Source organism: Bos taurus, chromosome 20 (genome assembly GCF_002263795.3).
Source record: "Bos taurus isolate L1 Dominette 01449 registration number 42190680 breed Hereford chromosome 20, ARS-UCD2.0, whole genome shotgun sequence".
NCBI lineage: Eukaryota > Metazoa > Chordata > Mammalia > Artiodactyla > Bovidae > Bos > Bos taurus.
In genome coordinates this window covers 66,529,169-66,672,406 of record NC_037347.1, presented here as the reverse complement: position 1 = coordinate 66,672,406, position 143,238 = coordinate 66,529,169, and the positions used below count along the sequence as shown (strand labels likewise).

Genomic DNA, 143,238 nt, shown 5'->3' with positions numbered 1-143,238 from the left:
GGTCCACACTAGCCTCTGAGAGCCCCAGGCCTGGAATGAGGACAGCTCCAGCCTCCTGCTTCTTGATGGTCACCTTTCTGGGCCTCAATGCATGCATGGGAATAACAGTCCTTTACATCTCTTCATGGCTAATGCTTTCTCTAAGGGTCACAAAGGCTGGACTCTGGTCTGTTGTGTCCACTGCTTATTATCAAGCATCTGGCAATATCTGGGGTATATACTTGGTGCCCTGTGAGTAGTTGTTGGATGTTGCATGAGTTGGTGGGATGGATGGATGAAGAGATAGATGGATGGGTGAGTGGACGGATGGGAGGGTGTGTGAATAAAGGGATTAACGGGTGGGTGGGTGGGGGAATAAAGGGATTAACGGGTGGGTGGGTGGGGGAATAAAGGGATAAATGGACGGATGCAGCATGCACAGAAGGAAGGGTGGTTAGAGGGGTGAATGGGGGCCAAGTTGATGGATGAGTGGACGAACAATGTGGTAGCCAGCGTCTGTGTCAACCTGACTGCATTACAGGATGCACAGGTATCTGGTAAACATTGTCTCTTGGTGTGTCTGAGAGACACTTTCCGGAAGACATTAACATTTGAATCTGTGCAGTTTGTGTCACTAATCTCCCCTCTGCCTCTCTGTTCTGGGTGTTTCATGTAGATGGAATCACTCCATACATAACCCTGTGCGTCTGACTTCCCTCTCTGAGCACAGTGCTTTCAAGTTTCATCCACGTTGTATCAAGATCCCCATCCTCTTTGTAGCTGAATGTTCCGTCGTGTGAACAGGCCACGTTTTCTCTGTCCACGTGTCCACTGATGGTTGGCCGGTGGGCGTGTGAGCTCTCCCACCTGCGGGCTGTTGTGAACAGTCGTGCTGCAAACACTGTGCATTGCTGCTCACTTTGCTGCTTTCTAGAGGAAAGTGAAATGTGAAACAGTCTCCCCGTCGCCTCTCGCCCACACCCCCAGGCGCAGGTGATTCAGGGCAGCCCAGTATCCATGTGAACCCTCAGCCTCAGGAGGGCACCGGCGGCGCAAGGGGCAGAGTTTAAGGACAGTGTCCTTGTGGTGGGGTCAGGGCAGCCCGTCTTCCCTGGAAGCCCCCTGGGCATTCCCAGGCTCCACCCCCAGCCCCCCAGATCAAAAGGGGGTTGTCGAGGTTGCCCCAGGAGTCACAGGGTTAGCCAGGTGAGGCGCCCTGGAAGAGAGGTCCAGGATTTGGGTGGAATAGCATCTTGTGTCTCTCGGGCATCTGTAGGTGTAACAGGACTTACAGACCCCTAAGTTCTGAGTAAAGAATCTGCCTGCAGAGCGAGAGGCCCAGGTTCGATCCCTGGGTCAGGAAGATCCCCTGGAGAAGGGAATGGCAACCCACCCCAGTATTCTTGCCTGGAGAATCCCATAGACAGAGGAGCCTGGTGGGCTACCAGGCTACAGTCCATGGGGTCGCAAAGAGTCGGACACGACTGAACAACTAACGCTGAGTATTCGATGCACACATCTCAAACTCCTTCCTTCCCCTCGCATTAGTCTGAGGTGTTTCCCAGATTCAGCAGGAGAGCACTTTGAAAGCTTCGGGGGATCAAAAGCCCGGGAGGAACGAAGCCCCAGAGCCCCTGCTACCACTGGCTCTGCGACACGAATCGGGCTGCCCACCCCCCATCCCAGCCTCCTTCACTGTGCACCACGGGTCACAGACCCAGACTTTTAGAAACGTGTCCGCACTACGAACGCAATAAGCGAGGTATCGGCAAGCATGTGTATCTCTCATAACTTTGAAAAATGCTAATAAAGTGGCCATGTCCAGGTTATGGTGGGCCAGCTCCAATTTCCAGAGCAGCAGCAGAGGAAAGGAGAGAAAACTTTTATTACAAACTGGAAATTGGAACAGGTAGGAAATTATTTCTCAAAGTCTTCCAAAATGAATATTTTTCCTTTTCTACTGGAGCTGTGAACACAGTTTAGTAAGCTAAGGGAGGAAGTATTCTTCCTGGGAAAACAGCTTTCTTTCGATGCTGTCTTATCATTTCTGTTACTGTTCAGATGCTCAGTCGTGTCCAACCCTTTGCCACCCCGTGAACTGCAGCACGCAGGGCATCCCAGTCTTTAACTATCTCCCAGAGCTTGCTCAAACCCATGTCCATTGAGTCAGCAATGTCATCCAACCATCTCATCCTCTGCCGTCCCCTTCTCCCCCTGCCCTCAATCTTTCCCAGCATCAGGGTCTTTTCCAATGAGTTGGCTCCTGGCATCAAGTGGCCAAAGTATTGGAGCTTCAATTTCAGCATCAGTCCTTCCAATGAATATTCAAGGTTGATTTCCTTTAGGATTGACTGGTCTGATCGCATTGCTGTCCAAGGGACTCTCAAGAGTCTTCTCCAACACCACAGTTCAAAAGCGTCAATTTTTCGGTGCTCAGCCTTCTTTGTGGTCCAACTCTCACATCCATACATGACTGCTGGAAAAAACCATAGCTTTGTTGGCAAAGTGATGTCTCTGTTTTTTAATATGCTATCGAGGTTTATCAAAAGCTAAATGAAGCCAGAAAGTGGCATGAAAGTCTTTCAGTCATGTCTGACCCTTTGTAACCCCATGGACTATACAGTCCATGGAATTCTGCAGGCCAGAATACTGAAGTGGGCAGCCTTTGCCTTCTGCAGGGGATCTTCCCAACCCAGGGATCGAACCCAGGTCATTGCAGGAGGATTCTCTCCCAGCTGAGCCCCAAGGGAAGCTCTGAGGTCATAAAGGCGGAGCCCTAATCTAGGACAGAGCCACCGTAAGAATAGATCAGGTCTCAGACATGCACAGGAGGAAGGCCACGGGAGGACACAGCAGGAAGGTGACCATCTACACACCAAGGAGCGAGGCCTCAGGAGGAACCAGCCCTGCCCGCACCTCCATCTCACACTTCCTGCCTCCAGAACGGTGAGAGATGAAGCTCTGAGCTGTCAACTCCTGCACCTGCGGTTCTTGATTCCCGCCGAGCCGAGGTTCGAGGCCTGGAGCAGGGCTGGGAGGGTCCACTCGAGGGGCCCTGGCCTTGGGAGCACAGGGCTGGGGCTGCGGGGTGAGGGTCCAGGGAGGGGTGCTTGTGGTGAGGTGGGAGGATGCTGCATTTTGGGGGTGGGGGTGGGGGGTGGGCGTCACCGACAGGGGAGCGAAAGCAGAAAGGTGGCGACTTTGGCCTCAGGGGGTTTTCCACCCAGGGAGAGGTGAAGGGGAGAGCCAGGCCCCCTGCTGGAGCGAGAGCCAGAGAGACCCAGGGGGCAGAGGAGGCTGACACCCCTCAGGAGCCCTGCCTTCCGGGCTCCCCGGGGTTGAGCCCCTGTGCCTGTTCCCGTCCACCAGCACTTCTCCTCTGATGGCACGGGGGTGTCCTTGGGACTCTGTCTGTCCCCCCAGCTCTGCCTTGCCACTGAGCTCCAGGGAGATGACCGCCCGTTGTTCCCACTCCCCCAGGCCTGCCCATTCCATAGCTCATGTCCTGCCACCCAGCAGGTGCCCATCACGGAAAAGCCAAGCAGAGCCAGGGGTCCCCAGCCGCCTGCTCCTCACCCAAGTCTGCTGGATCGCTCCTCTGGCCACCCAGACTCTCGGGCGGTAACTGAACTTAGGGTCACCTCCATCCCACCCAAGCCATGCCCACCAGTGTGAATGCCTGCTGGGCTGGACTCAAGTATAACCATCACTCTGCTTCTCCTCCTCCCGCTCCCCAACGGGCCTGGGCACTGGGAGCAGAGGTCAAGCCTCTAGGATCACTTTGATCACAGCAGTCAGGGCATCCAGCAAGCTGTCTAGCACCTAAGAGAGGTGCATCAGACAGTTTGGGAGGGGGGGAAAGTGAATAAATCCTCAAGAGAAGCTACAGTTCATTACTTCTAGACAATTCTGAAAACCGTGCATGAGCATTCTGCTGAATATTAACATTTTAATGTTTACATAAATAAAATATTGATTGCTTTATGGCTAAGAGACTTTCAAAGTGTCCAAGAAAACTAAATTCTGAGTGAGCTTTTTAACATTTCACGGTGTGTGTGCATGTGTGCTAAGTCGCTTCCGTTGTGTCCGACTCTTTGAGACCCCATGGACTGTACCCGCCAGGCTCCTCTGTTCATAGGATTCTCCAGGCAAGAAGACTGAAGTGGGTTACCATTCCCTTCTCCAGAGGATCTTCCCAACCCAAGGATCAAAGCTAGGTCTCCTGCTTTACAGGAGGACTGTTTACCTGATGGCTCAGTTGGTAAAGAATCCTCCTGCAACACAGGAGACCTGGGTTGGGAAGATCCCTTGGAGAAGGGAAAGGCTACCCACTCCAGTATTCTGGCCTGGAGAATTCCATGGACTCTATAGTCCATGGAGTCGCAAAGAGTCGTACACGACTGAGCAGCTTTCACTTTCTTTCATCGTCTGAGCTACCGGGGAAGCTCCAGGACCGGGGGCTCCCAGAAATGCCAGTTCTGGCTGAACCCAAAACAAGCCTCAGCATCCAGGAGCTTCCAGTTAACACCTGGGGCCTGACCTCTCTCCCGCCCGAGCCAGTGACCAGCAGAGATGGATGGAGGGCACTGTCTCCGTGGAGAGGAGGCAGCCCTCCCAGAACCCCACTCCTGTCCGGGAGGGTTTGGGGTAAATCAACGCTGAGAGCAGCTTCATGATCCAGACCCGCCTGCTGCCTCCTCCCTCCTGTTTGAAGCAGGCCCTGGGTCTTGGCAAACTGGGCTGTCCAGATGCTGGGCCTCTGGCCGAGACGAGCTGTTTTGCTAAAGGATCTCGTGGCAGTCCGGGCAGAGATGAAAGAGAACAGCCTTCCTGCAGCCCGGCCTGCCCAGTAACGCTCTGAAGGGCCATTGACACCGAAAATTGCTTGCAAGATTTCCTCCCACTAAGCCTTCGGGTGCCCTGGTTTCCCCTGGAAATCCCATCAAGGCTCAAGGTCCATGATACCAGGAATACAAGGAGGTGAAACCTGACCCGAACCTGAAATTTGTCCCGACTAGACTCCCACGGGGACCAGTCCCCTACCCCTTCCGTAACTGGTGCACACGTGATGAACTCAATCGTCTGCAGAGGAGTTGCTGCATTGGCCCCTGGGCTGAAGCCCCTGCCCGCTGAGTGCTTGGGCCCGCAAGCAGGCGACACTTAGTGGAGGAACCCGGCGGGGTGGGAGAGGAGGTCATCTCGCTGCTTCTCCCCGGGGCTGTGCAGGGGCTGGTCACCTCCTTCCCACCTTAGCTGAAAGGGGCCCTGGAAACACTGATTTTCTTCAGTGGATTTCAGGTTTTCCTGGGTGGGGAAGGCAGAGGTGAACACTAGACAGACAAACAAGAGCTCTGCCCCAAAGGGAGAAGGCCCTTTAGCAGGAAACGGGTGCTTAGTGACCCTGCTGCAGGGGTGGGGCGAGATGGGGGGCAGGCTCCCCATCCCGGGATGGGCGGCAGCGGGTACAGGTGGCATCCTCGGGGTCCAAGTGGAGAACAGGAGGGAAAGCGCAGTTCCTGGTGGCCAGGGCAGCCATGTGCCTTCCCGGGACAGTAATCAGGGTGAGGGCCACAGCGTCCTGACGGGGGGCTGGGGAGCTTGCTGGGCAGGGGGCGGGGTGGGGAGGTGGGGAATCGATGACTAATACCCTAAGGATGGGCTTCTCCGGTGGCTCAAGGGTAAAGAATCTGCCTGCCAGTGCAGGAGATGGAGTTCGATCCCTGGGTTGGAAAGATCCCCTGGAGAAGGAAACGGCAATCTGCTCTGGTAATCTTGCCTGGGGAATCCAATGGACAGAGGAGCCCAGTGGGCAACAGTCCATGGGGTCACAAAAAGTCAGGAGCAACCAAGCACACAGGCTTGCAACCTAAGGATGAGGGGGTGGTGGAACCCACCCCGGATGAGTGCAGGAAGCCGGCCTGGGGCGCTGAGCCTCTCCTTGGGAGTTGGCGGGGGAAGTCAGTGTCTTACCTGCCAGCCCCACCCCAGGGTCCTCTCCCTCTACAACCTCACTTGTAGGGCTTGCCCTGGTCTCCAAAGTGTCTATTTTCAGACCAAAGCCCCCCGTGTAATCTGTCAGGCCCCAGGGGTGGAGATGGGGGGAGAGCGATACCCACGCCCTCCACACCAAGTCTCGTGGTACATCGTGGTTTCCTGGAGGTAACTGCAGTCAAGGCCTGAAGCCCCCTGAGCCAGACTCTGCAGTCTCCCTGCAACTCATCCCTGCTCCATCCGCCCCCCGCCGCCACCCTCCCTCGGGCCCCCCCAAGCCCTCCAGCTGGGGGGTTCCTGGCAGAGAGATGGCATTCCCAGGCTGTGCTGACCCCCAGACCCCAGCTGGCACCGTCCATCTGTCCAAGGTGCTTGGGGAACACGGGACCTGACGCCCTCCCTGCTTCTCCCTGGTCTCCTGAGTCCATAACGAGGCCTTTGGTGTCACTTTCAGTTTGGCTTGATGATCTAACCGACCACCTGGATACACTGGATTGCTCAACAAGCTCTAGTTTCTCACATCGACCTGGGGCCTCCAACCTCCCACGTTGGGGCAGAGATGCTAGGAGACCAGCTGATGGGGAACCAGCCTCAGGAGGGTGAGTGGGGAGCTTCCCGGGGCGGGCGTGCTCAGTGGTTAAGAGCCTCCTGCCAACGCAGGAGACACGGGGTCCATCCCTGACCCAGGAAGATCCCACGTGCCTCGGGCAGCTAAGCCCGTGCACCACAACTGCTGAGTCTGTGCTCTAGAATCCGGGAGCCCTAAGTATATATCCTAGCTCCCGTCCACAGCAAGAGAAACCCGTACAGCGTAACTCAAGTGTAGCCCCCTGCTCGCCCCAACTGGAGAAAAGCTTGCAAGGCGACAAAGACCCAACACAGCCAAAACTAAATACAATTATTTTTTAAATATAGAAGGGGAGCACTGTGGTCCCAGCTGCCCTGCATTGCAGCCTGAGCTGTTCAACAATAAAAGCTGGAGGAAATTGTCAACTAGTAAGTGTTGCTGAAACTGACATAAGAGCCCCTCCCCTGCCCACCCTGGAATCCGCCCAGTGAGCTGTTTTTGTTATTGTTCAGTTGCTAAAGAAAGATGAGCACCGAAGAACTGATGCTTTCGAACTGTGGTGTTGGAGAAGACTCTTGAGAGTCCCTTGGACTGCAAGGAGATCCAACCAGTCCATCCTCAAGGAAGTCAGTCCTGAATATTCATTGGAAGGACTGATGCTTCAGCATCAGCTCCAATACTTTGGCCACATGATATGAAGAACTGACTCATTGGAAAAGACCCTGATGCTGGGAGGTATTGGGGGCAGGAGGAGAAGGGGACGACAGAGGATGAGATGGCTGGATGGCATCACCGACTCAATGGACGTGAGTTTAAGTAAACTCTGGGAACTGGTGATGGACAGAGGGGCCTGGTGTGCTGCACCAAGAGTGCAGCAAAGAGACACGGGGTCGCAGAGAGACTCGATTGAACTGAACTGAACTGAAGTCATATCCAACTCTTTGTGACCCCATGGACTGTAGCCCACCAGGCTCCTCTGTCCCTGGGATTTCCCAGGCAAGAATACTGGAGTCAGTCGCGGTTCCCTTCCCCAAGGGATATTCCGGACCCAGGGATCGAACCTGCATCTCATGCTCAGCAGGCAGTTTCTTTACCTCTGAGCCACCAGGGAAGACCGCTGAGCTGTTTACTTCAATACAAATGAGTCGTAGCTCTTAGCAAAACGGCAGGACTCTCCTTTCACCACTTTGAGTCTCTTTTGAGAAATAGCGCCTGCACTGTGGGCCGGAGCAGAGAAGCCAGATCAGTTAAGGCATCTTTAAATTTTAAAACTCCCTTTGCAACTGGGCCTGCAGGCTCCTCATAACAAATGCCTCAGAGAGGTGACTCCCTTTGTTCCTTAATACAGTATGCTCTGCTGGGCTCTCTCTTGGAGCAACATGAAACTATCTGCTCAAGGCCCCAATATTTGAGCAGGAACGGGTCGCTTTAATAATTGATAATTAGATAACTTTAATATAGAATGAAGTCAGAGTGAAACAAAAGGTAAAAGCATGAGTAGAAATGAACGGGGTTAACAGCATTCCTGCAGAACAGGCTTCCAACTGCCCAGCTGGGCAAGAAAAGGCAGTCACTGCAGACTCCTTCAAGAGGGTCAGAGCGCAGTCAGTCAAGAGCAGGGAAGAGGGGGGCAGTTTAATGCCCAGGAAGGAAGTTCGCTACACGTCAGCAGGGATTTCTTCTTCTGCATACAGAGCACAGACTGCGGCCTCATCTATAGGAAGGTTTAGGGCTTCCCCAGTGGCTTGGTGGTAAAGAATCTATCAGCTATGCAGGAGACACAAGTTTGATCCCTGGGATGGGAAGATCCCCTGGAGGAGGAAATGGCAACCCACTCCAGTGTTCTTGCCTGGGAAATCCCATGGACAGAGGAGCCTGGTGGGCTACAGTCCATGGGGTCGCAAGGAGTGGGACACAACTGAAGTGACTGAGCATGCGTGCATAGGAAGCCTTGGGGACGAAATGCTACTTCTAGTACCAGAAGGACCAACGAAGATATTTCCAGGAAATTCTGACAGCAGCCTGACAGCTCCGTGCAGAGCAGCACAGGATAAAAGGGGCGTTTGCTCGGGGTGGGGGTGATCAGGACTGTCTGGAAGACGTTTCCAGCCTCATAACACGTTTCAGTCTTTCTCGATACACACCCGAGTTGAGAATGTCGATCTCGGGAGATGGGTTTGGAAACAGAGGCAAAACCACAAGATTTATAAACTGTGGCTTTGTTCCCGGGCTCCTTGGCATTTGGCAGCACAGCTAAAGTAAGGTTTTGCTCCTCTTTTTCTCTGTTTTCTTGAAAGTTGGACCTCAGATGCACAGAGCTGGGGTCCGTGCATAAGCCCAGGTTCAAGTTAGAATGTCATCACCTGCCCATGTACGGCTGTCTTTGTTAGGTGTGTCTGTCTGTCTGTGTTACACACTGAACACCCTGAACTCACCAGCCACCCGCATGAGGCCGTTGCAGATGACTGACACCTCCAGACGTGTCCTTTTCCATGAGTGCTTATTACCACTTCACCTCTTTCCTCAGATGCAGCTACTGCCTTGCATTTGGGGTTCCTCCTTGGTTGGGGTGGTGGCGGTGGTGGCGGTTTCATCTCTAAGTCATGTCGATTCTTTAGATCCCATGGACGGTAGCCTGCCTGGCTCCTCTGTCCACGTCATTATTTTGCTTTAAAAAAAACTACTTTGTGGAGTAGGAAATGGCAAGCCACTCCAATATTCTTGCCTGGAGAGTTCCATGGACAGAGGAGCCAGGCAAGCTATGATCCACAGGGTTGAAAAGAGTTGGACATGACTGAGCACACGCATGCACACCCACTCCCCACCTTATTACTAAAAATTAAAAAGAAATCAAACGGGATAGGAGTAGCTTTGGTCATTACATAAAATGCATTCTTGGTTCAGCCTCCTCATTTTGAAACTCACCTTAGAAAGTACCCCAAAGAGGCAGATATGTGACATTACAACACTTTAATTTGACTTTACAGAAAGACCCGAAATCCAAAGGCCTTCAGAATCTCTGTTAGTGAGCTCATTCGTTTGGCATAGTTACAGCTTCAACATTTGAAGCTTTTCATGGCAAGGAAGTTCCCTCTGTGTTACTTGGTATGAGGTAAGAGGCTAGCATGAATATGGAATTACCAAGTGGAAAGTTGAATATCCCCCAGGTAATGGCACCCCACTCCAGTACTCTTGCCTGGAAAATCCAATGGATGGAGGAGCCTGGTGGGCTGCAGTCCATGGGGTTGCTAGGAGTCAGACACGACTGAGCGACTTCACTTTCACTTTTCACTTTCATGCATTGGAGAAGGAAATGGCAACCCATTCCAGTGTTCTTGCCTGGAGAATCCCCAGGACAGGGTAGCCTGGTGGGCTGCCGTCTATGGGGTCGCACAGAGTTGGACACGACTGAAGCGACTTAGCAGCAGCAGCAGACCATGCTTTCTACTCTCTAGTACAGTTATAAGGGAGAACTGGCCACAGAAACTTCTGGGTTAGTGGGCTTCTGCATTATTATGAGTAGAGATTTAAAAAAAAACACTTTATTGAGGTATGAATTCATTTATTGTATAGTTCACCCTTTAAAGTGTCCAGCTGAATGAGATTTATTGTATTCACAGATTAGAGCAACCATCACCACTGTCATCTTCAGAACTTTTTCATCACCTGAAGAAGGAATCTGGGGAATTCCCTGGGGGTCCAGTGATTAGGACTTGGTGCTCTCGTTGTGGGGGTCCAGGTTCAATGTCTGGTCAGGATTTAAGATCCTGCAACCCACTTGGCACTGCCAAAAAAAAGGAAATCCTTTTAAGCTGTTACCCTCCTATTCCCCTGCAGCTGCCCCGTCCAGTCCTAAGTGACCGCTAATACCATCTTAGTCTATGGGTTTCCCTATTTTGAACTTTCATAGGAATGGAACCATATGGAGTGTAGTCTTCTGTGACTGTTTTCTTTCCCTTAGCATGATGTTTTCAATATTCATCCATGTTGTTGCATGTATCAGTACTTCACTCTTTTTTATGAGTGAATCATATTCCATTGTGTGGATATCCTATCTTTTATCTGTTCATCTGTTGATGGACATTTGAATGTTGCCACCTTTTGACTATTAGAAATAATACTGCTATGAACATTCATGTACAAAAAATAAAAAATACTCTGACTTCCACACGGAGTCCTAAATATTGTGTAGCTGTGCATTTTAAAAATTATATAAAAAGCTCTCTTACTATATGAAGTCTCTGGCGCTTGCTTTTTCATGGAACCTTACGCTTCCTCGAGGCATCATGTTTTGTGGGGTTTTGGGGGAGGGTTTTCTGTCTGTTTGCCTGATAGCTATTAATCTTTGGCCGCACCACATAGCATGAAGGCAATCTTCGTTCCCTGACCAGGAATCGAGCCCGAGTCCCCTGCGGCGGTCCGTTTCTCTGGACCGCTAGCCATCAAGCTTCCACTGTGGCTGCTCCTCATTCCTTTGTACCCTGGGCAGTAGTTTAGTGTGAGTGGACTCCAGTTTGTACAGGCCGTTGGGATGCTTCCAGTTTGTTGCTACTAGAAACAGGATTGCACATTCTTGTTCATGACTTGTTAAACACACTTTCGGGCAGCTCTCTTTTTTTTCTTTCTTACTGTGTTGTTTTCCTTTTCTTTCTTTTTTTTTTTGTTTCCTTTTTTGTGCAAGTGAATCTCTTGATGCTTCCTAGGACTGGAATTGCCAGATTGTAGGGTAGACTAACTCTTGCCTGGAAAATCCCATGGACGGAGGAGCCTGGTAGGCCCATGGGGTCTCTGAGGGTTGGACATGACTGAGCGACTTCACTTTCACTTTTCACTTTCATGCATTGGAAAAGGAAATGGCAACCCACTCCAGTGTTCTTGCCTGGAGAACCCCAGGGGTGGCAGAGCCTGGTAGGCTGCCATCTATGGGGTCGCACAGAGTCGGACACAACTGATGTGACTTGGCAGCAGCAGCAGCAGCAGCAGGGTAGACTAATGTCCAAATTTACACGATTGATTTCCCAAATGATGGTAGCAATTTACACTCCCACCAACAACATGTATATTCTCAGTCTGCTTTCTTTCTAATACTTGGTGCTATCAGACTTCATAATTTTGCCAAACATGGGTGTGCAATGCTATCTCACTACACGACAGGCACTTCCCTGATTTCTTAAGACATCTGTCATCTCCTTACAGTTTTTATTGGCTCCCTATATTTCCTCTTCTCTGAAAGGCCTGTTCATATCTTTCACTCACTTTTTAAATCAGTTATCTTTTTCTTATTAATTTCTTAAAAAAAAAATTATCCTTTTATTTTTTTCTTTTGGCCAAGCCCCAAGGCATTCGAGATCTTAGTTCCCCAACCAGGGATGGAAGCTGTGGCCCCTGCAGTGGAAGCGCGGAGTCTTAACCACTGGACCATCAGAGAAGTTCCTCTTATTAATTTCTAGAAGTTTGTTTTATAGTCTGGGTCAGTTACATGTGCTACCAACACCATCTTTAATCTAGCTTGCCAAATTCACCAATATTTCATATTGGTTGCCTGGCTTTCAGTACATTGTTTAAGAAAACTTTTTTTCTACCCCAGGTTAAGAAAAAATAACCACCTACAAGTTCTCATTAAGAATTTTAAAGTGTTGTTGTTCCTGTGATAAGATGTGTACATGCTCATTCGTGTCTGACTCTTTGTGACCCCGTGGACTGTAGCCCACCAGGCTCCTCTGTCCATGGAGTTCTCCAGGCAAGAATACTGGAGTGGGCTGCCATGCCCTCCTCCAGGGCATCTTCAAGAGCCAGGGACTGAACCCACATCTCCTGTGTCCCCTGCAGGACAGGAGGGTTCGTTACCACTGTGCCACGTGGGAAGCCCTTTGATGCTGCTACTTTTGATCATAGTAAAGTGTATGATGTGAGGTAGGGATCTGAATCTGACTCTTTGCGACCCCATGGACTGCAGCACGCCAGGCCTCCCTGTCCATCACCAACTCCTGGAGTTTACTCAAACTCATGTCCGTTGAGTCGGTGATGCCATCCAGCCATCTCATCCTCTGTCGTCCCCTTCTCCTCCCGCCTTCAATCTTTCCCAGCATCAAGGTCTTTTCCAATGAATCAGTTTAATGTCGTAGTTCCATGATTATACATGCCCGCTAGGCAAACCCTCCCCCGTCCTTACTTCTATTTAGAATACACATGGCTCTTTCTTAGTCCTTTGATCATCACTGCACATATTAGAAACCCGGTATTGAGTTCATGAAAACCCTGTTGTGATTCTGAATGGAGTTGCCTTAAATCTAGAGGTCTATCTGGAGAGAATTCATATTTTTGAGCTGTTATGTTTTCCTGTTCATGAACAGAAAGTATTCAGCCACACCTTTGGTCCTTCGTTAAGGATCTTCTGTACAGATTGTATGCAAATGAATTTTAAAAATGATTTCTCAGATTTGTTCTAAAGAAACATCAGATTTTTTTTTACTATAAATTTTTTGCTATTCACTTTTGAAAATCAATTTTATACCTAGTCACCTTGCTGAACACCTAATTTTTCTAGTAATTTATAGATTTTTGTTATTGCTGTAGATAATCATATTTATAAGCAATGATATAAATATAAATATTTGCATATTTGTAAATAATGACAAATTTATCTTTTTCTATCCTATGCCATTGATTCCTTTTTATATGTAATGTCAATAAGAAGCATAAAGATACGTGTCAGCCTTGCCTCATTGATTTTAAAGTGGATGCATCCATGTTTCATCATTATAATGATTCATTATGTATATTTAGGTACACTTCATTGAGTGAAGAACACTAAAACTAACCCTAATTCCTATTTCAATGAGAAATTTTTATTTTTCCATCATGAATGATTAATTTTATAAGATGCTTTTTCTAACTTCTAATGAAATAATTTTCTCTCTCAAAACAGTGACATTTTCAGATTATCTAACATTAAATCTTCCTTATATTTGTAGGAAATTCCTAGGTATTGGTTATTATCATTTCTATACATTTAGAGGTTCAATTTGCTAATAATCTTTAAGGGATCCATCTTCATAAGTGCGATGGCCCAGCAATTTGGCTTTCGTATACTATCCTTGGTTTCAAGGTCACACCTGGCTTATAAAATGAACAATGGCTAGTTCTCTCAAATAAATTAATTTTCTATCTCCCCTGGTTGACATTCTCAAGCTAACGTGGCCAGCTCAGTAAGCAAGTAAGCAAGACGGGAAGTTCAAAAAGAGGTGAGAGGAGCATTTTAACAAGTTATTAAGATATAAACAAGCACAAGTTTTATAAAGACAGCTTATTTCAGAGTTTCTCAACCTTGGCTGCAAATTAGGGTCACCTGGAGAGCTTTAAAACAACGCCTATGACAGGCACACCCTCACCAATTAGACTCGAATCTCTGAGGTTAAGCCCATTGTATTCACTAAAGCCCTTTCAAGTAAGTGTAGCCGTGGCCAGGATTGGAAATACTGACACTTAAGAATCTGGATTTTCCTTTCCGTGAGGCAGCCTCACAGATGTTCATCTTATTAAGAGGTGAGTCCATTAAGGTATCAACCACTGAGAGTTTGCTGGCATTTTCCGAGCGGTGGCATGGGTGCTGATCACAGCATAAACAACACAGACACTCGCCAACTCGTGATGAATAAACTATGGTTCTTTTATTCAGTGAGGCCATCCAAAGAAAGTTCTACGGAGATGTTAGTGATCTGGAGTTCACGCTGATTATGAAATAGGAGGTACTGACCATGACATTGCATAACATATTTAGAGATAAGAAAAAGTTGTGTGGATAAGCAACAAATAAACTCATTAATTGCTAATTGTTGAGAGTAGGAATTGTTTCAGCTTGTTTTTATGGGTTTCTTTTTTTTCACCGGAGGCAGTCTAAAATGCATCAGATGTTCTTGCTGCTACTGCTGCTAAGTCGCTTCAGTTGTGTCCGATCTGTGCGACCCCAGAGACGGCAGCCCACCAGGCTCCCCCGCCCCTGGGATTCTCCAGGCAGGAACACTGGAGTGGGTTGCCATTTCCTTCTCCAATGCATGAAAGTGACAAGTGAAAGTGAAGTCGCTTAGTCATGTCTGACTCTTAGTGACCCCATGGACTGCAGCCCACCAGGCTCCTCCATCCATGGGATTTTCAGATGTTCTTAGGCAAAAGGAAAAATAACCATAAATGCAAAAGATGAGACAGTTACATGGTAGCTTATTTTATTGAAGACACTTTCCTTTCAGGGACAGATCCACTCCTGTTATTACTAGCTCCAGCTTCTGTGAGTGGTGCACATACACTCAGGAAGGGAGTGATGTCAAGCTGGCATAAAACCACGACCCCCAAGTTCAGGTGCAGCCCCTTCTCTGCGCTCCTGTCTCCCTCTCTGAGGACCTGCTGCTGCTTCAGAATCCCCAGATGTCCTGTTGGCCCAAGTCCTTGCCAAGTAGCCATGGGGGGATTCAGACTTCATCATGGCCACACAATCTTTGAATCCAGGCCAGCCCCTTGGGCAAATTGCTAAACCTTCTCAAGGCTTAGTTTGTCATCTGCACACAGACACACAATGGGACAAACTCAAATGTTTCTAACAAAGTCCCTGTTGGATCAAAAACATTCAGCCAATTTGAAAAGACCCCGATGCCGGGAAAGATTGAAAGTTGGAGGAGAAGGGGACAACAGAGGATGAGATGGTTGGATGGCATCACCGACTCAATGGACATGAGTTTGAGTAAACTCTGGGAGTTGGTGATGGACAGAGAAGCCTGGCATGCTACAAAATGTCAAGTGTTATTACAATGGGGCTTCCCAGGTGGCGCTAGTGATAAAGAATCTGCCTGCTACTGCAGGAGACCCAAGAGACAGGGGTTTGATCCCCGGGTTGAGAAGATCCCCTGGAGAAGAAATGGCACCCTACTCCAGTATTCTTGTCTGGAGAATCCCGTGGACAGAGGAGCCTGGCGGGCTACAGTCCATGGGGTCACAATGAGTTGGACATGACTGACGAAGCACCTTATTACAATATTTGTTGATGATGCAAGATTAAACCTCAGCATTTCCCAGGAGGCAGAGGACAGCAAGCACATTCTGGAGGACAGCAGCGTGGACCAGCCTCAGCATCGGGAGGGCCGGGGAGAGAGGCTGCTGTGCAGAGGGGAGGGCGTGGCTGGAAGGATGGGCTCCCGGGAGGACGGATGGGTGGGCTGCCGTGGAAGGACCTGGGCCACCTCTGCTCACACCATCAGGCCCTTGCCACGTGCCCCCTCCATTGGCCCATCAGACTTCCAACCTCTCACTCCAGGAAGGGCTCAGTCCCTTGGTGTGCTCACCTGATTAGGCCAGGCCCACCGGGCTCCCCTGCCTTTTGATTAACTCAAGGTCAAGTGCTCAGTAACCTTTTCACAGGCACAATATTCCATCATAGTCACTGTTTCTGCCTGCAATCTGGGGGTGGATTATAAAGCACAAGACCACCAGGGGATGGGAATCTTGGGGTAATTTTAGAGTTCTGCTGTGGCACATGCCCACGTGTATTAGAAGGCCCGCTAAAATAGGATTTAGCCTATGATACCCAGGTGGTACCCTTGTGGCTCTCCGCTTGGCTTGAGGAGCCTCCTGGGGAAGAAGGTTTTACTGTGAGACACAGAAGGAATGAAGAAGTGGGTCTTTACCCTTCTGCAGCGCCCAGCCGGCTTTGAAGACCTCAGGGGCATCATCTGCAAGACACAGGCAGCTGGAACGTGGGGGCTGCCCTGTCTCTCTGTGAAAAGGAGCCCCTTGTGGTTCTCAATTAGCTGTGCTTACTAGCTTCACAGTCTGCTGCCTAGACTTGAAGGTATAAAACTGGGTCACAGGAAATGATTTCGGGCCTGCGAAACAGTTATCTCTGTCGGCCAGCCTGTCTGTGCTCTGGATGCTGTCAGAGCTAGGAGGGGGGTGGACGGTGGTCTTCACCTAGGCTGTCCGTGAGAGCCACGGCAGACAGCTAGGGAACCAGGGCCTGGGCCCCCTCCACCCGGATGGATCACAGCACATTCTCCTGTGTGATCTCAGCGCTGCTCAGGGGTGCTAATGGGCAGCCTGCGGGGAGAACCACTAGACTGGGGAATCACTTTGGGAACAGGTCCTAATAAGACAACAATTAGCATTCAAACTGCTCTCGCTGGAAGGGGATTCGGCCTGTTAGAGCAGAACTGGCACCACGCAGTGCATGGGAAAGCAGCTTGGAGAGAACCTGGCTTTGTGCCGTGGGAGATGGGCAGCTTGTTTCCGGGATGTCCAGGGTCAGAGGAGGGTTCACGGGCCAGAGACCAGCAGCAGAACCGTCGGGAGCCGTGGGCTCCTGGGTGCGTCCAGCGGCCACAGGACGGGTCCAGAAAGGGCTCGGATCCTGGCTGGGTTTTCCTTGTTTTTTTTTAAAAAAAAAAAACTGGAACACAACAGGATTCAATGCTGTGGTCTTGTGCTGTTCAGGTGAGAAAATTGTATCTTGGTGCTTTAGAGAAGACACACCTTTTTCTCCGGGAATTAATGAATAAAATCATGTCTCGGGGTTGCTTTAAAATCATCTGGGGCAGGTGCAGGGGTGTTTCTGTGTGTGTGTGTGTGTCTGGGCAGGTGCAAGTGTATATGCGTGTGTGTGTGTGTGTGTGTGTGTGTGTGTCTGGGGCAGGTGTAGAGGGGTGTGCTTGTGTGATCTGTAGACAAAACAAGATAAGGCCCGAAGTGACCTCGGAGTTGAGCGCTGGTTGCCTGCAGAAGGTTCATCATACCGTTCACCCCACTTCTGTACATTCGAAATTTTCTAGAATAAAAAGTTAACAAAATTAAGTTTAACTGATGAACCAAAAGACAGAAGAATAACATACCAATTAAAACTTCCAAAGTATGTTAGGAAGAAGCAGCGGAGCCCTGTGGCTGAGTGAGAAGGCCCCGGAGCCCTGACCTTGGAGACCCCTGCCTGGTGACCTGTCACCACGTGGGGGCCCGTGCAGGGCTGGGTGCTGCCGCCTCGGCTCCCGCCGGGAGACTGCACTCCAGCCAGGCCCGACCGCCTGGAGCTCCAATGGCAGGGCCAGGCCTGCAGCGCTTCCACCCCGACGGGGAGACTGCGTCTGGGGAGGCCCTTCCGCCCAGAGCTCCAACCGCAAGGCCAGGCCTGCGGCGCTTCCGCCCCTGGGCGCCGAAGTGAGCCGCACAGAGACGTGCCTGGAGAAGCGCTGGGCCTTCACAGAACCAAAACCCACCCAGCCAATCTCTTCTGCTGCTTCCAGGCCTGGTCAGGCCCTCGCAGAAGACACGGCTCCCTGGACATCCCCGCTTCCCGAGGATGGAAACGCTGAACAGGGTGGAGACGCTGAGACAGTGGGACTGAGGCAGGGGAGCAGGCCACCAGCAGGCCGGCCCGGGTCTGCGAGGTCTGGGCCAGGGCCGCCGGTGTCTCTCCAGGAGGCGCCCTGCGGACCAGGTGTGAGTCACGTTAGGGGTGCTGAAGGGGTCTCTGGGCGGTCCTCCCCCTCTGAGCACACCGCGTGGCGCTGGGCACGTAAGGGTATGTGGTGGAAGGAAAGAAGGAAGGGAAGAAGGATGGATGGACGGAAGAAGGGAGAGAGGAGGGGCACGGGAAGGGAGGAGGGGAGCAGGGCTCCTTAGAGGAAGGCACGGCATCGTCCACACTGGAGACCTTCTATAGAAGACAGACACCATTCAGGATTTGGACAGCTGAAATGCAGTATTGAAAATGCAGGACTCAAGCCCATCCAGGAGGAGTGAACCTCGAAGGGGCTGGAAGGATCACTCAGAACTTATAATACAAGTAGAGCTCTGGCCCACAGCCCGATGCAACCAGCCCCGGAACCAAGCCCTCATCTGCAGCGAGCTGTCCCAGAAGCCGCCTGCAGGATCCACACCGACCATCTGGGGAGCAAACATAATCCCTGTGACCCTCAGCCCCACGTGCACAGCAGCTGACGAGTAACTGGCGGCTGCCCTAACTTTTTTTTTTTTTTCCGCCCTTTCCTACTTAAGCCCAGCCAGAGAAAGCCAGCCGTGCTCCCCTGACCAGTCACACTGGTCCCCTGCCTCCGGCTCTGAGCAGCAGCCTGTGCTTTGCTCACGCACTTCTGCAGCCCTCACCCAGACCCTTCCTCCGGGCCCTGCCCTGCTGGCCGCGTGCCCCCTTCCTCCCCTGTTGCTGCTCTGCGGGTCACACACTGTCTGCCCCTCGCTCCGACCTCTGGGGCATCCCCTCAAAGCCCCTCTGTCTCCCCGCTTCCCCACCTCCCTGACTACCCAGTCCAGTTCCTTCTTCCCCCCTTGCTGGTCCCTGGACCGAAGTTACCGGATAAAATACAGATGGGAGTCAACTTTGGATTTCAGAGAAACAACAAGTAATTTTTTAATATACATATATCCCAAATATTGCATGGGACAAACGTATGCTTAAAAATAGACAGTCATGCCTCATTTTATTGCACTCCTCAGATGTTGCATTTTTAACAAATTGAAGGGTTGTAGCCCTGCGTTGAGAAAGTCTATTGGCACTGTTTTTCCCACAGCATTATTTTTAAATTAAGGGATGTGCATTTTTCAGGCATAACTGCAATTGCACACTTAGACCACGGTATAATGTAAATATAAACGTACATGCACTGGAAAACCAAAAAACGTGTATGACTCACGTTATTGCCACGCTTGCCTTATTGCAGTGGTCTGGAACGGAGCCCCGATGTCTCTGAGGTGTGCCTGTATGCATGGGGTTTGTCTGATGGTCAGATTTGACCAGGGGTCCTGTATTCTTATTTTCCGAGGCTGGTGAGCCCGCCTTGTGCTCCCCCCGCTGGCCATTCACGCATCCCTCCTCCAGCCCAGTGATGACTTAGGTCAAGAATGAAAAGGCCTCTAGCAGCAGGGCCTATGCTCCCGAGTGTTTCAAACAAGGAAGCGGAGACTTTGGGCTCTGACTACACAGAGGAAGGCCGGGGAGGCGAGCCCCGTGCCAGAAGCCACAGGAATAGCACCATCTCTGCACCCACCTGCCCGCCCACCCCCGCAAGCCGGGGAGAGGGCCCTGCTGGCTGCTGGAACCACACACTCACACACGTGTCATGAATGATCCTCCAGTCGACACCGTGTGGTCATGTTTCCACACATTGCAGATGGGGACGCCGGCCTCATAGCAGGGCTGGACCCTTGCTCGGGCACCTCATCCAGGTGACGCCAGGCGGCACACACAGCTCCCTGCTGGCCCTGACATCACAGCTGTGAGCTGGGAACAGGGGAGGAGGGAGGATCCTGACGAGAAGAGAGGCTCCAAGAAGAGATGCTCCGAAATGCAAGCGCATCCTTCAGCTCACCTGCCAACAGTTACCTCTGTGCCTGGAACACGTGTGCTTTGATTAGAACCACACTTGGAGATGCAGGCAAGTAACTTAGGACCCCCAGGTGACACCTTTTGGGTAGAAGGGATATCCCAGAGCTTATGCCAGGGCTGTTGCCCAGTTTTGCATCTCATCTCAGGCTTCCTCCAGCACCTGCTTCCCAGCTGACTCTCTCTCTGATCCTCAAATGCCCATTAAACCAGCTTCACCTCCCGGTCGCTCTCCTCGCTGCCAAGTTCTAAGAATCATCAGTAATGATGTGATCAGCAGTGGTTATCCATGGTCACTCCACACTTGTCTCAGAATCACACTTTGAAGTTTTTGAAATTACACTTGGATGGACCCCATGATGGCATGCTTGTGCCAACCAGGTTTTTTATATGCAGCAAATCAAGCCATGTTTCAAAAAAAAAAAAAAAAAAAAACACATACAGTAAAGGTCTGAAGCTAAATTATTCTATCAGTTCAGTTCAGTCACTCAGTCGTGTCCGACTCTTCGCAACCGCGTGGACTGCAGCACGCCAGGCCTCCCCGTCCATCACCAACTCCCAAAGCTTGCTCCAGCTCGTGTCCATCGAGTCCGATGCCATCCAACCATCTCATCCTCTGTCATCCCCTTAGGCAGGACCCTAGTCCCATACTGGGAGCTCTAGTCTCATGACCTAATCACCCCCCAAAGGCCCCATCTCCAAACACCATCATTTTAGGGACGAGGGTTTCAACACATAAGTTCCGGGAGTACACAAACATTCAGCCCAAAGCAATTGTATTACTTTTGTGTTCTATCCATTTTTAGCAAGTAATACACACAGGACAAAATTTCAAAGTATTCAATGCATTCCCCTCTGATTCCCATCCCCCCACACACTTGTTATTCTGGACACAAGCACAGTGGCAAGTTCCATGGTCATCCTCCAGAGATGTCCATGTAAAGGGGGAAGGGCTGGCAGGAAGAGCTGCCTGGCATAAGCTGGCAGGGCCACTGTACACCTTACTTTTCTGCACTTCGTGAGGTGTGCTAGAGATGGGTGCGTGTGTGTGTGTGTTCAGCTGCTCAGTCGTGTCTGACTCTTTGCAGCCCCAAGAACTGCAGCCCGCCAGGCTCCCCTGTCCATGGGATTCTCCAGGCAAGAAGACTGGAGTGGGTTGCCATGCCCTCCTCCAGGGGATCTCGACCCAGGGCTCTAACCCGCATCTCTTGTGTCTCCTGCATTGGCAGGCAGGTTCTTTACCGCTAGTACCACCTGGGAAGCCCGAGTCTTCTGCCTTGGAGGCAGACTTTTTACCGCCTGAGCCATCAGGGAGCCTCACGTTAGAGACACACAACAGTAGATATAGAGCTGCCTTATTCCTTGAACAAGTCTTATTCCTTGGAGGACACACAACAATCTATTTAACTGACCCCTACTTAGCAGCTGGTTTCCAATCCTTTGCTCTGACCATAGTAATGAATGGTATGGAAATTAATGGTAATGCCATGGTAATTAATATGAATACACACCTTTTTCCCCACTTACCAAAATATTTTATTGGATAAGTTCCTGGAAGGATAATTCCCAAGTCAATGTGTATAGGGATTTTGGACTTCCCTGGTGGTCTAGTGGTTAAGAATCTGCCTGCCCGTGCAGGGGACAGAAGTTCGATCCCTGGTCCGGGGAAGATCCCACATGCCACAGAGCAACTAAGCTCCTGCACCACAACTGCTGAGCCAGGACTCTAGAGTCCAGGCTTCACAGCAAGAGGAGAAGCCAGCACAGAGAGGCCTCACGCCGCAACCAAGAGTAGCCAGCCCCCTGCTCACGTCAACTAGAGGAAGCCTGGGCAGCCACAGAGACCCAGTAGAGTCGAAAGGAAATAGATCTCTTTAAAAGGGTACAGGAAAAAAAAATAAAAGGGTACGGGAAAAAAAATAAAAGGGTACAGGAGTTTTAAATTTGACAGGGGCGGTCCAGCGGCCATCCAGGGGACTGAATGTGCACCCCCTCAGCAGGACGTCAGGGCGCGTTAGCAACAGTGTTTGGGGAAAGACAAGCTACCCCATTGCTTCGGTTCACATTCCAAGACTGGGCACATTCCACATGCTTGCTGGCTATTAGTATCTATAGATTTCTACTTATTTCTCTGCTTGGTCATCTTTTCCTTTTGATTTGGAGGCCATTTATTAATGAAACTAGCCCTTTGATTCGGTATGCCAGTTTATCTTTTGTCTTGACTATTTTACAGGTTTTTTTGTTTTTTTCCCCATACAGGGGATCTTTATGTAGCTGGATTTCTGAATCTTTGCTTTCATGTTTATGAGTATTGGGTCGTATTTTTTAAAACCCCCAAGTCTGTAAAAATCAACTGAGCTTTAAATGCCCCCTGCATACACACACACACACAGACACTCACCACACACATTCACACTGTATTCAATGTAAGTCTACTGCAGTCACATTGCTTAATATCCAACAATGGAATCACCGATCATTAGACTGAAGGGAGATCAAAGGTCAACAGGTCTGGCCCCCTGTTTCCATAGGGAGGGAACTGAGGCCCATGGGGTGACGGTCACCATCTGCAGTCCCACGGGCAGCTGGCCATGCGGCTGGGTGAGCAGAGGCCACAGGGAACCCACCCTCAGTCTCCCCAGGATCCTGCCCAGATAGGATCCTGGGGAACCAGGAGAAGACCTGGGGTGTGGCTGCCGTTTATACACTTCAATTTGGTTTCTGGGTGAAATTCAATTGATATTTAAATCATGCAGTGCCTGGACTGGGGACTTTGGCAGGAGTTTCAAGATACAGATAAAATCCCAGGAAACAAAGAGGAGACATGCTTTTCCTGCCAACCCTTTTTCTGGAGGATAAAAACACGCATTCTTGAAACACCCATCCTGCCGTGTTCTTCCCTGGAAGAAAGACACATGGGCCAGGACAGGGTGAGGAGCTCAGAAGAGAACCAGTCTGCTCACCCACAGCCAGAGCTGGGAGGGGGCCAGTGGAAGGGGGAGCATGGACCTGAAAGCTCTTTTGGACGCTGGGACCCAGCCCAGTTAAGTTCAGTTCAGTCTCTCAGTCGTGTCCAACTCTTTGTGACCCCATGGACTGCAGCACACCACGTCTCCTTGTCCATCACCAACTCCCGGAGTTCACCCAAACCCATGTCCATTGAGTCTGTGATGCCATCCAACCATCTCATCCTCTGTCGTCCCTTTCTCCTCCTGCCTTCAGTCTTTCCCAGCATCAGTGTCTTTTCTAATGAGTCAGCTCTTTGCATCAGTTGGCCAGAGTATTAGAGTTTCAGCTTCAACATCAGTCCTTCCAATGAATATCCAGGATTGATCTCCTTTAGGATGGACTGGTTGGATCTCCTTGCAGTCCAAGGGACTGTCAAGAGTCCTCTCCAACACCACAGTTCAAAAGCATCAATTCTTCGGCACTCAGCTTTCTTTATAGTCCAACTCTCACATCCATACATGACTACTGGAAAAACCATAGTCTTGACTAGACGGACCTTCGTTGGCAAAGTAACCCAGTAACTCTTCTCACCTAAGTGAAGCCCCAGCCTTGTCTATAAAATAGAGTTATTCATTACCCATCCCCAGGGGCCGATCACGTCCTAATGCCTCTAAATCAAAGAGCGTTGCTCGCTAACTGTCTTACGTGGGTGTGCTCAATCATGTCCGACTCTCTGCAGCCCCATGGACTGCAGCTGCCAGGCTCCTCTGTCCAGGGGGATACTCCAGGCAGGAATACTGGAGTGGGGTGCCATTTCCTCCTCCAGGGGATCTTCTCCATGACTCAGGGATGGAACCTGTGTCTCTCATGTCTCCTGCATTGGCAGGCGGATTCTTTACCACCTGGGAAACAATCTCAAGTAGGTTCCTGTGCCCTTCAGCTCCACTGCAATTCCTGGGCGCCCAGGACTCAGAGGGTGGGCCCAGCACCCCAACTCCATGAAGGGAGGGCAGAGCCACCCCCATAGGGAGCTCAGGCCTCTGGTGACCCTCCCTGGACCTGCTTCCACCAGGCAAAGAGGAAACTGGGATGGGAGACTGGAAACGGGGGAGGGAAGGTTTGTTCAGAGGCCAGCGTCAACCACTGGCCCGATCTTTATTAGTCACGGCATCAAGGTGCCCTGTAGCCTGGAGGCTGTCCCTGTTCTGCAGGAGTTTTAGCCCATACAAGAACTGGTGCCCTTCTAAATCAGAGCTAGGCCAGTCCCAGACAGCAGACACTGGTCCATTACGGAAGGAGCCTCAGGATGCCCCCCGGGATGCCCTCGCCCACCCCGCCCCGGTGCAAAGGTCATTAACCCACTCCTGGCACGCCCCAGGGGCCGCTAACAGCATCCAGACGAGGTCCCGCCTCCAATCCAGCCTCCAATTTGCGGTGACTCAGAGGTGCCCCCTGCTGTCCCCTGGCTGACAGCCTGGGAGCTGTGCCAGCCGGCAAGCCACCACAGGCCACAAGGTGCGCTCACCAGTGCTGGGTGGGCATCAGGGCAGCCCCCGGGCCAGAACGTCACTTGTTTCTGGAGACACAGACTGAGAGGAGGGGGTCTCTGCACGTCAGGCATGGCAGGGACCCCCAGGCAGCACGTTTCAGAGAAAACTTTGCCCTTCCTGTAGGCACCTCCTGCTGCCCCTTCCAGACAGTGAGAGACTCAATCCCTAGGCAGGTTGATAAGAAGTCCGGGGTCCCCCAGGAGAAGAAAGGGGTCTGGGGCTCCCAAGGAGGAGATAGGGGTCTGGAATTCTCAAGGAGGAGGAAAGGACAAACGTTCTTTTTCTACATTCCTTAGTAAGGATTATATAACAATCATGCATCCTGCTTGAGGACATGTTTCTCCCTCCTGAAAACCTTCTGACTAATCCTGCTACTTTAAAATGTATATTATGGGAGTAGGTCTAGTAAGATCTTTACAACCTTGAGACATCCTTTTGACTTACTGTAATAACTAATTTAAAAAGGATATAGCTCCCTTGCTAACACTAGCGAGGGGGCACTCTCCGCCCCCCTTCTGATGTCTGTGTCAGAAGCTTTCCCTGTCCCTCTCATACTTTAATAAAACTCTGCTACACAAAAGCTCTTGAGCGATCAAGCCTGGTCCCTGGTCCCGAAGCTAAATCTTCTTCGGAGGTCGCGAATCCGACACTGTTCACCGTAAGCTATCAACAGCAAAGGGGGAGAGGTGGTCAATGGCTCAGGGAAGCCTGAGACCTACCCAGACTCAGGTGCTGCAGCTCCAGGGGGAGTTTTAAAGCCCTCTGGCTGAACTTAACAGCTCTCCCCTCACTTCCTCTCCTGGAGGTATTGATACTCTGCCTGTTCTGGCGATGGGGATGGGGTGACAGCGTGGGGAGTGCAGGCTGGGAGGAAGAGTCTTCTGCATAGCTCCACCTGCCAAGATTCAGATGAGCTTCATTTTCTGCAATTAATGATTTTTTTCACGTTCTTTGCATCGTGTTACAAGTGTAAATGCATATTCATAACGCTGAATTTTTGTCATTGTTTTTCAGTTGCTCAGTCGTGTCCAACTCTCTGTGACCCCACGGACTGCAGCACGCCAGGCTTTCCTGTCCATCACCAACTTCCAGAGTTTGCTCAAACTCATGTCCATTGAGTCGGTGATGCCATCCAACCATCTCATCCTCTGTCGTCCCCTTCTCCTCCCACCTTCAATCTTTCCCAGCATCGGGGTCTTTTCCAATGAGTCCATTCTCACATCAGGTGGCCAAAGTATTGGAGCTTCAGCTTCAGCATCAGTCCTTCCAGTGAACACTCAGGACTGGTCTCCTTTAGGATGAACTGGTTGGAGAGTCCAAAGGACTCTCAAGAATCTTCTCCAGCACCACAGTCCAAAAGTATCAGTTCTTCAGTGCTCAGCCTTTTTTATGGTCCAACTCTCATAGGCTGAATAGATAACTACATCCCCACGTGAATCCGCGGGGAGTCTCTCCCCCTCTATGTGTCACCCTGGTGAGTCAGGGGAGAAACCCCAGCTCTGACTCTGGGTAGAGCCCTCTGAGAGCTCCCTCTATAACCTCATCCTGAACGTGTCAGGCAATGATGCCCCCTGGTAGCCTGTCTCTAGGACTTCCCAGGTGGCACTAGTGGTAAAGAACCCGCTTGCCAGTGCAGGAGACAGAAGAGACACAGGTTTGATCCCTGGGTCGGGAAGATCCCCTGGAGGAGGAAATGGCAACCCACTCCAGGACCCTTGCCTGGAGAATCCCATGGACAGGGAAGCCTGGTGAGCTTCGGTCCATGGGGTCGCAAAGAGTCGGACACGACTGAGCGACTTAGTACAACCTGTCTCTGTGTGAAAGACTTACAGACCCTCAGCCGGCGTCAGCTCAGATGGACGGGGGACCGAGTCGGGGCTGCCCGCCAGGTAGATGCTTCCCAAGCACCGCCTGGTTCAGGCTCCTTGAATCTCATGATAGACTGGTGCCCCAGGGCAGGGGGCCGGGGGCTTGTCTAGCCCCTTCCCTGAGTCCTGTGACCAACTGGGCAGAGACCACCCCCCCCCAACACACATAGATGAGCAGAGGGCCAGCCTCAGTTCCCCCCCCACCCCCGTACATCCACCAGGCCCCGGGGAGGGAGGGGGCTCCCGGTCCTGGTGAAGCTTCTGTCCAGAGGTCCAGATGGATGGAGCCAAGCAAGCGAGCTGAGCTGCCAGAGGGCAGATGGCAGGACAGGAGTCAGAGCCGCCGGGGGGGTCTACACTCCAGGTGAGCGTGTGGGTGGGACCTTGAGGCTTCAGCAGGTGGGAGGGCTCGGCAGAGGGCTCAGATGCTGGCTGACACCTGCCGGCATCCTGGGGGTTTTGCTCTGATTCCTCACGCATTATCGTTCCTGGAGAGTCCCATGGACAGAGGAGCCTGGCAGGCTACTGTCCACGGGTTGCAGAGGGTCGGACACGGTTGAAGCGACAGAGCACACACACACATGATGCTAGTGAAGACCTCTACCGAGATGGCCACTTCTGGGGGGTCACAGCCAGCCAGGGAGAGGCTGAACTCCTCCCCCCAAAACACACCTGGCCACCGTCTAGAACCGTGAGAGGATGGGGAAGACCCCTGTCCACCTGACTCCCGGGCCCAAGTCCTGGAGCCGTCAAATCCCCCGAGATCCATGCACCTGACTCAGCCTTACTCAGCCCAAGTCACAGTGCGGTGCCCACAACACGGCCTCCCCTGGAGTCGGAGCGGAGCCCGGGGGACGCCCGCCTGCACTCACCCGTTTCCCACCGCCGTCACCCCCAGACGTAATTACTCCTCCAGCTCCGGTCACTTCAGTGAGTGAAAGACTGGAATTCCTGGACACCGCAAGCTTGAGTTTGTGCTCAGTTGCACAGCTGTGTCTGACTCTGCGACGCCATGGACTCCCCGCCAGGCTCCTCTGTCCACAGGCTTCTCCAGACAAGAATACTGGGGTGGATTGCCATTCCCTTCTCCAAGGGATCTTCCCGACCCAGGCCTCTGGGTCTCCTGCATTTCAGGTGGATTCGTTAGCATCTGAGCCACCTGGGAAGCCCTCGCTGTTACTCTCACGTCTCATTTTTCAAGTCTGAGCGGGGCTGTTCAGGGGCTCATGTACGTCTTTTTCTGTAAATGACCTGTGTCTCTCCTTTCTCTACTTTTCTCTCAAATTGTTCTCTTTTTCTTACTGATTTGAAGACACTGTTTGTAGAGCACGGGTGTGATGCACTGGCCGTTACATATATGGCAAATACTTGCTCCCAATGTGTCCTTCTGTAAAAATCTTTATGATGTCTTTCATCTTTATTAAATCAGTAAGCTACTTAATCGAGTTTTTAATATCTTTCTAGTTCATCCTTTTGAATTTTCATACATAGATAATTATCTGACCTGCAATAAAGGCAGGTCAGTTCTTCTCTTGGTCTCAGTGTACCGACCAGGACTGCTGATGTGAACTGAGACAAGAGTGAGCAATATGTTTGTTGATTCTAGTTCCTAATATTTTTACCATTAAGTATAATGCTTGATTTATGATTTCTGATAAGTATCCTTCTATCAAGTTAAATAAGTTTCCTTTTATTCTTAGCTTATTGCCATTTTTGAAGAAATAAGTCTTGAATTTCATGCTTCTCCTTTAAGCACTTAATATTCCTTTTGATTCCTTATGTAACTATGTATACATTCATGTATAATTTAAATATATACATTCATACATAATTTATCTTATAAATATATAACATAAATGTAAATAGGTATATATAACTATATGTACATATACATATATATGCACTATATGTATATATAATATGTATATGTGTGTATATAATATAGATACACATACTATATGTGTATATAAATATATAACATGTAAACTTATAATAACCAACATCTGCAGTATTTATATATGTAATCATAGAGAGACTATAAATCCTTGTGCCCCATGACTACGTCACAGTGGGCCTCTTATTTTAATTCCCTGCTTGTCTGGTCTCTTCCCATTCACTGTAGCCATGTATCGGCAGCTGGGTTTTCCATCCTGTTTTCTGTTTGACCATTTGACTGGGGCAACGTTCTGGCTGTTTCTATGAAACGCCTTTAGCACGGAACTCGGGGGACTCCTGAAGCCTTGCAAAGCTCGCCTGGCAGCCTCCCTGGGCCTCTCCTTGGGGCGAGGGGTGGGTGCACCTCCACTGCTCTTCCCCTCTGTCTGCGGCTGTTACTCCTGCTTCTGTCTCTCTCCTTTTCTCGGAACGGTGCCGGTGTTTTTATTCCTGCGTGCTTTCATTCACCCGCGTCTTCAAATCTCAGGCACAAAAGGAGCTGGGTGTGTCCTTGTACACTTCCGAGTCTGCCCCATCGTGCTACCGGCTTCACTCACTGTCTCTTTCTTCCGTGAGCAGTGACTACAGAGGCGCCTGTTTCACTGGTCTTTCCAAAGGCTTCTGAATGACCAGTCACCGCTCGTGAGCATGTGTTCTGTTTCATTACTTTGTGTTTGCTCAGGGTGCTAACTGATACTTACATCCCTGTGTTTCACTTCCAATAGATGCTGTTATTAAAATGTTTTAATATAACTGTGGGTTTGTCAGTTTCTTCTCCTGTTTGTAATATTTTTTGCATTTTCAGTATTTTGTTGTAAGGTTAAAGGCTGCTATATGTCCTTGGTTTATTATGCCTTTTATAAATATAAAATATATGAAGCATTACTGTTTTTCCCATTTAATGTGTCTTCCAATGAATTGTTTTGATATCAATATCAAGATACATGGGCTCACAATAGAGTTGGACAAGACTTGGTAATGACGGATCAGAAACAACCCAAGCATCTATTTATATGTTCAGTTCAGTCACTCAATTGTGTCCAACTCTTTGTGACCCCATGGACTGCAGCACACCAGGCTTCCCTGTCCATCACCAACTCCCAGAGCTTGCTCAAACTCATGCCCATCCAGCCGGTGATGCCATCCAACCATCTTATCCTCTGTTGTCCCCTTCTCTTCCTGCCTTCAGTCTTGCCCAGCATCAGGGTCTTTTCCAATGAGTCAGCTCTTTGCATCAGGTGGCCAAAGTATTGGAGTTTCAGCTTCAGCATCGGTCCTTCCAATGAATATTCAGGACTGACTTCCTTTAGGATGGACTGGTTGGATCTCCTTGCAGTACAAGCGACTTTCAAAGAGTCTTCTCCAACACCACAGTTCAAAAGCATCAATTCTTCGGCGCTCAGCTTTCTTCACAGTCCAACTCTCACATCCATACATGACCACTGGAAAAACCATGGCTTTGATTAGACACAGCTTTGTTGGCAACGTAAGGTATCTGCTTTTTAATATGCTGTCTAGATGGGTTTGGCTAAGCGGGGGGTGGATCCTCTGCCCTTTAAGAAAGAAACGAAGCTCTGATGTACTGGTAGGAAATAATTTCCAAGCTGTGCTATTAAATAAAAACAAATGCTAGGAGCAGAACATTCTGTATATAAGTCATATTATTACTTGTATAAACCTTCTTGGAAAGCTAAGTCATGTCCGGCTTCTTGCAACCCCATGGACTAAAGCCCGCCATGCTCCTCTGTGCATGGGATTTTCCAGGCCAGAATACTGGTGTGGGTAGCCATTCATTACCCCTCCAGGGAATCTCCCTGACCCAGGGATCGAACCCACATTTCCTGCTTGGCAGGCAGATTCTTTACCATTGAGCCACCAAGGAAGCCTTATTTGTACAGAAGGGAGAAAACACTGGGTTGGCAAAAAAAAATCAGGTTTTTCCATAACATCGTACAGAAAAACCCAAATGAACCTTTTGCCCAACCCAATACCCACCTGGAATCTCTCTGGAAGGATATACAGAAAATTACCGATGCTCGTGGCTGCTACAGAGGAGAACGGGGCCAGGTGAGGATGGAAGAAGGCATCCTGTGGATCTGAACCTCCCAAATACCAAATTCTGAGTACTGGGCTCTTTCAAACAACACTAAAACAAAACACCCACACCTCCATCTTTCATGAACACTTGCCTGTGTCCGTCTCATTTCAGTTTTGGGGACTGTTTTGTGTTTTCTGTTTCTTGTGTTTCCTTGTTATTGCTGTTCTTTTTTCCCTTTCCCCTCCTTCCTTAGACTGATGGAATTTTGTTACCTTTTCCCTCTAGCGGATGGGAAGTCAGTTCCCACTTGTGCTTCTCTAGCGTGTTGACAAAGACGGTTCAGGGTGTCGGGATGCACCCTGCTCTGCTCGGGCAGACAGTCCAGCCCTGCTTCCTTCCTTGGGCCTTGGGTCCAAACTTCCCTGAGTGAAAATCTCCCCCCAGGCTCTGTTTCCCAGGGGACCTGACTACACCACGCGTTTGCCGAATCGGCCTTAGAGTTGATGGAACTGTGACCTCTCTCCCAAGCAGGACAGGTCCTCAGGACACCCCAACCTTCCTCCCTTGCAGGACGTGATTTGCTGAAATCATCCAGAAGCAGAGTCCTGTGTGCGTCTGCATTTACATGTACTTTTTGGCTTCGCCTCTCCAAAGACTGGGTCATGCAAATGGCTCAATGCTAATAATGAAGGATGATCGGTTATTAACAGGTGTATCAGACTGGATGTGAATATCTTTTATTGAACTTATCCCCATTCATTTCCCTTCTTTGGATGCTGTTGTAAATAAATACAAAATTGCAAATTATACTATAGCTTGAGGTTTCAAAAAACTGTTGCTTGTTTACAGAAATAGGATAAAGTTTTCTACATTGGTCATAGTATTGTTACTTTATTGAATTAACTTAGCTCTGCAGTTGTTACTTTGGCTTTTTGACGATTACTTAAAGTTTTCTATGTATATGATTAAGTATGCTTTTGCAAATAAAAAAAATAAATTTTATTTCTTAAAAAAATAATGTCATCATAGTATCATAAAACCAGTTTAATTTTTTTCTTAAAAAAAGGCGTGTCTGAATGCTGGCGCTGACTGTGTCCCATTAGTGCACGTTCTGGACACTTCATACTGTTTGCACTTGTCACTGTTTAAAACTGGCTGAAATATTTAGACACTTTGTTATTGGAAAATGCTATTTATTGCAACAAAAATCCAACCGGAGAAACAAACCACAGATATTTAATTTTATTTTAAAAAGTATAGTCGTTCTCCTGACACCAACAACAATCTTAACAATATTCTAATCAGAACACAAATTTGCATGATTTCACAGGTGCTCAGATACTTTTAATGCAAGGCTGATATTTTTCAGGTTTTAGGAGTCTTTCATTCATGACCTTCAAACAGTCTTCGATGGTAAATGGTTTGACTTTGAGGGTGGAAGGAGCTGGTAATGGAAACCAGTTTGAAACCAGAGTGGGGTTAGTGGGGCTTCCTTGGTGGTCCAGTGGCTAAGCCTCCACGCCCCCAGTGTGGGGGACCCAGGTTTGACCCCTGGTCAGGAAACAGGATCCCACATGCTGCACCTAAGGCCCTGCGTAGCCAAGTAAGTAAAAAATTTTTAAATGGGGTCCATTACGCCATTCCTATTTCCTGCCAAAACCAGTTCCTGAGGTGCTCCCCTTGACATGAAACACCCCCTCCCCGAGCTTGCAAAAAAGAGGTAAGAGCAGGATCCCTGGAGCCAGGTGCTGGGTGGTCCCCTTGCTTTGCCTCCGCATCTGACAGCATTACTCACTCCCGAGACCGAGGACAGAGCCTGTAAGCAAGGCCACGGTTTAAGCTGCCTGCCCGTCTCCCAGGTGATCTGTCTGCCCTGTGCGTGTGTACTGAGTTACTCAGTCACATCCGACTCTTTTGCGACCCCATGGACTGTAGCACGCCAGGCTCCTCTGTCTGGGATTTTCCAGGCAAGATTACTGGAGTGTGTTGCCATTTCCTTCTCCAAGAGGATCTTCCTCACACAGAGGTCAAACCGTTTCCTGCACTGCAGGCAGATTTTGCACCACTGAGTCACCTGGAAAGCCCCTGTCTGCTTTGATTGAAGGTTTTATCCAAGAGCGAAAAGAAACACTGACTTAGCAGTGAATGCCTAAGAAGCTAAAAAAAAAATCAGCCTCCACCTTGAAACACTTGCTGTCCCACACTGTTTCAGCTTCAGTCTTATCAGGTAGGTGGGTGCCGTCACTCCGTCCATTTCACAGATGAGGAAACGGAGGCTGAGAGATGTTAAGAAGCTGGCCCAAGGTCACACAGTCAGTTGTCTCTAAGTGACTGTATCAGTTATCTGCCATTGTGTAACAAATCACCCCAGAACTTATTTACATTTACTGTCTCATGGCTTCTGTGGGTCAGGATGCCGGATCTGGGCTGGGTCTCCAGCTGCAAAGCGTGCCAAGAGGCTCTAGTCATCTCAAGACTTGACTCTGGAAGGCCCTGCATCCAGGCCCCCCCACCCCACCCCGCACGGCTGCTGGCAGCATTCACTGCCAGGTGAGTGGCTGCCAGGGTGGAGGTGTGCGGGGAAGAGCTGACCTGGTGGGACTGAGATCGCTGACCTCAACAAGGCCTGCACTCTGGGCTGCACTCCAGGAACTTGGATTTCACGAGTGTCTCCTCCTGCCCTGCTCGAGCTGACGGGGAGGGTGTATGCAGATGGTGACTTGAACACCTGCTTTCCTTGTGGAAGGCTGTGATTTTGAACGAGCCAGGCAGGGGTTCAGTTCAGTTACTCAGTCGTGTCCGACTCTTTGCGACCCCATGAACCGCAGCACGCCAGGCCTCCCTGTCCATCACCAGCTCCTGGAGTCCACCCAAACCCATGTCCATTGTGTCAGTGATGCCATCCAACCATCTCATCCTCTGTCGTCCCCTTCTCCTCCTGCCCTCACCCAGCATCAGGGTCTTTTCAAATGACTCAGCTCTCCACATCAGGTGGCCAAAGTATTGGAGTTTCAGCTTCAGCATCATTCCCTCCAATGAACACCCAGGACTGATCTCCTTTACGATGGACTGGTTGGATCTCCTTGCAGTCCAAGGGACTCTCAAGAGTCTTCTCCAACACGATAGTTCAAAAGCATCAATTCTTCTGCGCTCAGCTTTCTTTGTAGTCCAACTCTCACATGCATACATGACCACTGGAAAAACCGGTGGAGGTACTCTGGTACCAACCCTGGTCATGGGGTATCTGATGACCTTCCTGGTGACACATGTGTCACAACTGGCTGGATGATTTGGGGCGTGCTGTGCTCCTTCACCAGGAGAAGACTCTTGACTTCCTCCCACAATTTCAATGGCATCAAGTGTTCCTCTGTTGTTGCTGTTTAGTGGCTCAGCCGTGTCCGACTCTTCACAACTCCATGGACTGCAGCATGCCAGCCTTGCCCGTCCGTCACCATCTCCCAGAGTTTGCTCAGTGGTTAGGGATCATTCATTTCACCGGCGCCCTGGCCATGGATGTTACGGCCTTTCTGGTTTTCTGTTGTAAACAGTGTGGCATCAATGATGTAGACACATCGTTTTGCTCATTTGCAAGCGCAGGAAGTGGACTCGCTGGGTTGAAGTTACGTATGTTGTCATTTTCTTTTTAGGAAATTTATTTTATCCATCTTCTCAAAGACGGATTCCACAGTTCAAAGGAAACAGATGCTTTTAAGCTTTAAACCTTGCTCTCTCAGTGGCGGCCAAGCAGCCATTATTTCTGGACGTGTGGGTCTCATTCAGCCACGCCCACTACGTACTCAGGGGAGGGTTTGTGTCTGGAAGAGAAACCTGTCTTAGGCCAGCTCTGTCTTTTCTCCTTCAACACTCCTTTCAGAGCAGAAACTCCTCACCAGAATGTTGATTAGAATTGGAAAGAAACCTTCAGTGGAGCATTCATGTGAGAAACACCCTTGTTAACGTTTATTTTTGGTTTTAAGGGGTCGCATCAGGCTTAGTCACACACCGCCATCACCGAACCTTTTTTTAAAGTCTTTATTGACTTTGTTACAATACTGCTTCTGTTTTCTGTTTCTTGGCTGCGAGGCTTGTGGGATCTTCGCTCCCCGACCAGGGATCGAATCCGCAGGCCTTGCACTGATTGGAAGGCAAAGTCTTAACCCACTGGACCCCCAGGGGGGGTCCCCAACTTTTTTAATAAAAGGGACTCTTTTAAAGAAGCTTTCTCCTCCCTGGAAAGTCTGTGCTTCTTCCTGTTTTTTTTTCTTATTTTTTTTTTCCCTGCTTGCTTTGATCTCTGTGTTGGATGCCGGCGGCGGTTTCTGAGGCCTGGGACTCCCAGGCTGCCCCCTCTGCGCTACTCGAGGGCTCCAAGGTGTATCAGCTACACAGCTGGGGTGACATGCCAGTTCTGAGGGCGACTTCAGAGGTGCCAGCTCTGGGGAACCCCGAGGCCAGGAACCCTAGATCTTTCCTCTGGAGCTGGACAGGTTCCAGAGAAGAGTCTTCCACGGGGAGACTGTCTGCCCCGAACATTCAGGAGCCGAGGGAAGGGCCGCATGTGGCTGGCTTCTCGGTTCTTCTCATCGTGGGCTTAGTGCTTCCCTCCGGATTCTCTTCTTACTACCTGTCTGCCTGCTTTCCAGCTTCTGAAACCATGTTGCTTCTGCACTGCCCTCTCTTTTGCTTTTGTTTGTTAAAATACGGTTACTGTAGTTTTTTCTAGCGTTTGGGGGAGGGGGCGCTGTGAAATTAGATGTCTGGATTCAACCCATGCCTCAAACTAGGCAAACTCTTCTAATTTCCTGTGCTTTGAGAAAAGTGCTCACGTTTACATCTGACAAAAGCAGCTCAGAGGTTTTAAATAGGCTTCATTTTAAAAGAAGCCAGAAAACACACACTCAGGTATCACATTTGTACCTCCGGAGGTCTACTCTTCTCTGGCAGCTTTGAAAAGCAGCTGAAATCATGAAAACGTGGTCACTGAAAAGCAGCCAGTGCAGCCAGCCCTTGAAAGGGGAGGTGTCTTGAGATGCTGCTCCTGTGGCTCCCACGCGTTTTAAAAAATTGGAATCCTGGGGACTTCCCTGGTGGTCCGGGGGTTAAGGATCTGCCTTCCAATGCAGGGGACACGGGTTCAGTCCCTGGTCGGGGAAGTAAGACCCCACAGGGCGTGGGGCAACTCTGGAGCCGGCAGGGCACACGGGACCCACCTGCTGTGGCAAAGGCCTCGCAGGCTGCACTATGATCAGATGCAGCCAACAAATACTTGAAAAACTGGAATCCCAGCTTTGTCGCTCACGCTGTGTGGTATCTGGTAATTACTTAATTCTTTGCTGCAGTTTCCTTACCTGTAAGTAGGGGTAATAATAAGCCCCCCTCCCTTCGGTTGCTGTATTGAATGAGTCACGTATCAGTTATCGACTCCTCATGTCAGGGCTCCACTCATCCAATCATCGTCCTCACCTGGGCCCTTGAGACAGTTCTGCCAGTAGAGGGCACCAGAGAGGCACTGCGGGAAGGAGAGGTCCTAACTTCCAAGATTCTGGAGCCAGGGAGACCCGGCGCCAGGCTCCTGCAGTGTGTAATGGCCAGCGGCCTCCCGCGGCCACTAGCCGTCCCCAGCACCCCAGGAGCCAGGCTTCCAGCAAGTTCCACAAGTGCAAAGACACAGCTACATTCCTGCTATTCAGTGAGCTGTGGTGGCCCCCTCCCCAGCAAACCCCCAGGTGAGGAATGGTAAATTCTTCCTAAGGTGCTCTGGCTCCCAGCAGCCTTCTCTCGTTTTACCAGCTAGCCCCTCATTACTCCAACCCCGCTACAGTCAGCAGTTCTTCCGTTTCCCAGCTCACATGACTGGTTTCTCCTGGTCATATCTGACTGACACGGGTCAGTATGACTGAGTCACTTAAATATCACTGGCAAAGGCCAGTCATTGCCCTGTTCAATAACTGCAATTACCTAGGCCTGGTGTGCCGATACTGCGGCCACCTGATGCGAAGAACTGACTCACTGGAAAAGACCCTGACGCTGCGAAAGATTGAAGGCGGGAGGAGAAGGGACGACAGAGGATGAGATGGTTGGATGGCAGCACCGACTCGATGCACATGAGTTTGAGTAAACTCCGGGAGTTGGCGATGGACAGGGAGGCCTGGAGTGCTGCAGTCCATGGGGTCACAAAGAGTTGGACACGACTGAGCGACTGAACTGAGATGAACTGGTTTGCTTATGTGTCAAATTGGGAAGAGATCTAAATACTCAAGGGCGCTTTGCTGACTGAATGAGCCCATGGTTAACTATGATGCAGTGTGAATACAACTGGGTTTGAACCTCGAACCCAGGCCTCTACAGATCATAACTACTCAAAATGTCAAGTTCCTCAACTGAACAAATGCTGGGATTCTTTATTGCAAAGAAAACAGTAAGAGTTCTAACTTGTCTTTACAGGGTCAGCCCTGTACAAGCTAAGGTTATATAAACCATTGGTCCTCCACTTGCCTCCCTGTCAGACCACAGTGGGTGTAGATTCTAGCCCAGCCATGAGAAATATCCTCTGATAAGTAGGGCTAGAGTTTTGCATTTTTTAAATTTATTTTCATTTCGAGGATAATCGCTTTACAGTGTTGTGTTGGTTTCTGCCGTGTGACCCCCCATCTTAAGCCTCTCTGCCACCCCCTACCCGTTTTTTAAAGAAGCTCTAGAGGAGAAACTTTCTAAACTAGGAGCTGCCCATTCCCTGTGGTTGGTGCTGACATTCATGCTGGCACTGGCCGGCAGGGACCTTCGGGGAAGAGGGTCAGAGGATGGCGGCTGTGGCCCTGGCACAGTCAGTGGGAACTGGAAGGGCCAGCGTGTGAGGCTTTCAGCCCAAGAGGGAATCAGTCTCTTCAAACGTTGAACAAACACAAACAGTGAGGAAATTCAGGGCTCTGCGGCCTACGTGGGAGGAGAGAGGGTAAACGTGGACGGGGGCTACAGGAGAACCCAGGGGCGGGTTGAAATTAGAGGTCCCGGTGTGACAGGGTTTTAAACAATGTACAGGTAACGCACAACACAGTGCATGCTCGCAGAGCCACGTTGATTTCCTAGTTCTCTCTGCTGAGAGGGTTTATGAGAAACAGCACCCCAGCAGCAGTGAGCACTCCTAATACCAGACCTTGGTTTCTAACCAAGATTCCATTGCAAGGATAAAGGGACCCGGGGGAGACTCCACATGTCAGATACACGAGGGACGTCACAATCAATTAGAAGCAGGTCCCGGCAGCCACAACTGGGACAATGACAGTAATACACCTTCCTCAACAAAACAGGAATCCTTGAGTTCATGATACAAATAAATGAATAAGGAAGCAAACAGGGGACAAGAAAAAATGTTTAATAGCCCTAGTCCAAGCTATGGCTATTTTAGTAGTAATGTATAGGTGTGAGAGCTGGACTACAGAGAAAGCTGAGTGCCGAAAATTTGATGCTTTTGAACTGTGATGTTGGAGAAGACTCTTGAGAGTCCCTTGGACTGCAAGGAGATCCAACCAGTCCATCCTAAGGAGATCAGTCCTGAATATTCATTGGAAGGACTGATGCTGAAGCTGAAGCTTCAACACTTTGGCCACCTGATGCAAAGGGTTGACTCATTGGAAAAGACCCTGATGCTAGGAAAGATTGAAGGCGGGAGAAGGGGACAGTTCAAAAGCATCTAATTTTCGGCACTCAGCTTTCTCTATAGTCCAACTCTCACACCTGTACGTTACTACTAAAATAGCCATAGCTTGGACTAGAGCTATTAAACATTTTTTCTTGTCCCGTTTGCTTCCTTATTCATTTATTTGTATCATGAACTCAAGGATTCCTGTTTTGTTCAGGAAGGTGTATTACTGTCATTGTTCCAGTTTTGGCTGCCGGGACCTGCTTCTAATTGTGACGTCCCTCATGTATCTGTCATGTGGAGTCTCCCCCAGGTCCCTTTATCCTTGCAATGGAATCTGGTTGTTAGAAATCAAGGTCTGGTATTAGGAGTGCTCACTGCTGCTGGGGTGCTGTTTCTCATAAACCCTCTCAGCAGAGAGAACTAGGAAATCAACATGACTGTGCGAGCACACACGGTGTTATGCATTACCTGTACGTTGTTTAAAACCCTGTCACACCGGGACCTCTAGTTTCAACCCGCCCCTGGGTTCTCCTGTAGCCCCCATCCACGTTTATCCTCTCTCCTCCCACGTAGGCTGCAGAGCCCTGAATTTCCTCACTGTTTGTGTTTGTTCAACATTTGAAGGGACTGCATCACCGACTCAATGGACATGAGTTTGAGCAAACTCCAGGAGTTGGTGATGGACAGGGAGGCCTGGCATGTTGCAGTCCATGGGGTCACAAAGAGTCAAACACGACTGAGCAACTGAACTGAACTGATGGTAAAAAACCGGTTCAGGAAAAACTACCAAGAGTAATTAAAGTCTGATAAGGAAGAGGGAAGAAATGGGCAGGCAGCTTTAACCTCAGTAAAACTTAACTAGGAAAATCTGTAAGATCACTTCAGGCATTATGGACATTTTTAACATTAATTCTTCCAACCCACGAGCATGGAGTATCTTTCCATTTATTTGCGTCTTCAATTTCTCTCATCCACGTCTTAACAGTTTTCAACGCACAGAATTTTCATGTAAGGTATCTCACATTAAGGAACTGTTACTGTCTTTGGTGTCAAGTTACTGAGCTTATTTTTTAAAGAGAAAAACAGTCCTTATCTTTTGAATTGTTAGAAACGACCTACTTCAAAACAACAGAAAAAGGTGGGAAATAAGCAGAGCACTAAGACAACTGTGCGCACTGTGAAAGCCGTTGGGGATGGGAGTGTTCACTGTACCGTAATCTTTTGAAAACTGACTGCCTTGAAAAGCGGCGTCCCCAGCACCCAGAGCTCCGCCTGGCACCCGGCAGGGACTCAGTTAACGGATTAACTGACACGGCCAGGCGGCACCTGCCGGGCGAGCGCAGTGCCCCAAGGAGCAGGCCGGAAGGGCTGTCAGTCCCCAGGCTGCTAAGAGGCCCTTCTCAGCCGAGCCAGACTCACTGCGCTGCAGCGTCAACACCGCCCTCTAGAGGATAAAAGGTGACGTAGGCAAGTCCTCTCAAGTGCTCTCACGCCCAACCTTGGACTTCATTAAAGAGCTGGACTTCCCCTGCGGCTCAGACGGTAAAGAATCTGCCTGCAACGCAAGAGACACAGGTTCGATCCCTGGGTCGGGAAGATCCCCTGCAGAAGGGAATGGCCACCCACTCCAGTGTTCTTGCCTGGAGAATACCATGGACGGGGGAGCCTGGCGGGCTGCAGTCATGACCGAGTGACTTCACGTCTTCACATTAACATTCCCTCCACCAGCTAAGAAGCTTCTAATTCTAACACTTCCATTTGCCCCAAAATAAGTCTGTTCCTTCTACCACACGAAGTGGAGTACAACTTGAATCACACACATACATGTTTTCATTAATAATTCTTTATTTAAACTTTCCAAGGATCCCAAACCCCATTTAAAAATTATTTAATTGCAGAGCATTCCAATCAAAGCACACGAAACCCTCATAACTAGTATCACAACTCACAATAAGCTCTTACTGTGAGATAAAGTTTGTTTTACCCTTTATTCCAAAGGCACAGGAAGTCATCTGACACTTCAGATGTTAACCCCACCGCATACTAACGTCACACTCATGTGCAACTCAATACAATTATTAAAGCTGACAGTAGTCTTCCAATGACCTGGAAGGAGTGACAGATTCTCTCTACAAATAACACTTAAAAAGAGGTTCTGGGCCTTAAGACCGATACAGGCATAACAAAGGGGACCTGAAACTTCCTGCCAGGGCAGCTGCATTTCGTGGCAGAGTAAGACTTCGAATGATCCAAGTCTGTTCCCGACAACAGGCACAGCGGATCAACTTTGCTGAAGATACAAAGTGAGCACTTACTAACAAGCTACAAAGATACTTTCTGTCAGCTCCACGTGAAGGCAGTCCTGGGATCATTCCGAGACCAGGCCTCCTGTCAGCTCCGTCTTCACAGGCACGTCCTAGATCTGGTCTTCGGGGCAACCCCGGCGGGGCCCCCGCGGCTCACCGGGGCAGGCCAGCCTCCGCCGGGTCCCCGCCTGAGGAGGCGTCCGGGCCGGCCTCTTGCTCAGCACCGGCCCCGACTTCCGGCTCCGCGGGGCTGCCCGCACCCGGCCCGTGTTCCGGTTCGGCGGGGCTGGGCGCACCCGGCCCGTCTTCCGGCTCCGCGGGGCTGGCCGCACCGGGCGCCGCAGCGGCGCCCTCTCGCTTCTTTCCCACCGGCACCTCCAGCCCCATCATGCGCAGGTAGTGCAGCCGCTCGTTCCTGGGCACGAAAGTCCGCACGGAGGCCTTGCCGCGCCAGCCGCACAGCACGATGGGGCACTGCAGCGTGTCCGGCTTCCTGCGCACAGAGCGGCTCCTGGTTAGCGGTCCTCGTCTGCTCACGGCAGCCTCAGAGGCCAGCGCAGACGACCGCGCCCACAGCCACCCCCAAGCCGGTCTGCCCTCCTACGGGCGTCCCTCCTCCCGACTCGAATACCGCCAAGGCCCTCAGGCTGGCCAGTGTCTCCCTCTACAAACTCGCGGGCGAGCCCCCAAGTCTGCAGACGTCCAGCACTCTCACCGTGAGCATCTGCAGGCACCTGCGCCCTCTCAAGTCTGAAGGCCTATCCCTACGCCTCCCTGCCTACTGACCGACAAGGCACGCAGCCCTGTCCCTCACAGCCCATCCGGACACACGAGCACACCGAGGCCCCCAGAGGCTGGATGACACGGCCCGGAGCCGGGATGGCAGGGGCTCAGGGTCGGGAACCAGGGCACCCGCCCTCCCCACACTCGAGGCTCCCGGCAATGCGGTCTGGGTCCGCACCCCTGACAACACCGCCCCGACGCGCCGGCCTGTCCTAGGGAGGAGGGCGCTGACGGTCGGTGCCACTTGGGTGCCCCTTACCCAGCACGGTGCCTGTCACAGTGGGCCACACGCACTGTGTTTAGCTCCTTTCGCAGGAGACTCTGGTCTAGTTTTTGAGCTCCTAAAGGCCTTGTTAAGTAAACACATGTCCCAAGCCCACTGGCGACAGGCATCAGTGATGCAGGCGGAGCAAGAACCAAACAAGGGTTTAAGTAATAACTAAGAAAAAACAAACAGAAAAAGATGAGAAAGGCCTGAACCAGTAAGAAAAACCACTAAAAGAGAGAGACAGAAATCTATCGGACCTTTCTATTTTTTTAGAACAATTTTAGTTGACTAAAAAAACGATGAAAGAAAAACCTAACACAATTCTCATACTCCAGTTTTCTTCCTTAAAAAAAAAAACATCTAATTCCTGAAGCTCTTTTCACCTCAGTACTTCAACTGGCAGAAACCAGCGTACATGGAACACTGAACCCACACCTTAAAACTGCCCATTTTAAATTTTCTGTGAGCCGCCCAAATACTAATATCTTAAAACTGACCTGCCCCCTCCACCCTGGGCGGTGCAGAGCCCCCTGAGGCCAGGCCCCGCCGCTGGCTCCACCTCAGGGGCTGGGCCCCCAGCTTCCCTCCCACCACCCAGAGTCAGGCCAAGGCCCGCCTCGGGATGAGCTGCCCAAACCGCTCTCCAGCCCAGGGCCTGTTCTCTCTCCTCTTCGGGAGGCAGCGTTTTGTCAGAGGCAGCTGCTGAGTGGGGACCAGCTGGGGTGCAGATGCTGACTCGGCCACCCCCGCCCCGCTGAGGGCCCCGGGCCAGCACTCAAGTCCCCTGTCCCGTTTCTGGCAAGTGCGGACCACCCGGAACCACACCCTCCTGTGAGGGGTGTCACTGAGCGGTGGTCCTGGGGGCCATGGCGGCTGGCACGGCCGCCCCCACGGGCAGGGCAACAGCACCGGACACGGCCGGCAGGCGTGGGAGAACGCAGCCTCTCTTAACGGCCGTCTTTACACTGACCCTTCGCTTTATCCTCTGAACAAACATGCACAGGTGCTTCATAAAGAGGATCGTCACGGTGACACCCGGGAACACTGCAGTTCTGAAAGGCTTCTAAGACACAACCCTGCCCTCTCCCACAGAACGCGGAGGCTTCGAGGGCGGAGCATCTCACTTACGTGGGGTCCGGCTCATACTTCAGGACGACGCTGCCCTTGGCTGGAAGAGAAACAGACACCGCTGCTTGAGCCCTCCGGGCCCAGACGCCTCTGCTGCCCTCATTCACGGGCCCAGAGGAGAGAACCTAGATGCTAGGTCTCAGGGGTCTCGGAAGAGGCCAGAGGCCTTTCTTTAGAAGCCCACCAGGCTGCCCCACACCAGGTACCAAGTGGGGCCGTGGAGACAGTGGAGTCAGAGCGCTCAGGGATTCGGCCACTCTGCAAGGCTCTTTCGGGCGCAGGGAGATGGGGATTAACCACTGCTTAATTCTCAAAACGCAAGATTAAAAAGATAATTGGTCCAACTCCCAGAAACAGCGGGAAAGAACATATAAAAATTGTCAAAATCATACTGCAATCATCTAAAGGCAGGATTAAAAGGAAAAAAACAAAACTGACTCCAAGCAGTTCCCTTATCCTTGACGACAACCCCCACGGTGAACGCGGTTCCACCCGAGGAGTCGAGCGAGGGGAGGCCGCGGCGTGCCTGCGCGACTTTAATACTGCGTCTATACCGTCTCCCTCTAACCGAGCCAGAAACGCGGGTTCAGCGATAAAGAAGGAAGCGAGAACAGAAAGCAAATGCAATTAGAATCCCCGGCAGCCCTATTTTCATTCTGAGCTGAAAACCTCACTAGAGAGATGTAGGGTGGAAGGCTGGGAGACAGGAAAGCCCGGCTGAGCCCAACGCGCCCTGCAGCGCGGGGGGCTGGCCAAGACGCCAAACGAACCACATCCTGTGCTGGCTGCCCTCCTGGGCCTCGGCTTCCCCGCCCACAGATCCCCACCCCATCTGCCGGCCCCACACCTGCACAGGCTGGCGCGAGGGGCAGGCCGGGGAGAGCGGGGACTAATCCCCCATCGGCGTGCGGGGACTACCGCCTCCGTCCCTCAGATCCCTCGGCAGGTGGATGCAGGCCCTGAGAACCGAGCCTCAGCGTGCAGAACACGAGGCGAGAAAGGCCCAGCAGGCGGGAGCGCCGAGCCGCCCCAGGGGAGGACGGGCTGCGTCTTCGCGTCACGCCGCTTACCCATGTCCTTGACCTGGCTGTAGGCCTCGCTGCTGAGCTTCCTAAAGAACGGGTTTTCCTGGGTTAACAGAACTTGGACGTCTTCTATTGATACGGTGATGATTCTTGAGTTAATAAACGGATACAACGTATATATTCCCTGGGGGATACAGAGACCCATCACCGTGACGACCAGTGTGAGGCGGTGCCCGGGGTCTGCCCCCTCAGCACGGCCCCTACCCGGGGGTGGGGGGACCCCGGTGACAGGGGGTCGCACAGGCAGACATACCCCCCAGCCCAGGAGAGCTCAGAAACCATGAGAGCTCCCGCTGGAGGCAGAAACCAGGCCGGCCCAGAAGCACCTGTCCACGCCCTCACCTCCTGTGCCAACCGGAAAGCACAGTCGAACTCTTCACCGCTGTTATTTCGACACCAGACTTTAATCCCGGTGTTAATGACCTGTGATGGAAAACACAGATGAAACAAACGCATGAAAGCGGAAGTCAGAAAAATCAATGGGAATACTCCCTTCCGTCAGCCCCCGAGGAGACCAAGCTGTCAGCAGCTGCTCAAAGAAGGGAAGAAGTGGCCGCCACGGTCCTCTGACTAAAACAGACACTCTCTCAGCCTGACTGAAGTCCTCAAGCGGTTCTGCTTTACGTGGCTTATACTAACACTTAGCACACGCGTGTGTATGCGCTCAGTTGCGAAGTCCTGTCTGACTTTTTGAGACCCCATGGACTGTATTCTGCCAGGCTCCTCTGACCATGGATTTCCCAGCCAAGAATACTGGAGTGGGTTGCCATTTCCTTTTCCAGAGGATCTTTCTGCCCCAGGGATCAAAGCCATGTCTCCCGCATTGGCAGGTGGATTTTTTTTTTTACCACTGAGCCACCAGGGAAGCCCAATAATTAGCACTTAAATAAGACACTAAAACTAGGAAACTCTGAGAACACAAGAAATGCATGTGGTCCACGGGCCATCAGGAGCAAGGCTGCCATCACCCTGGAAACCCCGGTGGGCCCCTGGGAAAGGACAGTGTCGAGCCCTGTCCTGAGAAGATGTGACGCCCAGGACCTCCAGACCACACAGAGGTAGGCCGTGTGAAACAAACAGGCAAGAGGGAAATGAGCTGGGAACACAGTTCAGCAAGTAAATGCAGGCCCTAAAGGCTACCGTTAAGAACACACGAAACCAAGGCCCACAGAGCAGCAGGCAGGCCCCGGTGCCCCACGACACAGACGGAGGGAAGGACGCGGCCGGACGGCCTGCACCCAATGGCGGCTCTGAGACCCCTGGGCGGGCGGCCCGCACCCACTGGTGGCTCTGAGACCCCCAGAAGGGCGGCCCGCGCCCACTGGTGGCTCTGAGACCCCCAGAAGGGCGGCCCGAGCCCACTGGTGGCTCTGAGACCCCCAGAAGGGCGGCCCGTGCCCACTGGTGGCTCTGAGACCCCTAGGCAGGCGACCTGCGACCACTGGCGGCTCTGAGACCCCCGGGTGGGCAGCTGAGCCCTGGCCCCTCCAACAAAGCGGGAGCAGCGAGAAAGGACGGCCCTCCGTGGCCGGGACCCCACCTTCATCCTCTCGCTGTTGTTCAGCAGCACGTTTCTCAGCTCCTTGGACACCATGTAGAGCTGCCTCTTCTTTCCTTCCGTGGTACGGGTTAACAGATTCGTCTTTGGGAACGAGGGATCCAAAGCATAAAACTTCCTGTTAAAGAGACACAGCTGGTTACGAGGGTTCAGCTCAAACATGACGCCAGCCTTGTGGCGTCCCGCCCCTGCATGGTCTAATGTCTCATGCTCGTGTGGTTCAGGGCCGGGGGCTCTGCCCTGGACGCCCACTGTCTAACCCTAACGTCCCCCGCTTGGCCTGCACCTCCTGGATCCAGGACCTGTATTCACAGGCACAGCGTCTCCCCCGAATTCCAACAACACACCTGAGAACACTCCCCCTTCACGGACATTTTAGGAGGGATTTTCACAAACACAGGCAAAGGACCAGTCATCTACAGGACAGCATATGTGAGCACTTTGGTTCACAGACGCTAAATTTAACCGACAAGGAAGAAGTGAACCCGACAGATATCCTGAGCACCTTTCCCCTGTGATCGACCCAGAAACCCCACCCGACCAACCCTCCCTAACCGGCAGCAAGGTGGGGCGCCCTGGCCATGGACCCCCACCGAGGGCTTCCCACTCAGGCCCCCAGTCCAGAGTCCCCATCTCCGTCATCTCTGCCTTCAGGGGTCCAGCATTCTCTGATTACTGCTCACCTTAAACTGAAGGGTTTGGTAAACACCCTCTAAAGCTTCCCCCAGCTCTCACAGGCAATTAAAAAGGAGCTAAAAGAACAACTATGGTTACACGTGACCCCGTGTGCATTTAACCCCACGGTAAACATAAACAAGGAATTGTAACAGGCCGAACGAATCCTTACTGGATAGGTGGAAACAGCGGGTCGTCTTCGGGAATAAACACAAAGGGATCTTCCTTAAACCCAAACAGCTTCATTTTCTTGGATGGAGGAGGGCTGAGGCGGGTATGGGATGAGGGCATCCGTCAGGGAGGGGTCGCAGTAGTCCCTCCAGCCCAATCCTCCCCGCAGCCCCACCCCGCCCTGCAGGGACGCGGGTCTCTTCCTTGCGGAGGACGATCCGAGGCGTCCATCCCCTGCGGTTATCGGCCCCGGGGCCCACACAGCCAGGACCTGCTCGCCCCTGCGAAGCCGCCACCTGGACCCTGCTGAACCCCGAGGGCTGGGCAGACGCTGGGGCGCGAGGGCCACGATGCAGCGGTCCTCACCCGCACACGCCGTCCCTCTTACTCCCACTGCTGTCCATGTTCTCTGCTCTCTCCACTGCTCCTGTGTCGCTGATGCCAGGTGCCAGCTTGCTCTCCAGCTCCGAGGTGTCAGAGGTGCAGCCCGCCATGGGCTCCGCAGGGCTTGGGGGGACGGGGGCCCGCGGCTCTGCCAGCTCACCCTGCAGCTGGACAGGGACACGCTCGTTAACACTGGGACAGCAACTGCCTCTGTCCTGACACAGGCAGGGAAGATTCCAGGGCCACAAAACCCACCCGAACGAATACAGCAATTCACATGCAAAAGACAGACAACAGGATTCTTTAAAAAAGTATTTTAAATCTGCTATTATAAGCAGAATTCATGGGCACAGAGTCTAGTTTTAACTTCCTGTTTCTTAGCGGGGGCCAGCAACACCGGCCTGTCTTCACCCAGAAATTCTGCCAGGCATCTGCTCTGTGCGGTGAGTCACACGCTTCCAGACACGCTACACAGGGCCGAGAAGAAAGACAAGGACTCAGAGAGGAGAGTGGAAACGCTCCAGGGCCCAACGGAAGAAAGATGAAGTGCACCTCCCACGATGGAGGGACCACTTGCTGAAAAATGAGCAAAGTGTCTTACTGCCGTTAACTTTTTACGTATACCTTATGTAAGATCTTAGACAACAAAAGATCGCGTGACACACAGCACAGGGACTACTGGTAACAACGCTGCTTATATACTTCAAACTTGCTATGAGAGACCTTAAAAGCTCTCACCTTGGGAAAAGACACCCCACAACCAGGTGTATGTGCACAGAATCACCCTGGTGCCCCTGAGCCGACACGATGGTCTGTGTCCATTACATCTCAACTTGGTAACCTTCTTTAAAACTGTACGTCCTTTCTAACAAGTCACCAGGCTGGTAAAAGTGGTATTTCCCAACCCTTATGAAGTGAGTTTACAAATCAGGTTATGTACACGGGAAAGTCCAACACGTCTGTCAGGTTCACAAAGCTATTAAGCGGACAGGCTGGTTAAGGTTCTGTAACGCTGTGCAACACTGCCTCCCAGAAACGTGGTTTAATTGTAAAAGAAAAAGGCAAACAAAGAACAAACCCCCAAATCCTCTGCCAAGGTTAGCAAGGCTGTGTGTCCTTTCCACCCCGCCCCTCAAGTCTGGAAACCGCCTGCTTTCCAGAGCCCCCTTCCCGCGCCCCTTGACCCAGGAAGCTCCTTCTGTTGGGCGCAATGCTGAGATCTGACCCGGCGCCCTCACAATGACACCAACAGCACTCTGTCCGCATGCCTCTCCCCGGCCCCAGCTCCAGAAGCATTCACACTCTGCATCGCTTCAACGGGACAATGGCGTCCTGAAGACCAAGGCCCCGTCTTATCACGTGGCCCCAGCAGCGCCATGCTAGGTGGGCTCACGAGTGCTCTGACCAGGTCAAATGTGACCAGTGCAAAGTAAGATGGATCTCAGAGTGCAAAATTCACAGTTTTTAAGTCTCAGAACGAAAGCATACAAACTACTTCATTAGTAACATTGTGACTGCATGAAAATCACATGTAATGTAAGGCAACAGTTGCAAGATGATTCAGTTGCAGACGAGGTCGGCGTTCACATGTTGAGCGCCCGGCTGTGAGCTCCACGCCTCCTCTCCTGACGGGGACCAAGGGCTGTGAGAGGCAGGAGCCCCGCCTCCAGGGGACCCTCTCCAGCCTCACAAGCCCCAGGACGACTGCTCGGAAGCGCCGCGTCACCTCGCCATGAGGCTGTGCCTGCAGGCATCTACCTGGATGAGCCATACCCTAGAGAATGGTTGGCTTCTGTTTCTCCGAAGGCTATAAGCACCACCGGTCCTCATCTTCCCACACGGACCCGAAGAAATTAGAGCCCCGCTGACAGTGACCCCAGGCCCCAGTCCACGGCAACAGGAGGCGTGCTGATGGACGAGCTATCAAGTCCCACCGCACGCTGACAAAGGGGGGTACCGCGCTTCACACCACAAGCCTGAGTTAAGACTCAGAGGCTGCCCTCGGGGTTCCCTGGTGGCTAGGGGTAAAGAATTCACCCGCCAGGGGTTTGGGGAGACCCCGCGGGCCACGATTACTGAGCCTGCGAGCCACAACTCACGAGCCCATGCATACTTCCTGGAGCCTGTGCTCCTCGACAAGAGAACCCGCTGCAAAGAGACGCCTCCATACCGTGACTAGAGAAAAGCCTTCATGGCAAAGATGGCCCAGCACAGCCAAAAACAAATAAATAAAATTATTTAAAAAAAATAAAAGAGCAGCAGCTGCCCTCTCCCCACCTCTCTGCCTCATGGCCTCCCTCACACAACCCTGGGGGCGGCTGAGGTTCATTATGACGGATCAGCCCTGCCCACGTCCACCTGAGGCAGGCCTGGACAGCCTGGCATTGCCCCTCACGGCCAAGGGGAAGGCTGCCGGCCTGCGGCTGGCAGAGCTGTCCCAGCTGAAAACCACCCGTGGGAACGCAGGGCTCAGACACCACCAGCAGGGATTCTGACTGAGCCACAGAGCAGTCTTCACGCCTCTTCAAGTTTTATTAAAGAAGCAAGTTGAAGATGCAGAAGGAAGGTGTGTGTGTGTGTTAAGTCGCTCGGTCACGTCCGACTCTGCAGTCCGTGTCTACTCCAAGGACCATAGCCCATGCAATTCCCAAACTCCACCTTTTCCACTTCCCTTATAAGGTGGCTCAGCTGGTAAAGAATCCGCCTGCAATGCGGGAGAGACCTGGGTTCCATCCCTGAGTTGGGAAGATCCCCTGGAGAAGGGAAAGGCCACCCACTCCAGTATTCTTGGGCTTCCCTGTGGCTTAGCTGGTAAAGAATCTGCCTGCAATGTGGGAGACCTGAGTTCAATCCCTGGGTTGGGAAGATGCCCTGGAGAAGGGAAAGGCTACCCACTCCAGTATTTTGGCCTGGAGAATTTCATGGATGGTACAGTCCATGGGGTCACAAAGAGTCAGACACAACTGAGCGACTTTAATTAAAAGTTTTAAGAAATTGGTGCTTTTTGGAAAACTCAAAAATATAAGGACACCATCACCACCACACACACAAGAACACCCAACTGCCCTCCACCCTGCAAACATGCTCCGTGGTCAGCTCCTGCCTCACCGGTTAGCAAGGCCACACAGCACGCTCTGCTGTCCCGGGAGACGCTTACCTTTGGAGGACGCTTATTCCACGGCATCGAAGCCTTCTTCACCAACACCGCCACAAAGAAGCCTCCAGTGTTCTGATGATGTGGTAATATTCTAAGACTGAAAAAGCACACGCATACACAACTTACCCTGTTTAACTGATCCAAAATACACTCTCATAACACAATATATTACTCACAATACAACACACAACCCTCACTGAGAGAACGGCAGTGTGTCACCTGTAAGGAGTTGAAAATGCAATGTCTAGAACATCGCCATTTACGTTCACACCGGTTTGGTTTTTTAAGTTTACAACACAGCTGCTTGCTACCAGCAGCTAGGAGACACTGAGAACCTTACTTGCTGTAAAGTTCAGGTCCAAAAGTTCAGCCAAGGGCACAGCACAGCCCATGCAGGAAACGCCCGAGACGCATCTCCCAGGAAACTCACCAGCGCTCCAGGTGCATGGCCTGGAGCTTCTCGGGGTCCTTCGGGGGGAACATGGTCGGCCGGATCTGGGTGTGTCTGTTGTGGGGGACATCGTCCCAGGATGTGAACCACTGCCCATCTTTCGTCATCACCTGCAGGGCCAGAGGGTTGGGACTCAACGACCAGCCCATCTGAGAGCAGGGAAAGCCAGAAGAGGGGGTGGGGAAGCTCTCAAGAGATGGCACGTCTCATTTCTCCCTAAAGAGAGGAGGACGGTTTGCAAGGAAAGAAATGACACCATCTTTTATTCCATGAACCAGGACACTCATTCTATGAGGTGGCATTTTCATTTTCCAAGCGGGTTATTTTTTCTCTCTTTCTTTTATAAAACAAGACTCAGACCGTTCCTGGGCTAACACTGAGAAGTGAATTGCTTCCTACTGGAAACAAAGCTTGGAATCCCAGCCAATTAAAAGGGAAGAAAGCAAAGCTATACTTGTACATAAACAAAGCTGACTCGTGATTACAGAATAAAGGTAGGAGAACTTCCACTGCCAGAAATACTTGTATAAACGTACCGTTTGTCATTAAACATAATTCTGAAACTGATTCTAAGTTGCATAATCAAATGAACCATTTATTCAAGTTACCCTAGAGTGGATGCTTTAAAATTCTCACGACTCTAAGACGCCTAGTAAGTTGACCCGCCCTTTTGAGCCAGAGTCCTGGCGGGAGACTACCTTCCACTGCGAGAGCCCAGGCACCCACTTCAGTCCTGGCAACTCTGAAGACACGTCGGCGAGCTCCAAAGCACCTGCGGGTCAACAGCAAAACAAAAACTCCCGTTATCCCAGTGAAAGGAAACAGCTGTAAAAGATCGCACACTCTAAGATCCTGTTTACAGACTGTCCCGGGAGGCCAGACCCACCCAGACAGAGCAGATCAGAGACTTCTGGGGTGGGTCAAGGACTGACCGTAAATGAGCTCTTCTCCACAGCGTAGCATCAAGAGTCACTCAAGCCCACGGACCTGCACACTTAGAGCAAGTGCCACCACGTGGGTGAAGGGCAGCACGGGAGCTGCTGCAGGAATCAGCTGCAGAGTCCACGCTGCGCCCGAGGCGCGGCCACGCGGGCGGCCTAGAACGCACACAGGGCGGGACCCTGCGCTCGGCCGGCTCCTGGTCTCCAGTCACACCAAGGAATGACCTGCGTCTGCATGCCTTTATCTCGAACAAACATACCGATCCAAAAAGCAACACGATGAAACTGTGGACATTTTTAAACATTCAGCTTCAGGTCCAAGCTGGTTTTCTAAAACGGCCATCAGGACGACAGCCCCCTTCTAAAGCGGTGTTCATAGGAGCGCCATTACAAGAAGCTCTACTCTGGGGCCGTTACAGGAAACCTCTCAGATGAACTACCCACCACAACCCACGGACAGATCCATGGACAGCCTCACAAAAAGGAAAATCCAACACAGCTCCGTGGAAGCTGTGAAAAACGCAGGGCTCATGAAAACAAAGCCGAAGAATCCCCAAGGCGGAGGTCCAACAGGGAGAAACGTCGACAAAAGCGTCACGCCGGCCGCCACGGGACATCCAAACATCCTGGCTCCTAAACGCGAACACCAGGTAACAGTGCAAACACGGAAGCTGGTTTTCTCAGTCCAACGCTGCCCTGGCTCAGCGGTGACTCTCTGCTAGCATCTGGGTCAGAAGCGAGCACTGACTGAACGCCTACTGGCCACCTATCCCCTCTGCTGGGTCTGAGGACGTTCAGGTGGGGGCCCCACCCCTGCAGTTAAGATCCCCAGCAAATGCAGAGGACAAGACCCAGCAAAAGTCACTGTCTGATGAAGCCACGTCTACACACACGCCTCTGATGGAGCATGGGAATGAGACACCCACGATGTGGTCTGGAGCAACCATGTGCAAAGAGACAGCTGTGACAGCAAAACGCAGACGGAAGACCCACCTGCCCAGTGAGAGGGTGCTCAGGGAACAGGACTCTCAGTTACTGTCAAATTACATCACCCGTGACCTTTCTCTTTACCGGCCTTCTGAAATAGAGCACCACCAAAAGTGTGGAGCTTTTCCATACGGAAAACATGACACAGAAATCAAGTCTCAGATAAGTGTAGCGAAACAAAATACGACACAGGAAATTCAAACTGAAAGGACCGCAAAGGTGAGAACAGGAGGGCTGACCTCTCAGCACAGGCCTTTCAGCCACTGAGAAGAATGTAACAGAAGCTGAGACAGTCGTGGACACCATCTCAGGAAATGCACACCAGTTTCAGGATCTACATTTCAACCTGCTTCATACGCAAGTAGCATTCTATTCAGGAGATGTTATTAGTTTTAAATTTCCCACTATTTGCTTTAAGGAGAATTTGATGGAAAAGATTAACATTTCAGCAAAAACATAAAAGGAGAAATATTTGACATGAAAACATGAAACGTTATGTCTGGTCCCTCAGCGTAAAACAGTGTGGTAAGACCTCCCTCCCATTGGGATGGTTAATAGTCAAGAAAGCAGAAAATGGCGAGTGCTGGTGAGGATGCAGAGGAGCTGGAAAACCTGTGCACTGTTGGTAGAGACATAAAATGGTGCGGCTGCTGTGGAAAAAGCATTGTGGGTCCTCAACAAATAAACACAGGATCACCACAGGCTGCAGCAATTTCACTCACGTATACACCCAAAAGAACTGAGAGCAGGGTCTTTCAAGAGTCGCTGGTATAGCCAGGTGCAAAGCAGCGTTATCACAGCAACTAAAACGTGGAAGCGACCCAAGTGTCACCGACAGATCAATGAATGAACAAAGTACAGTCTAAACATACAATGAGTATCTTCAGCCTTAAAAACGAGGGAAATTCTGAGAGTATATCATCTAACGTGAATAAACTTTGGGGACATGATCCTAAATAAGCCGGTCGGTCACACAAAAAAATGCTGCAGAATTCCGCTCAGAGGCGATACCTAGAGCAGTCACACACAGAGACGGAAAATACAGCAGGGAGGGCTGGGGCGGGGGGATATGGGGGAGCTGCTCAAAGGGCCTAGAAGCTCATTTGCAAGATCAAGAGCTCGGGAGCCTGGCTACACAACAGAGTGAACGCAGTTACGCTGGTGAACTGCATGTTTTAAATTAACTGTATAATTTGAAATTACGTGTGTTTTACCACAATTAAAACTTTTTAAAAATGCAACGGTGTGGTAAAGGATCTGATACCACCTTTCAAACTTATAGAAAGAAAACAGGCAAAACTCATTTTTCATGGAAAATTAAAAATTCATTACAGAAGCATGTCTGTAATCAGGGCTACCTCATTTTGAGGATTCCCGAGTGGCGCTAGTGGCAGAGACCCTGCCTGTCGATGCCGGAGACATAAGAGAGGTGGGCTTGTCTGGGACGTTCCCCTGGAGGAGGGCACTGCAACCCACTCCCGTATTCGTGCCTGGAGAATCCCATGGACAGAGAAGCCTGGCGGGCTACAGTCCATAGGCTTGAAAAGAGTCGGACCCGACTGAAGCGACTTGACAAGCACACATACACCTCATTGTAGGGTTTATGGACTAATCATACAAGCTAATGTCCGTGAACAAAGTTAGAAAAAGTCTACAGGAGAATGCACCACAGCAATAAAGGTTCTGAAATACATTTTCCTAAAGATCCGTCACGCACTTACCTTCACTCTTTTCCAGTAGAGACGCTATGACGGCTTCATCCTCGATGGGATTCAGCGAACACGTAGAGTACACCATCCTGCCCCCCTCCACTAGCTGCTCAGCACCCCGTGTTGCAATCCGTAGCTGTAAACTGAGGGCCAGATACTAGGTTACTTTACGACAAGCACAACCATACGGCACACGCATCACAGGCCCTACTAGAGCAGGTATTCATTAGTTTAGGACAGACTTGCTGGCTCAGACGGTAAAGCATCTGCCTACAATGCAGGAGACCCGGCTTCGATCCCTGGGTTGGGAAGATCCCCTGGAGAAGGAAATGGCAATCCACTCCAGTATTCTTGCCTAGAAAATCCCATGGACAGAGGAGCCTGGTTGGCTACTGTCCATGGGGTTGCAAAGAGTCGGACACAACTGAGCGACTTCACTATGACAGACCTACAACAAAATACAAAACACTCTCTGTAAAATGAACAACGCTCATTACACCTTTTAAGGTTCTAAAGGAAGTCAGTGTAAGCCTATTTAAGGTGCTTCGTGCTGATTAAAAACAAGAGTCCCAAGTCCTGCATTGTCCCTCCTCCCCTTGCCACTGGTAACCACCAGTCTGCTCCCCGTATCTGTGAGCCTGATTTCCACCTGTGACAGTCACTAGCTTGCTGTAGTTTTTAGACTCCACATGTAAGTGGCATCAGGTGGCACTTTATCTGTCTGGCTTACTTCACCTCGTATGATCATCGCTAAGCCCATCCATGTTACTACAAATGGCACTATTTCATTATTTTTAATGCATCCCAATATAGTTCCGAGGTAAAATTATGGAGAGAATTTGGGAAACCAACTGACTTATTACAAAACTTTCCCTTTTCAAAATGACAGTGAAATTAATAAAACCGGGAGGTTGAGGGGACAGAAGATACCAGGAACGTATCTGTAGAAATCCTTCATCTCCCATGCGGGGAGCAACCAATACCCATAAACCCAGAATGTGCCATTCACAAAAATAGTGTCTCCAATCTTTTAAAAGACTTTCCTTTTGTTCATAAGGCTCTTCACAGAAGAAATACCTTTTTGAATACCAGGATTTTCAACATAACTCCATTTAAAAAAAAAATTTTCAACATAACTCCATTTTCTGTTCCTCTGTGAAAGTAAATCACATCTTCTAAGTCTACGTGACACGCTTCATTTAAAAGTGAATTCTGTGCACTCACTCATTTTCACTTTAGTTCTGGCTGCGCTAGGTCTCTGTTGCAGAGCACAGGCTCTATGCGCGAGACCTCCAGCAGCTGCGGCTCACAGGCTCAGCTGCCCCAAGGCACGTGGGATCTTCCCAGACCAGGGGTCGAACCCACGTCCCCCGCGTGCGCAGGGAGATTCTTCATCACTGGGCCACCAGGGAGGTCCAATGCGATGCGATTAATACGCTTAAGCTACACTGGGTGTGTATATGTGTATGCAGATGGCATCCTCTAAGTGTTGACTATGACTATTTTAGATGACCTCTGTAATCCTGATACTAATCTATATTATCTAAATTTATTACTTCACTATTCTGATAATTGAAAAACAAACAAAGTATCTGTAAACAGTGTTGATACTAACCTATGTTATCTAAATTTATTACTTAACTGTATCAATTCAGTGCTTCATATGAAACATGAATTTAGGTTTAGAATACACCAACTGCTAATAGAAAGAAATATCATGTATTTGTACGGTCTTTTTAATAGTGAAATTTTCCTAATATATTGAATTCAGTTGTTAGCTTTATGCTTTGCTCATTCACATGTTGGGAAAGGTTAACAGAACAGTAACAACATTGCTTATGAAAGTGAAAGTGAAGTTTCTCAGTCGTGTCCGACTCTTTGCGACCCCATGGACTGTAGCCTACCAGGCTCCTCTGTCCATGGGATTCTCCAGGCAAGGGTTCTGGAGTGGGTTGCCATTTCCTTCTCCAGGGGATCCTCCCAACCCAGGGATAGACTGGGGACAGCAGGCCAGTCATGAATGCCCACTAGAAAGAGTTGTCTCCAAGGTCCCTTAGGGCAACCTGTACAGGGAACAGGTGCACACACTCCCAAGGAGGCTGCTGTCTGCAGCCACTGCACACTGGGCCCCCATGGGGAAAGGGCACAGTCGGCTTAACTGGCTGCAAAAACAACACTGCTTATAGATACTTTTTTTTACTTTCATTATTTTTTCTGCACCAGTGGATTTTGGTTTTTTTCTCAATTATCAGAATATTTAAGTAATAAATTTGGATAATGTAGATAAGTATCAACATTGTTTACAGATACTTTTTTTTAACTTTCATTAATTTTTTTTTCTGTACCAGTGAATTTTGCCCCCCCCCCAATTATCACAGTAGTTAAGCAATAAATTTAGATAATATGGATTAGTATCAGGATTATAAAAATATTCATTAGGATACTCTAGATCAGGGCTTCACAGGTGGTGTTTCAATGGTACAGATCCGCCTATCAATGAAGGAGACTCAGGTTTGATCCCTGGGTGGGGAAAATATCCCAGGGAAGGAAATGGCAACCCACTCCAGTATTCTTGCCTGGAAAAACCCCATGGACAGAGGAGCCTGGTGGCCTGTAGTCCACAGAGTTGCAAAGAGCTGGACACGACCGAGCGACTGAGCACACACGCGCGCACACTCTAGGTCACCCACAGTTCTGTATCTGTGATTCTGATGTTAAATGAGATAAAAAGCCAAAGCTCTGTGGACACTACAATTTAAAAAATCCCTATGCACAGGAAACACTACAATACACGAGGAATTATAAAATATATCTGAGTTATAAGACTGCCTTTTTCCTTTCAGTTTTAAGAACTTTTCAAAAAATTTTTTAAAGATAGCCATAAATATTTCTGAGATCAGATGTTAAAAGGTAAAATAATTCAACACGAAGAACTGAAAACAGAGAGGAGAAAGATTAGTAAGAAACGGTCTTTTCATGGACAACATGTTTAGAAAATAAAAGGCATTTTCGATACATGCATACCTGAAATGTATAGAATTTCGTGTCCTACTCTTGAAAGGTTTCAGAACCAACTCCTGACAAATATGCAGACTCAAGAAGGCAGCTCCGAGGCTTGCGTCAGCCAGCTGAAGCTCTGCACGCTCAGGGATTCGACTGTAAGCCTTCACTCACCTCCTCGTCGCCCAGGGCCACCAGGGAGGTGCAGCTGACTTACCCGTGCAGCTGCAGGCTGTTCAAGGCGCTCCACTTCTTCCAGACGTCGACGTTTTTTCTCATTGTGCCATCTCCACTGCAAAGAAAGGGATTTAAGAACTTAAAACTCTGTACCACAGGATGACTGGAGCTTAATAATCTATGCTAAAGGGTATTATGAGTACCACTTAGAAAACAATCTAATTCTCACAAGCCCCAATAAACTTCCTATTTCTGTGTGGAGGACACTCTAATGCATTAAACTTTCTAATCATATTTCAATTTTAATTCAACAAGGAAATATAAGATCTGAGTAGGAAACCTCACTCGACAAAGAGACAGTAATTTGCTTCCATTTAAGAGAAATACCATCAAAACACCATCTCCAGACCTAGGAAAGAACTCTGAACATAGATAACAATCTGATCCTGCTACTTAGAAACTTGCTGATCAACAGCAGCATTTTAATCAGAATTACATGAATAATGATAAACTTATAAAGGACTTCCTCAGCAAATTCAGCAAGCCAATTTAATTTCTCTACCACGAGTGTTCTCTGTATCAATTAAACATTTAAAAAATTTCTACTCCCATTTAACAGAAATCATTTCCATGTAAATTTCATAATACAGTTGACCAATTAAGTCTTTTTGTCCGGGTCTAATTTTGAACCCCAGATTTTTTGGAGGAATTCCTGTGTCCGCTGGCTTTCCCTGTAAAACATAATTTTCACTGTGGGTCTAGTCACATGTCCTTGAGGTGAAGGCTCTGCAGGGTGGAAATGTCCTGTGAGATATCACGGCTTTCAAATGACATCCCCTGCTGTACTGTGGGGACTACAATTATGACTGCCGCAGCTTACAACTCAGAGGGCACATCACGGGCACAGTGTTGTATCTCTGATCACAAGAACACAGGGAGCACAACCCAGTGCTCCGTGACCACCTAGAGGGGTGGGAGACGGAGGGAGGGGACGGTGTACACCCGCCGAAGCCGAGTCACGGGAATGTATGGCAGAGGCCAGCACACGTGGTAAAGCAATTATCCTCCAATTTAAAAAAAGAGAGAGGATAAAAAAACCACAGGAGTGGGAAAACATCTAATCCAAAAGAAAACTAAAAACCTGCAATCTGAGATAAAAAAAAACAAAAACGAATGCAGCTCATGACCTATTTCAACTTTTCTGAAGGAGAATTCTTCCGGGTGTTTGACACACAGTAATACCGCCACCGAGCTCTGCCACCAGCAGTAAAACTACCATTTGTTTAAACAAGACAGGACTTGGTAACAATGCATCCCACTTAAACGCTGCCTTTAGAGCTAACAAAGCACGATGGAGGGTTTGGTAGAACAGTCTGGCCAAGTCACGTGCTCAGAGAGACACGTTTGACGTCCACGTCTACGGCACTGTCTCCGGGAGCTTAGCCACTTTACTTTTACTCCTTCCTTTCTGGAAAAACTCAGTAATTCAGCTATACCTTGAAATTCTCTTATCAGTAAACTCTACAAAAATCTAACGTAATAAATATCGAAGAAAGATATGTGTACAAATGCATGAGTTCGCCAACCTTCACGGAACCCTTGGATGTCCTCCTCAGGATTCACCGGGTGTTAACACCGATTATTACGCTGTGACACTGTATCTACACTCCCCGCAAGCAGGCGCTGAATGAACACTCACACCTCACTCCCGGCACAGTGCCCGCAACAAGGCCCTAGTGATATCACTGCTCTCCGCTATCGTCTTCATGTTCCCTTTCAAGACCATTAAAACCACCCCTCTCTGATCTCCTTCAGTTTATCACTAAAATTGTTTCTATTTTCTGATTTAGGCTCACACTGCCTCTCTCTTCAAACCAGCTGTGACAGATTCACTACCCACGTGCAGCTTCACTTTAGACTCTGATTTGCTTTCTCGTGGGGACGCTGGGCTTCCCGGCCTCCTGACGGTACCTGCAAGGGACATCACAGAGGATGCGGTCGTAGAAGAGGATCTCCTTCCTGCCGTTGACGTCCACCTGCAGGCGCGGGATGCAGGACGCGTCGTGGTTGACCACCATGATGCAGGGGCTGCCCAGCCGCTTGGCCTGGTGCACCAGCAGGTAGCACCGCCTGTTGTCCACGTCGTTGGCGATGACAAAGCCCTCTGCGAGCGCAAAGGCGGCGTCGGGTTAAAGGCAGCGGACAGGGGGCCACGCTCGCCCCCAGGCTGGCAGGTGGGACCAGCAACCCAGCCTTAGACTTGCCGGAACTGGGGCCGCGATCCGGGAGAAGGAAGTGGGCGGCTTGGCAGGGGTTTCAAGTCCCTTAAAATGTCAAATCTTCAAAATTCATCTTGCCAACAGTTCCTCACTTTGGACGGCTTATTCTGCCCAAACTAGCTTTTCTACCATTGACTATTAACAAAAAAAGGGAGAGTGAGGAGAGAAAGACGTGGAAACTAAGAGAGTCTCCTGACAAGTGTTTAAAATAGGCCACACGTGCTGGGGCTCCACTATAGACCCTGAGAGTCAGCTCCCAGAGTGAGGTGGGGACTGAGGCTCCTGAGGGTCCACTTGCCGAGGAGGCTCGGACCTTTGCCATCGACCTAATGTCCTCCAAGTTCAAGACGGAAGCCTCGTTTCCTATGTGGAGCCTGGAAACGTCACATAACTCACCTACCAGACGCTGGTGGGATTTGAACCTGGGGAGTCTGACAGTGGCTCTAAACTACATCCTCCCGCCTCTCACACAGGTACTAACCATCAGAAGAGAACCAAAACCCCAATGTGAGACGGGGACTCCCGAAAATTCAAACTGACATCAACCTATTGGGGCCCTCCTTGGGGTCTGGTGGTTAAGACTCTGCCTCGCCATGCAGGGAACGTGGGTCCAAACCCTGGTGGGAGACCTGAGATCCCACACGCTGGGGGTCAACTCCTGGGCCGAGCACCAGGGCGAGGGCAGGCTCGCCGTGATGAGAGATCCCGCGTGATGTAACCAGGGTGCGAAGCAGCCGGAGATTTTCACCAGGCAGATTAAAAAAAAAATCTACCTACTGTGGCTTCTAAAAGAAAACAACACGTGCTTTTACAGAAACCACGCGTGATGCTAAACTGAAGGCCCCTCTCCACGGGGCACACGAGGGCACAGGTGACGGGGTCAGGCACAGCACCCAGCTCTACTTTCAGAGACAGGGAACCCAGCTGCCTGACTCCTCCTGTACAGACAGTCAATTCCTAGGCAGGCTGATAAGAAGTCCCGGGTACCCAGGGAGGAAAAAGGGGTCTGGAATTCTCAAGGAGGAGGAAAGGATAAACACCTTTTCTTTTTTTCTCTACATTCCTTAGTCTTAATCACGTAAAACTAAGTTTGTTTTTTTTTTCTTTAAGCCCGAAACTGATGATTACACAACAAACAACCCAGTTTAAACTCTGTCCTAGGAATTAAATAACAACAATCCTGCGTGAGGACAGTTTCCCCTTCCTGAAAACCTTCTGACCAATCCTGGTATCTTAGAATGTACATCATGGGAGTGGGTCTGGTGGGACCTTTCTATTGTTAAGTTCTAATTCTTTTATCCTAAAATGTAAATTGTGGGAGTGGGTCTGGTAAAATTTTTACAACATTGAGGCATTCTTTCAATTTACTGTAATAACTAATTTAAAAAGTATATAGCTCCCTTGCTAACACTAGCGAGGGGGCACTCTCCGCCCCTCTTCTGATGTCTGTGTCAGAAGCTTTCCCTGTCCCTTTCATACTTTAATAAAACTCTGCTACACAAAAGCTCTTGAGCAACCAAGCCTGGTCCCTGGTCCCGAAGCTACATCTTCTTCGGAGATCACATCGTTCACCGTAAGCTATCACTGTGTTTGCTCTTTCCCTCATCCACCACCCACCAGAGCAGCACCCCCACCCCCAGACCCCAGCCCCACACATACCTGGGAAGGGAACGTTCATGTCCGCATGCAGCATTTCAATCAACTGTGTGGTCTTTGACCCTGGAGCTGCACACATATCTAAGATCTAGTGAAAAGCAAGAAAACGTTTGATGTTTTTCTTTATATAAATCAACTATCCTACATCTAACTTAGAACAATTTAAAATTATTTTTCATTTCTACTTTAGGACCTAAGCACATTTATTTCTAAGATAAATCTATGGCATATGTTCTATTTAATTTATCGGGATGCCCTAATCTATATTGCCCCCAAACCACAGAAGGAGAAAGATACTCGCTCCACAGGAAACAGGAACAAAAACGGCACTAGAAACCGGCAGAAAAATACACTCAGGGATGACGAGTGAAGATACTAAATGCAAAAAGCATTGTAACAGAACGCTAGGGGGCAGAGTTCGCTGGGTTCCAATCTCAGTTTGGCCCCAGACAACTAACTTCTAACTTTAAGCCAATTACCTCCATTTTTCTTTGCCTCCTTTCTCTCGTCTGGAAAAACAGGGACAGTGATAGCATCTGCCCTCACAGGGATGTGTGTGCAATAAAGAATTAATTCACAGAAAGAACAAAGAACCATGGTTGGCATTCAACAAGCCCTCGGTATGGGTCCACTGTGAATTCAACCTGACTGAGTCAGAGACAATGAAGATAATCTCAACAGCAAGTAAAAAAACTGAGCTGTAAAAATTGCAAAAAGAACCTAAAGCAAAATACATATCATTTTCCACTTCACCCAAAGTGAAAAGGAAAAATAAATAATGAACCACATTAAGATAAAAGGTCTCAACAAAACAGAGAGAGATGAATATCAGCATTTTCCATGTAAGGCTCAGAGTACCTTATGGTGAGGGTGGGCATTCAGCAACAGCGGTGGAATCATGCTGACGGCTTCCTGACGGCTGATGTTTCCCTTGGAAAATAAAATTGTTAAAAATCAGCAACGGCATTAAAAAAACAGCAGAAAAAATTAATATTGGGCATTATTTCCAATGCATTAAGAAAACACTGTATAACCATACACAGAACACCAAATTTAGTACTATCGCATATACAGCAAGTAAGACCGATGTTTCTACTAGTGGATAAATGGCCACTATCAAAAGACAGTAATCCCATCAGAATGACATTCAGTTCAGTTCAGTCGCTCAGTCGTGTCCAACTCTTTGCGACCACATTGCCTGCAGCACGCCAGGCCTCCCTGTCCAGAACCAACTCCCGGAGTTTACCCAAACTCATGTCCATTGAGTCAGTGATGTCATCCAGCCATCTCATCCTCTGTCATCCCCTTCTCCTCCCACCTTCAATCCTTCCCAGCATCAGGGTCTTTTCCATCAGGTGGCCAAAGTATTGGAGTTTCAACTTCCGCATCAGTCCTTCCAATGAGTATTCAGGACTGAGCTCCTCTAGGATGGACTGGTTGGATCTCCTTGCAGTCCAAGGGACTCTCAAGAGTCTTCTCCAACACCACAGTTCAAAAGCATCAATTCTTCGGTGCTCAGCCTTCTTTACAGTCCAACTCTCACATCCATACATGACCACAGGAAAAACCATAGCCTTGACTAGAAGGACCTTTGTTGGCAAAGTAATGTCTCTGCTTTTGAGTATGCTATCTAGGTTGGTCATAACTTTCCTTCCAAGGAGTAAGCGTCTTTTAATTTCATGGTTGCAGTCACCATCTGCAGTGATTTTGGAGCCCAGAAAAATAAAGTCTGACACTGTTTCCACTGTTTCCCCATCCGTTTCCCATGAAGTGGTGGGACCAGATGCCATGATCTTCGTTTTCTGAATGTTGAGCTTTAAGCCAACTTTTTCACTCTCCACTTTCACTTTCATCAAGAGGCTTTTGAGTTCCTCTTCACTTTCTGCCATAAGGGTGGTGTCATCTGCATATCTGAGGTTATTGATATTTCTCCCAGCAATCTTGATTCCAGTTTGTGTTTCTTCCAGTCCAGCGTTTCTCATGATGTACTCTGCATAGAAGTTAAATAAGCAGGGTGACAATATACAGCCTTGACGTACTCCTTTTCCTATTTGGAACCAGTCTGTTGTACCATGTCCAGTTCTAACTGTTGCTTCCCGATCTGCATACAAATTTCTGAAGAGGCAGGTCAGGTGGTCTGGTATTCCCATCTCTTTAAGAATTTTCCACAGTTTGTTGTGATCCACACAGTCAAAGGCTTTGGCATAGTCAATAAAGCAGAAATAGATGTTTTTCTGGAACTCTCTTGCTTTTTCGATGATCCAACGGATGTTAGCAATCTGATCTCCGGTTCCTCTGCCTTTTCTAAAACCAGCTTGAACATCTGGAAGTTCACGGTTCACGTATTGTTGAAGCCTGGCTTGGAGAATTTTGAGCATTACTTTACTAGCGTGAAATGAGTGCAATTGTGCGGTACTTTGAGCATTCTTTGGCATGTCTTTGGCATTAATGTCAGAATGACATTAGCTTGTTAGAAACTCAAGTACAACATGCACAGAGGACAGAAAGCCCCCTAGAAGTGTCCCCTCACAGCTGAAACCCTAACTTCTACTTCCTGGTTCTCCCACCTCCAGGAGCAGCCCACACCTGCTCTGTATTCCTGGACACCGCCCCGTCAACCACTGCCTCCTTGCCTCAGAGGAAGGCAGACAACAACTAAACCTCCACACTAATCCGCCATCCTCCAGACCTTCACCCTTGGGTCAGGACATCTGTTCACGTGTTCGACTGTTCAAAGATTCTTTGCAAAATCCAGCACCTGTGACACTCACAACTCTATTTTAACAGCTTAGGACTGAATGCCCAACAAAAAGCCAAAAACTGTCAGCTACCAGGAGGCTTCTGCTCCTTGACAACCTGGGCTTCCTGTCTGAACCGCCACCCTGCACTCGTCAGTCACCTCACATGGACGCAGGATGACGAACGCTCTGCTCAAGTGCAAATCTGCACTTTCGCCGACGGTTCACACACCCCTGGAGATTAAACGCCAAGCCAGAGAAGCGCTTTCTGCACAAGTCTGCGCCAACAAGGGGGCACAGGCAGTGCCCAGCACCCTGTGCTGCTCTACACGGCGGGAGTGGGAAACCAGGCCAACAGGAGCCTGCCTACCAGCTAACCCGAGTGGACAGGAAGCCTGAGAGCACGCAGCTGTGGACTGAGCAGATCAGAACTGAGAGAGGTGAAGCGCTTCTAAACTGGCTGTGGCTTCAAGGCAAGAATTATAGGAAGCAAACAGTCCCGCCAGGCGGACAGAGAAGCTCAGGGCAACAAGGAAACAAAACCATCTGGTGGCACTCGGGGGTCCTGGGCCCAGCAAAGGAGGCTAGAGAACAGGAAGGGGAGCTTCCGATGCCGCGCGTGAGACAGAAAGGAAACCGCAACACTGCCGACGCCCGTCGCTCGCGGGCGCTCACTCAGTCACGCACTGCGTGCGGGGGCAGTTGTTTGCTGGGGAAGATGTGGTGCTAAAGGTAAGAAGCTTAGTGACTGAACGGCAATCAGGGGGCGGCTGAGGAACCAGGGGGCAAAGACCATGTCGTTTTATGAGAACCAAGTCTGTCACATTTAGATGGTGTTCTTCTGTTTGGCAAAGGTGGAGTACAGCACTTTAATTAAAATAAAGACGGCCATAAACACCCATCACCTTCTCTCCAAGGAAGGCACCCGGCATGTGCAGCCCAAAAGGACACGAAAGCAGACGGAATACGCTCCAACGTGAGGGCCGGGGAACAGAGTGCCGGGCCCAGCCGTGGCTGCAGCGAGCGACACCAGAAGCCACCCGGACAACCGTGCCAGCGCCCCCGGGACTCTGCGTGACCAGAGGCGCTACTAATACCTACATTACCAGATGTTACAGGGGCGCTCACAGTGAGTTCAGGGTGCTTTTCTATCTACCTAATCACTGCCAGTGGCAAGCGTGGTTGAAATAAAACTGCGATACTAAGGCTTCAAGGAAACCAGCAAGCCTGAAGTCATCTACTCACAGATTCAGTTTCGCTGACCAGAAACTGGTGAAACTTTTCCAGCTGTGGAGACTTTCTCAAGATTTTTCGACTTAAATTTGTGTGCCAGGCAAGTTCTTCAGGATACCTGACCGAAAGGAAAGTAAAACACGTAAGGGTCACGCGTGCTAAAGCGGGCTCTTCACAGCGCCTTCATCACACAGCTCATGGGCCGAGTGAGACGCCCAGCCGTGTGCTGGCTGCTCACACCCCTGCCCCGTCCTCCAAGGACGAGCAGCAGGACACGGAAGCTCGCCGAGACGGGGCCCCGGCCCTGGGCGCTGAGGGACACAGCACGGGACGGGACTGAGGAGCTGTGCTGGTGAATGGCCGAGAGCAGAGGCAACAGGGAGAGCTGATGGCCCACTCTCCACCGTGGGAACCTGAGGGCACACAGCCCAGGAGAAGGCAGATGACGACAGGCTACAGTGCAGCTCACACAGAAGGGAAATAAGGCTGCGGGGCAGCTATCAGCACGTCCGACGTTTGATTACAGTATTTGTTTTTACTGTATTTTTCACTATTTCTCAAACCAAGCAGTCCAATAATATTGTGAAATGTTCTATATACCCCCAAACCTTGGAAATCAAACATTTATTAATCTGAGGTCCCAGGCTGATGTTTATACAGACCGAAGAACAGAGCCTCTCCTGCCGTCTATGTAAACATACTTGAACAGTGTGTGAACGATGCCATCACAGATGAGGAAGTGTGTGGTTTCTTCATCATCCCGTGCGCCTGTCTAGCCACTCAAGTCCAGCCGCATGGGTCAGTACATGGACAGGACACGCGGGGCCATGCTCAGCGTCACACGGCACTCGGCGACAAACCTTACCGCACTTAGTGTTAACTCTGAGCCATAACGATGAGCTCAATTTAACAATAGGGCTCACAATGTGCCATGTGTCACACCACAGCTAAGGCGAAAGCCGTGAAAATGGAACGGAATGTTTGAAAAACACCACGTTTGCTTTGAAAATCCGAGTGACTATCTGACAGAGACAAACTGAGGCTTAAGATCTGAAGAAGCTGCTCAACTGTCATTTTATCACGAGCTATTCTGATGAGTGCTTTCCACCAAATTATGAAGATTAAACTGGCTGAACCTGTTCATGGCCACCCTCAAAATGTCCTGGAACTTTGGTTTCTATTTCTTATGCTTGCTTCCCTCTTCAATATTTAACCTGTTTCAAAAATACAAAACGAAAGTGCAATCATACTTATTAGACAATTTTAATAAGTGTTTAGCTTTAAATACTCCCTGTGGCCTCACTAGAGGTGAACGGCAGGGATTCCTGTGGGTTGGCTCTAGCTGTGTAACTGAACAGAACCTGCCGCCCCTCTACAACCTTTGTGTGTATTTATGTGCTTGTGCTCCATCATGTCCAGCTCTTTGCGGCCTCGTGGACTGCAGCCCGCCAAGCTCCTCTGTCCCTGGGATTTCCCAGGCAAGAATACAAGCCTTTGGTGATAGCCAAACATCTGCTTTCATAAGATTCCTGGCAAACGGAATTGTCTGTGATCAACAACAGCACACGTGCCAGTAACTACCTTATCAAACCACCAAACGTCACTAATTTGAATGCTGCCTGCCGTTACTTATTGTACAAAGCTGAATTTTCATTTTCTAATAGACAGCAGAATTCTAACTACCGCACAATTGCACTCATCTCACACGCTAGTAAAGTAATGCTCAAAATTCGCCAAGCCAGGCTTCAGCAATATGTGAACCATGAACTTTCTGATGTTCAAGCTGGTTTTAGAAAAGGCAGAGGAACCAGAGATCAAATTGCCAACATCTGCTGGATCATGGAAAAAGTAAGAGTTCCAGAAAAACATCTATTTCTGCTTTATTGACTATGCCAAAGCCTTTGACTGTGTGGATCACAATAAACTGTGGAAAATTTTTAAAGAGATGGGAATACCAGACCACCTGACCTGCCTCTTCAGAAATTTGTATGCAGGTCAGGAAGCAACAGTTAGAACTGGACATGGAACAACAGACTGGTTCCAAATAGGAAAAGGAGTACATCAAGGCTGTATATTGTCACCCTGCTCATTTAACTTCTATGCAGAGTACATCATGAGAAACGCTGGACTGGAAGAAACACAAACTGGAATCAAGATTGCTGGGAGAAATATCAATAACCTCAGATATGCAGATGACACCACCCTTATGGCAGAAAGTGAAGAGGAACTCAAAAGCTTCTTGATGAAAGTGAAAGACGAGAGTGAAAAAGTTGGCTTAAAGCTCAACATTCAGAAAACGAAGATCATGGCATCTGGTCCCATCACTTCATGGCAAATAGATGGGGAAACAGTGGAAACAGTGTCAGACTTTATTTTTCTGGGCTCCAAAATCACTACAGATGGTGACTGCAGCCATGAAATTAAAAGACGCTTACTCCTTGGAAGGAAAGTTATGACCAACCTAGATAGCATACTCAAAAGCAGAGACATTACTTTGCCAACAAAGGTTCGTCTAGTCAAGGCTATGGTTTTTCCTGTGGTCATGTATGGATGTGAGAGTTAGACTGTGAAGAAGGCTGAGCGCCGAAGAATTGATGCTTTTGAACTGTGGTGTTGGAGAAGACTCTTGAGACTCCCTTGGACTGCAAGGAGATCCAACCAGTCCATTCTGAAGGAGATCAGCCTTGGGATTTCTTTGGAAGGAATGATGCTAAAGCTGAAACTCCAGTACTTTGGCCACCTCATGTGAAGAGTTGACTCACTGGACAAGACTCTGATGCTGGGAAGGATTGGGGGCAGGAGGAGAAGGGGACGACAGAGGATGAGATGGCTGGATGGCATCACTGACTTGATGGATATGAGTCTCAGTGAACTCCGGGAGCTGGTGATGGACAGGGAGGCCTGGCGTGCTGCGATTCATGGGGTCGCAAAGAGTCGGACACGACTGAGCTACTGATCTGAATAGAGAGCAGACTCTAGGTATAACTTGAGGGGAATATTTGTTTATGTGCTTTATTGGTTAAGTTTCTACTAGTTAAAAATGTAAATTTGTTATTACAAGAATAAAATCTGACTGTTAAGTTATAATTACGAAAGCTTTTCATCTTATGAGAAAATTATTTAACTTTCAAAGAGTTAACTACACAGACAGACTGAGTTCAAAAGTCTCTCTCCATATATCACCTCTAGGATCATCATCAACTCAATGAAAAGAACATAAACAGAATGACAATAAGGTGCATTTGCAACAACTCACTGTCAAAACAAGGCCTTATAAAAAACGCTTTAACCCCTCGCAATTCCCAGTCTATGAAAGGTAAGAAAAAAATGAAATCTGCACACGCTGTAAGTCCTATATATGACATTCCTTCTAGAAAACCTGGTCCCCCAAAATACTTCTCCTACATTACATCCCACTATGTCTCAAAAGGTTAAAAGACTATTAAGATCTATTTCTGCAATTTCCACAATATAAAGAACCACCAGAAAGTACTTTATGTTTCTGCTTTATTTACTGATTTATGGGTATCCCACACCTGACCAGTGAATTTGATTTAATGTTTATAGAATAAAACTGTCTCACAGTTGTCACTGATAACGAAAAAAGGGTGAGTATTAGGAACTCGCATCTTACATGTTGCTCAGACCCTTCATCTATGTTCAGAAAACTAGATGAAACAGTATTGTGAAGAGAAGGCCCGGCTGTTACTGGGGTGACTCCTTGCATTCTTCACCCACAGAATACCTGTAGGGCCTTTCCAAGAGGTCTGGAATTGACTGGTCCTGCCCTGAGATCCAAAGTTCAACAATCAAGAGTGAAAAACAGCCATTAAACATTCAATGGGCCAAGTAAACCAAAGGCCCACTGTAGTTTGCAGAAAACAATAAAAATAGACTAATTCCGTATGTGTTGGGACAGTGGAAGAAAACCACCAGGACAGCCCAGAGAGACACCCCTTCCCCAGGGGACCGGCTCACCAGCTCCTCTTTCTGCCCAGAGGCAGAGAACCCGCAGAGGCAGCCGCATCTGAAAAGCTGAACTTCTGGACACAGGGTGGAAGGAATAAACGTTTCCAGGTGACTGTGTGAGGCAGCAAAAGCAGGAAAGATTATGCATAGAAATGTGCAAAGACAATCCTAAACCTGCTTTTGAAAACATCAAACACACCAACTTCAAGCACCGGGGCCATCCCCCAAATCTCCACATCATGGCACAGGCCAAGAGCCGAGTGCACACCCCAGTGACTGAGAGGGGGGCCCACGCGTCATGTGACGGCCGCCGTCCTCGCTGATGCTGCAGACACAGCAGGGGAGACACCTTCCTTACCTGCTGGCCTCAGCACCTGGCCTCAGAGACCTTTTCCTGTTCTCTAACAGTCAAGCTTCTAGACTCCGATTAAAACTGTTTAACAAAAAAGCCATCATGGAATTTTTTGGTGCATTATTCCTGTATACCAGAAATGCACTCTGAAATGGTAACATTTGGTTTTGATCTGATTTAAGCACCTGGCCACTCAGTTCTCATTCCACCGTGGATTCTGTGCACATCTGTGATATGGACACTGAACATCCAAATGGCCAACAAAAGAATGAAAAGCAAGCAAACGCACGGACCAGGAACAATGAAAACCTCAATTTGGCTTGTGATGAACAAAGGTTGGCCAAAAAGAAAAGATACATCAAACACTTGAACAGTCAAAACTTCAAAAGCTGTCAAGAAACGCTGCTTAAATTCATCTTCTCAAGCAGAAAGTGAAGAGGAACTAGAGTGCCTTGATGAGGGTCAAAGGAGAGTGAAAAAGCCGGCTTAAAACTCAACATTCAAAAAACAAAGATCATGACATCCAGTCCCATCACTCCGTGGCAAACAGAAGGGGAAAATGTGGAAACAGTGACAGACTTTTATTTTCCTGGTCTCCAAAATCACTGCAGACAGTGACTGCAAGCATGAAATTCAAAGACACCTGCTCCTTGGAAGAAAAGCTATGACAAACCTGGACAGTGTATTAAAAGCAGAGACATCACTTTGCCAACAAAGGTCCATCTAGTCAAAGCTATGGTTTTTCCAGTAGTCAGTATGGATCTGAGAGTTGGACCATAAAGAAGGCTGGGGTCCAAAGAACCAATGCTTTCAAATAGTATCACTAGCTCAATGGACAAGTATCTGAGCAAATTCCAGGAGATGGCGAAGAACAGGGAAGCCTGGTGTGACATAGTTCATGGGGTCACAGAGTCAGATGCGACTGAACAACAAACTGCCAGACAATGATGGTTAAATTCACCTTTTTATGGTAATCATTTAAAATGTGCTGTTGTCCTTTTGTAAGAATTCTCAGTACCTTAAAGTTGATAATCTGCAATGTGCAACTGTTAACAACTTCTTGACTTCCACAGCCCAGGCTGTGAGACTACTCACAGTCCCTTGGACTGCACGCAGATCCAACCAGTCCATCCTCAAAGAAATCAGTCCTGAATGGTCATTGGAAGGACTGATGCTGACGCTGAAACTCCAATCCTCTGGCCACCTGATGCAAAGAATGGACTCACTGGAAAAGACCCTGATGCTGGGAAAGACTGAAGGCGGGAGAAGGGGGCGACAGAAGATGAGATGGTTGGATGGCATCTCTTGACTCAATGGACACCAGTTTGAGTAAACTCCAGGAGTTGGTGATGGACAGGGAAGCCTGGCGTGCTGCAGTCCATGGGGTCACAAAGAGTCAGACGCGACTGGGCTGAGCTGAGCTGAACTGATGGCCCCGGCCTTGGCACGACCACGGTTTGTGCCTGACTCTCTGGGCCATTCACGAGACAGACGGGACTGCTTTCACACGCCTAAACTGGATCAAGACACACAAATGAGCCACGAGACACCGACAGGACAGCGAGGATAAAAGGAGGGTGAGCATTGGCCCTGGAGACAGAGACAGACAGGACAGCTGATGCAGCCCCTGCTGAGTCTTTGCTGGGCGAGGAGCTATGGTGTGATTAATAGTCATGGGAATCCCACTCATCTTGTGGGATTTTGGGTGATCTTGTGACTTTGGGTGATGTCGAGGAGTTTGAAACGGAGGCGCAGGGGCCAATGTGAACCTCCATGAGGACTGTTTGGAAACATCCGCCGTTTGGTAACGTCTCAGAAAGACACCGTGGGAACAGAAGGGGCGACTGATAGAGAGGAGGTCTCAGATTATCACTGTTCAGACATCCACTGTCGGGACGCTTTAAAACACTGAGACGGGGGCTTGAAGGTTCACTGTCAAAGGACCTGATGCTGCAAGATGGAGGAACTGTTTCACAGACAGACGCCACTGGAGGCGCTGTCAGAGCAGACGGGGACTTCCAGCTCACACTTGTCCCAAGGCCCACCTGCAGGCAGGGGACCGACACTCATGCCGAGTCGCCTCCTCCATCACCCCCTTTCCTTTCCTTCTCTGCGTGACTAACTTCTGTTGTGCAGTGTGTTCGTATGCAATAAACCAAGCAATTAGCAAAATGAAATGCTAGCTACACTCCATGTGTGTCCCAGCCTCTGACTCTTACCTGGTCTTATGCCTGGGCCCTGCAAAAAAACATTAAGTCTGCAACAGTTCTGACATGAAGACAAGGGGTTTAGGTAGAAATGGTGGAAATGGTAACATCGAGGAAGAAGAGAAGCTGGACTGACTTGGAAAAACCGACGGAAATCAAGACTCCAACACACAGCGCTGCAAGTCACAAAGGAAAGCCTGCACGCGTGTGAAGCAACAGCGGAAAAAGCACTGGGAGTAAGAACAGGAAAATGTCTCGAAAGCACATTTAGGTTCCTTCGTGCCAAAATCAAACGGGTTACCAAGAAATAAATTCAAGCGACAAAGATTAAAATCCTAGAGACATATCCAACAGAATGAAGCCGTGTTATACCTACCAACTCAAGGGCTGTGGAACTTCAACTTTCTGCCCATCCACCTCCAGGTCCTCCAGTTCCTTGAAATACTTGTTCTTTAAGCAATGGAGAATCTCTTTTGCATGGCTATCAAAAAAATTTTTTTAAAGTTTCAAATCAATCTGGAAAGCTAATTCAATACACCTTATCTCTTTATAAACCCAAGATTGTGTTTTGTAATAAAAGCCATCCTTGTGTGCCAAGTGAAGACATTCTTTCATTACTACCATTTTACTGTATTCTTTCAAAGCTTAAACAATCCTTGTCCTTTAATCCCTAAAAGGTGAAAAACTACATTCAATACTATTCTATCCCTTCTCTCCTAAACATTCCTCGAGTTCCATCTTCACTTTCAGGTCCTCTTCAAAAGGTACAACTGCAACCATATCCTTAAACTTACACACTAAAGGTTCGTAAGGAAGAAACAACTTGATTAAATGACATCTCTAAGCTCATTTCGAAGAAGACCACCGAAACAGGATATGGCCACAACAGTCCTAAAGGCCATTTTGCCCAGTAGAGGCACATCAAAGGACTAATACAGCCCACAGCAGGGACGGTCCCTGGCGGTCCAGTGGTTAAAATTCTATTTTTTTCCAATGTAGGGAGTGCAGGTCTGATCCCTGGTCTGAGAACTAAAATCCCACATGCCATGGGCCGAGGCCAAAATATTCGTAATAAACATTTTTAATAAGTTAAATAACACACAGTAAACTTTAGACATCACAAAGTGAAAATCCACAACATGTAACAGACTCCCCACCCTGAAATTGCACATAAAAAGGGATGAAGCACAGCTGAACCTGCAGGGGACGCTTGAAACTTAGCTTTAATTTCCACCCATCATTCCAGTGCCCCCTCCTCCACTTATTCCCTACTTCCATGGATAAATACCCTGCTCAACAGCTGACGGGAAAAGAGCTGATCACTGCCTCCTGTCTCCTTGCTTGACTATCCTGTAGTAAAGCCTTTTCGCTTTCTGCAAGACTGTTGCCCCCATATTTGGTCTTTTCATTGTGCAGCTTACAATAAGCCCACGTGCTCAGTTACACGACTCAAAAAAAAAAAAAAAAAATTGAGAGAGAACACCATAAGCTTCACTTAAAACTCACTAACGTCACAGGTTCTCATGTGTTCCAAAGGGTGGGGGATCGTCAATGGGCCCCCAAGAGTCAAATGCTTCTCATCTTGCACACTCGTTTCTGATTCTAACCTCCCAACTTGCCAGGTCCTCCTCCCCGTACTCCGTTGGGATACCCGTGCTCCCTCCTCTCAAGGCCTCCAGGCTCTAGCATCCACACCGCTGACGTGTGCTTCTTGGGAGAAATACATTTCCGTTTTAAACCCGGGGCATTCTAAACCCCAACTCCCCGAGAAACGTGAAAGGCACGACCCCCTTACCTCTTGTAACCGGTAATTCTTAAAGTGGCCGGGAGAGGCTCCCTGAGCGCTCCCATGAACTGGTCCCACTCGCCCTCGGGCACGATCTTGAGCTCCTGGTAGTAGTGCTCGAACAGCTTGTTCTCCTTGACGATCTCGGGGTAGCCGCCTTCCCAGCCCTGAGGAGTGAGAGAAACTTGGCACCCGGGGCCGCGAAGCCGCCCCGCAGGCCTCGGGGCCCCGGCCCGCCCTCCCCCGGGTCCTACCGCCCCATTGCGCTTTCCGCCGTCCTCCGCGCTCCCGGGCCGCTGCTGCTGCTGCTGCTGCTGGAGCCGCCGGCCCCGCGACCGCCGCCCCATGGCCCACGCGGCCGCGCACGCCTCCCGCACAGCTCGACCCGCCACCGTCGGCCGCAAGCACTTCCGGGCTGCAGCTCGAGGACCCCGCGGGTCAGCACATGCGCCTCCCCGGGACCTGCAGGGAGGGAGGGACCTGCAGGAGCGCAAGGATTTCCGCGCCAGCTCAGGCAGCGATGCGGACAGCCCGAGGTCGCGCGTGCGCACCGCGGCGACGACGCTCGGTGAGGGCCCGGAGTGGGCCGGGGCTTAGTGGGCAGGACTCTAGGAGCGTGGGCGGGGCGGGCGGGCGTCCCGCCCCGTCCCCGGCGCCCAACCACGACTAGGTAGACGGTCTGGGAGTGCCCGGAGTGAGTGGGGGTCTAGAGGGCGGGGCCTGGTGGGCGGGGCTATAGGCGCGTGGGCGGGGCGGGGCGGGGCGGGGCGGGTCCGCAGCGCGCACCCAAGACTGGTGAGACAGTCGGGGAGGACCTGGAGTGGGCGGGGTTCTGGCCGTGTGGGCGTGGCGGGCGGGCGCCCCGGGCGTCCCACCTGGTCCCCGGCGCGCACCCAGGACTAGGGAGACTGGGTGGCGTGTGGCTCCGGGGCCGCCCGCACGGGGCGGATCCGGGCCCAGGCTTTGGCCGCGAATCCCGGCCTCAGGTAACCGCGCCTCCCGCCCCCCACCCCACCCCGCCCGCAGCCGCCGCCGCCCTATATGTGGCCCAACGCAGCACCCGGGCCATGGAGCACGCCTGCCGTCGCCCACCATGGAGCTGGCCGAGCGGTTCCTGCTGGACGCGCTCGCCTACCTGGAATGCGCCCTGGGCGTCGTGTGCTACGTGCTGCTGAAGCTGGTGGGCTCGCCCTACGGGCGCTACGCGTCGTCCGGCTCTGCCTTCGGGCTGCCGGCGCGGGCCGCCTGGACTGTGCAGGAGCTGCCCTCGCTGGCCCTGCCGCTCCTCGCGTGCGCGGGCGCAGGCGCGCCGGCCGAGCGCCTCAACCGCTGGCCCAACTGCATCCTCCTGGCCATGTTCCTCGTCCACTATGCGCAACGGTAAGAGCGGGCGGCCCCGCGCTTCCCCCAGCCGCCCCTGGTGCGCCCTCTTCTCCCCGCCGCCCCTGGTTGATGCGCCCCCTTCCCCCCGCCGCCCTTGGTGCACCGCCCTCTTGCCACCCCGGGCCGGCTCCCTGCACCTGTACACCAGGTCCTGGCGCCCTCTCCTTCGCCCCTGCTCTCTCCCCCAGCGCCCTCTTGCTACTTTTCTAGTTCCGTGTGCACTCTTTGTTTAGGGTGAAGGATTGTTTCCCCCAATCAGATGATCACTTGCACCTTAGTCTGGTTTCCAATTACTGAATGGGTCACGTTCAGGGACTTTCTCCTCTACAATATAGGCAGGTGCCTCCAGCACTGTGAAAGTAGCCTTCCAAGAAATAAGCGGTAAACACACCTAAGGTCTTTAAGCTAACTTACAGATGTTTGGTTTTTGTGAAGAAGGCTCAATGGCTGTGTCTGTACTCTTCAGGTCTGTAACAAGTTCGGACTCTCTCCAGGTCTTAGGCTTTGGCTTTTGCACAGCTTAAGGGCTTCCCTGGTGGCTCATCTGGTAAAGAATCTGCCTGCATTGCAGGAGACCTGGGTTCGATTCTTGGGTGGGGAAGACCCCCTGGAGAAGGGAATGGCAACCCACTCCAGTATTCTTGCCTGGAGAATCCACGCGGACAGAAGAGCCTGATGGGGTACAGTCCATAGGGTCGCAAAGGGTCGGACACAACTGAGCAACTAACATTTTCACACTTTTGCATAGCTAAACCAAATAGCTGCTCGAAAGCTTAAAATCAAAATTTGAAAATTTGTATTCAGACTTCTTAAGGCTGCCCAGTGTTAAAAGGGATGTTCTCTACACATCAGGGACCTGATCTCAACTGCTTTGAAAGCGTGGGCAGGTTACTTGATCTCTCTGGTTGTGGGTCCCACCTTAGGACACCCACTTCACAGAGCAGTAGAAGAAGTCAGTGCGGGTGTCTCTGAGCCTCTCTTGAATCCCTGGGCAGCTGCATCCCAGTCTGCTTTTAAGTTTTAAGCAGACACTGGGAATGGGCAGTCAGTGTTCCACGAAGTCTTTCTGAGTGCTCTGTACCTGACAGTCCTAGAGAATTCCCGTAAGCAAACTCAGTAACAGACTCATCAGTGCATTTCCCAGTCACATCTGACTCTTTGCGACCCCATGGACTGTAGCCCGCAAGGCTCCTCTGTCCATAAATTCTCCAGGCAAGAATACTGGAGTGGGTAGCCATTCCCGTCTCCAGGGAATCTTCCCGACCCAGGGGCTGAACCCAGGTCTCCTGCATTGCGGGCAGATTCTTTACCGTCTGAGCCACCAGGGAAGCCCAAGTTTGCCATAAATCCGTACCAAAGCAGGGAGCCACAGCACCTAAATCTGGCCAATAGTTTCATTCATGAAGAGAGGAAACCTCTACACAAGGGTGCCACCCACAGTTGCTCATATTATTGTACACATAGCCCGTGTGATTTGGGGACATTTAAATTTTCCAAACTTTCCAACTTGAGCAAACTCCAGGAGATGGTGAATGACAGGGATGCCTGGTGTTCGGCAGTCCATTGGTTGCAAAGAGTCAGACTTGACTGAGCAACTAAACAATGACAAGTTTTCCAAATAGAAGAGATAAACATCTTCCATTCTACCCAAGCAGCTAATTTATTCAATGGTCATTTGACCTAAGTCAGTGAGCACTGTCGACTAAAAAAAGATGTACAACTTGAGAGTTGCAAGTTAAGTTTTATTTGGGGCAAAATGAAGACTGTGACCTGGGAGGCAGCATCTCAGAGAGCTCTGAGAGACTGCTCCAAAGCGGCAGTGGGGGAAAGTCAATATGTAAGGTTTTGGTGAAGGGGGAGTTCAATGCCATGAAGCACTCATGTTACAAAAGGTTTTTGTTAGTCATGAGGATCTGATGTCACCATGAAGGGATTTAGTGCTTTCTCTAAGATATGAGAAGATGCAAAGATTGAGATCATAAAATCTGTTCCTAAAAACATCCAACTATCTAAAGACCTTTCCCTCTAGATCCTCTGGAGCACAGAGTGCCTCACTCCACCTCGAACTCCCTCAGGGGTTGTTGAAGGTCAACAGCTGTAGCAGCCTGGGGTTCAATTTCCCTGCAGGCAGATGGCAGTGATCTTCGTAAGTGCCAATTTGTAGTTGACACGGCCCTCTTATGGTCATAAATCCAGGCATACATTGAGGGGCATTTCATAACCATTTTGTCCTGCCTTGCTGGGAAGGATCATTCCCAGTTCTGAAGAAGGTTTTTGCCGATAAGCCACTCAGTGTGCCATTACCGGACTCGATCTTAGCAGTCAAAGACGTCGGGACACCTGTCTTCTAGTTATGGCCCAGGAAAGGATTCCCTCTTGTTGCATGAAAATACCTACAGTTACACTATTACAATCACTGATCGTATATTGAGCTATACATTTGATCAGCTGCTTCAACTCTAATCCTCATTTTCATTGGAGGCTTAGTCATACACCTGGTAATACAAGAAATAATAATCTTGTGAAAGAAGCAAAATGCAAATGGTATAGTTAATAACATTAGTGGAATTAAAAGTAAATAGTTTAGCCATGAACCTCCCGCAGCAAACCAGTTTTTTTTTTTTTAAAGATCATCAAGACTAGGGAATGGGTCACTGAAAGCAGAAGTCTGACTTTTCATATGGTTCACCAAATGTGTTATTTTAGAGAATTCATCAGGTATAAAAACATAGGATTCAGTTTGAATTATGGCGCAGGTGCCTCCCTGAAATGCTGTAAGGATGTCAAGGGCCATGCAGTTGTGTAGAACTGCCTTTTTCATCAGAGAGATCTCAGAATTCAGTAGGCTAATAGCCCGATTACTATCATTTAAAGCTTATGAAAGTTGTTAAGGCTTCAGTTCAGTTCAGTTCAGTCGCTCAGTCGTGTCCGACTCTTTGCGACCCCATGAATCGCAGCACTCCAGGCCTCCCTGTCCATCACCAACTCCTGGAGTTCACTCAAACTCATGTCCATTGAGTCGGTGATGCCATCCAGCCATCTCATCCTCTGTCGTCCCCTTCTCCTCCTGCCCCCAATCCCTCCTATCATCAGGGTCTTTTCCAATGAGTCAACTCTTCACATGAGGTGGCCAAAGTATTGGAGTTTCAGCTTCAGCATCATTCCTTCCAATGAACACCCAGGACTGATGTCCTTTAGGATGGACTGGCTGGACCTCCTTGCAGTCCAAGGGACTCTCAAGAGTCTTCTTTAACACCACAGTTCAAAAGCATCAATTCTTCGGCTCTCAGCTTTCTTCACAGTCCAACTCTCACATCCATACATGACCACTGGAAAAACCATGACCTTGACTAGACAGACATTCATTGGCCAAGTAATATTTCTGCTTTTGAATATGCTATCTAGGTTGGTCATAACTTTCCTTCCAAGGAGTAAGCGTCTTTTAATTTCATGGCTGCAGTCACCATCTGCAGTGATTTTGGAGCCCAAAAACATAAAGTCTGACACTGTTTCCACTGTTTCCCCATCTATTTGCCATGAAGTGATGGAACCAAATGCCATGATCTTCGTTTTCTGAATGTTGAGCTTTAAGCCAACTTTTTCACTCTCCACTTTCACTTTCATCAAGAAGCTTTTGAGTTCCTCTTCACTTTCTGCCATAAGGGTGGTGTCATCTGCATATCTGAGGTTATTGATATTTCTCCCGGCAATCTTGATTCCAGCTTGTGCTTCTTCCAGCCCAGCGTTTCTCATGATGTACTCTGAGTATAAGTTAAATAAGCAGGGTGACAATATACAGCCTTGCTGTGCTCCTTTTCCTATTTGGAACCAGTCTGTTGTTCCATGTCCAGTTCTGACTGTTGCTTCCTGACCTGCATATAGGTTTCTCAAGAGGCAATCAGGTGGTCTGGTATTCCCATCTCTTTCAGAATTTCCCACAGTTGATTGTGATCCACACAGTCAAAGGCTTTGGCATAGTCAATAAAGCAGAAATAGATGTTTTTCTGGAACTCTCTTGCTTTTTCCATGATCCAGAGGATGTTGGCAATTTGATCTCTGGTTCTTCTGCCTTTTCTAAAACCAGCTTGAACATTTGGAAGTTCATGGTTCATGTGAACTTCCAAATGTTGGAGAATTTTGAGCATTACTTTACTAGTGTGTGAGATGAGTGCAATTGTGCGGTAGTTTGAGCATTCTTTGGCATTGCCTTTCTTTGGGATTGGAATGAAAACTGACCTTTTCCAGTCCCGTGGCCACTGCTGAGTTTTCCAAATTTGCTGGCATATTGAGTGCAGCACTTTCACAGCATCATCTTTCAGGATTTTAGATATGGCCAATTACATCCTCTAAGGCAATGGCACCCCACTCCAGTACTCTTGCCTGGAAAATCCCATGGATGGAGGAGCCTGGTAGGCTGCAGTCCATGAGGTCACTAAGAGTCGGACACAACTGAGCGACTTCACTTTCACTTTTCACTTTCCTGCATTGGAGAAGGAAATGGCAGCCCACTCCAGTGTTCTTGCCTGGAGAATCCCAGGGACAGGGGAGCCTGGTGGGCTGCCATCTATGGGGTCTCACAGAGTCGGACACAATGGAAGCGACTTAGCAGCAGCAGCAGCAGCCCCACTGAAGGCGTGCACGCACACGTGCACACACACACACAGTAGCTGCTGAACGGTCATACCAGTAGGATACAGATCGGCGACCCACTGGGATCATACCAATGGTAGATTCGTTGGGGTTACCTCTAATTTGTTAACATGTATGACCTTAAGTTCATGGGAATCCCAGGCTACACCTTCGTATTCATCCCTGTAGATGTGATGGCCATAAATTAGTCCGACGAACCCACAGAGTTCCATACCAATCACTCTCTCTAACAGTAATGATAGACATAGTTCATAAAGCACCCAGTCTTGTTTCAAAATTACCAGGTTGATCATTTTTAGTATGATTTAACCCTTCCCAACATAGAGGGGCTTTTAAACTAAAATGACCATAGCCTGGTATTAACCATAAGGATCCAACCCATAACTGTGAGAGTTTTCCTTTTAATAGATGAGAGGTTAATTTTTTATAGAGACTTAGCTCATCACTCTGACTGAGTTTGAATGACCCTAAGAGAAAACTTAAGTGTATGGCCAGCATCTGCTGGGGCTGCTGCTGCTGCTGCTAAGTTGCTTCCGTTGTGTCCGACTCTGTGTGACCCCAGAGACTGCAGCCCACTAGGCTCCCCCGTCCCTGGGATTCTCCAGGCAAGGACACTGGAGTGGCTAGCATCAGAGCAGATATTATTAAATGGCCATGTGAGAGGATCCCATCTAGTAATATCGTGAATAGATGAAACAGGACTGAACATTCATCTAAAATAAATTTCCTAGTGGGTATCCAGTCAGAGCCCTAGAGAGCAGAAATCCACCAAAGTAACCCAGAAGTACTAGACACAGGTAATTGGCTACAACCCAACAATTGGATTGAGTTTTAAACTAGCATAGACTCATGTCCATGATAGAAAGCATTTGATTGATAGGCATAGGTCCAAGGAATCAAGAAAACGTTATAAATGATCATACAAGTCAGATGAGCATCTTGGGCAAGCTGCCTACTTCTGATGTCCTCTTCTTCTTGCCCTAGTGGAGTGTAATTTCCTCTATTTGAGCATTGTTTTAAGGTGAGTTGGGATTTGCCTGGTGGCAAAGATGGTAAAGTGTCTGCCTGCAATGTGGGAGACCTGGGTTCGATCCCTGGGTCGGGAAGATCCCCTGGAGAAGGAAATGGCAACCTACTCCAGTACTCTTGCCTGGAAAATTCCACGGACAGAGGATCCTGGTAGGATATAGTCCATGAGATCACAAAGAGTCAGACACGACTGAGTGACTTCACTTGAACATCACTTGAGGTCAGCAGGCATCTCTATCAACCAGTCCAGCTTAGGGGCTTTTGGAAGTGGGAGTTAACCCAAGAGTCAATTTCCCTTTGGTTTCACTGGGCATGAGCTAGTTTAGAGTACGTGATAGAAAGGTCCTTCCATCCAGGTTGGAGAAAGTTCCTTAAACTATGTCTTCTTCCAATCTTGGTTGCAGGTCATGCATGAGGCATCTGATCTTTATCCAAAGACAGATTACTAAGATAAGCTTCAGAAACAAACCTAGAGTGTCCTTTAATAATTCAATTAAATTTTACATTAATATACCCTAACAACAAAGAACTATCCAGAAAGTAAGTCTGAGTAGAAACAGACCTCCATTAACAAGCTGGGATTTAACATTCATTGGAACATCTCTTTCTCCCTAAAATCACCATCATTTTTACCAAATTAACACCTGTTTGTCATATAGGTCTGGTCTCAATAAACTTGGCCTGATGACTTATATAACCGTAATTGATCATAGACTTTTTTGCTTTGCTGAGACTTTTATGGAGTCTCAGATTGAACTTTTAAAATAAAACCTTTCAGGGCTAGGAAGAAGAAAAAAGAAGTTGCTCAGTTGTGTCTGACTCTCTGCGACCCCATGGACTATAGCCTACCAGGTTCCACCATCCATGGGATTTTCCAGGCAAGAATACTGGAGTGGGTTGCTATTTCCTTCTCCAGGAGATCTTCTCAACGCAGGGATTAAACCCGCATCCCTGGCATCGCAGGCAGATACTTTGCCAAAGGCTTATCACAGATTTTGCCTAGTCAGATCATCAGTCGCTCAGTTGTGTCTGACTCTTTGCGACCCCATGAATCGCAGCACGCCAGGCCTCCCTGTCCATCACTAACTCCCGGAGTTCACTGAGACTCACGTCCATGGAGTCAGTGATACCATCCAGCCATCTCATCCTCTGTCGTCCCCTTCTCCTCCTGCCCCCAATCCCTCCCCGCATCAGAGTCTTTTCCAATGAGTCAACTCTTCACATGGGGTGGCCAAAGTACTGGAGTTTCAGCTTTAGCATCATTCCTTCCAAAGAAATCCCAGGGCTGATCTCCTTCAGAATGGACTGGTTGGATCTCCTTGCAGTCCAAGGGACTCTCAAGAGTCTTCTCCAACACCACAGTTCAAAAGCATCAATTCTTCGGTGCTCAGCTTTCTTCACAGTCCAACTCTTACATCCATACATGACCACTGGAAAAACCATAGCCTTGACTAGACGGACCTTTGTTGGCAAAGTAATGTCTCTGCTTTTCAATATGCTATCTAGTAATAAATGTTTCAAAATCGTATTTTATTTGGAAAATGACTTAGCTATTCAATAGACTTCCAACACTCAGTTAAGTACAATCGTTAGAAGTTCAAGTTACCCCAGTCTGCAGAGACTATTTTAGACAGACATTCCTAAAGCATAATTATTCTTGAGTCTATCTAAAGGTTCATATCTCATTTGCATTTTGAAGAAGTTTTTTGACTTGAGAGAATTTCCTTGCTGACAAACTTGTAACACATATAATAATATTTAACTTTTGTTAAACCTAGGTAAAACGAAAATATGCTGCTTAATGCTAATTACTCTTACACATGTCTACATTATTTAGATCAACAAACAAACATTAATATCAGTTATTTAATGCTGAATATTTCCAAGTTCACATGAACCTGAAATTCATTTAGGTTAATTTCTCTTGTGGTAGAATTATTTGAATTGTACATGCCCCCTTTTTTTTTTCAAAGCCAATAATATTAAACGTCATTTACACACTGATCTCAGCAATCAGCAATATTATCCAAAATACAAAGATGCACACTGAGACCTACATTTATCCAAATAAATGGAAAACAAAGTCATGTTTTCCAAACTTAGTTATGAATCAGATATCACGATACAAAACACACTAATTGTAAAAATGGTTGGAGTAAGATTTGAAAAGGCTTTGTTCCCCTTTTTTTCTTTTGGTTTCAGGAATTAGAGATGGTCTAGATAAGTGATCCAGAGAGCTCTGGTCTAAAGGTATGGGAGGAATTATTTCCTCTTAGCAAGAATTCTTAGATAACTTTGTTCATCAAGCTTTCTCTGGAGTCTAAAGAATATTGTGAGCACATTGTCAGAAATTGTGTTTTTCTATAATCATAGTTTTATAGTCAAACTTTAGACCAGGTATGCTCAGCTTGGCCCTGATAATAAGGGCCGATTGATCCCAGCAGGGATTGTGCCTCTGGGGAAGTGGGGGCCTCCGTTTGATCAGCCCCAAGCTGTTAATTACGGAAGGAAGCGGACAAGAACAGGAGTGCACGATGGACTGAGAGCTCGTCCCAAAGCATCCCGCCAGTCGGGAGACGTCTGTTGCCCCTGCTTTGTTGGGGCTCTGCCAGCCAGCCCAGACTGAGTAAGAAGGGATGTGTGAATCCCAACCTGAGTCAGATGGTGGTGGGAGAAACACAAACCACGGGACTTGGGACACGTGCTTGGGAGATGCAAGCCCGAGTAGCTTGGTGGTCGTCTGCCGAGGCCCTGGGCTGGGTTGTGGGCTGACCCTGCCCTAAGGGAGCATTAGCATCATGAAGAACCAGAGCCAGGTGGAGGGGCTTCCCGTGGTCTGTGGGAAGGGGTGTCTGCCTGCATGTTTTTATAATCTTCCTTTAGCACACCTTGTCCGAGGATCCACTGACTCCCTGCTCATTGGTGGGCTTGTAGATGGAGGCAAGATGTTCTCTGAAGACATGGGTGAGGATGAGAGAAACTCTTGTACTTTTGCTGAGTACAAAGGCAGAATCAACAGGATCAACAGGACCTCTGTGGAGGACAGCCGGGGACGGCGGGGCAGGCCTGCCTAGGAACGAGGCAGGGACAGCTGTCAGACAGAGCACACCAAGGCCCTGACCCTGGGGATGGACAAGGATGTTTGTAGGCATTTTTTTTTATCCATGGCAAACCGCGTCATTGTGCCAGTGGCCCTTGCATAGGGTCAGCGCGGAGGTCAGCTGTTGATCTCAGGCCTCTGAGTCCAGAGGGCACTGTCCACACCTTGTCACATCACCTTGGGTTTTGTTTGTATGCAGAGTGTGACCTTTCACCTGCTCACCCCAGGCACATGTGTGCTGGAAATGAGCAACTTTCGGTTATCAGGTCTGCTCAGAGCCTCTCCACGCCGGGGTCCTGGGGTGGTGCCCTCAACCCTGTCTCAGCTCGTGTTCTGCTTTCTGTCAATCCAAGCAGGGACTCAGTGTGACCCGAACCCAGGGCGCCTGTGTCACTGATTCCCACTGGGCAGTCAGTGAGCGACTCACTGCATCATTTCTTCATCAGCCCTTCCATGTAACGGTAGTCACAAACCCAAGTCCCACTGGAGCGCAAAGCTGTTTATTTGCCACTGGGGCCCCCAGTTACCACCTTTACCCTGAGGCCACAGAGGAAGGGGGCCAAACACTCCCCACCCCACCCCCAAGTCCCAGAGTGTGGACTCTCAAACACCCACTGCAAGGCATGTGCTCAGCCAGGTCTGTGACCCGGTGGGATCGTGGTTCTGTTGTCATCCCTCATGGTAGCACCTCAAAGCGTGTCACCTGCTTGAGGTTCAGCTTCCCTCCTGCTGGAATCCATCAGTGGCCTGGGGAAAGCTTTGGTCAGCCTCTCTTTTAAATGTGTCATAAGGGAATTCCAGGGATTCCCTGGTGGCTGAGACGGTTAAGAATCCACTTGCAACGCAGAAGACCTGGGTTCAATCCCTGGGTTGGGAAGATCCGCTGGAAAAGGAAATGGCAACCCACTCCAGTATTCTGGCCTTGGAAATCCCATGGACAGAGGAGCCTGGTTAGCTACAGTCCATAGGGTCGCAGAGTCGGACACTGAGCAGCCAACACTCAACACACAAGGGGCTTCCCAGATGGCACTAGTGGTAAAGAACTCGCCTGCCAACGTAGGAAACAAGGGTTTGATCCCTGAGTCCAGAAGGTCCCTTGGAGAAGGAAATGACAACCAGTTCTAGGATTCTTACCTGGATAATCCCATGAACTTCTCTGATAGCTTTGCTTGCAATGCAGGAGACCTGGGTTTGATTCCTGGATTGGGAAGAACTGCTGGAGAAGGGATAGGCTACCCACTGCAGTATTCTTGGGCTTCCCTTGTGGCTCAGCTTCCACTGTACAATCATAAGGGATTTGAATTAGGTCATACCTGAATGGTCTAGTGGTTTTCCCTACTTTCTTCAATTTAAGTCTGAATTTGGCAATAAGGAGTTCATGATCTGAGCCACAGTCAGCTCCCGGTGTTGTTTTTGCTGACTGTATAGAGCTTTTCCATCTTTGGCTGCAAAGAATATAGTCAGTCCGATTCCAGCATTGGCCATTTGGTGATGTCCGTGTGTAGAGTCTTCTCTTGTGTTGTTGGAAGAGGGTGTTTGCTATGATTAGTGCGTTCTCTTGGCAAAACTCTATTAGCCTTAGCCCTGCTTCCTTCTCTACTCCAAGGCCAAATTTGCCTGTTACTCCAGGTGTTTCTTGACTTCCTACTTTTGCATTCCAGTCCCTTATAATGAAAAGATCATCTTTTTTGGGTGTTGGTTCTAGAAGGTCTTGTAGGTCTTCAGAACCATTTAACTTGAATTTCTTCAGCATTACTGGTTGGGGCATAGACTTGGATTACTGTGATATTGAATGATTTGCTTTGGAAATGAACAGAGATCATTCTGTCGTTTTTGAGATTGCATCCAAGTACTGCATTTCGGACTCTTTTGCTGACCATGATGGCTACTCCATTTCTTCTGAGGGATTCTTGCCCACAGTAGTAGATATAATGGTCATCTGAGTTAAATTTACCCATTGCAGTCTATTTTAGTTCGCTGATTCCTAAAATGTTGACATTCACTCCTGCCATCTCCTGTTTGACCACTTCCAATTTGCCTTGATTCATGGACCTAACGTTCCAGGTTCCTATGCAGTGTTGCTCTTTACAGCATCGGATCTTGCTTCTATCACCAGTCACATCCACAACTGGATGTTGTTTTTCACTTTGGCTCTGTCTCTTCATTCCTTCTGGAGTTATTTCTCCACTGACCTCCAGCAGCATATTGGGCACCTACCGCCCTGGGAAGTTCATCTTTCAGTGTCCTATCTTTTTGGCTTTTCATACTGTTCATGGTTTACCATCCCCTTCTCCACAGGACCACGTTTTGTCAGAACTTCCACCATGACCTGTCCCTCTTGGGTGGCCCCAGAGGGCATGGCTTAGTTTCATTGAGGTGGACAAGGCTGTGGTCCATGTGATCAGATCGGTTAGCTTCCTGTGGCTGTGGTTTTCAGTCTGTCTGCCCTCTGATGGAGAAGGATAAGAGGCTGATGGAAGCTCCCTCATGGGAGAGACTGACTGAGGGGGAAACTGGGTCTTGTTCTGATGGGCAGGGCCATGCTCAGTAAATCTTTAATCCCATGTTCTGTTGATGGGAGGGGCTGTGTTCCCTTCCTGTTCTTTGACCAACCTTTGGTGGAGGTAATGAAGACAGTGGTGACCTCCTTCAAAAGGTCCCATGATGCACTGCTGCACTCAGTGCCCCCGACCCTGCAGCAGGCCACCACCAACCCACACCTCCGCCAGAGACTCCTGCAAAGTCTGGGTCAGTCTCTTGTGAGGTCACTGTTCCTTTCTCTTGGGTCCTGTTGTGTACAAGCTTTTCCCTTATGCAGTGGAAGTGACAAATAGATTCGAAGGATTAGATCTGATAGACAGAGTGCCTGAGGAACTATGGACAGAGGTTCATGACATTGTACAGGAGGCGGTGATCAAGACCATTCTCAAGAAAAAGACATGCAAAAAGGCAAAATGGTTGTCTGAGGAGGCCTTACAAACAGCTATGAAAAGAAGAGAAGCAAAAGGCAAAAGAGAGAAGGAAAGATATACCCATTTGAATGCAGAGTTCCAAAGAATAGCCAGGAGAGATAAGAAAGCCTTCCTCAGTGATCAATGCAAAGAAATAGAGGAAAGCAATAGAATGGGAAAGACTAGAGACCTCTTCAAGAAAATTAGACATACCAAGGGAACATTTCATGCAAAGATGGGCACAATGAAGGACAGAAATGGTATGGACCTAACAGAAGCAGAAGATATTAAGAAGAGGTGGCAAGAATACACAGAAGAACCATACAAGAGAGCTTCAAGACCCAGATAATCATGATGGGGTGGTCACTCACCTAGAGCCAGACATCTTGAATGCAAAGTCAAGTGGGCCATAGGAAGCATCACTACAAACAAAGCTAGTGGAGGTGATGGAATTCCAGTTGAGCTCTTTCAAATCCTAAAAGATGATGCTGTGACAACTGCTCCACGCAATATGCCAGCAAATTTGGAAAACTCAGCAGTGGCCACAGGACTGAAAAAGGTCCATTTTCATTCCAATCCTAAACAAAGGCAATGTCAAAGAATGCTCAAACTACTGCACAACTGCACTCATCTCACATGCTAGCAAAGTAATGCTCAAAATTGTCCAAGCAAGGCTTCAATAGTACATGAACCGTGAACTTCCAGATGTTCAAGCTGGATTTAGAAAAGGCAGAGGAACCAGAGATCAAATTGTCAACATCCGTTGGATCATCGAAAAAACAAGAGAATACCAGAAGAACATCTACTGCCCTACTGACTGCTCCAAAGCAGTCAGTGTGGATCACAACTGACTCTGTGGATCACAACCAACTGTGAAAATTCTTAAAGCAATGGGAATACCAGATACCTGACCTACCTCCTGAGAAATCTATATACAGGTCAGGAAGCAACAGTTAGAACTGGACATGGAACAACAGACTGATTCCAAATAGGGAAAGGAGTACATCAAGGCTGTATATTGTCACCCTGCTTATTTAACTTATATGCAAAATACATCATGAGAAATGCTGGACTGGATGAAGCACAAGCTGGAATCAAGATTGCTGGGAGAAATATCAATAACCTCAGATATACAGATGACACCACCTTTATGGCAGAAAGTGAAGAGGAACTAAAGAGCCTCTTGATGAAAGTGAAAGAGGAGAGTGAAAAAGTTGGTATAAAACTCAACATTCAGAAACTAAGATTATGGCATCTGATCCCATTACTTCATGGTAAATAGATGGGGAAATAGTGAGAGACTTTATTTTTCTGGGCTCCAAAATCACTGCAGATGATGACTGCAGCCATGAAATTAAAAGATGCTTGCTCCTTGAAAGAAAAGTTATGATCAACCAAGACAGCATGTTAAAAAGCAGAGACTTTACTTTGCCAACAAAGGTCCATCTAGTCAAAGCTATGGTTTTTCCAGTAGTCGTATATGGATGTGAGAGTTGGACTGTAAAGGAAGCTGAGCACAGAAGAATTGATGCTTTTGAACTGTGGTGTTGGAGAAGACTCTTGTTCAGTTTTCTTGCTATAAAAAATAACACAATCATTCAGCAAATGATTTGACCCTCGAAATAGAAGCAATTGGACATCATCTCCCAGGGCAGCTTATAAGGTAACTAACCCAAGTTTGAGGAACACTTAAGTAGCCAACTTGGGTGATCTGGCAGTACCTTAGGTAATGGTGGGCTTCCTCCGTGGCTCAGTGACGGGAAATCCGCCTGCAACACTGGAGACGCAGGTTCAATTCCTGGGTCAGGAAGATACCCTGGAGGAGTAGATGGCAACCCACTCCAGTATTCTTGCCTGGAGGATCCCAGGAAGAGAGGAGCCTGCTGGGCTACGGTCCACGGGCCATAAAGTCAGACATGACTGAGCATGCATCTACTTATCTACTTACTAGGAAATGGCAGATCTAACCATTTTCAAATGTTTAAATGAGAATTGTTGTTAATTTTAATAATTACTGGCTTCACTTCTTTCTCAACAATCTGACATCACTGTAATCTACAACACTTCTAGATTTGGATCAGTTCCTTTTGCTTATCCTTCCTTCTGTAAAAAGAAAGGAATTTAGTGATTACAGTGATTAAACTGCAATAAAGCTACATACTTAAACAAGGATTTTGCCCTTTCAAGGTGAGGCTGCAAACACAAAGAATACTGTGCTGTCGGTCACTCTGTGAAAAGCGAAAGTGAAGTCGCTCAGTTGTGTCCAACTCTTTGCAACCCCGTGGACTGTAGCCCACCAGGCTCCTCCGTCCATGAGATTCTCCAGGCAAGAATACTGGAGTGGGTTGCCATTTCCTTCTCCAGGGGATCTTTCTGACCCAGGGATCGAACCCAGGTCTTCCGCATTGCAGGCAGACGCTTTAACCTCTGAGCCACCAGGGAAGCAGTCTGGGCCAAGACTGGATTCGGCTTCTTCGAAGTTTTCTTGAAATGCTGCTTTTAATAACAGATAGTATGAGTTTTCTAGTAGCAGAAAGTGAAGAGGAACTAAAGAGTCTCTTGATATGGGTGAAAGAGGAAAGTGAAAAAGCTAGCTTAAAACTCAACGTTCAAAAAACTAAGATCATGGCATCTGGTCCCATCAGTTCATGGCAAATAGATGGAGAAAAGGGGGACACAGTGACAAATTTTTTCTTGGGCTCCAAAATCACTGTGGATGGGGACTGTAGCCATGAAATTAAAAGACACCTGCTCCTTGGAAGGAAAGCTATGACAAACCTAGACAGCATATTAAAAAGCAGAGATGTCACTTGGTCAACAAAATGTTCATATAGTCAAAGCTATGGTTTTTCCAGTAGTCACTTAGGGATGTGGGAGTTGGACCATAAAGAAGGCTGAGCACTTAAGAATTGATGCTTTTGAACTGTGGTATTGGAGAAGACTCCTGAGAGTCCCTTGGATTGCAAGGAGATCAAACCAGTCACTCTGTACTTTGGCATAAAAGTTTTCCACACGGCAAAGGCTGAGGATCTGGTGTGCCCTTCTCGTTCTCCAGTTTTCTGCTGTGTTCTCATTTTATACGTGCCTTGTTCTTGCATACATGCTTAGTCACTCAGTCATGTCTGAGTCTTTGTGACCCTATGGACTGTAGCCCACAGGCTCCTCTGTCTTTTTTTAGGATCTTTTTTTAATTTAAGTCATTCAGCCCTATCCGACTCTTTGCAACCCCATGAACTCTCCAGGCCAGAATACTGGAGCCTTTCCCTTCTCCAGGGGATCTTCCCAACCCAGGGATCGAACCCAGGTCTCCTACATTGCAGGCGGACTCTTTACCAGCTGAGCCACAGTTCAGTCCAGTCGCTCAGTCATGTCTGACTCCTTGCGACCCCATGGACTGCAGCATGCCACACTTCCCTATCCATCACCGACTCCCGGAGTTTACCCAAACCCATGTCCATTGAGTTGGTGATGCCATCCAGCCATCACCAACTGAGTTGGTGATGCCATCCAGCCTCTGTCGTCCCCTTCTTCTCCCCCCTTCAGTCTTTCCCAGCATCAGGGTCTTTTCCAATGAGTCAGCTCTTCACATCAGGTGGCACAAGTATTGGAGTTTCAGCTTCAGCATCAGTCCTTCCAATGAACACCCAGGACTGATCTCCTTTAGGATGGACTGGTTGGATCTCCTTGCAGTCCAAGGGGCTCTCAAGAGTCTCCTCCAACACCACAGTTCGAAAGCATCGATTCTTCAGCGCTCAGCTTTCTTTATATGAGCTGTTGGTTTCAATATTGTGTTGGTTTCCACCAAACATTAGCATGAATCAGCCGTGGGTAGCGTATGTCCCCTCCTCCTTGAACCTCCCTCCCACCTCTCCTCATCCCACCCCTCTTGGTTGTCACAGAGCCCCAGTTTGAGTTCCCTGAGTCACACAGCAAGTTCCCATGGGCTGTGTATTTTACACATGGCAGTGTACATGTATCCGCGTTACTCTCTGCACGCAGCCCGCCCTCTCCTGCCCCCACCCCCGTCCCGTCTGTAATTCTGTTCTCTGTATCTGTGTCTCCACTGCTGCCTTTGATTTTGCCCGAGTCTTTCAGGTTCCAAGAAATCAGATTTCTCCTTGCCACTCATCAGGTCTCTTCTGAATGTATTAGGGATCAGGGCTTAAAATACATGTGTACGTATTGTGTGCAGAAGAACCTGTGGTTGAGACACATGCTCCTTGTGGAAAACTTATATAAAGTGCGGAAGAATTTAAGGAAACAAAAGTAAACCCACCTAGAATTCCACCCCTCGGATAACACTGGTAGTATTTTGAAATATCTCTTTCCCATCCCCGTCACTGTTTTTTTTTAAATATAGACCATTTTATTTTAAGTCTTTGTTGAGTTTGCTACACTGTCTCTTCTGTTTTATGTTTTGGGTTTTTTGCCCCCAGGCATGTGGGATCTTAGTTCCCCGACCAGGGATCAAACCTGCACCCTTTGCATTAGAAAGTGAGGTCCTAATCACTGGGCCACCAGGGAAGTCTCTCCTTCATTGTTTTTTATAAGTTTTGGATCATTTTTTCTCAAGTAATCACGATAACAACACGGATATATAAGCACACAAAATCTTATATCCCGCTTCCATCAATTCACATAAGTACTGTCCTAGCTTAGTAGAAATATAAAGAAATAAAGATGATTTTTAAAGCCTAATGTGCTGCGGCATGAGTAGACAGAGACAGCCCTGCCTGGTCCTGCTCCTGGCTGGCCCCTCGGGATGCGGTGGCTGACACACCAGGGATGTTGCCGTGGAGGGGGCCACCTCCTGCTGTCTCCCTCCATCATCACCCAGGAGAGAGTTCCGCCGTGTTCCCCTGAGCCTCTGGTCCTCATCTTTTCATCAGGTTAAGAGTAATGGTTCTGACATGTTAAAAAAGGTATCTGTAGGATTAGGGATTATGGAGACCATTCTGTCAGAAACTATGAGAACTCCTCTTCTGCTAAGTGTGTAAACTCACCCCCAAAAGGAGGTGGACTGCAAGCTGCCCCGAGCCATCAAAGCACCACGGAGATTCCAGCATCTCAGAGATTTAGGTTTACCTGGTGATCAAGCACGCCCGTGTTCCTGATTGCCTTACAAACAGCAACTTTATGGAAAGGCCATATTCTTTCTTGACAAGGAACAGAAAGAAAGTGAGCAAGCTGTAACACAATGAGGAATGAAGTGTCAGGTGTAATCCCACACCCCTCCTGATGATGCAGGAAACAGGATTTCTTCCCAGCTCCTCAGGACCTGGCGGTTGTGTATGCAGAAGAGGAAATGGCTTTATACCCTGGTTTCTCCAAAGATGCGCTTCATGGTTTCTCAAGAGATGATTTCTGTGCTAAGGAATTTTCAGTCTCTGACTTACGCCTGTTTCCCAGGAGGGGTACTGTTCGTGTCCCAAAGGCAATGGTGAGAGCAAGGTGGTGTGTGAGATTGTTTGAACACAAACACGCTCCATAACAAGGGGACCTAGGTTCCAGACCTGGCTCCTGGCAGGAGCTGTGTCTGCCCAGCAGAGGCGCCCGCCTCCCCTCCTGTCTGAGCCTGGACCTTCCCCTGGATAAACAGCTGGGGTCACCGCCAACTTTGAGCTGCTCTTGTCCCTCCAAAGTCTGGAGGGAGGTTCAGGAAAAGCCGTGTCCAGAGGCTGCCCCTTTGGCGCAAGGCAAAGGAAAACGCTGCTGACAGCAGCTGCATGGCTTTCCAAGGAAAAGGAAATAACCCAGAAGGAGAAAGACCACCCAGAAGATGCCAGGAGTGGGCAGGGCGCTCCCCTCTGGAAGGCGTGTCGCATCTGAGTGTCCAGATGCTGAAGACCCGGGCCTCGGCCTGTGAGCCAGGCCGGCCAGTCCCGGGGTCGTTCTCAGCCTCTGGGGAAGGAGAGGGTGGGGAGGACAATCTCAGCTCCCTGCTGGAGGTCTGTGGGCCTGGGTGGCATTGCTTGGGACAGTTTGTTCCAACCTCCTGGTTTTGTGGACATCAGGGTCCCTGCTGAGCCCTCCAAGGACAGAGAGCAACAGAAGAGACTGTCAGCCTAAGGCCCTGTCTCCAGTCCTGGCCCCTTTCGTGACATCTCACGTGAGACCAAAGAGAGAGAAATCCCCTCCCCAGGTCGTTTGTGACCGGCTCCCACAGGCACAGAGGTCAGGGCACCCTTCCAGGCCGTCCGGGGAACAGGACAGGTGTGTGCAGTCTCCACCGGCCACCGGCCAGCCCCAGACTGCAGTGGCTGTCCGAAAGCCAAGTGCTGGGGCCACAGGCAAGAGTTGCTTTCTAAGAAAACCCAGTTAACATGTCCAGATTAGATCTGCTGTTGTGATCTGGACTAAGGACTATGAACTTCCCTGGAAAGGGCCAAGTGTGTCTGCCCAGCTTTCTGGCCCAAAGGGCAAAGGAAGATCCTGGGTGTCGGAATTGGTAACTGAAGAGGAAACAGACGTTCACAGAAATTGTGTCGAGAGAATTCAAAATATAATAACACCTCAATGCAGTTTTGGTAATAGAGGTGTAATGAGAAGAATGGGATTCTTTTTTGTTGTTGCTGGGGAATAAAATTTAACTCGTGGCTTCCCTGGAGGCTCAGTGGTAAAGAATCCACTAGCAATGCAGGTGAGGGATCAATCCCTGGGTGGGGAAGGTCCTCTGGAGAAGGAAATGGCCACCCACTCCAGTACTCTTGCCTGGGAAATCCCAAGGACAGAGGAGCCTGGCAGGCTGCAGTCCATGGGGCCACAAACAGTCAGACATGACTTAGTGACTAAACAACAATAACAACAACAAATTGGTGGCATAAGAAAGTGAAAATGTTAGTTGCCCAACTGTGTCCAACTCTTTGCAACCCCATGGACTGTAGCCCACCAGGCTCCTCCGTCCATGGAATTCTCCAGGCAGGAATACTGGAGTGGGTTGTCAGTCACTTCTTCAGAGGATCTTCCCAAGCCAGGGATCAAATCCGGGTCTCCCACATTGCAGGCAGATTCTTTACTGTCTGAGCCACCAGGGAAGCTGGTATAAGAAATGGCTTAAAGGCCTTCAATTTTCACAAGCTTTGTAAATTTGTACCTTGTCTATCGCACACATTTTTACCACCGTGAGTTACAGATTCCCGCACAGATTGCACTGCACTGAGCCAGTCGGTTGCTCAACTTCTTTGGAAGGAGCCTCACCTTTAGTTGTTCCCCACAGACTGTATGCAGCAGCCTACCCCAGCCTTTTCAGCATCATGGAGCAGTTCCATGAAGGACGGTTTCTTGGCAGACCGGGATGATTCAAGCACAGTAGGGCTCAAGCTATTATGAGAATCTAAAGGCACCGCTGTGGAGAAGGCGATGGCGCCCCACTCCAGCACTCTTGCCTGGGAAATCCCATGGACGGAGGAGCCTGGTAGGCTGCAGTCCATGGGATCACGAAGACTCGGACATGACTTCACTTTCCCTTTTCACTTTCATGTATTGGAGGAGGTCATGGCAGCCCACTCCAGTATTCTCGCCTGGAGAATCCCACGGCCAGAGAAGCCTGGCGGGGCTACACAGTCCGTGGGGTCGCACAGAGTCGGACACAGCTGAGCACGCACGTGCACGCTGTAACAAAACAGCCCGCGCTCCACTTAGCGTCAAAGCGCGAATTGCCCAACAGCATTCCTCGTTCTGACGCGGTGGGCGGGCTTGCAGACCCCGGCACCACGTGACAGAACACCGAGCTCAGCGAGCCCTGTGCAAAGAGATGAGATCGCCACACGCATGGCCTGTCGCGCCCCCGAACTCCCTCCAGGCGAGACGTTAACAGAGGCCCGTGGCCGCCTTCCAGGACAGCTTTTTTTACGGACACTGAAATCTGAATTTTGTACGATTTTCATGTGTCATGGAATAGCCTTTTGATTCCCCCCCGCCCCCCGCCGCCCACCCAACACACACACTATTTACAAATGTAAAAAGCGTTCTTAGCTCCCAGGCTGTAGACAGCGGGTGGAGGTCTGGACTCGGCCCGGCGGCTGTGTTTGCCGACACCTGATCCACACTCACGCTGGTGTCACAGAACGTCAGTGACCCAGGAGAACGGTCAGGAAGGCAAAATGAAGCAGCTCTGGGCTCCACCTTTACGGCGTGCCCGCCGGTAGCTCAGACGGTAAAGCGTCCGCCTCCAATGCAGGAGACCAGGGTTCGATCCCTGGATCGGGGAGATCCCCTGGAGAAGGAAATAGCCACCTACTCTAGTATTCTTGCCTGGAGAATCCCATGGACAGAGGAGCCTGGTGGCTGTAGTCCATGGGACCGGAAAGAGTCAGACACAACTGAGAGCTAACACACACACAGCCAGTGTTTGCCCATGCAGAATTGGAAACCAGAGGGGAGAAATCTTCAGGTTACAGAGTTACAGAGGTCTTCACCTCCGCAGCGTTTCCTCAGACTTGGCCCTTCAGCACTGCATACGTCTATAACCTAGAGATGTGTGGCGACTAACCTAGAAATTTGCCTTCAGCTGTAGTTTTTTTTTCTTTTTTTGGCCTGACCACGCCGCATGCAAGATTTTAGTCCCCTACCCAGGGATTGAACCCATGCCCCCTGCAGTGGAAGGTGAAGTCTTAACAATTGGACTTCCAGGGAAGGCCCCTTCAGCCATCTTTTGCTGCCGCTGCTAAGTCGCTTCAGTCGTGTCTGACTCTGTGTGACCCCATAGACGGCGGCCCAGCAGGCTCCGCCATCCCTGAAATTCTCCAGGCAAGAACACTGGAGTCGGTTGCCATTTCCTTCTCAACCACTTTTTAGGACCTGGTTTTTCTACTCTGAGCTTCCTGGGTTTTTTTCCTCCACTTCGGATCGTGCATCCCTGTTAGCCCGTGTTGAACTCTGCGTGGATTCTGCTCAGGTCAGCCATCCCAGACTCTCAGGACCTGAGCACTCTGCATTTCTGCGGGCATGTATCTAAACCCAGCCCACACCCCCTGCATCCCCCACCAGTCTTATTTCCTGCTCACTTTTCTTCCCTCCATGTTTCTCCAAACTTGGAATTCTAGTATTTTCTCAGTTGGTCCTGCAGTTTCTTTCCTGGAAAATTCCTTGAGACCGTAGCTTCCCGAGAAGTTTGTTTTCCCCAACTTTCTCACCATACAGTCCCCTTCCTGCTTTCCCAAGGCTCGGGAATCCCCTGAGCTGACTTGGGGAATGAGATCGCTTATTCCTGGTGCTTCTCAAGTCTGGGCCCTCGGGGACAGGCTGAGAACCGGTCTGTCTTGTCATCAGCCGCTTCCTCTGGCTCTAACACAGGGCCCTCTGCCCTGGCTGAGAATCCGGAAGGAGCAGAAAGGCGCCATGGCAACGGTGCCCGGTCGCGACCCCTCAGAACCCCTGCCTGTTTCTGAGGGAGCCTGTGCCGGGACCCCCAGTCAAGACCCAGCCCTGGTCTTGCAGTGTCGCTGTTTGCATTCGCCTGCGTCCCAGTGCCAGTCAACTTGCACCAGCGTCAGCCCAGGTAGGAGCCACGGTTCCCCGACGCAGAGGGAATGGCTCTTCTTTCTGTGTACCACACAGCACGTGGACTGCCCCCGCGGCTCAGCAGTAAAGAATCTGCCTGCAAATGCAGGAGATGTGGGTTTGAGCCCTGGGATGGGAAGATTCCCTGAGGAGGAAATGGCAGCCCGCTCCAGCCTTCTTGCCTGGAGAATTCCATGGACAGAGGAGCCTGCAGAGAGCGTCAAAAAGAGTTGGATACAGTTGAGCACACATGTACCTTGGGACACAGTGTGTGGATTCTTACTACCCACCCAGGGAGCGAACCTGCACCCCCCTGCGTTGGAAACGTGGAGTTGTTATCACTGGGCCACCAGGAAAGTCCCTCCCTGTTCTTTTTGAGGGGCTTGTGAAGGGGGCGACAGAGGACCAGATGGTTGGATGGCATCACCGACTCAGTGGACATGAGTTTGAGTAAACTGTGGGAGTTGGTGACGGACAGGGAGGCCTGGCGTGCTGCCGTCTGTGGGGTCACAAAGAGCGGCTGAGCTGTCAGCACTGTGGTTTCCAGGCAAATAGCTGCCCCACTCGTGGTGTCATCGCCTGATGGATGCTTCCCGTCCAGCTCGTGCTTTGCCCTAAACTTACACAAGGTCTCTGGGGGAAGCGGCTGAACAAGATGAGAACCTGCTTGTGATTCCTGGGAAAGCTCTCCCGAGATGCTGAGTGAAACTGTTGGGGAGAGAATGCCTTGAGGATGTGACTTCGCAGTACTGTTATTGTGCTCTGACTGTTAACAGTCGTTTGTGTTTTTACCCTGGAGCAGAGGGCCAAAACGGAAACTCTAAGTGTGCACATTTTCCCGTTTTAAGCTGTCATTTACATAAATCAACTTCCATTTGATCAGTTTTGGTGACTGGATCCGGTTGTGTGGTCATCACCACAACCCAGAGGTATAGGACGTCGCATCCCCATATGTGCCCTTTGTGCTTCTTTGCTGCTGATCCCTTCCCCTGGCTCTAGTTTTGGCTTTTCTAGAATTCCTTGCATCTGAATTCTTTTTCCTTGATAGAGGGATTAAAGTTGTCACTTTCTTCTTTGGTCAGTTTTGGTCACCTTTGTCTTTTAAGAATTTTGTCTGCTTCATCCGTGTTGTCAAATTTGTTGGCATAAAGCTGTTGAAATCGTTTCTTATTATCGTCTTAAGGGCTATAGGCTATGTAGTGATGACCCCCTTTTAAATATATGACGCATTGATTTTAAAGAGAAAATTCACACACAACATAAAGTTTTACATCTTGTTTTTTTCCTATATTTCTAGCTTCTTGTCCTTTTAATTTCTGTCTTTAAACTTCTACTGATGTACACTAAGGGCTTCCCAGGTGGCGCAGTGGTAAAGAATCCTCTTGCGAATGCAGGAGGCACAGGAGACAAGGGTTCGATCCCTGGGAAGGGAAGATCCCCTGGAGAAGGAAATGGCAACCCACTCCAGCATTCTTATCTGGGAATGCTATGGACAGAAGAGCCTGGTGGGCTGCAGTCCACGGGGTTGCAAAGACTCGGACACAACTGAGCAGCTAAGCAACAGTGTCCAAAACCAAGGCAGTACAACCAGAGAGCACAGAATCCACTGCAGTGCAGGAGACCCAGGCTCCACCCCTGCGTCGGGAAGATCCCATGGAGAAGGAAATGGCAACCCACTCCAGCATGCCTGCCTGGAGAATCCCACGGACAGAGGAGCCTGGCGGGCTGCAGCCCATGGGATCACAAAGAGTCAGACGGGACTGAGCAACCCTAACACTGTTGTTCAGTCATTAAGTCACGTCTGACTCTTTATGACCCCATGGACTGCAGCACGCCAGGCTTCCCTGTCCTTCACTATCTCCCTGAGCTTGCTCAGACTCATGTCCACTGAGTCAGTGATACCATCCAACCATCTCATCCTCCCCTTCTCCTCCTGCCCTCAATCTTTCCCAGCATCACAATCTTTTCCAGTGAGTCAGCTCTTCGTATCAGGTGGCCAAAGTGTACTTAAACTCAGCCACTCACTAGCCCATGACCTTAAGCAGATGACTGGAGCACTCTGAGTCTTAACCGTGTCCTCTGTCAAGTGTGGTGACAGTGACTGTGTGCAGGGAGCTGGGAGGCCTTGCCCATGGTGGGCACTAGGGAGATGACAGCCATCGCCATGGTGACAGATAAAGTAACGGTGGCCCTCAAATTCAAACACCTTGGACCAGACTGAGTCACTGGTGTCAGGAGGATGGGACCTTCCGTTCTCTCTCATTCCGTGCATCTGTTTCACACTCTGTATAACTAGAACCCTGAACTTTTGCACAGTGGTGTACATTATTGAAACACAGTTAATTCTTTAACTAGAAATTCTGCTTTCAACAGATATAGTACATCTGTGCAAGTATTCCTAAGAATGACTTTTATATAAAAATCAAGATTAAAAATCCAAGGCACTTAAAGCAGAGCTTCTCAATCTGTTTCTCATTATAGCACACAAGGTACATGACACATATAATTTGACAAGAAGGCTCCCTGGGAAGACATAGCTGTTCCGGAGCTCTGGCCTCCCCAGATCCTGCCCCGATCAGCTGGAGGGCTTAGGCAGCACCGCTCTGGCACACCTGTAATTCGGTGCTGAGCTCCTCTAGTTGGAAAACTCTGCAAGACATCTGGGACAATTAGAGATAATAGTAATAGAATAGCCAGTAAGTGAAAGGCGCTCAGTCATGTCCCACTGTTTGCGATCCCATGGATTGTAGCCTGCCAGGCTCCTCTGTCCATGGGATTCTCCAGGCAAGAGTACTGGAGTGGGTTGCTCCTCCAGGGGATCTTCCCAACCCAGGGATCGAACCCTGGTCTCCTGCATTGCAGGTAGATTCTTCACCGTCTGAGCCACCATGGAAGCCCAAGAGCCAGTTGAGGAAATATCTAATCGTTGCTGCAAGAAAAAAATAAAGAAAATCTTCATGCTTAAAAAGAAAAAAAAAAGTTTAAGACATTAAAGGAGAATTGCTGACATTAGATTCTTTATCATTGTTGCTTTAAAAAATATACATTTCTTGTCTCTGAAGGAGCTTGGTTTTCCCATTTCTGATCCGAGGAGGGAAGCCCATGCCGCTGTATGCCTTCCTATTGGCGTTCATCTTCTGCACCTATAACGGCTACCTGCAGAGCAGGTACCTGAGTCAGTACGCAGTGTACGCGGACGACTGGCTCAGCGACCCCCGGTTTCTAACAGGTGAGTGTCCTCAGTGACGCCTCCCGTCCCTGTGACCTTCAGCTCGGTGTTCACCTTCTGGTAGGGTCCAGTTAGAAAGCACACGCGTCTTGAGAGAACAGAGAGTCTGTGAAGGCCCCTTGACCTAGGCCAGGGGGCTGAGCGCTGGTGGGATGGAGGGTCAGGCTGTCCCCGTGACGCAGGCGCCGTGCTCTCTCACCCACTCAAGCGCCGAAAGCACAGATACCTGTTCTTAAGGTGACCTAAAAATAGCAACAAGCTGCAGCAGACTGAGCAAGGCACTGAGACTGAGGCCACTTGGGCACTAACGGGCCCTGTAATCTAAGACTGTCATCAAACCTCCTACAGTTTCTTCTGGAAAGCGAGAGAAAGTCGGTCATCTTCAGCGAGGCAGTTAGACTTTAAACTCCGAGGTTTATGAGGTTTTTGAAAATTTTTTTTATTTTTATCAGTTAATATAAAGTAGCACATTTTCCAGGCTTCCCTGGTGGTGGCTCAGACAGTAATGAATCTTCCCACAATGCAGGAGACCCGGGTTCCATCCCAGGGTCAGGAAGATTCCCTGGAGGGGGGAATGGCTACCTGCTCCAGTATTCTTGCCTGGAAAATTCCATGGAGAGAGGAGCCTGGCGGGGAGGGGAGGGGAAAGAGTCCCATTCAGGGAGTTGCAATAAGTTGGACACAACGGAGCCACTGAGCACACACACACGCACACGGGTAGCTTCTAAGAGTCCATCAACTTTTCAAATTGCCCTAAAGCCCTTTAAACTATATAAAGTAACCTTAGGACTTCCCTGGTGGTCCAGTGCAGGGGACATAAGTTTGATCCCTAATCTGGGGAGATTTCACTTGCCTGAGACGAGCTAAGCTGGTGTGTCCTAGAGACCGTGGTCTGCACCAGGAGAAGCCATTACAGTGAGGAGCCGGAGCACCGTACCTAGAGAGTCGCCCCCGCTCCTCACGACCAGGGAAAGCCACGTGCAGGAGTGAGGGCCTAGCACAGCCAGAAACAAATTAAAAAATAAAGTGACCCTCCATTTCTCCTTTTTTTTTCGCTCCACATCTATGAATTGGTCATAATAGAGGAAACTTAACGTTTAAACTCCCAGATGGCACTAGTGGTACAGACCCCGCCTGCCAGCGGAGGAGACGTAAGGGACGCTGGCTCAATCCCAGGGAAGGGAGGATCCCCCAGAGGAGGGCCTGGCAACGCACTCCAGTGTTCTTGCCTGGGAAACTCCATGGACAGGGGAGCCTGGTGGGCTACAGTCCACAGGGTCGCAGAGCTGGACATGACTGAGCGACCTAGCACACACCCACGCCAGCTCCACAATCTGTGCCTCCACGGAATACCAGACTGAGCTGTTGTATTTGCTCCCTGCCCCCAAACACGGTCTTGATTTACCTGCTCTCTATCTGATTTTCTTCTGCCCCAGTTGTCAGAAGGAAGAAGGAAACAACAGGCTTGGCCCATTGCCAGGAATTGCACCCACGCCTCTGCCTTCTGAGGTTCCGAGAAGGGCCGAAGTTAGGTCCTCGTCACCTGAGGGAGGAAAGGTCAGGGGGTGAATCAGGCGGCCCCAGACCTTGCCCGAGTCACAGCAGAGCAGTGGCTTCACCAGCCCCTACGAGTAGGCAACCAAGGACAGAGAAAGGGAATGTTTTTCTTTTTTAACTAAAAGATAACAGTTTTCAATGTTTATTTGGGTGGCTTGGATGGTGAAGACACTGCCTGCAGTTCAGGAGACCTGGGTTCAGTCCCTGGAGGCAAGAAGTCCCCTGGAGAAGGGCATGGCTTCCCACTCCAGTAGTTGTGCCTCGGGAATCCCGTGGACCAAGGAGCCTGTGGGCTGCAGTCCGTGGGTCAGCAAAGAGTCAGAGACAGTTGAGCAGCTAAGCCTACTCCTACTTGAGGTTCTCATGGGAATTGCTTCTGGGATGGATTGTTTGAAAATTGTTGATGAACAGCAATAAAACAAAAGAATTCTTTGGCCTGTGCATTTAAGTGTCATTTGAAGTAGTTCTGCAGGTAGGCCTTGTCCCCTGCAAACCCTCTGAAGCTGGTCTAAAGTTTAAGACATTCAGGAAATTATATATAGACTTCTTAACTTCTCCACGATTGAATAGGAAGAATTGAAAATGAGAGCATATGTCATTGAGAAACAATGCAAACTTTTAACTGATAAAAAACCTCTGAAGTCATTTAAGAATGGGAGAGAAAGCGTTCAGATATATCAGGACTGATATAGATATATCAGGAATATCTACCCAGAGCCAGGCAGCTGGCAATTGACAGTTTTGTTGAGAGTTGAGGACACGAACAGACCCACGAATGCCAAATGATGAGCGAGCAGGAAATGAGTAGGGGAGGGGTGTGGATCTACATTAAATCGTTACATAAAATTATAGAGAAATGAGGACCAGCTCTCAGCTTCTGGGAACCACCCCCTCAACAGCCTGAGTGCAGTCCGCCCTGGTAAAGCACACGCTAGGGACTCCCTGCCCCACGTCTGCCCATGGCGGGGGGGTGGTGCCGTGCTTCAGACAGAGTCTGTGGCGTCACATAAACTTGGTGGGCCAATCCACGGACGATGACAACTCTGTGGGCCGACCCACGATGACAATACCTTTTCCTAGAAAAGAGGCTTGTGCTTCAGTCATATTTCTAGTCATCCCAGTCATCCTAAAAACATAGATTGTGACCATCAGATAAAGCTATTTTAAATAAATTGGGTAATTCAGTAGTGTTTTTAGAAGCACAAAGCCCTATCTCACAACACCTATAAGTCATCTTTCTAAATAAAGCACAGTATTTATTTCCATGATTTTTACTATTGGTCAAGGCTTGGATGTTATGCCTCTAATGATATTGTGAGGGATTACAATGATACTGTTCATTCACACTTGGGCTTGTGAATTCTGTGGCTTAGTTACCGTAATACCCTTGTATGTTTTATCGTGTTTAGGTTCTGCCTTGTGGTTGATAGGCATGCTGATTAACATCCACTCAGATCATGTCCTGAGGAACCTCAGGAAACCAGGGGAAACTGGCTATAAAATACCAAGAGGTATGTACTGAAAATGGGGAATTTATTCTAAAATTGACTGCCTGGAGAATTCCATGGACAGAGCAGCCTGGTGGGCTACGGTCCATCAGGCTGCAAAGAGTCGGGCGCGACTGAAGCGACTTAGCACGCGTTCCACGATCTCGTGGCGTGACGCCGCGCTGCTTTGGTTTTGCCGGAGCTCGTAGCTGAAGCACGCTGCTCGTCGCTGCAGGTTTCCGGTGTGCCGCTACTACCCGTAGGAGCAGTGACTGATCGTTGTTTTATTAAAGTGATAGAAGAACCAGTTCTGACTAATGAAAGCAAAAAGGAAATTCTAGTTATATCTGTGTTTGGAAAGAGCGTATGAGTGAGAATTTATGGTCTACGAGGGGTGTCCATCACTTCCTTTCTTGCCATAGATTAGAACTGATACCTTGAGTGACCCTCTTTCCAAAACACTTTAATATGTTGAGTAAAATTTGTAAATGCATCAGTATGGTATCAAGAGCAGACGTGATCATCAGAGGGCAAAATCTAAGTGAGGGCTAAAGCCCCGAGTGCATCTTGGTTGAATCGGTGACTACCCGCTGTCCCTCAGGCTGGCTTGTAGCCCAAATACGTGCCACTTGCCTGATCTGAGAAACCGTCCAGCCACGAATTAGGATCCTTGTGATCCTGGGGGTGGTGGGCTCACACCCACGATCGAGGCAAACCTAGATTCCCAGAGAACCTGCCTTCCACGCAGGCCTCGAGAGCCCAGCAGACCCTATACCGCGGGAGAATTGCCACAGTCAGAGGTTGCAGAGCCCATGAGGAACAGATCCCCATGAGCAAGGGCGTCATTGATGTGAGCGATCTCAGAGCTTAGAATTCAGGTACAGGTTATAAACTTTCATATTTAAAACTTAAATATTTAAACCATAAAGGGATTGAAAGTATGAGTAAAGGAGTAGCATACTATAAAAAGAACTAAATAGATATAGAAGTTAAAAAAACAACAGAGCTTCTAAAAAAATTTTTTTAATCAGTTGGTAAAGCTAAAAACTCAAAGAGCAGCAGTGAACAGCACAAATGGTAGCACTCAGGCTGGAATCCTTGTGTTATCTTCCTGGAAACCGTACAGAAATAACAGTGGAACAAATAACCAGAAAACCCCATGAGCCTCAAATTGCTTAAGCTATGGCCCTGGGGTTGTCCTTGCAGTGTGCCACTGTGGTCTCTGGCCCGAGCTCCTTCCAGCCCAGCCCCACTCCCAGCCCCCTCACCCTGCTCTGCCCCTTGAGTCCCCCGAACCCTCCCTGGGGCGTAATAGCCCAGATGTGGAGCAAGCGGTCTCATCCATGGAGCATCCCACATCCTTAGAAGAAGGTCTGGCCTGTCGTGTAGACTTGATGCATCTGGGAAGACTTGATGAGTGAATACACAAGTGAATCTGCCCTTGAAAATTAGTATTTCCTTCCCTTTTTTGTCCAGGGGTTCCTAGAAGTCCCTCTTAACCAGACTAACACTGTTAGTCTGTGCTCCCCAGCCCTGTTTAAGTTTTGTCAGCTTGACTCGTTAGCTACTGAAGCAACATACTGAAGTATGTTAAAGCCATAGCATTTTTATAGTCAGATAAACAGGTGAATGTTGATACGGGCATGCAGGTACTACCAGAAGTTGTAGTATGAAATAGTAAAGCTGGTCTTATTGGAGGTGTCTCATCGATACAAGTTCTGTAAAGGTCATATTTTTCCAGAGTTGGTTTTTATGTTGTCCCTGCAGGTATCCACAGGTCTCTCTTCAGTCAAGGTTTCGTTAGGCATTGTTTTTTAGTAAACGTGCTGCTGGCTGTTTTCTCCTAGGGGGCTTGTTTGAATACATATCTGCAGCCAACTACTTCGGAGAAGTCGTGGAGTGGTGCGGCTATGCCCTCGCCAGCTGGTCCATTCAGGGCTGGGCTTTCGCTGTGTTCACCTTCTGCGTCCTGTTCACCAGGGCTCAGCAACATCACAAGTATGTTCAAAAACATGTTCGGCATTTTTAATTTGTTCTCTGATCTCCGCAGAGCAATCCTCAGGTTAGATTTTAGAAGCATTCATACTAATTTGTCAAATCCCAGTTTATACCAGGCGTTAGCTAGACAAAAGGGCTCTCCTGGTGGTTCATACATTACAGAATCTGCCTGCAATTCGAGAAAGCCGGCCTTGATCCCTGGGTCTGGAAGATCCCCTGGAGGAGGAAGTGGCAGCCCACTCCAGTATTCTCGCCTGGAGAATTCCACAAACAGAGAATCGTGGCAGGCTACAGTCTATGGGGTCACAAAGAGTCAGACACGACTGAGTGACTAACACTTCTAGCTACATTAAAACAGAAAAGCACAAATGTCTGAAGAAATGCCTAGCTGTAATCATCAGGCATGTGTCAGCATCCTTGTTTGCTTTGCCCTGTTGTGGCATCTTTGATATGCCATGGCTGGGCTCCATGGTCAAGTTCAATGTCTGGCAGGGGATTCAGGGTCTGCTGTGGACTCGCCCATGACAGTGGGGGATGCTGACCAGGCAGCAGTAGTTGGAAGAGTCGGCATCGTGCCCTGGCAAGAGTCCCGTCCCATAGGTGTGCCCCACCACCCGGGCCTGGGGTCCCCAATGGGCTCTAGGTTACCGTGCCCCGAAATCACATCATTTCACATCATTTTCCAGAGTGTGGGGCCTCGGCCTTTATCAGATCCCCGAAAAGGCCTGTGATGCATTGGACCATCAACATAAAAAACAATGGGTGTTAAAGATGAGGTGATCTTGAAGGCCATCTGCCCAGTCTAACAGGTGGGAAACTGAGGCTCGGGGAACAAAGCCTCGGGCAAGTTGGAAGTCACGTGTCCTGCGACTGGAGAGCTCCCAGACTGGCTCAGCATCGGGACAGTCCCCCTGATGCCACAGCGATGCTGGGTGTTTGGCGTGTGTCGGATTGTGTCCTGACCCTGGGAGTGGAGTCTGTGCGGATGGGGCTGGTTCGGCTGAGGTGGCGCTGGAGTGGGGCCCAAGGACTGGTGTCCTTATGAAGAAGGGAAACCTGAACACAGACAGACACACAGAGAGAAGATGGCCAGCAGCAGACAGACACAGAGGGAACCTGGAGGCCGAGAATGCAGCGATGCCGTCCCGGACCGGGGCACCCAGAGGCAGCCAGGAGCTGGGAGAGGCAGGACGGACTGTCCCCCGGGGCCGGGGAGGGAGCGTGCTCCTGCCCGCGCCCAGATGGTGGGCTTCTGGCTGCCAGGCGGTGAGAACAGACGTGCTGTCATTTCAGGCCCCAGGTTTGTGGCTGTGTGTCGCAGCAGCCCTGGGAAGCTGACACACCAGCCCTTCTGGGATGCAGTGTCCACGGGGCCGTGAGCACAGGCAGGGAGTCTGAGACGCTCGGTTTTCTCCTCTGCTGGTTGTTCCCTGCCACCTCAGGCCTACGAAACATTTTGCCCAGAACCAGAAAGATCCATGCTTTCCACAGGCCTGGCTGAAACCATTTATTATCATCTCTTTAGACTAAAAATATCTAACGTCTTCGAAAATACATTAAAAAAAAAATTAGATTCTTGGAACAACAGTGTATTTTGTAAGACTTCGATAAAGATCTGTGATTTGTTTACACTTGGAAAGTGTTTACTCACCCATCAGTGACCCGTCCTTGGCAGAGGAATGCTTCTGGAAGAGAGATTGGGAACACGAAGCTTTTCATGAGCTAGAAACACACAGACACACAAACGCTTACAGGGTTATTCCGCATTCAGCAGAAAGGCAGTGAGACGTCAGTTCAGCCTCGACAGTAATAAATTCAAGACAAAGAAGTGATATCCAGCCCTGCTTAGTGTCACATAAACTTTGATTCTAGGGGTAGAAAAATGAACGAGAAAAGTAATAGAAATATGCTGCTTGTCCTTTTAAAAGTGTCTATGGCTGGATGAATCACAAGCTGGAATCATCTTGTGGGAGAAATATCAACAGCCTCAGATAGGCAGATGTTACCATTCTAATGGAAGGAAGTGAAGAGGAACTAAAGAGCGTCTTGATGAGGGTGAAAGAGGAGAGTGAAAAAGCTGGGTTAAAACTCAACATTCAGAAAACTAAGATTGTGGCAGCCTGTTCCACCAGTTCATGGCAAATAGAAGGGGGAAAGTGGAAGCAGTGACAGACTTTATTTTCTTGAGCTCCAAAATCACTGTGGACAGTGAGACTGCAGCCATGAAATTCAAAGACCGTTGTTCCTTGGAAGGAAAGCTATGACAAACCTGGACAGTGTATTAAAAGCAGAAATATCACTTTGCTGACAGAGGTCTGTGTAGTCAAAGCTGTGATTTTTCCAGTAGTCATGAACTGGATGTGAGAGTTAGACCATAAAGAAGGCTAAGCACTGAAGAATGGATGCTTTTGAACTGTGGTGTTGGAGAAGACTCTTGAGAGTCCCTTGGACTGCAAGGAGATCCAACCAGTCCACGCTAAAGGAAGTCAGTCCTGAATATTCACTGGGAGGACTGATGATGAAGCTGCAGCTCCAATATTTGGCCTCCTGAGGCAAAGAGCCAACTCTTTGGAAAAGACCCTGATACTAGGAAAGATTAAGGGCAAGAGTAAAGGGGGTGATTGAGAATGAGATGGTTGCATGGCATCACCGACTCAATGGATATGAGTTGAGCAGACGCCGGGAGGTAGTGAAGGCCAGGGAAGCCTGGTATGCTGCCATGCATGGGATCACAAAGAATCAGACACAACTGAGCGACTGAACAAGAAAACACATGTATAAAATGTGTATGTGTATATATGTGTGTGTGTGTGTGTATGCTGTACAGCATGAGTGATCTTAGTGGATCTCAATTCTCTGACCAGGGGTCAAACCCGTGCCCCCTGCAGCGGAAGCACAGAGTGTTAAGCATTGGACTACTGGAAGACTCCTTGTAAGCAGGGCTCCAGCCTCTGGGATCTGATGCCTGGTGATGTGAGGTGGCACTGATGGAATAATAAAAGAATAATAAAAGAAAATAAAGTACACAATGTATATAATGTGCTTGAAGCATCCTGAAACCATTCCCCTGACCTGGTCTTTGGACAAACCGTCTTCCACGAAACCAGCCTCTAGTGCCAAAAAGTTTGGTAACCTCTGCTTTGAAGTCTTTTCTTGAGGTGGATTTGAGGTCTCAGTGGTTGAACAAAGTAGAACAGCTTCCTGGGCCACACAGTGCTTGGAGCTGTCCCGAGGGCTATGCAGGTGAGGCTGTCCTTGTTGACTTTGGACTGCCGCTCGCCTTCACTCTTGCCCTTCCGAGGCCGCTGTCCCCATTCCCCGGGCAGGGTCAGGAGAGGGACTCACCTCCTGCCCTCCTGGCCTGGTGTCTGCCCTGCTGAGCCATGGGAGGCTCTTAGGAACCAGCTGGTTCGTGTCCTGGATCCCGAGCAGGATGTCTTAGTCCATTCAGGCTGCTGTAACAAACATGCCATAAACCAGGGCCTTATAAACAAGGGACATCTGTTTCTCCCAGTTCTAGAGGCAGCAAATCTGAGATCTGGATGCCACCAGCAGGGCCAGTTCTGGGGGAGGCCCTCGGCTGGGTCGCAGATGGTGCCTACTCGCTGTAAACTCATAAGGCGGGAAGAGGGAGGGGCTCTGGGGCCTCTTTAATCAGGGCACTGACTCCACTCTTGAGGCTCCACCCTCATCACCCCCCGAAGGCCTCACATCCTTATACGATCATCACCTTGGTCCTTAGGTTTTTAACATGACTCTGCAGGGTTCACATTCAAACTGTAGCACAGGCCAACATGAGTCAACACGTGGATGGTGCACGTACTCGGCTCCACTGCTGTGTGTAACCCCTCTTGTCTCCAGGCACATCGCTGATCTGGAAAAGTCCACGGTCACCATGGCCTCTAATCCTTCTTGTCTCAGACACCATCACTGATCTGGAAGTCCATGGTTGCTATGGTCTCCCAGGGGGCTCAAGTGGTAAACAGTCCACCTGCCAATGCAGGAGATGCAAGAGATGTGGATTTGATCCCTGGGTTGGGAAGATCCCTTAGAGAAGGAAATGGCAACCCACTCCAGTATTCCTGCCTGGGAAATCCCATGGACAGAGGAGCCTGGCGGGCTACAGTCCACAGAGGCACAAAGAGTCGGAGATGACTGAGCATGCACACACACACGTGTCAGGGGAGGGGATGCTTCATCCAAGAATCTAAAATCAACAGGGTTTTACTGACTCACTTTCTGGTTGTTGTCTTCATATATTTCTGCCATCTTTATAACAGGTATATTTCATATATTTCTGCCATCTCTGAAAATAATAGCTAATCATTTTCCATCATTGTTTTCAGTCTGTTTAACCTTCATTGTGCTCCAGGAAGCTCCCTTTTTCCCTCTATTTCTCCATTTTGTCCGATTGTTTTTTCATCTTTACTCCATCCACTTAGCTGCAACCCTTTCCACAATGAGTGAGTGTGCCTTGGTTGACTTCATTTATAGTCAAAACTGAAAATGCCTGTTTGAGTGCAGGGCCACATTATGAATGACCCCTGTTGCATATTCCTAGATTTGTTTGGAGAGTTGCCCGGCCCAGAGCTGTGTGCTCTTGCCACAGACCCTGGGCCCTAGTTCTCCTCCGAGGACTGGAGAAAATTCTCAGAGTCACCAAACCATAGTCAGGACACACCTGCTCGGTTCCCCTCCCCTCCCCCAGTCTGTCTGCTTCTATGGTCTGCTAAGGTAGCCCTCCAGTATCCTGATCCGTGTGTTTATCACATGCCTATAACTTTCCTTGCCAGTATAAAGGTGAATTATAGGTGTCACGTCTGCTCGAATCATGCTGTACCATCAGATGTGGATAGATATTCATGATACTGACAAAGTCAAGCTGTGTACCTGAGATGCCAGAATTTTTATTACTCTTTTTTGATTAGAGTCTGTTTCTTTATCAATGCTGTGTTCATTTCTACTGTTTTATTAGTACTTTTGAAAAGGTCAGGATCCCTTTATAAGGAGACTATTGTCCATTTTGTTAGCATCTGTCAAATGTTTTAGCGAGAAAAGTAACTTTTTTAACGTATTTTTTTGTCTTGTTTCAGGTGGTACCATGAGAAATTTGAAGATTATCCAAAATTCAGAAAAATCATGATTCCATTTTTGGTTTAAGTTTGTCGTCAGTGGAATTATCTTTGACTTGAAGCTTTTCAGTGATGTTTCTCTTGGGACCATGTAAATGAACTGATGTCTCTGTAATTTTTCTGGTACTTCACTGTTTTAAGATTTGCTCTAGGATTTTTTTCCCCTAGCAAATGTGTAAGCTGCCTAATAACAGTCTAATCAAACTGAAATCACAGGCTAAAGTATGACGCTGGCCACCAACCAGGTCAGGAATCTGAACTCCTCTGATTTGGGGTCTGCTTCCATGGAGTGGGGCTTGGTGGCTCAAATGGGAAAGAATCCGCCTGCAGTGCAGGAGACCTGGGTTCCGTCCGTGGGTGGGGAACATCCCCTGGCCAAGGGCATGGCAACCCACTCCAATATTCTTGGCTGGAGAATCCCATGGACAGAGGAGCCTGGAGGGCTACAGTCCATCGGGTCGCAGAGAGTCGGACGCGACTGAGCGACTGATACTTTCACTTTTCACTTTCACTTTCCATGAACTGAAACATTTCTGTAGCCCTTACACAACCTCTGCAGCATGAGTTTAAGGTCAAAGGTGACATCCGCCTCCCCCCACCAGAGGTATGTTCTATCTTCATGTCCCTCATCCCGCCAGATCAGACAGTTCTGGGTACCCACGGTGTACCCACAGCCTCTCACAATTGGGTGCTGGGCGGGCAGAGAAGTTGGGCCTGGAGAGGCCCAGTGGAGGCTGCTACCAAAGGCCTCTGGCACCTGCTCCAGCCTGGTCCACCAGGTGACCTCACTGGGAGGCAGGGGGCCAGGGGCATTCTTCAGGAACAAGCCGCTGTATCCCCCGCAGGAGGACTTCTGGTGTCCCTGGGCTGAGGGCATGAAGGTGCCCCAGCCAGCCCTCCCATCATGTCCTTCACCAGGCGCTGCTGGCCTGGGATGGCTTTCCTTCCTCCTTTGAGGGAGAACTAGAATTTTTTCAGGCACTTTTTTTTTTTTAAGTACTTTTCAAGATTGCACACCTGCAACTTGAAGCAGAATTTCTTATTCTCGATGCTCCTAACTCTACAGAGATCAATGGCAGTAATAACATTGACTAAGTATTGCCAGATATGTCAAAGGAGCCTCCCCTTTGGAAGGCTGTTGAGTCTCTGCCGCGAAAATGTAATGAACACGGTGAAGACCCCCTCCTCTCCTCTGTTGCTTCTGCATTTGCAGAGCTGGGAACTGGAACAGGGGTGAGTGGAAAGAGTTCCTGTTCGCTTATGATTGCTGACCATGCTGAGTGACGGGGGGACTCCAAGACGCACTATGTGGTGTCTTATGCATTCTTCAGCTGCCGCCTCCTGGCAGGGAGCACGCCCTCTGGCCCCTGCTCTCTGGGCCCCTGGGCACCCCCATCGGATCAGCCCCCCTCTCCCCTTCTCCTGGTTCACCTTCCCAAGCAGGGGCTCCCTCCGCATGAGTTTTCATGTAGAAACTGTATTCTTGGTATTAGCGGTTTGTTACAGTCTCTTAGGGTTTTCGAAAAGCTTTTCCTGATGTGGTTGTCCTTCATTTTAACTAAAACTGGAATGCTTTTGCAGGGAACTTTTATGATCAGATAAACTCTGTGCTTCATTTTAACTAAAACTGGAATGTTCCTGCAGGGAAACTTTATGATCAAATAAACTTTGAACCTTTTTCTGACTGAATAACAACTTGAAACTATGAAACAGTAAATACTTAGAGTGTCGTCTGGAAAACTCAGAAATCTGAGCAAGCCTTAACTGATTTGGGCCCTGGGTCCTGGAAGGCGTACCTGGCCAAGAAGAGGCTTGTCTGGGAGTCAGAGAGGCCCACTGGGGATTCTGCGTCTGTTGGTGCTCCTTTTTTGTGATCCAGAATTTGGAGTTCAGTGGGGATCTGACGCGCAGTCCCTGCCTCACTGGCACGCACTGTGTCTGACACAGGAAGAGATCTCAGTCTGCTTCGTCTGCCTGTCTTCCAATTGCTAGACACTAACGTAGCACGTTATGACAGTTCGTTATTGTGTTCAATATAAAAATAAAGGAGATTAATAAAATTACATTGAAGGCTCAGTCATTTTGTTACTCTTCTGTGTGGACAATTCTTCACACTAGAAGTTCAGACGGTAAACGTGAGTTTCAGCCCTGCAGTCTCCTTCCCACTCATATTAGCATTTCACGTGTGTGTGTGTGTGTTAGTCGCTCGGTCGTGTCCGACTCTTTGTGACACTATGGACTGTAGCCTGCCACGCTCCTCCGTCCATGGGATTCTCCAGGCAAGAATACTAGAGTGGGTTGCCATTTCCTTCTCCAGGGGATCTTCCCGACCCAGGAATCGAACTCCAGTCTCCTGCATTGCAGGCAGATTCTTGACAGTCTGAGCCACCAGTTAAGCCCTTACATTTCAGAGTGCCAAATATTTTTTGTCTCGTGATAGAGCTGTGTAACATTATTTATATAAATTTTATGCATTTCTGCTAGGGTTATTTTTAGATATTTTATTCTTTCTTGTGAATGAGACTATGTCCCCAAATACATTTTAGAACCAGGATGAATGAAAGGTATTCACAGTAATAAAGAATCCACCTGCTAATGCAGGAGACACAGGAGACTCAGCTTCAGTCCCTGGATCGGGAAGATGCTGTGGAGAAAGGAATGGCTACCCACTCCAGTATTCATGTCTAGAGAAGCTCATGGACTGAGGAGCCAGGCGAGCTATATAGTCTGTGGGGTCACAGAGAGTTGAACGTGACTGAGCATACACACCCACACACTGATGCTTCTGTATTTGTCACATCCAGCCATGCTTTTTAGTTTAGTTACTAAGTCATGCTGGACTCTTGGTGACCCCGTAAGATGGCAGCACTGCAAACTTCCCTGTCCTTCACTGTCTCCTGGTGTTTGCTCAATCTCATCCAACCATGCTGCTAAGAGTATTTTAAGAATTCCAGCTTTTTGTTGTCATTAATCTCAGGTTCTCCAGCTTCGCAACATACCATTCTCAGATACCTAGTTAGCTAGTTAGCTAGTTAGCTCTTGTTTTGCAGTATTTGAAGCTGTTGGTACTGGTGTTGTCTGCTGCTTATATTAGCAACAAATTCAAAAGGAGGATTAAATCATAGAGGTGATTGCTATGATTTTTGCATAATCTTAACAGGAACTCCTAACTCAGAATTATTATTTTGATCACTTTTATTTTCTTGTGTGGTTATTGTTCTGTTTTCTGCTTTAGCCATTGGGATCATGTCTTTGCTGTTTCTGTTCATTTTCTGTTTACTAAGATTTTCTTTTTTTTTAATATATTTATTTTATTGTATTTTTTAACTTTATAATATTGTATTGGTTTTGCCATACATCAACATGAATCCACCACGGGTGTACACGTGCTCCCCATCCTGAACCCCCCTCCCACCTGCCTCTCTGTACCATCCCTCTGGGTCGTCCCAGTGCACCAGCCCCAAGCATCCAGAATCGTGCATCGAACCTGGACTGGCGACTCATTTCATATACGATATACATGTTTCAATGCCATTCTCCCAAATCATCCCACCCTCTCCCTCTCCCACAGAGTCCAAAACACTGTTCCATACATCAGTGTCTCTTTTGCTGTCTCATACACAGGGTCATCGTTACCGTCTTTCTAAATTCCATATATATGCGTTAGTATACTGTATTGGTGTTTTTCTTTCTGGCTTACTTCACTCTGTATAACTCCAGTTAGATTTTCAAATTCACTTCGCACAGATGAGAAAGGAAGACAAGGATCTCCCAGCCGGTGTAGAGGAGATGACAGGCTAAGACTAGGTTCACGTGGACATTCTGATCTTGCAGCTCTTCACTGGTTGCTCTCAATGCTTATCTTTTTTTGTCTGTTTTACTCTAGCTTTTTATGTATTTATCTATTCTTGGTTGTGCTGTGTCTCTGGTTGCAGCATGCGGTCTTTCCTGAGCTTCAGTGCTCAGGCTTCTCATTACGGTGGCCTCTCTTGTTCGGGAGCACGGAGCTCCGGCCTCAGGAGCCGTGAGGCACGCGTGTGGAGTCTTCCCGGGCCAGGATCGAACCCAGTGGCCCCCACTTTGCAAGGCGGATTCTTCACCACTGGACTATCACAGAAGCCTTGATCTAAATGCTTTTAGAAAACCAGTCTTTTTGCTTGCAGTGGTGCTTTTTACTTTTCAACCGTTTGGGGGAATTTTATTTAAACTTTTTTTTTGTTCTTTTCCCATGTGTGGGTGTACTGGAGATTATTATCTGTGCAATTTCTCCTTTGAGGAATCTGAGTTTTCCTTTGTAGCCTCAAACCTTTTTTTATAAAATACAACATCATTTTAAACATTGGTGCCATTTGCTCTGTGGTTAATTCAGATACAGTATTTATACTGTTAGCATTCTCTGCAACCTTTTCTTCCAGATCACGTTTTCATTTTACTTCAAACAGTTCTTGCTTTGTGTTTTGATGCTGTTGTTTTTCATAGTTTTCCACTCTATAATCTGTACCTGCTATCAGTATAAGATAATCTACCTGCTTACTGCTTTTTGCCTTAATTCTGCTGCTGCTGCTGCTAAGTCGCTTCAGTCATGTCCGACTCTGTGCGACCCCATAGACGGCAGCCCACCAGGCTCCCCCATCCCTGGGATTCTCCAGGCAAGAACACTGGAGTGGGCTGCCATTTCCTTCTTCAATGCATGAAAGTAAACAGTGAAAGTGAAGTCACTCAGTCATGTCCGACTCTTCGTAACCCCATAGACTGCAGCCTACCAGGCTCCTCCATCCCTGGGATTTTCCAGGCAAGAGTACTGGAGTGGGTTGCCATTGCCTTCTCTGTGCCTTAACTCTGCTCTGATAAAAAGATGGCCACAAAGCTCTTTTTGTTGATAAGTTCATCTGGCATTTCTTTGCCTGTCTCCTCATTCCAAGTTTTAAAAATCTTTTGTTTCAGTTACCTTTACCAACCTAACAAATGGACTTTGCCACTTAAAGCTCAAATTCTTTTACTAACTGAAATGTTCTTTTACACTGAAATGTTCTTTTATCATAGTTTATGCTTTTATTGCTTGTTTGCAGCTTCTTTTGTTTACTTTCTATAGGGATCTGGAAAGGAGAGTTCTTTCTTTTTTTTTTAAAGCATCCTTAGGAATGGTTTGGGGCTTCCCTGGTGTCTCAGCAGGTAGAGAATCCACATGCATTGCAGGAAACACAGGAGATTCAGGTTCGATCCCTGGGTCAAGAAGATCCCCTGGAGGAGGAAATGGCAACCCACTCTGATATTCTTGCCTAGAAAGTTCCATGGACAAAGGAGCCTGGCGGGGTACAATCCAAAGGGTCACAGAGAGCTGGGCACGACTGAGCACTAAGCGTCCAAGGAATGGTTTTATATTTTTAGGAGTACACTTAGAAGTTCCCAGTTAAATATGATAAGCTGAACATATGCTTTTACTTCGCTCTGCCGCATTTTGACCCCCATTACAGTCCCTGTGAAGGAGTTTAAGGATTGGGGTTGGCCCCATCAGGAGAATGAGACTGAGTCATTGCAGCATATCCACAGCACGTGTGGGAGTGGAGACAGGTAGAATCGAGTAGAGGTGCTGTGATATGCACGCGTGCTCAGTCACTTCAGTCGTGTCTGACTCTTTGAGACCCCGTGGACGGTAACCCGCCAGGCTCCTCTGTCCATGGGGATTCTCCAGGCAAGAACACTGGAGTGGGTTGCCATGCCCACCTCCAAGGGATCTTTCTGACCTAGGGATCGAGACCACTTCTCCCACATCTCCTGCCTTGGCAGGTGTGTTCTTTACCACTTGTGCCACCTGGGGCTGTGATGGTGGTCATCCCTAAATGCCAGAGCTGATGGGAGGGTGGAGGGCCAACTGCATAGAACGGGTAACAGTGCCTGCTCCCCCCGCTCCTCGTAAAGAGGACGCAAAGCCCAGAAATCAGCTCTGTGCCATCCCCAGGGGAGAAGCATGGTGGGGGCAGGGCTGGGAGGCCTCTCCAGGGAGAGCGAGAGCAAATAGATGCTTGCATGCTAGGAAAAAAGGCCTCCACGTTTGAGTCTTCATGAACCATCGTATGTAGCGTGGTGGTTGTCACCTTCTGCCTCGGGCTGCGTGGGAACCTGCACGGGGTGGTATTGCCCGTTAGTGACAGCTCCTGCTCTGCTTTTCTGGTCCTTTTTTAAAGGTGTGAACTGATGACCAAGAATCACCAGATACTTAGAAAAGTCCCTGTCATGAAAAGCAAACAGCTCTGGAGAAAAACCTCATTGCAGAAACAAAAGGGAAATGTTTTTTATTTGGTTTTGTTTTTTTTTAATTGTGACATCTGGGCAACTCAGCGTGCATAGATGAGTGGACATGTGTGGGACGGTTATCGTGCACTGAAATGTGACTCAGCGCCGTGAAGGGGTGGGTGGCTGATGGAGGCTGACAAACCACATCTGATGGACGTTTTATATCCAGATATGTCAAGACCTCTCAAATCTCAATAATATTTTAAATATTTTTTAATGGGCAGAAGGTTCGAATGGCCACTTCCCCAAAGAATATGTACAAATGGCAAAACGCACATGCAAAGATGTTTACCCTCTTCCGTCACTAGGAAAACACCAGTCAAGCCGCAATGAGATACCACTACCCACCTCTTGGAATATCTGAAATTAAAAAGGATGACCAACCAAAGCTTGGCAAGCAGGCGGAGGCCCAGGAACCCTCACAAACTGCTAGTGGGAATGGGGGACGATCTAACCACCTTGGGAAGCACTGTGACAGCTTGTTAAAAAGTTAAACATATGCTTCATGCATGATTCAAACAGTTCACTCCTAGGCATTTACTCAAGAAATAAAAAAAATAAATAAATATCTATACAAAAACTTTTACATCAATGTTCACAGCAGTTTTATTTATAATACCAAAAACTAGAAACAATGCAATTGTCCACCAACAGATGAATGGTTTAGACATATTGTTGTGTGGCCATACAATGGAATACTACCCTGTACTAAAAAGGAATACAGTATGAATCTCCACAACAGCATGAATATATCTCAGAATCATTTTGCTTGCTGAAAGAAGCCAGTTAATGAGTGCCAACTTCAATGTGTGCAGATAGACATTTGCCTGGGAATGCAGGCAGGGGATGGAATCTTACAAAAGGGCATAAGGGAATCTTTGGGGTTGATTGTGTGAAGAGTCCACAGCTGGATGCATCAAATTATACACTCTAAGTATATGCAGTTCATTGTATGTCCCTTACATCTCAAGCTTAAAAAATATATTATTACACTCACAAGACAATATGTGAAAATGAAATTATTGGAGAACAGTGAATCTAGTAACTCAGAAAATGAGAATTTGATAGAAGAGGTAGAAGGTTACATCAAGGTTGTCCTAGAAAATATAACTGAAGACCAAGAACAGGGCAACACAGCACCATGTAGGAGGCCCCACATTTGATTGTACATTTGAAACTAGGGGAACTCGGACTAGACAGGAAGCCGGGGTTAGCTTTCTGGTGAAGGGAGGAAGCAAGGGGAAAACAACCACCAGAGAGTGATACGGAGTTTCAAGTTGAGAGGGAAACACAGAGCAGTGTATCTGTGGAGAACAGTGGGCAATAGAAGTATAAACACGGATTGGACACCCAGAAGTCCTTGACTGTGAGCAAGATGTCTGATCTTCAAAGACAAGAGAGACTGGAACTCAGCCGGGAATCGAGAAGACTTCAGTGTTCCAGAATGGGTACTTTTTCTTCTTTGTTTTAAACATCTAAAGCAAATACATCACATCTATTTTTCAAGTATTAATACTCATGCTGGGTGGCTATATTTTACTTTGTGGTTTTATGTGTTCTTTTATATTTTCGTTAAACAAGAAAAGAATACAGAAGTGGACAGGGGAGTCTGGATGGTGAGGAAAGTGAAGTCAAGATGCTGTGAAGAGGAAAGAAGGCGGGCAGTAATCGCTGCGTGTCTTGAGTCAGACCCCCAGTGCACAAGGAGACTCCCAGGACCATGGAGAGCTCCCCGCAGGCAGCTGTTCTGTTCCTAGACAGAGGGTCTCACACTTTCTTTTGTTGCCATCTTTGTTGGGGGATTAGAGGCAGCACACGTTGCTGAGAGCACTTTTGAGATTTGATGACAGTTCTTGCACACTGAATGAAGGAGTTTAATGGGTGGCAGACACTGTATCGATGTATCCCCAGGGAGAAAAACCAAGATGAGGTGACTCAGTACATCTCTCAAGCACTGAATTAGACAAGGGGGTTAAAAGGCACAGGCTTCCCAGGTGGCTCAGTGGTAAAGAATCTGCCAGCCAATGCAGGAAATGCAAGACGAGCAATTGATCCCAGGTGGGGAAGACGTCCTAGAGTAGAAAATGGCAACCCACCCCACAATTCTTGCCTGGGAAATCCCATGGATAGAGGAGCCTAGTGGGCTACAGTCCATGGGGCTGTAAAGAGTCAGGCATGACTCAGCAACTGAATACACACGTAAAAGGCACAGTACAGTTTTTAAAGTAATTTTATGTGTTTTTTATTTTGGGGTGCACTGGGTCTTTGATGCTTTGCATGGGCTTTCTCTAGTTGCAGCACGTGTGGGCTGCTGTTCCTCGTGGTGCTCAGGCTTCTCACTGTGGAGGCTTCTCTTGCTTCAGAGCACGGGCTCTAGGCACTAGGGCTTCAGGAGTTGCCGCACTTGGGCTCAGGAGTTGTGGCTCTCAGTCTATAAAGCAGGGGCTCAGTAGTTGGGGCACATGGGCTTAGCTGTTCTGCAGCATGTGGAATCTTCCCGGACCAGGGATCGAACCCATGTCTCCTGTATTGGCAGGTGGATTGCTATCCACTGTGCCACCAGGGAAGTCCCACAATGCAGTTTTAACCCCAGCAGATCTGGGGTCTCGTGTGAACCCCATACCGCAGGTCTGGTGCAGAAGGAAAATACAAGGCAATGTTTGCGTTATGAGAAATGAAGAAGAACAGAGGGCCCTCAATCTGCTCAGAGAATATAGCATTTTTTTTTTACAATTCAGGGAGAAATAGTCTGGGCCGAGCCCATACCCATAGAGGCCAGAGGAATGAAGGGCAAAGAAGCTTCTGGGACCAAATTTAGTCCAAAGTTGGTGGAAATAAAGTGAGAAAGAGGGAGTAGGGAGGGGCTAGGATAACACAGGAGAGGAGCATATGAAGAGGACACCATGCACCAGCCAAAGGACAAAAGTCCCGTCGTTCAGGGCCCACCGGAGGTGTCTGAGTGGGAAAGGGACCACGTTGGACCTGGGGGCTGCCGTGGTTTCTCCATCGCAGTAAGCCGGATGCAGAGGAGATGGCAGGAGCCGGAGATGGCTGGGCAGTCAGGAGGAGAGGAGAGGAGGATCTGCCCCAGACAAATGTGGAGGTGGGGATGAGTATGATGAACATCGACGAGTGGAAGATGAAAGGCTGGTGGTTTTGAATTTTCTTTATTTAATTTTTCTTTGGCCATGGCTCACAGCTTGAGAAATCTTAGTGCCCTGACCAGGGATGGAACCCAAGTCCCTGCACACTGAGTCCTGACCACTGGATGGCGAGGAAAGTCCCATGAAAGGCTGCATTTTAAAGGAAACCACAAATATACCCCCACACATGTGATAGAAAGGCTCTAGTTAAAATCTGACCATGCCAAGTGTCAGGAAGGACTTGAAGCAACTCAGAGTCACACACACCTGACCGGTGGGAATAGAAACTGTCAAGACCACGTTAGAGGAAAAGCAATTTCCTTCCTTTCTTTTTTCTCTTTCTCTCTCTCCTCACCCTACCCCTTTTTTCATTTCTTCCTTTCGTTCTTATGTTGCTTTTCTATTTCCCTTCCATTTTTTCCCCCTCTTCTTTTTGGATTGTCAAATATTTAATGTTAACTAAAGACCAAACATCTCACTTTTTTTAAGATTTTTTTTAGCTTTGGCTGTGCTGAGTCTTTGTCCTGCGTGTGGGCTTTCTCTAGTTAAGGTGTGCAGGCTTCCCACTGCGGCCGCTTCTCTTCTTGGGAAGCACGAGCTCCAGAGTCCAGGCTCAGTGGCTGTGGCACATGGGCTTAGCTGCTCCTTGGCATGTGGGACCTTCCTAGACCAGGGATCAAACCCATGTGCCCTGCAGTGCAGGGTGAATTCTTAACCACTGGACCACCAGAGAAGCCCAGTCTTATGTTTTAATCACTATTTGGTAATGAACAGCAAGCCCTGTTGGCCCACCACATACCATCTATCTAAATATAAAAAAAACCTTGTAACATACCCTTAGTCTCAATTCTGAGTTTGAAAGTTAAGCTGAATTTTAGGAAATGTTGATTATAAACAGTAATTGAACTTCTTAAATTTTTTCCTTGTTCTTTGTGAAGACCATTCACAGTGCAAATTTAGTAAACACACACTTGCACATTTTAGAAGTTATGTTCCTAATACTTACCTTGCCTAAAAGACTTAAAATTAGTGAAGGCTTTCCTTCATTGTCAAAGCTCAGAAGTCTTCATCCCATGGCATGCTGAATTAAAAACGTGATACTAAAGGACTTGGAAATCATTTATCACACACTACAACCATAATACCATAAGAGACTCCAGTCCAAGTTGGCAGGCAAAACATAATTTAAATTTAAGGTCCTGTATTTAAAGAGAAAATACATTTTCAATTTGGATAAATAACAACAATTCCATTTTCAAAGGCTCGACACCACCACAGGGGACAGAATGTTCATGCAAGCACCATTATTCACAGTGTCCTGTTCTTTCTAGAGATTTGAGGCCAGTCAAGTAGTAAATAAGAATGAATATTTTTCTCTGTGAGATTCAGAAGTTGTAACTTATTTATCTCCCTCCATTAAATAGTGCTCCATTTTCTTCTAATCATTTAAAACTGGGACTGCTCAATGTGGAGCTCCTCCAAGTACAATGCAAACTGGTTTGACCAGACAGAAGCAGACATTTACCAAGAAGATAATCTTTATTAACAGCATTTAAGGTCCTATATTTAAAAAGAAAACAGCATTTAACCCTCTTTTTTTTCTTTATTAAAAAAGCTAGTCCAAAAATGATCTTATCCTGTAAAGACACATCTCTTCCAAACCACAGGAAAAGAGAGAGGAGTAATTTTCTATTTTATTTTTAATGTGTGCCCTTACAGTTCCTCACAAAATCACTCTCTGATGCACCAGAAAAGCGTTTGCAGATTGTGTTATGGGGATGATGGTGTATGAGGCTGTCAGACACATATTCAACAACACCAGGAGGCTGATTGTTAACATGCTGAAATTATTCAGACATCAAATGGGTGATCGCTCATTATTTACACAGAAGGCTGATTCAGCAACCACCTCATTCAAGGTCCAGAGGGTTAACCCTTCTTCTCTACTTTCTGCAGGCCAATCTTCCTCTGATAAAATCTTATGCCTTATTAGGATAGAAATCTCTGGCATTTTCCCAAGTGTTTTCTGAAAGCACGCTATGCTAAGTCACTTCAGTTGTGTTCGACTCTGTGCGACCCCATAGACGGCAGCCCACCAGGCTCCCCCGTCCCTGGGATTCTCCAGGCAAGAACACTGGAGTGGGCTGCCATTTCCTTCTCCAATGCATGAAAGTGAAAAGTGAAAGTGAAGTCGATCAGTCGTGTCCGACTCTTGGCGACCCCATGGATTGCAGCCTAACAGGCTTCTCCGTCCATAGGATTTTCCAAGCAAGAGTACTGGAGTGGGGTGCCATTGCCTTCTCCGGAAAGCATGCTAACAGCCCATAAACAGAGAGGGCAACCTCAAGTGTTCCATCCACCTCAGGCTGATCAATGCCCTGGGAGCTGGGTGCCAAGGGTTACGTGTGCACACAGCATGGCCTTCCTGGCTTACATTATATCCACTCCACCTCCCAACAGCGCTGCCCCAGGGGCTCATCCATCAAGATCCACCTGAAGACCTGGTAGGGAACCTGGGACGGAGTCAGGGCTCAAAACACACTTGTTAGATGAACAAAACAACTCCCACATTGCTTGTCACTCAACATGAAAGCCAAGGTAGAAAAGCTCCATGCTGAAGAGAAAGCCTGGACGGGATGACATGGACCAAAGGACCGGAAACTCGTGTCCTGCAGGGGGTTTGTGGCTTTCACACGGACAACCTGGACCCTGTGCCTTTCGCCGCCTCTGGCTGGAGGTCACTCAAGTTTATTGCCAAACACAGCTGGCCTGAGTATTTTCAGACCTGTAACAGTCTTGGAAGCCTGCACTCTTGGAAGCAAATGAGGGCGTGCACACGGCAACCTGTGGGGTGTCCCCTGGGGTCCTTCTTTGACAGAAGCAACTTTCAGAAGCTGCAACACCTCCCTGGGCCAGCTCGGGGCTCACATGTTTGCCTCTTTGGTCTGTTACTTGACCTTATTCTCAAAGTGCTAGCTCAGCCCCAACTAGCGTCACTAACGAGATTAGGGGTGTGTGGGGGCTATGAAGCCAAGATTGCCAAAGAAGTCTAGAGCCCCAGTGTGATTCAGGAGTCCCTGGGTCCTTGAGCCTTCTGCAACACCCCTGGGAAGGCTCCACTGTCTTCGTTTTTCCAACTGAACGTGAGTTCCCCACCCCCACTGGGACCAGCTCTAAGCTGAGGTTCGGTGTGGGACCCCGGTGCCATCCACCCAGCCCCGGCAGGAGGCTGGCCCTGGGACTGCAATCTCCCTTCTGGCAGCCTCTTTCTCTGAAGAGGGCAGCCCTCCCTCCTGGTTCGGGACCCTGGGGGACCCAGGTGCCCAGCCCTGGCTCCTGTGAGCTGCCCGCTCGCCCACACCTGGGTGCCCTCTGACAAAATCACTCTGCTGCAGCCGCCGCAGGGCCAGGACAGGGGCCCAGGCCCGTTCCCACTGCACTCTCCTGCTCATCCACTCCTGCCCCCGGGGGCAGGTCTGCAGGTCTCTTCCTTCCTCCCTTCCCCATGCCCAGGGTTGGAAGGGACCAGGCTTCCCATGCTGCCCTTGCTTGCTTTCATTCTGCCCTCCAGCCTTATGGCTAAGTCCTGCTGTTGCGCAAGCTACAGCCCACAACTCAGGACTGGTTTCTCTTGAAGGGGCTGAAGTCAGGTGGTATTCTAGAAACTGTCATCTTTCATGATTGCCAGCTGCCTTCTTTGTTTTAACCCCAAGTGACTGTCCCTTAGCCCCAACAGAGGATCCTGTTCTTTTACTGATTCGGAGTCCTTCCAGCACCCACCCGGCCAGGGTGCAATGCCAGGCTTCTCCTGGCTTGACCTGGCAGCAGCTGGCACTCTCCCTGACAGGGACTTCTCTCTCTACCTTTTGCCTGCTTTGCATCCAAACCACCCCTCTTCCAGTTTCCTCTGTCCCGTGACTGCACAGCCTTAGTCATCAGCTATCTGCTCAGTTCTTTGTGAGGAAAAACCATCCAGTGGCTATCTTGGCTAAATCTGAAATCTAGCAAGACAGAGGGCTTACTATACTGTGCCCACCTCAAAGAATGCTTCTCCAGGGCCGGGTTTCCTCTCTTCTCAGATTCCTCCTGTGACTTTCATCTCTGCTAGATTCAGGGGAGAATGTCTTCCCCAGGGTCCAAGGCACAGCAATTTGAATCACTCTGCCCGCTAATTCCATCCCTAGAAACATGTCTTATGGGTGGGACCTTCTTGGCATTACACCTCTGAGAGAAGAGAAATGCCAAAGGCAATGGATACCCAACAGGTCAACCCGGTAGGGAAGCCCTCTCCAGTCAGCCTCCACACCTTCCCCGGTAAGCCCACAGTCAGGGACAGTGCCTACGGATCAAGCCCACTTCCCACACACACTTACAACTCATACTCTGTGATTGGCAGTTACTATGCCTTGCTGGTGGCTGAGACAGTAAAGCATCTGTCCACAATGAGAGAGACCTGGGTTCGATCCCTGGGTTGTTGGGAAGGCTCCCTGGAGAAGGAAATGGCAACCCACTCCAGTACTCTTGCCTTGAAAATCCCATGGACGGAGAAGCTTGGTGCAGGCTACTATCCATGGGGTCTCAAAGAGCCGGAAACGACTGAGCAACTTCACTTTCACTTTCATGGGGAGTTGGAGAAAAGACTTTCAGCTCAAAAAAAAAAATTCCTTTGAGTCAAGCTTCCACAAAATCTAGAGCCGAATCCATAGTTTTTGTGTCAATAGCATAATTAGCATAACTTTGTGATACAGTTAAAACTCAAGAAGTGTGGTGCCTCTAACCTTGTTCTTTCTCAAGATTTCTTTGGCTGTTTGGGGTGCCGTGCAAATTTTAAGATCGTTTGCCCAATTTCTGTGAAAATGCCATTGGAGTTTTTACAGGGATTGCATTTATTTGTAGATTGCTTTTGGTAGTATGGACATTTTAATACTGATTTTTCCAATCTATGAGCATAAAATATCTTTCCATTGTGTCTTCTTCAATTTCTTTCACTAATGTCTTGAAGTTTTCAATATACAAGTCTTTCATTTCCTTGGTTAAGCTTATTCCTAGGTTTTCTATTCTTTTTGATACAGTTGTTAAATGGGATTAATTTATCTTTCTGATAGCCTGTTATTAGTGTACAGAAACACAACACACTTTCTTTTTTTTTCTTTTTTTAAATTTAAATTGATTTATTTTAATTAGAGGCTAATTACTTTACAATATTGTATTGGTTTTCCCATACATCAATATGAATCCGCCACGGGTGTACACGTGTTCCCAATCCTGAACCCCCCTCCCACCCCCCTCCGCATACCATCCCTCTGGGTCATCCCAGTGCACCAGCCCCAAGCTTCCTGTATCCTGCATCGAACCTGGACTGGTGATTCATTTCTTATATGATATTATACATGTTTCAATGCCATTCTCCCAAATCATCTCACCCCTCCCTCTCCCACAGAGTCCAAAAGACTGTTCTATACATCTATGTCTCTTTTGCTGTCTTGCATACAGGGTTATCGTTACCATCTTTCTAAATTCTATATATATGCGTTAGTATACTGTATTGGTGTAAAAATATGGAACGCTTCATGAATTTGTGTGTCATCCTTGCTCAGGGGCCATGCTAATCTTCTCTGTATCGTTCCAGTTTTAGTATGTGTGCTGCCAAAGCAAGCACCACAACAGACTTTCATGTGTTGATTTTATATCCTGCAGTGTTACTGAATTTGTTTATTAATTCTAATAGTTTTTTGATGGAGTCTTAGGGTTGTCCTATATTTAATGTTATGTCATCTGCAAATAATGACAGTTTTACTTCTTCCTTTCCCAACTTGATTCCTTTGATTTCTTTTCCTTGCCTAATTGCTCGGTCTAGGACTTCCAATAACAGGTTGAATAAAAATGGTGAGAGTGAGCATTCTTATCTTGTACCTGATTTTGGAAGAGAAGGTTTTCACCACTGAGTATGTTCCTGTAGGCTTGTCATCTATGGCTTTTTCATGTTGAGGTATATTCCCTCTATACTTGCTCTGTTGAGAGTTTTTATCACAAACGGATGTTTAATTTCATCAAATGCTTTCTCTGCATCTACTGAGCTGATTTTTTAAAATGTAAATTTATTTATTTTAATTGGAGGTTAATTACAATATTGTATGAGTCCACCACAGGTATACATGTGGCGTATATTTTTATCCTTCATTTTGTTTAATGTGGTATATCAGATTGACAGACTCGAGGATACTGAATCATCTTTGCACCCCTGGAATAACCCTCCCTTGTTCATGGTGTATGATACTTTTAATGCATTGGTGAATTTGGTTTGCTAATATTTTTTGAGAATTTTTCCTGTCTATATTCATCAGTGATATTGGCCTGTAATTTTCTTTTTTTCTGTGGCACCCTTGCCTGGTTTTGGTGTTAGAGTAATGTTGGCCCCATAAATGAGTTCCAAAGAGCACCTCCCTCTTCTATTTTTTGGAAGAGTTTAAGAAGGATTGGTATTAATTCTTCCTTGAATATTTGGTAGAATTCATCAGTGAAGCTGTCTAGTCCTAGATGTTGTTTCTTGGGAAGCTTTTGGCTTCTGATTCAATTTCTTTACTAGTCATTAGGGCACATAAGACTGTAACACTCACCTTGTGAGATGCTCCCCCGATGGCTTTGAAGAAGCCAGTTGCCATGGTGGAATCTGCCCTATGGAAAGGCCCACATGACGGGAGCTGAAAATGGCCTCTAGCTGACTCACAGCAGGAAGCAGAAGCCCACAGTCCTACAACCACAGGAACTGGAAGCTGCCAGCCAGCACGCCAGTTTGGAAGAAGAGCCTTGAAAGCAGAGTCTCTGATGGGACTCCAGCCCAGTGGACACCTTGATTGCAGCTGATGAGACCCTGCCCAGAGGACCCTGCTAAGCTGTGCCCAGAGTCCCAACCCTCAGAAACTCTAAGGTCATAAATGTGTGTTGTTTTGTACCTTAAATTTTGTGGTATCATTGTTATGCAGCAATAGATAACTGATAGCAATTATACAGAGTAGGATGGTTTGCCTTTTTTGTTGTTTTTTTTTGAAAACTGCAGTTGACTGCAGACAAAGAACTTGTCAAAACAGCTAAGACAAATATGTATGTGTCAAGACATCTTCTTAACCTCAGAAAGAACCAGCAAATTTTATAAGACTACCTTTGTCTCAAGAGGCAGGTCAGGCGATCTGGTATTCCCATCTCTTTCAGAATTTTCCACAGTTTATTGTAATCCACACAGTCAAAGGCTTTGGCATAGTCAATAAAGCAGAAATAGATATTTTTCTGGAACTCTCTTGCTTTTTCGATGATCCAGCAGATGTTGGCAATTTGGTCTCTGGTTCCCCTGCCTTTTCTAAAACCAGCTTGAACATCTGGAAGTTCACGGTTACGTATTGCTGAAGCCTGGCTTGAAGAAACTTGAGCATTACTTTACTAGTGTGTGAAATGAGTGCAATTGTGTGGTAGTTTGAGCATTCTTTGGCATTGCCTTTCTTTGGGATTGGAATGAAAACTGACCTTTTCCAGTCCTGTCGCCACTAAAGCAGAGACATTACTTTGCCAACAAAGGTTCAACTAGTCAAGGCTATGGTTTTTCCAGTGGTCATGGATGGATGTGAGAGTTGGACTGTGAAGAAGGCTGAGCGCCGAAGAATTGATGCTTTTGAACTGTGGTGTTGGAGAAGACTCTTGAGAGTCCCTTGGACTGCAAGGAGATCCAACCAGTCCATTCTGAAGGAGATCAGCCCTGGGATTTCTTTGGAAGGAATGATGCTAAAGCTGAAACTCCAGTACTTTGGCCACCTCATGTGAAGAGTTGACTCATTGGAAAAGACTCTGATGCGGGGAGGGACTGGGGGCAAGAGGAGAAGGGGACGACAGAGGATGAGATGGCTGGATGGCATCACTGACTCGATGGACTTGAGTCTGAGTGAACTCTGGGAGTTGGTGATGGACAGGGAGGCCTGGTGTGCTGCGATTCATGGGGTCACAAAGAGTTGGACACGATTGAACAACTGAACTGAACTGAACCTTTTGTCTGTTCTAACTCCAGGGCTAACACCACAATGTCCTGGCCACATTGACACCACAATGACATTGGCCACAATGTCCTTGATGCTTTAAGTCATTTCAAAACATAATTTGTCAGAAGAAAGTACATGGAAATGGCAAGTCAGTAAAATAGTTTTTTTCTGAACTTCTAGGACCTTGGCCACAGAATGATGGAATGTAATCATTAATAATACTATCAATCAACTAAGAGCCAGTTTAAAAACTGTTGAAAGCAGGCCATTTTCCCAGGTTTTTAAAGATGAGATTCTCTACTCTTCCCTGAAGAAAATGGGACTGGGAAGTCATATTTATATTGCCACTGACTAATGGAATTCAGAGGAAATATTTCAGAATGTTCACCTTCATTTATAAAAGCTTCATCTCAGTGGCCCGGACGGTAGAGGATCTGCCTGCAATGCAGGAGACCCAGGTTTGATCCCTGGATCGGGAAGATACCCTAGAGAAGGGAATGGCAATCCACTCCACTATTCTCACCTGGAGAATTCCTTGGACAGGGGAGCCTGGTGGGCTACAGTCCATGGAGTCTCAAAGAGTCAGACATGACTGTGTGACTGACATCCTATTCTCATCTTTGTCAAATGCAAAACAAATGAAATATTAGGCAGCAACTTCTTCAATTCCTAGATCTCCTAAGGCAGTCAGTTTTTACCTAAAATGAAGATATGTCTAATGAAACAGTGTAAAAGTCCCTCAGCATTTAGTGGCCTGTCTAGACATCTGTTGGCAAGTGGACAGGTGTCTGTCTATAGGGAAGAGCATGAAAGGTTGAACACTATTCACCTGAATTCAGGAAGGATGAAGGAGCTCTCTATCCCACCAGAAATGAAACGGGATGAATTCAACAGGCCTGGAGCATGGGGAGCTGATGGGATGTGGAGGTTGTCCGGGGGGCGGTCCTAGCATTAGGCTGAGGATTCGGTGTTCGCATCACCCATGCGCTAAGTCCCGTGGTGACCACTGCTTCTGTTCCAGATGGGAAAGGGGAGGTGGGAACTCCTGAAGATTCTCTACATGCAGTCCTCCTGGTCAAAGAGACCCACCCTTTGCCAGAGTACCTCCCTCACTTTGCATTTCCTCTGGGAAGATGCTGCAAACCCAGCTGCTTTATAGATCCCATTGGAAGAATAGATTTTTTTTTAGTATCTATGAATTAGCTGGTTGAGGAAGAATGAATGAGATGGTCAAAACTCTGTCTTTTGGAGGGAATAGTTGCAAAAGTTTTATGTAATACCCAGAACTGAAAGTGAAAGTGTTCGTTAGTTGCTCCATCGTGTCTGACTCTTTTCAACCCCATGGACTGTAGCCCATCAGGCTCCTCTGTCCATGGGATTCTCCAGACAAGAATACTAGAGTGGGTAGCCATTCCCTTCTCCAGGGGATCTTCCTGGCCCAGGGATTAGACCTGAAGGGTCCTTGGGCTAAAGACAAAGTCCAAGGATGTTAAGGACATCTCACTTGCCATCTTGTTTCACAGAGTAATGCTCATCAGAGCTCGGCTGGGATGAGGCTGAGGAGGAAGGAAGCTCACAGACAAGTTCCCCAAACTTGGATGCATTTGGGAAGAGTCTCACCCAGATTCCTAGAAATATTGACTTAGACATTGCAGAGAACTGATGGTTCATTATTCGCCAAAGCTTCAGGAGGGAAAAAACAAGCTGTGAAGAGAGAGGGTCATCTAGGAACCATGGTGCCCACACATTGGCCATTGCTAGGAACTGTTGAGGATCTTGGACAGCCAGTCACTGGGCGCTGTCATATGGTCCCACGAGAGAATTCCTTCTTCAGGGTGACATGCCTCACAGCAGGCAGCTCGAATCATCAGTGTCAAACTAGAGATAGAAGGAACTCAAGAGTCATGGTCAAGCTGGAGGTTGAAACTCCTAGCAGGTGAATTCCTGTTTTAGCTGTTTGCTGTCCCTGCTGTTGCCTGTGTGTTAATCCCATCTCCCCAGCAAGGTGAGGAGTGAGCCACTGCCCTTCGCTCTTCCCATCTCTCACCGTGGTTGACAGGTTGTCCTTCGGAGATAATATCAAGGACTCAATAAATATTGGCTTGTAGAGAACCTGCTGGAGCAAGCACAGAAACTAAATTAAATTCTTCAGTTTGACAGAATTAAAAACAAGCCAGAGACTTCCCTGGTGGTCCAGTGGCTAAGACTCTGCACTCCTAATGCAGGCGGCCTAGGTTCAATCCCTTGTCAAGGAGCCACATGCGGCAGGTAAGACCCAGCACAGCAAGATAAATAAATATATATTTTTTAAAAAAACAGTCAATTCTCTCAATGAGATGATGAGTGCTTTTCTCTAGAAGAAAAAAAAAACCTGACTTGCCTGACCTAAAAATATACATATGAGAAGCCATATTGTAGGAAGATCTCAAATTAATTAATGTCTAGCTCTTTGGAGAGTTTTCAACAGTCTGGATTGGTTGCTTCCCACAATTGCAAAGCAGCAAGATTTGTCTGAAAGGCTCCACGTGGCTGAGAAAACTCCACTGCCAACTGGGATCCCATGGAGGCCCTCGATTACTCCCTACTGATCTAACACTGATAGTGCTGTCTATCTTGAAAGCACCTAAAACAGAAAATGTTCCTTGGCATGAGTATCATTCCCCATCACTTTTCAAAGATGTGTTAAGGGAATATTTGGCCCAAACAGTCTATAAAAAAAATATTTCTCCCATAATGCCAAGCTAAATATTTCTGCTTTGAATAAGAAATATCTCCCTTAGGCCCATAGGAAAAAGTGAGGGACAAGCTTATGAAAAAATGCTCGATAACGTATGTCATTCAGGTCAGAGTGCAAATTAAACAATGACATACCGCTGCACATCCATTCAGATGCCCGGAATCCAACACTAACAATACTAAACGCTGGAGAGGATGTAGCACAAAAAAAGCTCTCATTCATTGCTTGTGGGAATGCAAAATGACACAGCTGCTTCTTTGGAGGACAGCTTGGTGGTTGCTTACAAAACTGAATGTACTCTTACCAAACCAGCGAATGTTTTTAGTCCTAGATGTTTGCTAACCTACATACCAGCCAGCAATTACACTCCTAGGTGTTTGCTAACCTAGCTGAAATGAACTGAAAATTTTTGTCCAGTTCTTCTGCCTTGGCTATTCTGCTGTTGATTCCCTCTACATTTGCAATTTACACAGCAAAGGAAATCATAAACAAGATGAAAAGACAACCCTCAGGATAGGAAGAAATATTTGCAAACAAAACGACTGAGAAGGGATTAATAGCCAGAATAAAGAAACAGCTTGTGTAGTTCAAAATTAAAAAACAAACAACCCCCCCAAAATTGGCAGAAGACCTGAATAAACATTTCTCCAAAGAAGACACACACTGCTCGCTTCGGCAGCACATATACTAAAACTGGGACGATACAGAGAAGATCCGCGTGGCCCCTGTGCAAGGATGACACGCAAATTTGTGAAGCGTTCCATATTTTGTATTACTCAGCCATTAAAAAGAATACATTTGAATCAGTTCTAATGAGGTGGATGAAACTGGAGCCGATTATACAGAGTGAAGTAAGCCAGAAAGAAAAACACCAATACAGTATACTAACACATATGTATGGAATTTAGAAAGATGGTAACGATAACCCTGTATGTGAGACAGCAAAAGAGACACAGATGCATAGAACAGTCTTTTGGACTCTGTGGGAAAGGGAGGGGGGATGATTTGGGAGAATGGCATTGAAACATGTATAATATCATATAAGAAACGAACCACCAATCCAGGTTCGATGCAGGATACAGGAAGCTTGGGGCTGGTGCACTGGGATGACCCAGAGGGATGGTATGCGGAGGGGGGTGGGAGGGGGGTTCAGGATTGGGAACACGTGTACACCCGTGGCGGATTCATATTGATGTATGGGAAAACCAATACAATATTGTAAAGTAATTAACCTCTAATTAAAATAAATAAATTTAAATTAAAAAAAAAACAAAGAAGACATACAGATGGCCAACAAACACATGAAAAACTGCTCAGTATCCTAATTATTACAGAAATGCAAATCAAAAGTATGATGAGGTATTATCTAACACTAGTCACAATGGCCATCATCAAAAAACCTACAAACAATACATGTTGAAAAGGATGTGAAGAAAAGAGAATCCTACTGCACTATTGGTAGGAATGTAAATTGATTCACCACTATTGAGAACAGTATGAAGGTTCCTTTAAAAACTGAAAATAGAACTACCATAGACCCAGCAATCTTATTCCTGGGCATATACTCAGGGAAACCCATAATTCAAAAAGATGCATGCACTCCAATGTCCATTGCAGCACTATTTATAATAGCCAGGACATAGAAGCAACCTAAAGGCCCATCAACAGAGGAGTGGATAAAGAAAATGCAGTGTGTCTATACAATGGAATACGCAGACAAAAAGAGGGCTGATATTTTGCCATTTGTACAGAAATGAATGGACCTAGTGACGACCATAAGACTGAAGTAAGTCAGAAAGAGAAAAACAAACACTGTATAATATCACTTATATGTGGGATCTATAAGAATGATTCAGTTCAGTTCAGTTCAGTTCAGTTGCTCAGTCGTGTCCGACTCTTTGCAACCCCATGAATCGAACCACGCCAGGCCTCCCTGTCCATCACCAACTCCCGGAGTTCACTCAGACTCACGTCCATCAAGTCAGTGATGCCATCCAGCCATCTCATCCTCTGTCGTCCCCTTCTCCTCCTGCTCCCAATGCCTCCCAGCATCAGGGTCTTTTCCAATGAGTCAACTCTTCACATGAGGTGGCCAAAGTACTGGAGTTTCAGCTTCAGCATCATTCCTTCCAAAGAAATCCCAGGGCTGATCTCCTTCAGAATGGACTGGTTGGATCTCCTTGCAGTCCAAGGGACTCTCAAGAGTCTTCGCCAACACCACAGTTCAAAAGCATCAATTCTTCAGTGCTCAGCTTTCTTCACAGTCCAACTCTCACATCCATACATGACCACTGGAAAAACCATAACCTTGACTAGACAGACCTTTGCTGGCAAAGTAATGTCTCTGCTTTTGAATATGCTATCTAGGTTGGTCATAACTTTCCTTCCAAGGAGTAAGCGTCTTTTAATTTCATGGCTGCAGTCACCATCTGCAGTGATTTTGGAGCCCCCCAAAATAAAGTCTGACACTGTTTCCACTGTTTCCCCATCTATTTGCCATGCAGTGATGGGACCAGATGCCATGATCTTCGTTTTCTGAATGTTGAATTTTAAGCCAACTTTTTCACTCTCCTCTTTCACCTTCATTAAGAGGCTTTTTAGTTCCTCTTCACTTTCTGCCATAAGGATGGTGTCATCTGCGTATCTGAGGTTATTGATATTTCTCCTGGAAATCTTGATTCCAGCTTGTGCTTCTTCCAGCCCAGCGTTTCTCATGATGTACTCTGCGTATAAGTTAAATAAGCAGGGTGACAATATACAGCCTTGACGTACTCCTTTTCCTATTTGGAACCAGTCTGTTGTTCCATGTCAAAGCAGAAATAGAGACACAGATGTAGAGAACAAATGTATGGTTACCAAGGTGGGGGGGGATGAATTAAGAGATTGGGATTGACATATATATGCTGCTGCTGCTGCTGCTAAGTCGCTTCAGTCATGTCCAACTCTGTGTGGCCCCATAGATGGCAGCCCACCAGGCTCCACTGTCCCTGGGATTCTCCAGGCAAGAACACTGGAGTGGGTTGCCATTTCCTTTTCCAATGCATGAAAGGGAAAAGGAAAAGTGAAGTAGTCAGGACCTCATGGACTGCAGCCCACCAGGCTCCTCCATCCATGGGATTTTCCAGGCAAGAGTACTGGAGTGGGGTGCCATTGCCTTCTCCAGATATATATATACTGCTGCTGCTGCTGCTAAGTCACTTCAGTCATGTCCGACTCTTAGCGATCCCGTGGACTATAGCCTACCAGGCTCTCCACCCATGGGATTTTCCAGGCAAGAGTACTGGAGTAGGGTGCCATTGCCTTCTCCGATATATATCCTAGTGTGTACAAAATAGATAGCTAATGAAAACTTACTGTATAGTGTTGGGGTCCTTTAATGGACCAGAACCTGGTGGTCTGGAGTCGACGATAAGAAAGTTAAAGAAAGAAAGAAAGAGGCTAATATTCCCTGAGTTACACAGAAAACCAATAAAGCCCTTGGACAGAGCTTGTACCACTCACATAGGCACAGGGCACCCTCTCAAGAAGTCTTGAGAGGTCTTGGAAGCCCGGGCAGGAAAATGAGCTTGGCAGGCCTCCGCGCTCCATGGACTCAGCCAGAAAGAGAGATAGAGAAAGAGAGAAAGAAGGGCACGGGGACCCAAGTCTCTGGTGGCACAAGGGTGCCTTATTGAATTCTGTGTGAGTAATATATACCATATTACAAGGTAGCTTCTTCAGATAAAGATCAAAAGACCAGACTTTACAAGTTACCAAGGAAACAAGGAGCCAGAGAGCCCATAAAGCCAAAAGGCAATCCATATCAAAAGAGGGTTGGAAATAATCCCTTTCACCATATGGAAAAGCTAATGAAGGAAATCCTACGCAAGAATCCCATCTCTTTGATCTCAGTCCTGGGAGTGGCTTGCCACTCTGCTCACTCCTCTCAGGAACTGATAAGGAACAGAAGGCTCAAGAGAGATAGGAAACAGCACACAGGAATCTCACTGTTAAACATTCCCTGACAATTCCCCCTATTTTATTATAGTTGTAAAAAAGGTCTTGACCATTTGACTTTGTTTAGTTGTAACAATTTTTGCAGAAAGGCAACAGTAAACAACAAATATAATTGCCAAGAGAATTGCCAGAGTTACAGTTCCAGACCCGATGCTGTGGGTGATGCTTTGAAACCAAGCTCAGGGGTCTAGCCCAGATAATTGATCAGCTAGTTGTTCAGCTAAAATTTCCAGATGGGGGGTGAGGGCAGACTTTTAGAGAAGGTTTCAAAGATTTCTTTTTGCAATAATTGTACATTCAGAGAGGCATTATCATGCATATTTTGTAAATGAAATCTGATTTCCTCCCAGTTATAGGCAGTATGACTGAATTGAACAAGAGTAACACAAAATTGAGAATTCCAATCACATTTTAGTATCACTTGTTTTTGTACATCTATTAGTTGATCTCCAACCCATTTGATGGCTGTTTTTAGTGCCTGTATTTCATTTTGAATGTCCTCATCTATCCGAGCCTGAGTGGCCCACATAGTATGAGCATCTTTAGTCCAATTTTGGATAAAATTATGTGTTGAATTGAGGTTTGTAAAGCAACGCCAGTGCCGGGCAGCAGTAGTGTAAATGGCTATTAATCCCAAAATGCCAAGAATCAGGCATCCAATGAGTCATTTAGAGCATCGGAGTAATTTAGTAAGTAACTGGGAAGCAAGCCCGGCCATGGGACCTTCTTCCCAGGGCCATTGGAGATTTACTGATAACCACAAATTATATTGAGATCGAAGACTCAAAAGGGATTCATTTCTTAAGGAAATATGAGTTAATACAGGTATATAATTTGCAATTTATACAAGTTACAGAATATAAAGTCTTATTGAATTATAAGTTTCCTATGGGTAAAACAAAAGGAAGGGGAATACAGGCTTGTATGAAATGTGATTGATTATAGCAAAAGCAATAAGTACTATGACTATGACTGGTTCCTGAGAAATGTCTGGTCTAAGTTCCAAGTTCTTCGGTGCTCGCAGCAAGTTTCCCCATGTCCCATTGTTCATGCCCAATTTGTTTATTGAGGACGATCCGAGGACGAGGGGGTGCCATTCCACCGTCAAGCCAGCCAAGAAGTCCTTTGTCATGGTAATGTTCCATCGTAGTGTTAGTAACTTTCCAAGCCACTTGAGTAGCATAATCACACACGATGCTATTAATATCATCTGAGCAGTTAGACAACCACATACCATGGGGTCCCCAATTGACAATGGTGTGGCTCAGTCAGTTCAGTCACTGAGTAGTGTCCGACTCTTTGCGACCCCATGAATCGCAGCACTCCAGGCCTCCCTGTCCATCACCAACTCCCGGAGTTCACTCAGACTCACGTCCATCAAGTCAGTGATGCCATCCAGCCATCTCATCCTCTGTCGTCCCCTTTTCCTCCTGCTCCCAATCCCTCCCAGCATCAGGGTCTTTTCCAATGAGTCAGCTCTTCATATGAGGTGGCCAGTTTCAGCTTTAGCATCATTCCTTCCAAAGAAATCCCAGGGCTGATCTCCTTCAGAATGGACTGGTTGGATCTCCTTGCAGTCCAAGGGACTCTCAAGAGTCTTCTCCAACACCACAGTTCAAAAGCATCAATTCTTCGGTGCTCAGTCTTCTTCACAGTCCAACTCTCACATCCATACATGACTTGATTAGTAAGGGTTTTTATTTGTCCCCAAGAGGGGAGATCATAAGGTTGATGTCACTGAGGGCAGTTCGGAGATCTTTAGAGCCGACGTGACCTATATTGGAACTTCTTCCTCCTGGGTTTTTTGTTGTTTCATCTGCATTTTGAATGCTGGAGGCCCCCTTGGGTTGAATCTTCTGAAGAGGAAGCCATGTGAGTTGGTTGGATCCATCTGGGGAAATACACGCATACCCTTTTCCCTGTAAGATTAATTTCCCAGATTTCCATTGTTTATTGAACCCGTCTTGATCCCAAATGGGCAGAGGAAGAGAAGTGTCCTTCCTCCTCGAAATGTTTTTCTGATCTTGTCAAGATATGTCCTTGTGGTAAGTTTAAAAATTTTAAAACAAATAAAGCTGTATTAACAATAGTTATAGGTTTAGAGAATATCTTATGTAGGAATCTAGTAGAGTCTGCTTTAGAAAGGGAAGATAGCAATGTTCCAGTGTATTCCCCCCTTTTAACCTTTTTTATTTGCAATTTTAGTGTGTGATGTGCTCATTCGATTATGCCTTGTGCCTGTGGATTATAAGGAATACCTGTGATGTGTTTAATAGGAAATGATTGTAAAAATTGTCTAGAAATATAGTCAGGGCCATTGTCTGTTTTAGCAGAGCTAGGCGTTCCCATTATGGCCAAACAAGCTAATAGGTGAGTTACAACGTGTTGTGTAGCTTCACCGCAAAGAGGTGTGGCCCAGATAAAAGAAGAATTTGTGTCGATACAGTAATTCGAAAAAGAGTTGTTGGATAATAGGTTGATTGGAGTTTATGGTGGAGGTTTCTATATTTTTTAATATGAAAACTGAATACAAGGAATCAGAGACTATATTAATGGGATAAGGATGTAGGCAAGTAACTTGAATAAGAGCATATAATACTATTTGCTGAGCAGAATGGAATTTAGTGTAAAAAACTTTATATTCTTTCAGAGACCAGAATGAGGCTTTAGCATTCTTCAGTTCAGTTCAGTCACTCATTCGAATCCGACTCTTTGTGACCCCATGAATCGCAGCACGCCAGGCCTCCCTGTCCATCACCATCTCCAGGAGTTAGTGTTCTTAGTCCCATCTATATAGAAAACTTCAGCTTGAGGTATAGGCTGTGAGCTGACGATGCGGGAAATAATAAATTCAGTATTTTTGAAGAAATTCCATAGCTTGTTAGAAGGATAATGAATTGAAATTTCTCCAAAGTATTCCAGAAAAGCTATTTGGAAATCAGTAGAAGTTTGTAAGGCATTCTCGAATTGAGATTTATTGACAGGTATCACAATTTTATGGGGATCAGAGCCAATTAGAGTTTTAGTCCTATTTCTTTCATTGATAACGATTAGAGCAATTAAATCAAGATAGAGTGTAAATGACTTCACTCCTCTAAAATGGGTATAGATCCATTCTATTGGGTGTTCTTGTTGGGCAAGAAGTCCAGTGGGAGAATGAAGAAGGGGAGTATAAATAGTTCTAAAGGTAAATCTAGTCTAATGCGAGTAAGAAATTACTTTTGTAATTTATTTTGTACCAAATAGAGTTCCTCTCGTGCCTCTTGAGAAAGTGATCGGGGGCTACTTAAATCAGGATCTCCTTTCAAAGTATGAAATAGATTAGTCAGTTGATAATTAGCAGTGCCTAAAGAGGGTCTGTGGAGAAGGAAATGGCAACCCACTCCAATGTTCTTGCCTGGAGAATCCCAGGAAGGGCGGAGCCTGTTGGGCTGCCATCTATGGGGTCGCACAGAGTCGGGCACAACTGAAGCGACTTAGCAAAGAGGGTCTGAGCCACTAGGGAAGAAGGGCTTTCCTAGTTGGCTCAGATGGTAAAGCGTCTCTCTGCAGTGCAGGAGACCTGGCTTTGATCCCTGGGTTGGGAAGATCCCCTGGAGAAGGAAATGGCAGTCCACTCCAGTATTCTTGCCTGGAAAATCCTATGGATCGCGGAGCCTGGTAGGCTACCGCAAAGAGTTGGACACAACTGAGCGACTTCACTTTCACTTTTCACTTTCAAAGAGGATCTAATCCAATTTATATCACCTGAGAGTTTCTGAAAATCATTTAAGGTTGATAATTTATCAGTACGAATCTGAGTTAGTTGGGAAATAATACATTGTCTATTAAAAACAAATCCTAAGTAATGATAAGGTGTAGAGGTTTGAATTTTTTCAGGGGTAATGATTAATCCAGAGTTTTTTAAGTATTGTTGAGCTATATCAAACATGTGTTGAATTTCTAAGACAGATGGAGCTGAAAAAAATATATCATCCATATAATGGATAACAAGAAAGTCAGGAAATTGTTTTCTCACAGGCTCAAGGGCTTCAGCTAGGTAGTACTGACACATGGTGGGAGAATTCATCATTCCTTGAGGCAATACAGTCCATTGGTATCGTTTATGAGGCCCGATATGATTAAGATAAGAGAGAGAGAAAGCGAATCTCTCTCAGTCTAAAGAGTGTAGAGGTATATTAAAAAAGCAATCTTGCAAATCAATAATAATGATGTGCCAATTTTGAGGAATAGTGGTAGGTGATGGGATTCCTGGTTGTAACGCACCCATAGGTTTCATAGATGCATTCACTTTTCTAAGGTCTGTTAAGAGACGCCATTTGTCAGATTTCTTTTTTATAACCAAAATAGGAGAGTTCCGAGGAGAGCAAGGTTTCTCGATATGTTTCCATTCTAATTGTGTATCTAAAAGTTCTTTAGCAGCCTGTGGTTTCTCCTTTTGTAAGAGGCCACTGCTCTGTCCAAATAGGCTCATTGTTCTTCCAAGTTATTTTAATAATTGCAATATTTGTTAAATGAGCAGTGGCCCCTAGGAAAAATGTGGAATCTATATCTGAGTTTGCCATTGCATAAGTAAATCCCTTCCTATTAAATTAAGGGGTGTATCTATCACATAAGGTTTTAATGTTGTAAGTTGGCCTTCAGGTCCCTCATGTGGGTAGATTTGAACAGTTTGATAAACTTCTTGTACTTTGGTTTGAGAAATTCCTGAAATCTGGCAAGAGATTTTTTGTATAGGCCAGGATTTGGGCCATAAATGTTTGGATATAACAGTAATATCAGATCCAGTATCAAGGAGACCAGAAAATCTTTTACCATTAATTTTGATATTTATATTTGGTCAGGCATATTCAGTTACCAATGATGTCCATAAAGATTGTTTTTTATCTGTACTGCCAAATCTGCCTGTCCATATATCATTAGAGGAGTTAATAGAAATGTCAGGTAAAAGAAGTAATTGAGCGATTTTGTCCCCCCTTTTGAATTGCTATAAAATCTTTGATGACATCATAATTTGAATTGTTCCTTTATAGTCTGAATCAATTATTCCAGGGTGAACAGTAATTCCTTTAGAAATCAAACTAGATCGGCCAAGTAAAAGACCGAAAGTTTGTGGGGGCAAAGGCCCAAAAAGTCCGGTAGGTATCCTAGAAGGGACTGATTGAGGGTAAAGGAGAAAATCATTTAGGGCTGGTATATCAACCGCAGCACTGCCGGATCTTGAAGATTTGCGGGAAAAGATGGATTTTGTCCCCGGTTTTTGTTGAAGGGGACCTGGGGGGTCCCCTGCTTGGAGTTTCCTGAAAGTGGTTTTCCTTAAATATCAAATTTAGACTTATACTCTGGCCCAATGCATTCCCCTACAGCAGCCGGGGCAGATTTTTGGAGGTTTTTTATTAGCTTTTTTAGGGCAATCCCTTTTTAAATGGTTCTTATCCGGGCATGTAAAACATCCCTCATTTCCCTTTTTAAAGCAAGCAGCCATTGTCTCAGCTAGCATTTGCATTTTTGAGTTTCTGATCCTAGATCGCGACAAGCCTTCAAATAATCAATAATAGTCCCTGTCTCACGAGTTGGGGCTATAGCCTTTTGACATTCCTGATATGCATTTTCATAAGCAAGTAATTTTTCTAGTTGCCTTTTAGCTTCTTCTCCGATTACAATATGGGAATTAGCAGTTTCTAATCTAGTTAAAAAATCAGCATAAATTTCATTCAGTTCAGTTCAGTCACTCAGTTGTGTCTGACTCTTTGCAACCCCATGAATTGCAGCACGCCAGGCCTCCCTGTCCATCACCAACTCCCAGAGTTCACTCAGACTCACGTCCATCGAGTGTGTGATGCCATCTAGCCATCTCATCCTCTGTCGTCCCCTTCTCCTCCTGCCCCCAATCCCTCCCAGCATCAGGGTCTTTTCCAGTGAGTCAACTCTTCACATGAGGTGGCCAAAGTACTAGACTTTCAGCTTCAGCATCATTCCTTCCAAAGAACACCCAAGGACTGATCTCCTTTAGAATGGACTGGTTGGATCACCTTGCAGTCCAAGGGACTCTCAAGAGTCTTCTCCAACACCACAGTTCAAAAGCATCAATTCTTCGGTTCTCAGTTTTCTTCACAGTCCAACTCTCACATCCATACATGACCACTGGAAAAACCATAGCCTTAACTAGACGGACCTTTGGCAAAGTAATGTCTCTGCTTTTGAATATGCTATCTAGGTTGGTCATAACTTTCCTTCCAAGGAGTAAGCGTCTTTTAATTTCATGGCTGCAGTCACCATCTGCGGTCATTTTGGAGCCCCAAAACATAAAGTCAGCCACTGTTTCCAATGTTTCCCCATCTATTTGCCATGAAGTGATGGGACCAGATGCCGTGATCTTCGTTTTCTGAATGTTGAGCTTTATGCCAACTTTTTCACTCTCCTCTTTCACTTTCATCAAGAGGCTTTTTAGTTCCTCCTCACTTTCTGCCATAAGGGTGGTGTCATCTGCACATCTTAGGTCCTTGCAATATTTTAGTGTAGCTACATGTAGGCTCCCCTTGAGGAGTAATTCTATCCCAAGCTTCAAGGGCCACTGTTTTTAATTGTTCATGCAACAAAGGAGGGCACTGTATTTGAGCTTCTACAGCATCAAATTGCCTTGTGCCAGTTAACATTCCAAAAGTAATTTGGTTTGGGGGAGCACCAGCTCGAGCGTTTTTGTTAGTATGATCTCTGGCTATATCTTGAAACCACGTTGTGTATTGAAGATATTCTCCTGGTTTAAGGAGAGCTTTTATTAAAGTTCACCAATCATAGGGAATAAAGGTTCCAATAGAAGACACCATAGCATTTAGAATTTCTCTAGTAAAAGACGGATGTGGGCCACACATAGTTACAGCCTTTTTCATTTGTTGCATGTGAGAAAAGTTAATACCTTCATATTGAGGTATTATTTGCCCTTGAGCGTTAGCATTTCTTAAAACTGAGAAGGTGGAAAAAGCATCAGCTTCAGAGACTTGTGATTGCAAAACCATCAATTCAGAGAGCCTCTGTCACGAAGGAGAGTGAGTAGGTAGCATTTTTTTTTTTTTTTTTTTTGCAAATATGAGTTTGTGCTAAGGATTTATTATTATTATTATCCAGAAAAGTGTTGCCAGTTTTGGTGTCAAAAAGTGTCTCAGGAGAGTCGTCAGAATCATTCAGTTCAGTTTAGTCACTCAGTCCTGTCTGACTCTGTGACCCCATGAATCACAGCAGGCCAGGCCTCCCTGTCCATCAGCATCTCCCAGAGCTCACTCAAACTCATGTCCATTGAGTCGGTGATGCCATCCAGCCATCTCATCCTCTGTCGTCCCCTTCTCCTCCTGCCCCCAATCCCTCCCAGCCTCAGGGTCTTTTCCAATGAGTCAACTCTTCGCATGAAGTGGCCAAAGTATTGGAGTTTCAGCTTCAGCATCAGTCCTTCCAATGAACACCCAGGACTGATCTCCTTTAGAATGGACTGGTTGGATCTCCTTGAAGTCCAAGGGACTTTCAAGAGTCTTCTCCAACACCACAGTTTAAAAGCACCAATTCCTCGGTGCTCAGCTTTCTTCACCGTCCAACTCTCACATCCATACATGACCACTGGAAAAACCATAGCCTTAAGTAGACGGACCTTTGTTGGCAAAGTAATGTCTCTGCTTTTCAATATGCTATCTAGGTTGGTCATAACTTTTCTTCCAAGGAGTAAGCGTCTTTTAATTTCATGGCTGCAGTCACCATCTGCAGTCATTTTGGAGCCCAAAAAAATAAAATCTGACACTGTTTCCATGGTCTCCCTATCTATTTGCCATGAAGTGATGGGACCAGATGCCATGATCTTCGTTTTCTGAATGTTGAGCTTTAAGCCAACTTTTTCACTCTCCACTTTCACTTTCATCAAGAGTTCCTCTTCACTTTCTGCCATATGGTGGTGTCATCTACATATCTGAGGTTATTGATATTTCTCCCAGCAATCTTGATTCCAGCTTGTGTTTCTTCCAGTCCAGCGTTCCTTATGACGTACTCTGCATATAAGTTAAATAAGCACGGTGACAATATACAGCCTTGACGTACTCCTTTTCCTATTTGGAACCAGTCTGTTGTTCCATGTCCATTTCTAACTATTGCTTCCTGACCTGCATATAGGTTTCTCAAGAGGCAGGTCAGGTGGTCTGGTATTCCCGTCTCTTTCAGAATTTTCCACAGTTTATTGTGATCCACACAGTCAAAGGCTTTGGTGTAGTCAATAAAGCAGAAGTAGATGTTTTTCTGGAATTCTCTTGCTTTTTCGATGATCCGGCAGATGTTGGCAATTTGATCTCTGGTTCCTCTGCCTTTTCTAAAACCAGCTTGAACATCTGGAAGTTCATGCTGCAAAATGACAGGATACTGAAAGGGGAAGTCCCTGGGTTGGTAGGTGCCTAATATGCTACTGGATATCATTGGAGAAATAACTCCAGGAAGAATGAAGGGATGGAGCCAAAGCAAAAACAATACCCAGCTGTGGATGTGACTGGTGATAGAAGCAAGGTCTGATGCTGTAAAGAGCAATGTTGCATAGGAACCTGGAATGTCAGGTCCATGAATCAGCAAATTGGAAGTGGTCAAACAGGAGATGGCAAGAGTGAACATCAACATTCTAGGAATCAGAGAACTAAAATGGACTGCAATGCGTGAATTTAACTCAGATGACCATTATATCTACTCCTGTGGGCAGGAATCCCTTACAAGAAATGGAGTAGCCATCATGGTCAACAAAAGAGTCCGAAATGCAGTACTTGGATGCAATCTCAAAAACAACAGAATGATCTCTGTTCGTTTCCAAGGCAAACCATTCAATATCACGGTAATCCAAGTCTATGCCCCAACCAGTAACGCTGAAGAAGCTGAAGTTGAACAGTTCTATGAAGACCTACAAGGCCTTTTAGAACTAACGCCCAAAAAAGATGTCAGAATCATTAGGTTCTAGCAAAGGAGAGACTTTTGGATTCACGCCTGTTGGCAGAGAAGGAGCATTTGGAGCAGCCGGGGCAGGGCTTGTAGGAAAATTCTGAAGTATTTTGTTCTAACTGGGCCTTTTGTAAAGTTTCATCATCTAATTCATATTCATGTAATAAGTGTTCTGTCTGTTGTTGAATATCGGGAGGGCTAGAATTGCCTTGAAATGGCAGCATTACAGCTTTAATGAGAGCCCACAGGGGCCAGAAATCAATTGGAATATTTTTTCCCCGTGTGGTGGCTCGTTCAACATTCTCTTTGACCTGGTGCCAAATTTCTAAATCAAAACTGCCTTCATCAGGGAACCAGGGATTATGTTCAACTATTGTTTGAAGGCAAGCCTCTATTTGCTGGTGCGAAACCGAAAATCCCTGAACTTTAAATTAACGATGAAGTAAAGTAGAAAAGTGATGGGGCTTTCCAGACGTTTGACACGTGTCCTTGTCCTTACCGACCTCAATAGGCCCTGAGTCACTCCATCCGAAGTGCCACATGTACCAGGCGCCTGTTCTGGGGGGCCACTTGTTGGGGTCCTTTAATGGACCAGATCCTGGTGATCCAGAGTCGACGATAAGAAAGTGAAAGAAAGGAAGAGGCTAATATTCCCTGGGTTTACACAGAACACCAACAAAGCCCTTGGATAGAGCTTGTTCCACTCACATAGGCACAGGGCGCCCTCTCAAGAAATCTTAAGAGGTCTTGGAAGCCCGGGCAAGAAAATGAGCTTGGCAGGCCTCCGCGCTCCATGGACTCAGCCAGAAAGAGAAAGAGAGAGAGAAAGAAGGGCACGGGGACCCAAGTCTCTGGTGGCACAAGGGTGCCTTATTGAATTCTGTGTGAGTAATATATACCATATTACAAGGTAGCTTCTTCAGATAAAGATCAAAAGACCAGACTTTACAAGTTACCAAGGAAACAAGGAGCCAGAGAGCCCATAAAGCCAAAGGGCAATCCATATCAAAAGAGGGCTGGAAATAATCCCTTTCACCATATGGAAAAGCTAATGAAGGAATCCTACGCAAGAATCCCATCTCTTTGATCTCAGTCCTGGGAGTGGCTTGCCACTCTGCTCACTCCTATCAGGAAATGACAAGGAACAGAAGGCTCAAGAGAGATAGGAAACAGCACACAG

General features: G+C 48.0%; 2 protein-coding genes and 3 non-coding genes across 7 annotated transcripts; 2 read left to right on the top strand and 3 right to left on the bottom strand.

The window, feature by feature from the left end:
- Window positions 1-39,717: 39,717 nt before the first annotated feature.
- Window positions 39,718-73,311, bottom strand: NSUN2 (NOP2/Sun RNA methyltransferase 2). 2 transcript variants are annotated; one of them, XM_002696449.6, is made up of 19 exons: window positions 73,147-73,311; window positions 72,902-73,059; window positions 71,483-71,587; window positions 64,591-64,696; window positions 61,466-61,537; window positions 60,611-60,695; window positions 58,644-58,836; window positions 56,713-56,787; window positions 53,508-53,638; window positions 50,557-50,630; window positions 49,838-49,968; window positions 49,408-49,504; window positions 46,233-46,417; window positions 45,868-45,960; window positions 45,003-45,138; window positions 43,805-43,885; window positions 43,448-43,586; window positions 42,378-42,417; window positions 39,718-40,691 (listed from the first exon to the last, which is right to left on the bottom strand). In XM_002696449.6, exons 1-19 carry the CDS (start codon window positions 73,237-73,239, stop codon window positions 40,352-40,354), a joined length of 2,334 nt encoding a protein of 777 aa, XP_002696495.1. In that variant the 5' UTR covers window positions 73,240-73,311; the 3' UTR covers window positions 39,718-40,351. The 2 variants fall into 2 exon arrangements, with proteins under 2 accessions (XP_002696495.1, XP_010815154.1); XM_010816852.3 differs by lacking the exon at window positions 45,868-45,960.
- LOC112443079 (small nucleolar RNA SNORA70) lies at window positions 55,531-55,663 on the bottom strand. The gene has a single exon (XR_003031349.1). It is a non-coding gene; the product is annotated as a small nucleolar RNA SNORA70 (small nucleolar RNA).
- A 259-nt stretch (window positions 73,312-73,570) lies between the features above and the next one.
- Window positions 73,571-110,972, top strand: SRD5A1 (steroid 5 alpha-reductase 1). 2 transcript variants are annotated; one of them, XM_059878788.1, is made up of 6 exons: window positions 73,571-73,586; window positions 73,919-74,272; window positions 98,569-98,735; window positions 101,702-101,803; window positions 103,627-103,777; window positions 108,871-110,972. In XM_059878788.1, the coding sequence occupies exons 2-6, from the start codon at window positions 73,986-73,988 to the stop codon at window positions 108,935-108,937; spliced, it is 774 nt and encodes a 257-aa protein (XP_059734771.1). In that variant the 5' UTR covers window positions 73,571-73,586; window positions 73,919-73,985; the 3' UTR covers window positions 108,938-110,972.
- Window positions 110,973-123,898: 12,926 nt separating this feature from the next.
- Window positions 123,899-124,005, bottom strand: LOC112443052 (U6 spliceosomal RNA). The gene has a single exon (XR_003031327.1). It is a non-coding gene; the product is annotated as a U6 spliceosomal RNA (small nuclear RNA).
- A 5,765-nt stretch (window positions 124,006-129,770) lies between these two features.
- LOC112443058 (U6 spliceosomal RNA) lies at window positions 129,771-129,877 on the top strand. Its single transcript, XR_003031333.1, has one exon. It is a non-coding gene; the product is annotated as a U6 spliceosomal RNA (small nuclear RNA).
- The last annotated feature ends 13,361 nt before the right edge of the window (window positions 129,878-143,238 follow it).

Excerpts from the sequence above, each read along its gene's own strand:
- NSUN2 (XM_002696449.6), bottom strand. The coding sequence starts at position 73,239 with ATGGGGCGGCGGTCGCGGGGCCGGCGGCTCCAGCAGCAGCAGCAGCAG. Across the intron at positions 46,418-49,407 it reads GGAATAAGCGTCCTCCAAAG|CTGCAGGGTGAGCTGGCAGA; the intron begins GTAAGCGTCTCC and ends GTCCCTGTCCAG. Across the intron at positions 45,961-46,232 it reads AAGAGGGACGGCGTGTGCGG|CCCTCCTCCATCCAAGAAAA; the intron begins GTGAGGACCGCT and ends TACCCGCCTCAG.
- SRD5A1 (XM_059878788.1), top strand. The coding sequence starts at position 73,986 with ATGGAGCTGGCCGAGCGGTTCCTGCTGGACGCGCTCGCCTACCTGGAA. Across the intron at positions 98,736-101,701 it reads CGACCCCCGGTTTCTAACAG|GTTCTGCCTTGTGGTTGATA; the intron begins GTGAGTGTCCTC and ends TATCGTGTTTAG. Across the intron at positions 103,778-108,870 it reads AGGGCTCAGCAACATCACAA|GTGGTACCATGAGAAATTTG; the intron begins GTATGTTCAAAA and ends GTCTTGTTTCAG.